Here is a 144179-nt window from a genome sequence, read left to right on the forward strand (position 1 = left end):
AGTTAGTTACTCCAGCACATTGCGTCCATCTTCATAATTAGTAACAAACTCCTTATGCTTCAATTTTATTTTGCAATGCTCATTAAACTTTAATGAGCTGCAACCATTGCCACGGCCAAGTTACTGATGATTCAAACTTTTAACATATTGAATGGGATTGAATTTTAAGTAGTGGTCCAGAAATAACTTCAACATTTACTGATGAATTTACAGGATGCCTTGCTGTCTGCTGGCGTAGGCAAACTGAAATAGTTGATGTGGAACGTCTCACAGATATAAGGTGTGTTCACCCAGTATTTTTGGCTGGCAGACTCTTTTAGTTTTAAAAGATGCAGCGTGGAAACAGACCACCAAGTCCGCACCGACCATTGATCACCCGTACTGTTATATCCTACACACTAGGGGCAATCTAGTGGTGCCGGCTCGAAGGGTCGAATGGCCTCCTCCTGCACCCATTTTCGATGTAATTTACAAAATCCAATTAACCTACAAACCCGCACGTTTTTGGAATGTGAGAGGCTGGTTTATACCAAAGATAGACTCGAAGTGCTGCAGCCACCGGAGAGACCCCACGCAGTCCCAGGAGGGAGGACGTGCAAACTCCAAACAGACAGCACACGAGGCCAGGATCGAACCCGGGTATCTGGCACTACAGGGCAGCAGCTCCACCGCTGTGTCACCATGCCGCCCAGCTTGATTCCATTGCTCGTGGCCACTCACGTGGGAGAGCTATTCTGCATGGGAGTGCCTTTAGATAGTCACACGATTTATGTCCCTTCGCGGGGTCAGCTTGAACTTGTGTAAACGCTGAGAGGGAGTTCAGTGTCTCTGTCCCTCGGGATGGGGGTTGGACAACTCTGGGCAAGCTTCATAGAAACATAGAAAATAGGTGCAGGAGTAGGCCATTCGGCCCTTCGAGCCTGCACCGCCATTCAATATGATCATGGCTGATCATCCAACACAGTATCCTGTACCTGCCTTCTCTCCATACCCCCTGATCCCTTTAGCCACAAGCGCCACATCTAACTCATCAAGGGCCACATCAAAATTCTTTGACAGCTGCCTAAAGCACTCTTTGTGGCTAAGACACCTGGCAAAGAGCTTTACATTGCACCTCACAACACATGGCAAAAATAAACTAAACTAAATTGGAGGCGACACAGTAGTGCAGTTGCTGCCTTACAGCACCAGAGATCTGGGTTCGATCCTGACTACAGGTGCTGTATGTCCTCTGGGTTTTCTCCTCTGGGTGCTCCGGTTTCCTCCCATTTTCCAAACCCATGCAGGTTTGTAGGTCACTTGGCTTCGGTAAACATTGTAAATTGTCCCTAGTGTGTAGGACTAGAACTGGTGTACTGTAATCTCTGGTCGGTGCGGACTCGGTGGGCTAAACATTGAAACAGAAAATAGGTGCAGGAGTAGGCCATTCAAGCCTGCACCGCCATTCAATATCATTATGGCTGATCATCCAACTCAGTTTCCCATACCTGCCTTCTCTCCATACCCCTGATCCCTTTAGCCACAAGGTCCACATCTAACTCACTCTTAAATATAGCCAATGAACTGGCCTCAACTACCTTCTGTGGCAGAGAATTCCACAGATTCACCACTCTCTGTGTAAAAAATTATTTTCTCATCTCGGTCCTAAAAGACTTCCCCCTTATCCTTAAACTGTGACCCCTTGTTCTGGACTTCCTCAAAGGGCCTGTTATCACGCTATATTGCTAAAACTAAATAAAAACAAAACTTTTTGTTGGATTAATGTCTCCTTGGAATAGTGTTTTAGTTGTCATTTTGTACTTGTAAATAAACTTGCCGTAAAATAAAGTGTCATCTCACACGTGATAGATGACACCTCCAACAGTCAGAACTCTCTGAACACCTCATTCCACAGCTGAAGGCAGCCTGGAGTTGACATGATGGTGGTTGCAGTGGGACTGAGGAGCAGCCCAGCGGCACTGCCGTCTCAAGGCTCCAACGACCCAGGTTTGATCCCGAGCTCCGGCGCTGTCTGCGTGGAGTTTGCACGCTCTCCCTGTGGCCGGGTGCTCCGGATTACTCTAACGTCTCAAATGCGGGTGGGTTGGGAGGTGAATAGGCGGTTGTAAATTGGGAGTGGCGGAGGAGTTGACGGGGATTGGGGTGAAGTGGTCACAGTGGGGGGAGGATGTTGGTCAGGATGGCAGTGCAGGTTGTGTGGGGCAAAGTGGGCTCTTTCACTGTCCTGCTAGTTCCACTGTTCGCATCCATATATCCCTTCGTTATCACCTCTTCCACAGCCAACAATGGACCATTGTGGGCTCCACCATTCCTTGGTCATTGGTGCCGGCTCTGATTTGTTCTGAACCTTTACATGCCTTTAGTATCCCCCCCACCCCCCCGACTCTCAGTCTGAGGAAAGGTCTCGACCCGAAACATCACCTATTCCTTTCCTCCAGAGATGCTGCCTGTTCTGCTGAGTTACTCCAGCATTTTGTGACTATCTCCCGTGTGACTATCTGCAGTTCCTTCCTACACATTTTGTGGGGGTTTTTCTATGTTGTATGAACATATAATTGTTATCTTCTGCTTCAGATGCAAGGGAACTGCAGACCGGCAAGTCCATGGATACTGTTGCATTACATTCACCAATTCTAACTGAGGTACACTGGCCAAGCTGGAAGGTGTTTTCAATGGTTAGTTGGTGTAACTAACCTGCTGGTTGAGAACTCACCAGCCACTGGCAATAATTTGTGTTTTTACGGTTGAGTAATAAGCTGAGAGGGCAAGTTTTTTTCACACGGAGGGTGGTGAGTGTCTAGAACGCACTGTTGGTGGTGATAGTGCTCTTTGAGAGGTTTTTTACATGTGCAGGCAAAGGAGATTAGTTTGTCATCAGGGTCGGTACAGACATTGTGGGCCGAAGGGCCTGTTCCTGTGCTGTACTTTTCCATGTTCTGCGGTGATTTGACAAAAACTTTCCAAAAGTATATAACGGTGGAACAGGACGGTTCTGTTGGGCTGAGGGGAATGAATGGGTGTGAGGAAGGAGGGGCGACTTGGCAACGAGAGAAACTGAGATTGGGGTGAAAATGTCTTTACGGATCCCCGGTATCTGACCAGGACAAGAACGTCGGTGCTTAACTGCTTTCTAAAATAGCCCTCTCTAAGCAAGCCACGGCATTCAACAGCAACTCACAATGGGCAATAAATGTGACCTTGCAGGGGAGAACATGCTAGCACCGAATGATTAAGAAACAAAGATGAAATCCAGTGTTTAAGAAGGAACTGCAGATGCTGGAAAATCGAAGGTAGACAAAAGTGCTGGAGAAACTCAGCAGGTGCAGCAGCATCTATGGAGCGAAGGAAATAGGCAACGTTTCGGCCCGAAACGTTGCCTATTTCCTTCACTCCATAGATGCTGCTGCACCCGCTGAGTTTCTCTAGCACTTTTGTCTACCAAAGATGAAATCCAAATTATTATGGATAGTCATCAACATCCAGAAATTGATATAAATTCAAAACAGATTCATTTTCAGGTAACGTGAGTAGTAAAGGTTTCGAGGGAATAGACCAAGTGGGTCCCTGTCACACGGGAGGCCAGGTCCCTCAACGTAAGCCGTTCCCCCAACGCAGTATTCCACCACTCTCCCATAGCCCACTCACCCACAGGATTCAATTCAATGATACTTTATTGTCACATGTACCTTGGTACAGTGAAGATTCTTTATTTTTGCATACAACGCTGTACAATCAGATAGCAGACATCACCTCGGCAGTGCACAAATAGTCGCCACTTTCAAAACTTCTCAGTCTTATCTTCCCTCAGGGGTGAACCAGGCATGTTGCCGCACATGGCCACCGACAACCCTTAGGGTCCCTCACACAGGGTAACTCAGCGGGTCGGGCAGCATCTCTGGAGAACATGGAGAGGAGATGTGTCAGGTCGGGGCCCTTCAGAGATGCTGCCTGACCTGCTGGGTTACTGCAGCGCTCAGCGTCCTTTCTTGTATTAGCCAACATCTGCAGTTCTTTGTTTCTAAGGTTTAGAGGGATATCGGCCAAACACGGGTAAATGGGACTAGCTTAGATGGAGCAACTAGGTTAGCATAGACGTATTGGGCCAAAGGGCCTGTTTCTGTGCTGTATAACTATTCTAAACTCAACATTTTAACACACATGCTTTACAGCCAGATTTCAATTAATGCCAGTAGCTGATGTTTGACAAAATTATTTGGAATTAATCTTTATATATTGAAAGCATTCCGTTTTATGGATCATGAAGTATTGATGATACATCTGTATGTATTTGTAAACCATTGCATTAAGTATCCTGCACCAAGATTGAGTTGCCCAAGTAAATCAGAATGATTGATGCTTTTTTAATAAATTTTCTCATTCTGGATTGCAGGTTATGCAAATTAGTCTGATTATTCTGCACTGGTCGGTCGGTCGGTCGATTCAATCGAGCTGTTGTGCAGCTGCCAGTCGTTATATTGAAAAGATTAAATCTTGCAGCTGCCCAACAGAACTGAAGATTGACACAAAATGCTGGAGTAACTCGGGCAATAGGCAGCGTCTCTGGATAGAAGGGATGGGTGACATTTCTGGGTCGAGACCTCTCTTCAGACTGAGCGTCAGGGGAGAGGGAGTTGGGCCGAAGGGCCTGTTTCCACGCTGTTATCGTTCTTTTTTTTTAATTATTATTTTTATTAGAAGCAATTGTACAAGAATAAAACAATCGGCATATAAAATTATACAGTTATTGTACAGCTTCAATTTTAACCTTTTAACTTGAAAATAAGGGAAAAGAAAAGAGAAAGATCAAGAAAGAGAAGAAGTGAAAGGTGCAAAGATAGGACCCCTAGCCTAGACTACCAAAGTAGTGGCCAAAGAGTGAATAAAGATGTAAGAGAGGAGAAGGAAAAAAAAAAAAGTGGAGATATATCTGCCTCTCGTTCCCCCCCCCCCCCCCCACCCACGCTGTTCTCATTCTGATTCTATGTAGAAACCAGGAACTGCAGATGCCAGTTTACACAAAAGGACACAAAAAGTGCTGGAGTGAGTCGTACAGTGAGTCTGAAGAAGGGTCCCGATCCGATACGTCCCCCATCCACGTTCCCCAGAGATGTTGCCTGACCCGCTGAGCCACTCGGCTTCTTCAGGTTCTGAGTAACGGAACTGACCCGGTTTGTCATCAGCAAGTCCATGGGAAGTACAATTTATTAATGTCGCCAATACCGTCACCCAATCACGGTTCCAATTCTTTGCAGCACTTACTCTGAAATCAATCAATCTTCCCAAGACATTTCTGATTCTCCTGGGAAGTTGCTCCAGTAAGTAGGAAGCTGGTTCGCAGAGCCGGCTTCAACAAATCCACTCAGTATCCAAGTGCTTTCGCAGTGGAGAGCTACATTAACCCACCAAGCTGCGCTGTGAGAACACAAGGTGCTGGAGTAACTCAGCGGGTCAGACAACATCTCTGAGGAACATGGATGAGTGACGTTTCTAGTCGGGCTCCTTCTTCAGACTACGAGTTGCTCCAGCACTTTGTGTCATTTTGTGTATACCAGCATCTGCAGTTCCTTGTTTCTACATAGAATCAGAATGATAACAGGAGCACCTCGTCGAAACTCACCGAATAGTGAAAGGCCGGGATAGAGTGGATGTGGAGAGGAGTCTAGAACCAGAGGCCATAGCCTCAGAATAAAATTACGTACCTTTAGAAAGGAGATGAGGAATTTCTTTAGTTAGAGGGTGGTGAATCTGTGGAATTCATTGCCACAGACGGCTGTGGAGGCCAAGTCAATGGATATTTTTAAGGCCGAGATTGACAGATTCTTGATTAGTATTGGTGTCAGGGGTTAAGGGGAGAAGGCAGGAAAATGGGGTTGAGAAGGAAAGATAGATCAGCCATGATAGAATGGCAGAATAGACTTGATGGGCCGAATGGCCTAACTCTGCTCCGCTCGCTTAATAACTTATGAGCGCTCACTCTCCAAAAGAGAGTTACTTCTTTGGTCGTGAAACAGTTGACGATGGGCAGGGGGTGTGAAAGGTGCTATATAAATGCAGGACTTTCGCTTCAGCTTGTGCTGCCATGGAATCTGTTGGGAAAAGTTGCAGCTTCCTTGCTCAATGCCAGAGTCCTGGAGAATAACCTATAGCTGAATCATTTGAAACCAAGCCTAGTCAGTCTGGCTGTTAAAGCAGAAGTTGGAACAAGTTTAAAGTAGTTGCGTGGACGAAAGTTAAAATAAGTTAGTGCTGCTGAACATAAAACAGTTTCGCTTCCAAATGGTAAGATATCCGCAGAATCCTCACACAGCATTCTACACACAAGGACTGACTCATTGAAAACAATGATATGCTTCATTGGAGTGATGTAATGTCAGATATTTAATTTTACATTAAAAACTACAACGCCTGCTTTTAAAAAAAATAAACGAAGCCATTTTGTTGGCAAAGATTAGTGTTTAGTAATTTGAATGAAAATAGTGGATGAAGACTTTGTTTTAGCCTAGAGATGCAGCAAGGGGAACAGGCCCTTCGGCCCACCGGGTCCATGCCAACCATCAATCTCACGTTCACACTAGTTCTATGTTATCCCCCAGTCCCACCCATTCCCCACACACCAAGGACGATTTACAGAGGCCAATTAACCTGCAAATCCGCACGTCTTTGGGATGTGGGAGGAAACCGGAGCATCCGGAGGAAACCCACAAGGTCACAGGGCGATCGTGCAAACTCCACAAACTTGAAAGCATCCAGAGAACCTGCCTCCATCGCCCTCCGAGGCAGAGAATTCCACAGACTCACAACTCTCTGTGAGAAAAAGTGTTTCCTTGTCTCCGTTCTAAATGGCTTACTCCTTATTTTTAAACTGTGGCCTCTTGTTCTGGACTCCCCCAACATCGGGAACATGTTTCCTGCCTCTAGCGTGTCCAAACCCTTAACAATCTTATATGTTTCAAGGAGATCCTCTCTCATCCTTCTAAACTCCAGAGTGTACAAGCCCAGCTGCTCCATTCTCTCAGCATATGACAGTCCCGCCATCCCGGGAATTAACCTTGTAAACCTACGCTGCACTCCCTCAATAGCAAGAATGTCCTTCCTCAAATTAGGGGACCAAAACTGCACACAGGGACAGACTTGGATTATTTTCTCTGGAATCCTGGAGGTTGCAGGGTATATCAGGCATAGAAGTATGCAGGGATAGAAGTATATACAATGATGGGAGGAATAGATAGTGCAGACAGTGAGAAACTTTTTCCCAGGATGGAAAAATCAAATACTGGATGGCGTAGCTTTAAGGGGAGATGGGGCAAAGATGAAAGAAAGTGCGTGGGGCGAGTTTATTTTTTACACAGAGGGTGACTTGTCCCTGGAATATGCCGCCAGCGGTGGTGGTTGAAGCAGATACATTCGTGGCACTTAAAAGACTTTGGGATAGGTACATGGAGGCCGATGGGTTATGTGCGAACAGATAAATGATGGTCTTGGCAACTCGTTCCATTCCACCACCACCCTTTGTGTAAACAAGTTGCCCTTCAGGTTCCAATGAAATCTTTCCCCCTTCACCTTAAACCTGTCTTCAGGTACATGATTCCCCTACTCTGGGTAAAATACTCTGAATGTACCCTGTCTATTCCTTTCATGATCTAGTACAGCACCATATGTTCATCCCTCGTCCTCCTGCACGCCAAGGAGCAAAGTGCTCAACCTGCTCAACCTCTCCCTATGGCTCACGTGCTCAGGTCCTGGCAACATCCTCGTACATCTTCTCTTCAGCTTCTCCAGCTCTATATGAGCCTGTGACTAATTATCCCCATCTCCCCACCCCCTCTGTAATCTCTAGCAAGCCTATGTTGCTCTCTCTCTCCAGTGAAAGGCCAAAACCTCCACACGACCAAGCCACTGCAGGCAAAGTAAGCCACGTCTATTTGCATCTGCATTCCATTAGCAATGGAGGGTTCAGCATTTTTCTCACCTGGTCTGCAATGCACCAAGTTCAATTAGAACCACCACAACAGTTCGACACTACCCCCTGCAGGCCAAGACCACATTCCTGCCAGCCCGACACTGGGATTCCTCCAGCTCTACGACCACGTTTTAACCCAGGCTCGATACCACGCCCATGTGCTTTTCCATCATTGCTGGCCCTGATTTGTCCCTTTGCATACCTTTCGTTCATTTGTTCAACGTACCTTTTCATATCTGATGCCTGGCGTTTCATATCAAGGTAGTGGAGGCCAGTTCATTGGCTATATTTAAGAGGGAGTTAGATGTGGCCCTTGTGGCTAAAGGGATCAGGGGGTATGGAGAGAAGGCAGGTACAGGATACTGAATTGGATGATCAGCCATGATCATATTGAATGGCGGTGCAGGCTCGAAGGGCCGAATGGCCTACTCCTGCACCTATTTTCTATGTTTCTATGTTTCTATCTCTCGTTTCCTTCTCCTCCTGACACTCGGTCTGTCGAAGGGTCTCGACCCGAAACGTCACCTGTTCCTTTCCTCCAGAGATGCTGCCTGTCCCGCTGAGTTGCTCCAGCTTTTTGTATCTACATTCAAAGTTATATGGCTGATCTTTCAATAGGGAACAACCTACTTTATAAAAACAGAGGTGGTTGTGGGGGGGGGGGGGGAGTGGGATTAGAACCGCCTTTTAATCCATTGGTTCGAATTCAAGCTACAGTATTAGTTCCATCACTCTGTCCTGGTCTTCTGGGGCATTTGATGTAAGATGGTAGCAGGGCTTCCCCAGAACAACGGTGACCAATGGTGAACACTGATGCCTGGCGTTTGATGTGCAGGCATTATCAGCCACGTTTCCTACATCAGTTACATTTCCTCCACTGGCACGGTGGCGCAGCGGTAGAGTTGCTGCCTCACGGCGCCAGAGACCCAGGTTCGATCCTGACTATGGGTGCTGTCTCTACAGCGTTTGTACCTTCCCCCCGTGACCTGCGTGGGTTTTCTCCGGGTACTCGGGTTTCCTCCCACACTCCAAAGACGTGCAGGTTTGTAGATTAATTGGCCTCTGTAAAAATTATCCCTCGTGTGTCAGACTAGAACTAGTGTGCGGGGTGATCGCTGGTCGGCGCGGACTCCGTGCGCCGAAGGACCTGTGTCCTACGCTGTATCTTTAAAGCTAAAACTAACTTAAATTAAACTATTTTTTTTATTATTGTCGCCTTAGAGTAGTGTTTTAGTTGTCATTTTGTTCTTGTAAATAAACTTGCCGTGTAAAAAAAGTGTCACCTCATATGTGATAGATTAAACCTCCAACAGCCAGAACTCCCAAAACTTCAAACCACAGCTTAAGGCTGCCTGGACATTCACACGATGGTCAAATGTGGAAACCCATATTCCAATGACTTACAGGTTTGTAGGTTAATTGGCTTCTGTGAAAGTGTAGGATAGAACGTGTTTTTGGACGATGGCTGGTCAGCACGGACTCGGTGGGCCAAAGAGCCTGTTTCTGAAGTCTGAAGACTACATCGCCAAACAAACTCAACGGGTCAGGCAGCTTCTATGGAGGGACTGGACATACAACGTTTTGGGATTCTTCTTCAGTCTGACCCTTTGTTGCCGATCCATCTCCCTCTCCATCTCCCTCCACCGATGCTGCCTGACCCATCGAGTTCCTCCAGCAATTTTGTTGCTTGGACAAGATCCCTGCATCTGCCACATATGTCTCCTCTAGTTTAGAGATACAGCATGGAAACAGGTCTTTCAGCCCACCGAGTACATGCCGTAAACAAGTTCTATCCCACACACACAGAGACAATTTTACAGAAGCCAATTAACCTACAAACCCGCACATCTTTGGAATGTGAGAGGTAACCGGTCACAGGGAGATCGTACAAACTCTGTACTGACAGCACCTGTAGTCAGGATCGAACCCGGGTCTCTGGCGCTGTAAGTCAGCAACTCTACCTCTGTGCCACCCTGTGCCGCTCTGAACAGACTTCATTGGTTGTAGAGTGACTCAAAGCTACTGGGGAAAACAGAATAGAAATGTGAGTATTTATTTCTTTTGGGAATCTTCGCGATTAATTTCTTTCCGCGATTAATAGAGGCAATTTTCATCGTTCAGTGTGTCTCCCGCAATGCCTTGTGGCTGTAATATACTGGATAGAATTCAGGCATGGAGCCAATTCTTTGTTTCAGCAATATTCTAAATGGTGCCTGTGCCAGTTTCAACTATTTATCAACTTTTCTCTTCACATCTTCTTCCCATGGAGAAGCAATGCATAGTTCCATAAACTTTATGAAAGGACAACTTTACCTTGGTGATCACCGCTTACTGACTAATCCCCTTCTCCAGGATGGAGCCCAACCCAGGTGACTAGATCATAAGATCATGTGACAGGATCAGAATTAGGCCATTCGGCCCATCAAGTCTAACTCCACCATTCAATCAAGGCTGATCTATCTCTCCCTCCCAACGCTATTCTCCTGCCTTCTCCCCATAACATCTGACACGCACTAATCAAGAATATATCTATCTCTGCCTTCAATATATCCACTGACTTGGCATCCACAGCCTTCTGTGGCAAAGAATTCCACAGATTCACCACGCTCTGACTGAAGAAATTCCTCCTCATCTTCCTAAAAGAACATCCTTTAATTCTGAGGCTACACCCTCTAGTCTTAGACTCTCCCACTAGTGGAAACATCCTCTCCACATCCACTCTTTCCAAGCCTTTCACTATTCTGTACGTTTCAATGAGGTCCCCCCCTCATTCGTCTAAACTCAGGTGAGGACAGGCCCAGTGCCGTCAAACGCTCATCATATGTTAACCCACTCATGCCTAGGATCATTCTTGTAAACCTCCTCTGGACCAAAGATCTTAGAGCGGATCTTTGCTCTGGACCTTCTCCAGACACAGCACATCCTTCCTCAGATATGATATCCTTGCTCACAATACCACTTGCGTGCTTGCCACAGAAACATATTCTTCTTCTTCTTGCGTATGATGTGCACAGCCTAAAGTTGCAAGACAACTTGTTCTATTTGATCTTATTTGATTGTCCACACCAGGTTGATTGCATTCGTCGAAACAGGGCGGACCACGTGAAGGTTGCAATCTCCCACCCCAATCACATTTTAAGATCGCTCCACACTCTTAAATCTCTTCTAGAGCAACACTAAACGTCATTCCCTTATCATGTATCTATACAATGTAAATGGCTCGATTGCAGTCTTTCGGCTGACTGGATAGCATGCAACAAATGCTTTTCACTGTACCTTGTACACGTGACAATTAACTGAACTGAGCTGCTACTCTCTTCATAGTGCACAGATTTCATCCACTGGGTGTGCAGGATGGGAAGCCCGTAAACTCTGATGCTTCTCCATGGAGCCTCTGCTGCTGCCACAGTAACATCTCACCCCTCACCACATGGTCTGGCCACCATGTCAGGGACATCACTGGTTTGGTAGTCCCCCTCCCCCCCCCCGGAGGGCCCTTGGGTCGTCTTATCATTTCAAAAATAAACTTCATCTTTCCAAAAAGGTAAACAGGATATGCAAAACTGTACAAGGCATTCTTTACATTCAAGAAAAAACATGGTGTGCCAGAGTAACTCAGCCGGTCAGGCAGCATCTCTGGAGAACACGGCCAGGTGACAATTGGGGCGGGACCCTTCTTCAGGCTGATGGTTTGGAGGAAATCTGAAGCAACGGTAGACGTTTGCCCTCATTCTCCAGAGATGCTGCCTGATCTGCTTTGTGTCTTTTCTATTGTAAACCAGCACTCTGACCATGGAGGAGGCCCAGGACAGAAAGGTCGGATTCGGAATGGGAGGGAGAGTTCCCAGCTCTCCCTCAGCCCACTGTCTCCGCCTTTTCCTTTCTTCTTCCCGCCTCTCCACCCACACATCACTCTGAAGAAGGGTCTCCACCCGAAACTTCGCCTATCTCCCTCGCTCCATAGATGCTGCCTCACCCGCTGGGTTTCTCCAGCATTTTTGTCTACCTTCGATTTTCCAGCCTCTGCAGTTCCTTCTTAAACAAAGTTACCTCTGTCCGCGCTTCAACTTAGTTCCTTCTCCATTCCCATTCTCCACCAAGGTGGGTCGTCGAGAAAAGATCTAATCCACATGCACAACACCTTGGGCTGTGAGCCAGGGGATTGAAATAGTTCATTTTTCAATACCCAGCTGTTGAGGTCGTTTTCTTTTTACACACTTAATTACTTCAATTGTTAGGCTCGCTGAAGTGATCAGTCAGAAAGCACTTCTGTATCTGGCCCATGTCAAACCGTTCGGGCCTCAGGCACAATGAGTGAATTGTGTTCAGCTTCAACATGCTGAGGACGAGATGGTGTAGACTAGTGATTCCCAACCTGGGGCCATGGCAAATTTCAGGGGGCCACAGAAAAATTTGGGGATTTAGGGGGCCACAGGTTCAATGAAGGGGGCCACTTTTTTCCCGCTAATAATGTCAGGGGGGGGGGGGGGGGGGGCACAGAAAAATTAAAGAGCCCAAGGTGTTGAGCTAAAAAAGGTTGGGAACCACTGGTGTAGACAATGGTCCTCTTCCCCATTGCCATTTGGTGCCTCCTGCAATGCTCAAACAATGGGCCAATTATTTGGCTTCACCTGCCGAATGAGACCACTTCCAAAGGCCACGTTCTGATGGTCTACCTGGCTACACCGTGGCCGCACTATTGTAGTGTCAGGGCGTATTCTCCACTGGGGAATGGGGAAGCTGAATGCTCTTTTGTAACGTTATAACTCATCAGCTTAATGTTTTTATTGATGTTTTCATATAATTAATATAATTACTTTCTTTTATTTATTAAAGACATCACTTTTTTTTTTAAACCTCAGAGGCTTCAACAAGGCAAAAGCTCTCTACCTCTGTCCACTGCTCTCTAACCTGGACCCACTGCAGTTCGCTTACCGCCACAACAGATCAACCGTGGACGCGATCTCGCTGGCCCTCCACTCCACTCTGGACCACTTGGACAACAAAAACTCATATGTCAGGCTGTTATTCATTGATTACAGCTCGGCATTTAACACAATCATCCCCTCCAAGCTGGTTACCAAACTCGCAGAACTGGGTCTCTGCGCACCCCTCTGCAATTGGATCCTCGACTTCCTCATTCACATTCACAGCCTGTTCGTATTGGTGGAAATGTGTCAGACTCGATAACAATTAGCACGGGAGCACCTCAAGGCTGCGTGCTCAGCCCCCTGCTGTACTCACTCTATAATCATGACTGCGTAGCCGGTCATAGTGCGAACTACATCATCAAGTTCGCTGACGACACCACTGTAGTGGGACGTATCACTGATGGGGATGAGTCAGAGTATAAAAGAGAGATCGAACAACTGTCCATATGATGCCAGCACAATAACCTGGCCCTCAACACCAGCAAAACCAAGGAACTGATTGTGGACTTTGGAAGGAGTAGGATGGGGACCCACAGTCCCGTTTATATCAACGGGTCGATGGTTAAAAGGGTCAAGAACTTCAAATTCCTGGGCGTGCACATCTCTGAAGATCTTTCCTGGTCCGAGAACACTGATGCAATTATCATCAGCGCCTCTACTTCCTGAGAAGATTACGGAGAGTCGGTTTGTCAAGGAAGACTCTCTCTAACTTCTACAGGTGCACAGTAGAGAGCATGCTGACTGGTTGCATCGTGACTTGGTTCGGCAATTTGAGCGCCCTGGAGAGGAAAAGACTACAAAAAGTAGTAAACACTGCCCAGTCCATCATCGGCTCTGACCTTCCTTCCATCGAGGGGATTTATCGCAGTCGCTGCCTCAAAAAGGCTGGCAGTATCATCAAAGACCCACACCATCCTGGCCACACACTCATCTCCCTGCTACCTTCAGGTAGAAGGTACAGGAGCCTGAAGACTGCAACGACCAGGTTCAGGAATAGCTACTTCCCCACAGCCATCGGGCTATTAAACCTGGCTCGGACAAAACTCTGAACAGTAATAACCCATTATCTGTTATTTGCACTTTATCAGTCTATTTATTCATGTGTGTATATATTTATATAATGGTATATGGACACACTGATCTGTTTTGTAGTCAATGCCTACTATGTTCTGTGTGCTGAAGCAAAGCAAAAATTTCATTGTCCTATCAGTGACACATGACAATAAACTCACTTGAACTTGAACTCTCTTGAACTTGAACTTCCTGAGTGCACGGCCCGAAACGTTGCCTATTTCCTTCGCTTCATAGATGCTGCCGCACCTGCTGAGTTTCTCCAGCACTTTTGTCTACCTATAAATTGTACATGGCCACCCAAAACCGTCACCTCCCCACGGTCTCCAGAGATGCTGCTTCACCCACTGAGTTACTCCTGAACTTTGTGTCTCTTTGTGTAAACTAGCATCCTTGTTTCAACCCTTATTTTTGACTAAACAAAACTTATAAATAGTATTTCCTGCATGTATGTTTGATGAATAAAGTATATTTTACTTTAATAAAGATAGAGTATATTTTTTGACATTTAAAAAAATCCCCCAGCAACATGTATGGTTTAGCATGACCCATGGCCCAGATTCCCAGGGTCAATTGTGGAAAGATTTCCAGGAGGGTTTCGGGATGGCTTGTTTTTGTGGGGAACAGAATGACCTTGAGCTTTTTGACCTTGTCGGCTGTGCAGGACTGGAGGGACATGTAGAACAAGTGGAATGTCTCTGACAATACGAGTCAAAATGGCTTTTTTGTGTGGAAAGATTGAAAAGACTAGGATTGTATTCACTGGAGTTTAGAAGGATGAGGGGGTATCTTATAGAAACATATAAAATTATAAAAGGACTGGAAAAGCTAGATGCAGGAAAAATGTTCCCAATGTTGGACGAGTCCAGAACCAGGGGCCACAGTCTTAGAATAAAGGGGAGGCCATTTAAGACTGAGGTGAGAAAAAACTTTTTCACCCAGTGAGTTGTGAATTTGTGGAATTCCCAGCCACAGAGGGCAGTGGAGGCCAAGCCACTGGATGGATTTAAGAGAGAGTTAGATAGAGCTCTAGGGGCTAGTGGAGTCAAGGGATATGGGGAGAAGGCAGGCACGGGTTATTGATAGGGGACGATCAGCCATGTTCACAATGAATGGCAGTGCTGGCTCGAAGGGCCGAATGGCCTCCTCCTGCACCTATTTTCTATGTGTCTAATATAGCAGTCAACAACACATTAGGTCTGTGTCTTGTTACTGTGAGGTGGTTGGAGTTGCCTGTCGCCTGATTTATACCAATAGAATAAGGCAGAAATCCGAACCTTTTTTAACGTTAAGTCCCAGTTACATTTTAACCATTTATATCCCAACATGCAGGGATGGCACGGTGGCGCAGTGATAGAGTTGCTGCTTACAGCGCCAGAGTCCCGGGTTCGATCCTGACTACGGGCGCTTGTCTGTATGGAGTTTGTACCTTCTCCCTGTGACTGCGTGGGTTTTCTCTGGGAACTCCGGTTTACTCCCACACACCAAAGATGTGCAGGTTTGAAGGTTAATTGGCTTGGTGTCATTGTAAATTGTCCCCAGAGTGTGCAGGTTATCAGTGTGCGGGGATCGCTGGTTGGCACAGACTCGATGGGCCGAAGGGCCTGTTTCTGCGCTGTATCTCTAAATCTAAAACTTAAAATAACATGATTTAAATACCTATAAGGGGAAGCGTAGATTGAAACTAATTAGTTAAAGAACAACAAAAGGGAAGTTGTGAGAAAAAAAATACCAGGGTGTAAAACTCTGATCTTGTTTACAAAGGGGCTGCGGGAGGACTTGACTAATGTTCATGAGAACATATGAACAGAATTAGGCCATTCAGCCCATCATTCGATCATGGCTGATCTATTCTCTCTCAATTCCATTTTCCTGCCTTCTCCCGTAACTTTTGACACCCATATTAATCACAAACCTGTCAATCTCCACTTTAAAAATACTCAATGACTGGCCTCCACAGCTGTCTATAGCAATGATTTCCACAGATTCACCACCCTCTGACTGAAGAATTTCCTCCTCGTCTCCATTCTAATGGTACATCTGTTTATTCTGAGGCTGTACCATCTGGTCCTAGACTCTTCCAATACCAGAAATATCTTCTCCACATCCACTCTACCCAGGTCTTTCATTACCCAGTAGGATTCAATGAGATCCCCCTCATCCTAAACTCCAGTGAGTACAGGCCCAGAGCCTTCACATGCTCTTTATACATTAACCCAATCATCCCTAGGATCATTCTTGTACACCTCCTCTGGACCTTCTCTACAGCTAGCACATCCTTAGGTGTGGGCCACACACTGAGAATTTCCTCATCTCCATTCGCAAGGTAGTCCCTTTATTGTGAGGCTGTGCCCTCTGGTATTGTGCAGGCAGGTCTGTTTTTTGCTTGTTCGATTGTTGTTGGTCTGGGATTAGTCTAAGCTTCCTTGCAGCCAGAATGGACACGATGGGCCGGGTGGTCTCTCGTGCAATACTGTTTCTTTTAATTGAAAGGGACCGCATTAAAGTGTGTGTGTGAGCTCGAGTGCCAGCTAGAAATAGCGCTCCCAAATGATCGAGTTGCTCTGACGTGCTTGTTTACTTGGCTGGGGGAGTGGAGGAAGCAACACTGATGTAGGGGGGGGGGTGGGAGTGGGGGAGGGAGAGATGGTGGGAAGAGAGAGGAGGGAGACAGAAGGAAAGAGGGAGGGAGAGAGGAAAGGGGGGGTGTGAGACGAGAGAGAAGAGAGAGTAGAGAGAGAGAGGGGGGGAGAGAGAGAGAGAGAGAGGGCGGGGTAGAGAGGGTTGAGAGGGGGGGGTGGATAGAGAGGGGGTGGTCGAGAGAGGGGGTGGGAGAGGGGGGGGGGGAGAGAGGGACGGGGATGGGAGAGAGGGGGGGGGGGAGATGAGGGGGGGGGAGAGAGGGGGGGGGGAGAGGGGGGGGGGGAGAGGGGGGGGGCGGAGAGGGGGGGGGGGAGAGAGGGGGGGGGGCGAGAGGGGGGGGGGGGAGAGGGGGGGGGGAGAGGGGGGGGGGGAGGAGAGGGGGGGGGGGGGAAGAGGGGGGGGGGAAAGAGGGGGGGGGGGGAAAGAGGGGGGGGGGAAAGAGGAGGCGGGGGGGGGGGAAAGAGGGGGGGGGGAAAGAGGGGGGGGGGGAAGAGGGGGGGGGGGGGAAAGAGGGGGGGGGGAAAGAGGGGGAGGGGGGGGGGGGGGGAAAGAGGGAGGGGGGGGGGAAGAGGGGGGGGGGGAAGAGGGGGGGGAAAAAGAGGGGGGGGGGAAGAGGGGGGGGGAAGAGGGGGGGGGGGGAAAGAGGGGGGGGGGGAAAGAGGGGGGGGGGGGGAAAGAGGGGGGGGGGGAAAGAGGGGGGGGGGAAAAGAGGGGCGGGGGGAAAGAGGGGGGGGGGGAAGGGGGGGGGGGGGGAAAGAGGGGGGGGGGGGGGAAAGAGGGGGGGGGGAAGAGAAAGAGGGGGGGGGGAAGAGGGGGGGGGAAGGGGGGGGGGGGGGAAAGAGGGGGGGGGGAAAGAGGGGGGGGGGAAAAGAGGGGGGGGGGAGGGGGGGGGAAGAGGGGGGGGGGTAGAGGGGGGGGGGAAAGAGGGGGGGGGTAGAGGGGGGGGGGGAGAGGGGGGGGGAAAGAGGGGGGGGGGAGAGGGGGGGGGGGGGGGGGGGGAGAGGGGGGGGGGGGAAGAGGGGGGGGGAAAAGAGGGGGGGGGGGAAAGAGGGGGGGGGGGAGAGAGGGGGGGGGAGAAGAGGGGGGGGGGGAAGAGGGGGGGGGGGAAAAGAGGGGGGGGGGGGGGAAAGAGGGGGGGGGGAAAGAGGGGGGGGGAGAGAGAGGGGGGGGGGAAAGGGGGGGGGGGAAGAGGGGGGGGGGAAAGGGGGGGGGGGAGGAGGGGGGGGGAAGAGGGGGGGGGGGGGAAGAGGGGGGGGGAGAAGAGGGGGGGGGAAGGGAAGAGGGGGGGGGGAGTAAAGAGGGGGGGGAAGAGGGGGGGGGAAGAGGGGGGGAAGAGGGGGGGGGGAAGAGGGGGGGGAAGAGGGGGGGGGGAAGAGGGGGGGGGGAAGAGGGGGGGGGAAGAGGGGGGGGGGAAGAGGGGGGGGGGAAGAGGGGGGGGGGAAGAGGGGGGGGGGGAAGAGGGGGGGGGGAAGAGGGGGGGGGGGAGAGGGGGGGGGGGGGGGGGGGAGAGGGGGGGGGAAGAGGGGGGGGGGGGGGGGGGGGGAAAGGGGGGGGGAAGAGGGGGGGGGGAAGAGGGGGGGGGGGAAGAGGGGGGGGGGAAGAGGGGGGGGGGAAGAGGGGGGGGGGGAGAGGGGGGGGGGAAGAGGGGGGGGGAGAGGGGGGGGGGAGAGGGGGGGGGGAAGAGGGGGGGGGAAGAGGGGGGGGGGAAGAGGGGGGGGGAAGAGAGGGGGGGGAGAGGAGAGGGGGAGTTCAAGTTCAAATTCAAGTGAGTTTATTGTCATGTGCCCCTGATAGGACATTGAAATTCTTGCTTTGCTTCAGCACAACAGAACATAGTCGGCATTGACTACAAAACAGATCAGTGTGTCCATATACCATTGTATAAATATATACACACATGAATAAATAGACTGATAAAGTGCAAATAACAGATAATGGGCTATTAATGATCAGAGTTTTGTCTGAGCCAGGTTTAATAGCCTGGGTGGGGGGTGAGAGAGAGAGGGGGAGACAGGAGGAAAGAGGGAGAAAGGGGGTGAGAGAGGGATAGATTGGGAGAGAGGGGGTGGGAAGAGAGGGAGAGAGAGAAAGAGATAGGGGGGCAGAGAGAGAGGGGTGGGGGGGAGAGAGAGAAAGGGGTGGGGGGGGAGAGAGAGAAAGGGGTGGGGGTGGAGAGAGAAGGAGGGAGAGCTCAGTAACAAGGGGGCGGGGAGCAGGGAAGGTAGTCTCAGTAACAAGGGGGCGGGGGAAAGTAAAGTTTTGCGCTCAGCCACATGACTGAAGCCGCCAGCCTGTGGTTCTGGCTGTGATTGACTCCGGGCTGCCAGAGAAATGCTTTGAGTTGGAGAAGCTTGTGTGTGTGTGTGAGTGTGAGTGTGAACGCGGGGAGACATGCAGCAGACAGAGGTGTACCTCTACGAGAAGGTGGCGATCCTCATCTCCTGCCTGCTGTCGGTGCTGGGGTCGACGCTGATCATCGCCACCCACCTGTGGTGGCCGGAGCTGCGGAGCAAGGCTCGCCAGTTGCTGCTCTTCCTGTCGCTGGCAGACCTGCTGTCGGCTCTGTCCTACGCCTACGGGGTACTGCGGGACTTCCAGCGCTCCTCCTGGGACTGCGTGCTGCAAGGGGCCATCTCCACCTTCGCCAACACCAGCTCCTTCTTCTGGACCGTGGCCATAGCCATCTACCTGTACCTGCTGATCGTCCGCTCCGACCAGAGCCTGGCCGACAGCCTCGTCCTCTGGTCCCACGCCGTCAGGTGGGTGGGCACTTTGGGCTGCTTTTCAAACGAGTTTCATTGCAGCAGCAACAACAAACAAGGAAATGCAGATAGACAAAAGTGCTGGAGAAACTCAGCGGGTGCAGCAGCATCTATGGAGCGAAGGAAATAGGCTTTGCCTATTTCCTTCGCTCCATAGATGCTGCTGCACCCGCTGAGTTTCTCCAGCACTTTTGTCTACCTTCGATATTCCAGCATCTGCAGTTCCTCCTTAAACACTGGATTTCATCTTTGTTTCTTAATCATTCAGTGCTAGCGTGTTCTCCCCTGCAAGGTCACATTTTTCCAGCATCTTCCAGTTCCTTCTTAATCAAGGAACTGCAGATACAGATGCTGGTTAATGCACAGAAGGGCGCACGCGCACACACACACACACACACACACACACACACACACACACACACAGACACAGACACAGACACACACACACACACACACACACACAGCTGGAGAAACTCAGCGGGCCAGGCAGCACCTCTGGGGAACACGCGAAATACACCAAGTGAACGATTTAAAAAAAATAACCTGGAAAATCTGTGTGTTAGTGCAACTTTTTTAGTTCATGGCCCCCTTGGGCTCTTTAATTTTTCTGTGCCCCCCCCCCCCCCTTGACATTATTAGCGAAAAAAAAGTGGCCCCCTTCATTGAACCTGTGGCCCCCTAAATCCCCAAATTTTTCTGTGGCCCCCCTGAAATTTGCCACAGCCCCAGGTTGAGAATCGCTGTGTTAGGTGACACAAGGAACTGCAGATGCTGGTTTACAACAACAACAAAAAAGACACAAAGTGCTGGAGTAACTCAGCGGGTCAGGCAGCATCTCTGGAGAACGTGCATAGGCTCTTCAGAGATGTTGCCTGATCTGCTGAGTTACTCCTGCACTTTGTGTTCTCGGTTTTTTTTAAATTTAAGGAAGCTATGGAGAAGGGTCCTGAGCTGAAACGTCGCCTATTTGTGTTCTCCAGAGACGCTGACTGATTTGCTTAGATACTCCAGCACTTCAGTTTAATTTTGTTTATTATTGTCACGTGTACTGACGAACAGCTTCTGGATTTGTTTTCATGGCTTGGTGGGCAGCTGGCCAATATTGATGCCATGTTCTGCCGGTTCAGAGTTATACTGCAAGTTGTGTGAGACTGACAGGGTCTTCTGACTTGTGACTGTGGCAAAGGATTGTTACAGAGTCTTGGGGCTGTGCACTATCTTGTCCAGACTAACCATATTGCATATTGGGCTAGTCTCATTTGGCCCTTAGCCCTCTCAACCCTTCCTATCCATATATCTGTTATATTTTTGAAGCAGGTCCCCAACCCGAAAAATAGCCTATGCATGCTCTCCAGAGATATAACCATATATGCTTCCTGACCTGCTGAGTTACTCCAGCACTTTGTATCTTTAAAAAAAAATAAACCGGCATCTGCAGTTCCAAATATCTATCCGAGTGTCTTGTAAAAATGATAACAGTATCCGCTTCTATAGCTTCCTCTGGCAGCTTATTCTAGATACAAACTACCCTTTGAGAGAAAGGTTTGCCCTCTTAAATCTCTCCCCGCTCCCTTTTAACCCAATGCCACATAGTTTTAGAATTCTCTTCGCTGGGTAAAAGACTGTGTATTCACTTTATCCACGCCCCTCACAAGCAGGTACACTTCAATACGAACATAAAACGGGCCCCTTGGTTGAACATGATGCCAAGACCAACTCTTATCTGCCTGCACATAAACCATGTCCTCTGCATATCCATATCCCCATACAAAAGTATTTTAAATGCCAATAACGTATCTGCTTCAACCACCACCACTAGCAGTGTGTTCCAGGAACTCGGTGCTCTTTATATTTTTTTTTAAATGCCCTACTAATCTTTAAATGGTCACCCCTCCGTCACCTGCACCCCCCCCCCCAAACAAATTACCCAGCCTATCCAACCTCTCCCTATAACTTGTGGCTGCAAGTGCTGGCAGCATCGTGGTGAAGGAATGGGTGACGTTTCTGGTCGAGACTGTTAAGGGTTTGGACACGCTAGAGGCAGGAAACATGTTCCCGATGTTGGGGGAGTCCAGAACCAGGGGCCACAGTTTATGAACAAGGAGTAAGCCATTTAGAACGGAGACAAGGAAACACTTTTTCTCACAGAGAGTGGTGAGTCTGTGGAATTCTTTGCCTCAGAGGACGGTGGAGGCAGGTTCTCTGGATGCTTTCAAGAGAGCTGGATGGGTCTCTTAAAAATAGTGGAGTCAGGGGATATGCGGAGAAGGCAGGAACGGGGCACTGATTGGGGATGATCAGCCATGATCACATTGAATGACCTACTCCTGCACCTATTGTCTATTGTCTATTGAGACCCTTCTTCAGACTGATTCCTTCTATCCAGAGATGCTGCCTGTCCCTCTGAGTTACTCCCAGCATTTTGTGTCTATATTCGGTTAAAACCACCATATATATAGTTCCTTCCTGCAACATCTTGGTGAATCTCTTCTGCACCCTTTCTAGTGTTGCCATGCTTGTGATGAGCAGTAGCAGTTCTGAGCTACACTGCTGCCTGTGTGAAATGGAAAGAGCCTTCTTACAATTGTAATGTCGTAGAGTCATACAGTGTGGAAACAGGCTCTCCGGCCCAACTTCCCTCACTGCCCAACATGTCCCATCCGTACTAGTCCCACCTGCCTGCATTTGTCCCTCTAAACCTGTCCTATCCATGTACCTGTCCAAATGTTTCTTAAATGTTGCGATACTACAGCACGGAAACAGGCCCTTTGGCCCACCCAATCCACACTGACCAGCAATCCGATCCCCACACATTAACACACACGAGGGGACAATTTGCACTTATACCAAGTACACAAACCCAAGCCATTTAACCTACAAACCTGTACATCTTTGGAGTGTGGGAGGAAACCGAAGATCTCGGAGAAAACCCACGTGGTAACGGGGAGAACCTGCAAACTCCATGCAGACAACAGCACCCGTAGTCGGGATCGAACCTGGGACCCTGGCACTGCTAGCTCTATAAGGCAGCAACTCTACTGGTGCGCCACCATGTTCTCTAAGAAATGTTGGTGTGATTTATGCTGCATTGAGCTTTGGAATCGAGAGTCACTCAGCCACTTCCCATGAATAGGAAGATAATAAATAATGTTGCAGGACTTTGATAATCTAGTTTTGGATTGTTGGCCGATCCCACTTTTGCACCTGGTTCACACATTTAGTCAATCGTGCTTTATTTCTCACATATGCAATTGCACCATGAAATCCTGTTTTGCATATATTACACATCTGGGCGCCACCATTATTGGCGTCATTGTTCAAAGCTCAAAGTCCTGTCGTTCCGCTCGCTCGCTACTGGAGCAGTTCCCGTGAACTGACGGCCTGACCCTATCCTCGCCTGGCCATCTTTGTGTCCCGGGAGCGCCTCCTGCAGGTGACCTTAAGGCACTGGAGGCATGACCCCAGTTCACCCTCCTACCGGTCCTTGCTCCTCACGTCCAACTTCTACAGCTCCCTCCTGGTTATGCCGTCTGCAGAGCCTTGGGTTGGGGTCCCGATCCCACTTCAGGCCAGTGCAGGATGTGAGCCAGGATGCAGAGGGTCACGGCGGATGGTGTCTAGACTGTGGGTCAGACTGATGTTGGGTTTGGATCACAAGGGCTAGGGAATGGGGTAAGTCTTGTGGCTGGAGTCTAGGAAGTGTAGGAAGGAACTGCAGATGCTGGTTTAAACCGAAGATGGACACCAAAAGCTGGAGTAACTCAGCAGGACCGGCAGCATCTCTGGAGCGAAGGAATGGGTGACGGAAGGGTCTCGGCATGTAACGTCACCCAGTCCTTCTCTCAGGAGATGCTGCCTGTCCCGCTGAGTTACCCCAGCTTTTGCTGTATATCAAAGGGCAAGAGTGCTTAATTGTTATATGAACTGCCACAGTGGGACCTGTTTACCAGAGGTCCCACCACAACACCATAATCTCTGGGGCAAGTCAAAACACCAACTAATACCAGCCTTCCCGTTTTTGCCCACCATGTCCACATTTTGTTTTAAACTGGCCAACTCTTCTGTTTTCTGCTCGAACTTCATCAGCTGATGCTGGATTCATGTTGTCGGTGTCACTGATTCCTTTTTTATTTTATTTTTCTCCCCCAGCATTTTATCTTCTCTCTGGCTGTCTGAGTACCATACGGCGCCAATTCTTGGACATGTTTTCCGATTGTGTACTTTTGCGCCAATGCAGAAACCACTCGTTATAATGGACCATAGAGGGGTGGGGGAATGGTGTCCGTTATTGCCGATTGTCGCCATAACCCGGTTTAAAGACTTGCGCCAACTATTTAGTGGCCATTCCGTGAAACAACGTTGTTTTCAAATTCAAAGTTCTTTTTAACAACCCAAAATATTTTTTTTGTGCCTGCAAGCTAAAAATACTGAAGGCTGTTTGTCACACTGTTCAATGCAGTGTCGTTGTTGAAGTGCCAATTGAAGCAATTGCTTGTCAATATAAATGACGTCCTGCAGTGTAATTAGCTGCCTGTGTTCTTAAGCCCCTGTCCCACTTAGGAAACCTGAACGGAAACCTCCGGAGACTTTGCGCCCTACCCAAGGTTTCCGTGCGGTTCGCGGAGGTTGCAGGTGGTTGCCGGAGGTTGCAGGTAGTGGAAGCAGGTAGGGAGACTGACAAAAACCTCCGGGAACCGCACGGAAACCTTGGGTGGGGCGCAAAGTCTCCAGAGGTTTCCGTTCAGGTTTCCTAAGTGGGACAGGGGCATTAAAGAGACAGTGGTATCTGGTTATTGTGAGGACTGCCCTTCAACTATAGCCAAAGTCCGTTACAAAGAGGACCGTAATAATGAGGGTGTCCTGTCATTTTTGGTCGTCTTTTTCTTTTGTCTTGAATAATTTATGTGTAGTTTATGTATTTTGTGTGTGGTCTGCATCTGTGTCCCTGTGCTGCTGTTGTATCTGTATTTCACTGTACATGAGCAAATGACAACAAACTTGATTTGATTTGGTACCTGTTCCAAGAACTGCTCTGGACAACATTGGAGACCAGTGCACGGGGAATTAGTGGCCATGCTGCAGACTCTTCAGTCAGTTTCTGTATTCTAGTCTTTGCACCCAGTTTCGACTCTACTGACATGTAGTTTATCAAACTTTAAACGCTTGTTTAGTTTGGAGATACAGTGCGGGAACAGGCCCTTCAGCTGACCGAGTCCGCACAGACCAACGATCCCCATACACTTCTTGGGCTGATAGTATTCTTAAATGGCACTGAATATATATTTACTGCCGGTCCACAACTCTAGTATTTCCATTCCTTGGCAATGTACCATTTGTTGATGTTAAGCTCTCAATTGGTTTGTGGTCAGTGATTGATAAACATACACCTCTTGATGCTCCTGAACACATCATCAGTGATGTAACCTGGGGTCATTGGGTGTTTCGGGTCTTTCAACATCAGACACCCTCGCCCAGGCGACCCAGCCGTGGTTGATCAGGCCACGACTTGTGTTCAGGTGGCATTCGCTCCTCCCCATGGACCTCCTCCCCTGATCCAGAGCCATCTCGAGGCCTTCTCTGCTACCTCTGTGGTGTTCTTGATGGCCCTTTTCCTCGCCACTCCGTTGATGCCCAGTGCACTCAAGGCTTTGTAGAGCGATTACCCTGCAAAACCTCTGCAGCCTACCTCGATGGGCATACACCTTGCCTTCGATGACGGGTAGAAACAAAGGTGCTGGTTTATATTAAAGATAGTCACAAAATGCTGGAGTAACTCGGCAGGTCAGGTAGCATCTTTGGAGCAAGAGAAAGCGGGTGATGTTTTGGGTTGGGACCTTTCTTCAGACTCCAGAGATACTGCCTGACCCCCCTGAGTTACTCCAGCGTTTGTCTATCAGTGAATTATATCCCCTGACTTGAAACTACTCAATTCATCTATATTGTATTTTTAAATCGCTGAGTTGGATTTGTGTCTGACCATTTAAATTTTTTAGGTAAGCTCTTCTCAATTTAAGTGCAGCTGATGCGAGCAAATAGTTGGACTCCAACTGTGGCCGTCTCTCACGGTGCCAGGAAGCATGTGATGTGCAGTTGTGTTCCAAAGTCAGTGAGTGATTCTGAAACCGACCAGTCTGTGGTCAAACACTAACGTGTGCTCAGCCCCAGTATTTGCTCCCTGTCTACAATGTGACCGTCTGCAGAATCATGTTGATCTGATTGGGACGAAACTCCACTGACCATCGAAAGTAGAAGGCACTGTGGTAACACTAACCAAACTACTGCGATGAGCTGAAGTGGCCCGAGTCAACGCTGAATGGTTTAACAGGATATGTACCTGACCCAGGCCAATACCATTAGTTGGGTTTCACATCCCACCACACCTCAAATAACCCCCCCTCGCTGCAACCCCCCCTCACCTCAAACTCACCCCTCCCCCTCACCTCAGATGCCCCCCTCGCCTCTTGCCTCAGCCATCCCCCTCCCCCCTCTCATCAAGCACATCTCTTGGCTTGGACACACTAGAGGCAGGAAACATGTTCCTGATGTTGGGGGAGTCCAGAACCAGGGGCCACAGTTTAAGAATAAGGGGTAAGTCATTTATAACGGAGACGAGGAAACATTTTTTCTCACAGAGAGTGGTGAGTCTGTGGAATTCTCTGGATGCTTTCAAGAGAGAGCTAGATAGGGCTCTTAAAAATAGCGGAGTCAGGGGATATGGGGAGAAGGCAGGAACGGGGTACTGATTGGGAATGATCAGCCAAGATCGAACTGAATGGTGGTGCTGGATCGAAGGGCCGAATGGCCTACTCCTGCACCTATTGTCTCTCCGCCCTCACCTGTATCTACCTATTACCTGCCAGGCTTTGACCTGTCCCTCCTCTCTTCCAGCTTTGTCTCTTCCCTCTCCCCATTGCATAACCATTTCTCCCACAATTCTGTCGACACGTCCCGCTCCCCGTCCACCTACATCCCATCCTCTGGCTTCAAATTTCATGCCACTTCTCTCTTTACCTTCTCTGCCTTCTGTCTTTTCATATCTGGCCTTTGTCCACCCATCTGCAAATCAAACCCTCCCCTCACCTCAGACACTCTCCGCCGCCTCCACGCATTCCACTCTCTGGGCCCTCACCCCCTCATCTTCACCATGGATGTCCGGTCACTCTACACCTCCATCCCCCACCAGGATGGCCTCGGAGCCCTCCGGTTCTTCCTCGACCAGAGGAGCAACCTATACCCAGCCACTGACACTCTCCTCCGCTTAGCGGAGTTGGTCCTCACCCTCAACAACTTTACATTTGACTCCTCCCATTTCCTCCAAACACAAGGCGTAGCTATGGGCACACGCATGGGCCCCAGCTACGCCTGCCTCTTTGTCGGGTACGTTGAACAATCCTTGTTCGAGACGTACCAGGGCCCCATCCCCGACCTCTACCTCCGTTACATTGACGACTGCTTTGGGGCCACCTCCTGCACCTACACACAACTGACTGACTTCATCCACTTCACCACCAACTTCCATCCGGCACTCCAATACACCTGGACGATTTCCGACACTTCCCTACCATTCCTTGACCTCACCATCTCCATCGCAGGGGACAGACTCCTGACCGACATACATTACAAACCCACTGACTCACATGGCTATCTGGACTACACGTCTTCCCACCCTGCCCCCTGGAAAGACTCCATCCCCTACTCCCAATTCCTTCGCCTACGCCGCATCTGTTCTCAGGATGAGACATTCCATACCAGGGCATCGGAAATGTCCTCGTTCTTCAGGGAACGGGGATTCCCCTCCGCCACCATAGATGAGGCTCACACCAGGGTCTCATCCATACCCCGTAACACTGCTCTCTCTCCCCATCCCCGCACTCGCAACAAGGGCAGAGTCCCTCTGGTCCTCACCTTTCACCCCACCAGCCGGCAAATACAACACATAATCCTCCGCCATTTCCGCCACCTCCAACGTGACCCCACCACTCGCCACATCTTCCCATCTCCCCCCATGTCTGCCTTCCGCAAAGACCGCTCCCTCCGCAACTCCCTCGTCAATTCTTCCCTTCCCTCCCGCACCACCCCCTCCCCGGGCACTTTCCGTTGCAACCACAAGAAATGCAACACCTGTCCCTTCACCTCCCCCCTCGACTCCATTCAAGGACCCAAGCAGTCGTTCCAGGTGCGACAAAGGTTCACCTGTTTCTCCTCCAACCTCATCTACTGCATCCGCTGCTCTAGATGTCAGCTGATTTACATCGGGGAGACCAAGCGTAGGTTGGGCGATCGTTTCGCCGAACACCTCCGCTCAGTCCGCAATAACTTACCTGAACTCCTGGTGGCTCAGCACTTCAACTCCCCCTCCCATTCCTAATCCGACCTCTCTGTCCTGGGTCTCCTCCATTGCCAGAGTGAGCAACAGCGGAAATTGGAGGAACAGCACCTCATATTCCGTCTGGGGACCTTGCGTCCGTATGGCATTAACATTGAATTCTCCCAATTTTGCTAGCCCGTGCTGTCTCCTCCCCTTCCTTAACCCTCTAGCTGTCTCCTCCCACCCTCCCATCCGCCCGCCCTCGGGCTCCTCCTCCTCCTCCCCTTCTCCTTCTTTCTCCCCCCCCCCCCCCCCACCCCCCATCAGTCTGAAGAAGGGTTTCGGCCCGAAACGTCGCCTATTTCCTTCACTCCATAGATGCTGCTGCACCCGCTGAGTTTCCCCAGCAATTTTGTGTACCTCCCCTCACCTGTATCCACCCATCACTCCCCAGGCTTTGTCATGCCACTCCTCTACCAGCTTTTTCTGCCCCCGACCACAATGTCTTGGCCTGAAACGTCCTCTATCCATGATCCCCAGAGATGCTACCTGACCTGCTGGATTACTCCAGCAATAGACAATAGGTGCAGGGGTAGGCCATTCGGCTCTTCAAACCAGCACCGCCATTCAATGTGATCATGGCTGATCATTCCCAATCAGTACCCCATTCCTGCCTTCTCCCCATATCCCCTGACTCTGCTATTTTTAAGAGCTCTATCTAGCTCTCTCTTGAATGCATCCAGGGAACCTGCCTCCACCGCCCTCTGAGGCAGAGAATTCCACATACTCACAACTCTGTGAGGAAAAAGTGTTTCCTCCGTTCTAAATGGCTTGCTCCTTATTCTTAAACTGTGGCCCCTGGCTCTGGACACCCCCAAAATCGGGAATATGTTTCCTGCCTCTAGCGTGTCCAAACCCTTAACAATCTTATATGTTTCAATGAGAGCACTTTGTGTTTTTTTTTGTATACCAGCATCTGCAGTTCCTTCTTTCTGCCATTAGTTGGGTGCCATAGAGCAGTGGTTCTCAAATGGGGGTACGCGTACCCCTGGGGGTACGTGAAGGCACTCCAGGAGGTATGTGAGATTTTAAAATATAGGCCTACATATATGTAGGCCTATATTTTTGCGCTGGTTAGGGGGTACTTGGCTGAAAAAATATTTCACAGGGGGTACATCACTGAAAAAAGGTTGAGAACCACTGCCATAGAGCATGGCTTGGATGGACAGGTTCAACAATGAAATGTCTTTATGAGGCTCTTGTTGTTATGTATCAGATGTAACCGGGAAGATAGACACAAAAAGCTGGAGTAACTCAGCGGGACGGGCAGCATCTCTGGAGAGAAGGAATGGGTGACATTTCGGGTCGAGATCCTCCTCCAGACTGAATCCAGAGATGTTGCCTGTCCCGCTGAGTTACTCCAGCTTTTTGTGTCTATCTTCAGTTTAAACCAGCATCTGCAGTTCATTCCTACAAATGTAACATGGGTAACACAGTGAAGTGAAACAATCAGATAAATTGTTCACATAGGCTGAGAGAGTGCTTGGGCATTGCTCTCTCTCAACATTTAACCGGGATATATTTCCATTCACATACAGAAGCACTTTTCCATTCACATTCAGGAACCTCTCTCCCACGAGACAATGTCGTTGACACTTTCTTGCCCTGCACAGCTGTGCTAACCAAGTCCACATATTTAACTCGATACGCAAGGTTCAAAGACTTATCACTGACTCGAGGATAAAAGTTTTTACTTGATTGCACAGCTGGTACTCCCGTTGCCTCTCAGTATCAGAGAACCCCGCCTTCGATCCAGACCTCGGCTGCTGCCTGTGTGGAGTTTGCACGTTCTCCCTGTGACTGCGTGGGTTTCGTCTGGGTGCTCCGGTTTCCTTTCGCATCCCAAAGACGTGCCAGTTTGTAAAATAATTGGCTTCATAAATTGCCACTGGCGTGTAGGAAGTGCGATAACATAGAACTGGTGCGAGCAGGTGATCGATGGCCGGCATGGACTCGGTGGGCCGAAGGGCCTGTTTCCATGCAGTCCCTTGCAATCAAGTCGACCAATCTTAAACCTGACTGTGCTGTGCTTTTGTGGACTAAAGCTTTTGTGGACTAAAGTCTGAATGGTGAATTATAGTGTTCCATTGAAGTGCAGGGAGGGGTTAACTTGGGAGCAATTTATCAGTTCCACCCAATGCCGAACATCGTTTAACGCAAGGTAATCTCTGGAGAAAAGGAATAGGTGACGTTTTGGGTCGAGACCTTTCTTCAGACTGAAGAAGGGTCTCAACCCAAAACGTCACCTATTCTAAGACTGCAAAAAGTAGTAAACACTGCCCAGTCCATCATCGGCTCTGACCTTCCTTCCATCGAGGGGATTTATCGCAGTCGCTGCCTCAAAAAGGCTGGCAGTATCATCAAAGACCCACACCATCCTGGCCATACACTCGTCTCCCTGCTACCTTCAGGTAGAAGATACAGGAGCCTGAAGACTGCAACAACCAGGTTTAGGAAAAGCTACTTCCCCGCAAACCTGGCTCGGACAAAACTCTAATTATTAATAACCCATTATCTGTTATTTGCACTTTATCAGTTTATTTATTCATGTGTGTGTATATATTTATATAATGGTATATGGACACACTGATCTGTTTTGTAGTAAATGCCTACTATGTTCTGTGTGCTGAAGCAAAGCAAGAATTTCATTGTCCTATCAGGGACACATGACAATAAACTCACTTGAACACTTGAACTATTTCTCCAGAGATGTTGTCTGACCATCTGAGTTACTCTAGCTTTTTATGTCTACGGTTTAAACCAGCATCTGCAGTTCTGTCCGACACAGAACTCAAGGTAATGTTCCTTCTCCATGAATACATCCTATTTATAGAGAGATGTTTGTACATTAACTGCCTAGAGTAATCCTTGCTGTCACAGTCAGCTGGATCGTGGAGTGTCGTTCCTTGTCACCCGAGTCCAGGCAGCTCAAAGCATTAAAGTAATGTTTACACTTGAAGATCTAATCTCTACAATTGCAAGAAATTTGCTGGAAATTGCAAGCAATTTCCAGCAAATTTCTTGCAATTGCAGAGATTAGATCTCCAGATGGAAATATTACATTCTTTAAAGGATTTTTCCCCTTGTGCATGCAATTGTAATATTAAGGTGCTCAAGGCAAGGGTTCCAGTTGCAGTGAGAATTTCCCATCAAATAGAAACATAGAAACATAGAAACATAGAAATTAGGTGCAGGAGTAGGCCATTCGGCCCTTCGAGCCTGCACCGCCATTCAATATGATCATGGCTGATCATCCAACTCAGTATCCCGTACCTGCCTTCTCTCCATACCCTCTGATCCCCTTAGCCACAAGGGCCACATCTAACTCCCTCTTAAATAGAGCCAATGAACTGGCCTCGACTACCCTCTGTGGCAGAGAGTTCCAGAGATTCACCACTCTCTGTGTGAAAAAAGTTCTTCTCATCTCGGTTTTAAAGGATTTCCCCCTTATCCTTAAGCTGTGACCCCTTGTCCTGGACTTCCCCAACATCGGGAGCAATCTTCCTGCATCTAGCCTGTCCAACCCCTTAAGAATTTTGTAAGTTTCTATAAGATCCCCTCTCAATCTCCTAAATTCTAGAGAGTATAAACCAAGTCTATCCAGTCTTTCTTCATAAGACAGTCCTGACATCCCAGGAATCAGTCTGGTGAACCTTCTCTGCACTCCCTCTATGGAAATAATGTCCTTCCTCAGATTTGGAGACCAAAACTGTACGCAATACTCCAGGTGTGGTCTCACCAAGACCCTGTACAACTGCAGTAGAACCTCCCTGCTCCTATACTCAAATCCTTTTGCTATGAAAGCTAACATACCATTCGCTTCCTTCACTGCCTGCTGCACCTGCATGCCCACTTTCAATGACTGGTGTACCATGACACCCAGGTCTCGCTGCATCTCCCCTTTTCCTAGTCGGCGACCATTTAAATAATTGTCAATGTTGAATCTGTTTGGGGCAGTTCTTCCCACTTCTGTCGGTTTAGTTTGGTTTGGAGATACCGTGTGGAAACAGGCCCTTTGGCCCACCGGGTCTGTGCCAGCCAGCGATCCTCGTATTCGACACTAGGGGACAATTTACAATTTTTACCAAAGCCAAATTCACCTACAAACCTGTACGTCTTTAGAGTGTGGGAGGAAACCGGAGCTCCCGGAGAAAACCCACGTGGTCGCAGGGAGAACGTACAAACTCCATACAGACAGCACCTGTAGTTGGGATCGAACCCTGGTCTCTGGTGCTGTAAGGCGACAACTCTACCGCTGCACCATTGTGTCACTTGTGGGGAATGTCACTGTGACCATCCATGCCAATCCCTCTTCCCCGGGACAGGAGAGCAGTGCATCGGTGGAATGGATGGAATGTGTTCATCCACTCCTAATGGACATTGGTTCTGCATTGAATAAAGGGGTGACGGTGGAGCAGCAGGTAGAGTTGCTGCCTTGCAGCGCCAGAGACCCTGGTTCGATCCTGACCACAGGTGCTGTCTGTACGGAGTTTGTACGTTCTCTCTGTGACTGTCTGGGTTATCTGCTGTCTCCTCCCACGTTCCAAAGACATACAGGTTTATGCATTAATTGGCTTGGTATAATTGTAAATCGTCCCGTGTGTGTGTGTGTGTGTGTAGAATAGTGTTAGTGTGCGGGGATCGCTGGTCGGCGCAGACTCGGTGGGCCTAAGGGCCTGGTTCTGCGCTGAGTCTCTAAACTATGGAATGTATTCATCATTCACATTGATTGTGTTTTTTCCTCAACAGTTGGCTCGTGCCTTTGGCCATCACTGCGGCTGCCGTCGGCCTGCAGAAGATAGGTTACGATGCTTCTGACGTGTCGGTGGGCTGGTGCTGGGTCAGCATCGAGGCAGAGGACAACGTCTTATGGATGCTTTTGACGGGCAAAATCTGGGAATTCGTGGCCTACATCACCCTGCCAATACTCTACATACTCATCAAGAAGCACATCTACAGAGCGGTAAGAGAGAAGACTGTTGTATTCTTCTTACGGTCAGGGTTCCAAAAGAATGAAGGTTGTCTTTCTATAAATAAGTGTCTCGATTCTACTCGGTTCAAGTCAGAAGAGCAGGATTAGGCCATTCGGCCCATCTTGTCCACTCCAGCATTCAAACATGGCTGATCTATCAACCCCATTCTCCTGCCTTCTCCTCATAACCCTTACTAATCAGGAATGTGTCAGTCTCTGCCGTCAAAACCCAATGACTTGGCCTCCACAGCCACCCGTGGCAATGAATTCCACAGATTCACCACCCTCTGACTAAAGAAATTCCTCCTCATCCCCTTTCGAAAGGTACATCTTTGAGACTATGCTCTCTGTTCATAGACTCTCCCACTAGTGGAAACATTCTCTCCACATCCATTCTATCCAGGCCTTTCACTATTCGGTGAAATTCTCCCCCCCCCCCCCTCATCTTTCCAAACTCGTTATTACAGGCCCATTGCATTCAAACGCTCATCAAACGTTAATCCAGTCGTCTCCGGGATCATTCCCGTGAACCTCCTATGGACCCTCTCCAACGCCAGAACATCCCTCCTCGGATATGGGGCCACAGTTGTCACGCACGTCATTGTATCATCCGTCCAGCTGATGGTCTTTGTCTTGTGGATTCCCAGCTTTTGGAGAAATTTGCCAATAGCCATCCATCCCCTTCTCTGACTGATTCTTCTTCTTGTGCAAAGATGTAACAGGCCAGATGTGGATGCTTTGGAGAGTGTGCAGAAGAGGTTTACTAGTTATGCTGCCTGGATGTGAGGGTATTACCTATAAGGAGCTTGGATAGAAGTTAAGATAGAAGCTTGGATAGAGCTATATAGAAGCTTGGATCGCTTCAATGCAAAGGGAGAACAAGGAGGGAAGAGACAAGGACTTAAGACTTTTGCCTTCCATCACAGTGAGGAGGGCCTGGTGGACTCACTGTGGCGGATGTTAAATCTGTGTTTATTGTGTGTTTTGTTATTTTTATTCTATGTTATGACTGCAAGGCACGAAATTTCGTTCAGACTGAAATGTCTGAATGACAGACTTTTCAGTCAAGGATACTTGATACTTGAGGAGAGGTTGGACAAACATGGATTGTTTTCTCTGGAACATTGAGGGGAGACCTGATAGAGGTGTGTGCATAATTATGAGAGCAATGGATAGGGTAGACAGTCAGAACCTTTTTCCCAGGGTGGAAATGTCAAGGGCTAACGGGCATAGCTTTAACGTGAGAGGAAGAGGTGTGTGGGGGCAGGTTTGGTGGGTGCCTGGAATTATGCTGCCAGGAGTGGATAGTGGAAGCAGATACAATGGAGCATTTAGATAGGCACATGGATATGGATGATGTGCATGCAGAGGAGATGAGTTTAACCTGGCATCGTGTTTGTCACTGACATTGTGGACCGAAGGACCTGTTGCTACACTGCACTGTTCTATGTGTAGCAAGGCTCTCTTTTAATTGCAAGATTGAATTTTTCAGTCCTCTAGATTTTATTCCTCTAGATTCTGATAATTGAAAAACGATCACAAAACGTTTTGCTCAAATTAGTACCTTTCAGGGATGTTTATTTTGTTTATTTCTCCTCCCATCCACCCCGCCCTCGGGCTCCTCCTCCTCCCTTTTTCCTTCCTTCTCCCCCCCCCCACCCCCCATCAGTCTGAAGAAGGGTGCACAAATTGCTGGGGAAACTCAGCGGGTGCAGCAACATCTATGGAGCGAAGGAAATAGGCGACGTTTCGGGCCGAAACCCTTCTTCAGACTGATGGGGGGGTGGGGGAAAGAAAGAAGGAAAAGGGGAGGAGGAGGAGGAGCCCGAGGGCGGGCGAATGGGAGGGTGGGAGGAGACAGCTAGAGGGTTAAGGAAGGGGAGGAGACAGCAAGGGCTAGCCAAATTGGGAGAATTCTATGTTAATGCCATAAGGATGCAAGGACCCCAGACGGAATATGAGGTTGCTGAAGAAGGGTTTCGACCCGAAACGTTGCCTATTTCCTTCGCTCCTGCTGAGTTTCTCCAGCATTTTTATGTACCTTCGATCTTCCAGCATCTGCAGTTCCTTCTTGAACACATGTTTATTTTGGTGATGGATTTGAAAATTGGACTTGATTAGACCTCAGCTGAAGTACAGTACGATGTTCTGGTTGCCATTTCTTATAAATTGACGTGTGTCTGCTGGAGAGTGTTTTAAAAAAAAAAAAAAAAAAAAGGAATAGCAGAAATTAGGTTATACTTATCAAGAAAGTGTGAGCAAGTGTGGTCCCTTCCCTTAGAGATGAGGAGGGGGTCACACAGCATACAAACAGGCCCTTCGGCCCAACTTGCCCATGCTGACCAATATATCCCATTTACACTAGTCCCACCTGCCTGAGTCTGGCCCGAAACCCTCTAAACTTGTTATATCCATGTACCTGCCTAAATGTTTCTTAAACGGCGCGATCGTACCTGCGTACATTAATTAGTGGATTTGATTATTTTTGTGGAAGTTTCTGAAAAGTTGTTGAGGCATGGTGAGTGTTACCGTGGGTGGGTGAAGCGAAAACAAGCAACAAAAGGGGAATTTGGGGGGTTTGGCCCTGCTTAGTGAGAATGTGGAAATTGTACCGCAGTGAGCGCTACAAGGCTGTTGCTCATGGATAAAGGTGAGAAAAAGGAATGGGGGATTTTTGTGGTACTTGGATGAGGAAGTACAATGAGCGTAATATTTTATTCGCAGAGAATTGGTCAAAGAATGGAAGATCTTTTTAAGTTAACAAATTGTTACCGGTAAATCCTGGACTGTGTCTCGCCAATGATTAGAGATACATTGATATCTTGGATGAAACCTATCTAAGTTGGTGATGACGCAGAGCTAGGTGGGGTAGTGAGCTGTGAGGAAGGTGCAAAAAAAATCTTTGTGCGGAAACAGGCCCTTTGGCCCACCAGCGACCCACCAGCGACCAGCGATCCCCGCACATTAACACTACCCTACACACTCTCGGGATCATTTTTACATTTACACTAAGTCAATTAACCTACAAACCTGGACGTCTTTGGAGTGGGAGGAAACCGAAGATCTCGGCGAAAACTCGCGCAGGTCACGGTAGCAACTCTAGAGCTGCGCCATCGCGCTGCCCACGATTAAACGTCGTTCCTCTCGCCTTAAAGCTATACCCTCGAGTCTTTGATATTTCCACCCTGGGATAAAGGTTCTGACTGTCTACCCCATCTATGCCACTCTAAATTTTGTATACTTCTATCTGGTCTTCCCTTAACCTCCAGCAGTCAAAAGAAAACAATCTAAGCTTGTCCAACCTCTCCTTGTAGTTCATACCCTCTAATCCAGGTAGGCTTCTGTAAATGTGAGGCCGAAGGATGTCCCTCACTAATGATAGTCGTATGGATTCAGAACTGGCTAATTCAATGAAGAAAGATAGTTGTGATGGAGGTGGATATTCTGGCTGTGAGCTGTAGAGTTTCGTGGGGATCTGTGCTGTGATATATATATATATATATATGTAAATGACTTGGACATAAAGGTATTCAAAAGGGAACTGCAGATGCTGGAATATCGAAGGTACACAAAATTGCTGGGGAAACTCAGCGGGTGCAGCAGCATCTATGGAGCAAAGGAAATAGGCGACGTTTCGGGCCGAAACCCTTCTTCAGACTGATATTTTGCTAGCCCTTGCTGTCTCCTCCCCTTCCTTAACCCTCTAGCTGTCTCCTCCCACCCTCCCATCCGCCCGCCCTCGGGCTCCTCCCCCTCCTCCCCTTTTCCTTCTTTCTCCCACCCCCCATCAGTCTGAAGAAGGGTTTCGGCCCGAAACGTCGCCTATTTCCTTCGCTCCATAGATGCTGCTGCACCCGCTGAGTTTCCCCAGCAATTTTGTGTACCTTGGACATAAAGGTATATGGGTTGGTGAGTAGGTTTGCTGACATCCCCAGAATTGTAAGAGTTGCAGACTGTGAGGAAGGCTATCAGAAGATCAGGCGAAGAGATGGTGAATGGAGTTTAATCCGCGCTAGTGTGAGGTGTTGCTCTCTAGAAGGTCGAATGTAAGGGGAGAGTGTTCGGTTAACGACAAGATCCTTGATCAGTCTGAAGAACGGTCTCGACCCGAAACGTCACCCATTCCTTCGCACCATAGATGCTGCCTCGCCCGCTGAGTTTCTCCAGCTTTTTGTCTACCTTCCTTGACTACATTGATGTGCAGAGGGATCATGGAGTCCATGTTCGCTGAAGATGGCAGCACAGGTAGATAGTGGTATTGAAGGCATATGGTATGCTTGCCTTCATTGCTGGGGGGCATTGAGTACAAGAGTCAGGAAGTCGTGTTGCAGCTCTACAATACACTGGTCAGGCTGTATTTGAAGTTGGATAAACTTGCATTGCTTTCTCCAGAACACCTGAGGTTGAGGGGAGACTTGATAAAAGCATAAAGAATTATGAGAGGCATGGTTTAATGGTTAGAGTAGGCAGACAGACAGACATCCCAGGGTGGCAATGTTCAACACTAGAGGGCATAACTATAATGTGAGAGGGGGAATGTTTAAAGGAGATGTGCAGGGCAAGTTTTTTTACACAATGGTGGGGACCTGGAACGCATTGCCTGGGGTGGTGATGGAGGCTGATTTAATTGTGGGGTTTAAGAGCCACAACCAGCTCTTTGGCAGCCAGACAACCCAATGGATGGAGAGAGGCATCACCCCAGACGAATGCCTCGCTACTGGCCACGATCAACCTCGGGCTGTCTGGAAAACACTGAACCACCTGCGGTTCGCGAAGGACGCTGCAAGGTGTCCATGAAAAAATGGAAAATAACAACTTCGTGCGTGTGCGTGTGCGTGTGTGTGAGATGGAAGACATCATGAGATGTAGCCAAGCCCCACAATGTACCGAAGATTACCTGGTCAAACCAAATGCCGCTGCGCTCGCCTGCGCCAACCACCGGAAAGACATGATATAGAAGATGGCCGGACACGAGGAAGGAAGAGCCATTTAAATAGGCGTGGAATAGCGGGATATAGATCATATACAGGCAGATCAGATTAAATTAACGGCATCAAGTACCTCACAAACATTGAGGGCCGAAGGGCCTTTCCTTTGCTGTATTGTTCTATATCTCCGTTACTGACTTTGATTCCAGATTTCATGGCATGAATTGTAATTTTCTCACTACGTTGTAGGATTTGTTTCAATCTCCAGACTAGCATTCCAGACACAATAAACCCAGCGTTCCAAAACCAATTTGGAATAGGGGAATGTTGAGGGAGAGAGTGGGATGAAGACTAGGGTCTTTGAGCACAACAGTCAAATTGGCGGTGGAGACAAGGGGCTGCAGATGCTGGAATCTTTCATAGAACACCAAGTGCTGGAGGAACTCAGCGAGTCAGGTAGCCTCTGGATAGGTGATGGATAGGTGGATTAGGACCCTTCTTCAAATTGGCTGTGCTTGTTGTGAGATTTCTCCTGTCACCTACAGTCACTTCTGGGTGAATGTGGAAATAAGGAACTGCAGATGCAGGTTTCGAAAGAAAGGGACTGGAAAAGTGCTGGAGTAACTCGGTGTCGGGCAGCATCTCTGGAGCAAGTGGATAGGTGTGTTTTGGGTTGGCCCTCCGAGTCTGAAACACCCTGTTGTGCAGGCTTTAAGCATTGTCATGAGTGTTTTATTGTCCTATGTCTCACATGTGCAAAAAGACAAAATCAATGTCTCCAGGTCTATGCAGTTCAGAGATTATTTAACGGTTGTAGTTTAAGAAGGAACTGCAGATGCTGGAAAATCGAAAGGTAGACAAAAGTGCTGGAGAAACTCAGCGGGTGAGGCAGCATCTATGGAGCGAAGGAAATAGGCAATGTTTTTGGCCGAAACCCTTCTTCAGAGTGAAGAAGGGTTTCGGCCTGAAACGTTGCCTATTTCCTTTGCTCCATAGATGCTACCTCACCCGCTGAGTTTCTTCAACAGTTTTGTCTACCTTGGAGGTTGTAGTGTTTAGTTGTAGCCTAATGACTGTTGGGGGGAACCTGTTTCTGAACCTGGACGTTAGTTTTCAGGCTTGTATATCATCTTCCCGATGATATGTGTGTGGCTAGGGTGGTGTGGGTCTCTGATGATGCCGGCTGCCTTGTTGAGACAGCGACTCTGGTAAATCCCTTTGATGGTGGGAAGGTGAGTACCCGTGATGGACTGGGCAGTGTTCATCACTTTCTTCTTCGCTTCAATGCCAAACAAGGCCGTGATGCAACGGTTGGGTACTGAGACTGCGATGAGGCTAAGACTTTTGCCTCCATCACAGTGAGGAGGTGTTTGGTGAACTCACTGTGGTGGATGTTAATTTGTGTTTATTGTGTTTTGTTATTATTACATGTATGGCTGCAGGCAACAGCATTTCGTTCAGACCGAAAGGTCTGAATGACAAATAAAGGATTCAATTCAACATGAAGCATGGTGACATTTGACTGTCAGAAGGCAGCCTAGCTTACTGCTGCTAATTGCAGCCTTATCTGGCAGTGCAGGATGTAGTGCGAAATGACACGTGTTCATATGATTAAACATTGTCTTTAAGGATCTTCCAAAGAGGTTTATAGCCAGAAATACTTCCAAAAAGTGGCCACTTGTGCATTGTGAGAAGTGGCAGTCCATTTGTTCTCAGCAAACAGAAAGGTGATAATGAGCAGATAATCTATTTTAGTGATGTTGACCAAAGCATAAACACTAACTAGGATATCCAGGATGACTTTATTGATTGTCTTGAGTGTTGTAGGATCCACTTGGGACTCAATATTTTAATTCTCTTTTGATTAATTAAAGCCTAGTATAGACCCAAGTTTAGAAAGTGTAAAGAGATCGGCAGGATTCAATTTGTAATAATGTTGTAGTTGATTATGTAGAGAAGTGGGGATGTCAATATACAAACACATGACCAACTGAATGAAGAATGCATTGCTTTATAAAAATAAAATGAGTACACTGACTATTTTGGTATTGCTTCAGTATTGTCATGTGTATCAAGATACAGTGAAAATTCTTTGTTTGCATCTTATCCAGTTAAATCATACCATAAAAAGCTGGAGTAATTCAACAGGTCAGGCAACATCTCAAGAGAAGGAATGGGTGGCGTTTCAGGTCGAGAAGGGTCTCCACCCGAAATGTCACCCATTTCTTCTCTCCAGAGATTCTGCCTGTCCTGCTGAGTTACTCCAGCTTTTTGTGTTTATCTTCGGTTTAAACCAGCATCTGCAGTTCCTTCCTACATAAATCATACCAGACATGAGTGCATTCAAGCTGTACACAAGTACAATGTGTAGGTTCATAACCTTCACAGGTTAGTTTGGGAACAGCTCCATCCAAGACTGCAAGAAATTGCAGCGAAATGTGCACGCAGCCCAGACCATCACACAAACCAACCTCCCTTCCATTGACTCCATTTATACCTCGCACTGCCTCGGCAAGACCAGTAGCATAATTTTTTATTTTTTTAAATATTTTTATTAGAAGTAGTGTACAATAATATAAAACATGAATAACATATTACATTTCATGTACAACTTCTTATTTTAAATTTAATAGTGAAAAAGAAGAGTAAGAAAAGCAAGAAATAGAGAGAAAGAGAATATTATATAAAGTAGTAATATTGTTAATTTGTGAAAAAATAGGAAAAAAAGAGCCCATAAGGCCGTATATCCCGAAAGAGAAAACAAGAAGGTGATGTGAAATAAGAAAAAAAAAGAATAGAGAAGAAAAGAAGAGAAATTGAAAGGGATATACCTACTTGGTATCCTTACCCACCCCTCACCCGGTTCTGAAACAGTTAATTTCTAAGGTTGTGTTGCACCACATGCTTGTAATAAGTCGATAAAGGGAGACCAAAACTTTAAGAATTGGTCTGATTTGCCTGATACGACGAATCTCATATCTTCAAGATGTAACATTTCCGACGTGAAATCCACATTTTGAGCGTTGGTGTGGGTGCATTTTTCCAGAATTTAAGTATGTTTTTTTTGCCGTTATTAAGCCACAATTAAGTAGACATTTTTGAAATGCAGTCAGCTTACATCCGTCTTCCATTGATCAGAAGATAATCAGTTCACCAGTAGCATAATTAAAGGACGTTATTTTAGAAAGGAGATGAGGAGGAATTTCTTTAGTCAGAGGGTGGTGAATCTGGAATTCTTTGCCACAGAAGGCTATGGAGGCAGTCAGTGGATATATTTAAGACAGATATGGATAGATTCTTGATTAGTACAGGTGTCAGAGGTTATGGGGAAAAGGCAGGAAAATAGTGTTAGGAGGGGGAGGTGATTGAATGGCAGAGCGGACATGATGGGCTGAAAGGCCTAATTCTACTCCTATCATTATGATATTCATGGACGAGTCGCACCCTGGCCACTCCCTCTTCTCCCCTCTCCCATCAGGCAAGAGGTACAGAAGTGTGAAAACGCACACCTCCAAAATCAGGGACAGTTTCTTCCCAGCTATTATCAGGCAACTGAACTTGGGGAGAAAGCAGAAATGGGGTACTGATTTTGGATGATCAGCCATGACATATGTGTGGAAAAGGTTGCCACCCCTCCTCCCCTCACCTTAAACCCATGTCCTCTGATTCTTGATTCCCCTACTCTGGCTGAAAGACTGCACATTCACCCTTTCTATTCACTGTGTCCATCCCAGTAATTCAGTTGATGCAGTTCCGAGGAAGAATTCCAGGGAGAGGGCATTCTTTATCTCCACGTTAAATAAAATACATATTATTCTGAAACTGCTCCACCTTTTAAATACCAGCACAAGGATAACATTGTTGCAGCATCTACCCACAATCTTGTACATCATGTAATGCATGAAGAAGGGTTCCAACCCGAAACGCTACCTGTTCCTTTTTTCCAGGGATGGTGGGTGTATGGAACAAGCTGCCAGAGGAGGTAGTTGAGGCCTAGAATATCCCAAATTTAAGAAACAGTTAGACAGGTACTTGGATAGGACAAGTTTGGAGGGATATGGACCAGGTGGGACTAGTGTAGCTGGGACATTGTTGGCCGGTATGGGCAAGTTGGGCCGAAGGGCCTGTTTCCACACTCCATCACTCGATGAGTAACTCGCTGGGCCATTTCAGGAGGTAATCACTTTGCTGTTAGTTGTGGACTTTGGAGACCATTGTGAATTCTCACAGCAATTCATTAGTTACTAGCTTTTCATTCTAGATTTATTTAAAAATAGGCAAATTACTTTTGCCTAAACTAATACCAGGCCTTCTGCAGGGATAATCTCAGAGAAATAATCTTCTGTTAAAGCTACTAATTGAGTGGTCACATGTAATGGAACAAGTTGTTTCATTCTTTCAAATTCCCAATTATGTACAATCTTAATCCTTGGGTTTCAGATGGAATTAGGCAAATGCTTAGACTTGTTTGTGGAGGAAAGGTTGACCTGATTAAAGTGAAGCAGATAGCAAACTCGAATCAGCTGTTCACTTCATTTTAACGGGCTGCTGCAACTTCACAATGTTGATCTTTTCCACTATGAACAAAAGGTCCTTTATTTAGACGTTGGCTGTGGTTCAGTGGGCGCAGTCCAAACATTGTCCCTTAGTCATTGCTGACACATTCCCGATGATTATCACACTGCTCTTGTAAGAGCCTGCCTTGTCTGAATTGGATGCCGTCTCTCCAAGATTAGAACAGTGACTATCTGTCGAGAGTAGCCCTGGGATATCACAAGACTGTGAGAGGCATTGGGCCAGGTTGTCAAAATGGCCGCCTGCCCGCCCTTGACCCCACTGGTTCTGCCACACTCCCAACTGAGTTCAGCAAGGTATCCTACAGCACAATGTCCTCCACGCTACTCAATATTCATTGGCGATTCGTGGGGGCAAGGGGAAGGAGGGATGTCAACTGACCATGCCGATGAAATGTATAGGAAGGAACGCTGGAGTAACTCAGTTGGTCAGACAGTATCCCTGGAGAAATGGAATAAGTGATGTCTTGGGTTGAGACCCTTTGTGTCAGAGTGATGCAGCTTGGAAACGAGCCCTTCGGCCCAACATGTCCATACTGGCCAACATGTCCCAGCTACACTGTCCCACCTGCCTGCGTTTGGTCCATATCCCTTCAAGTCCTATCCATGTACCTGTCTAACTGTTTCTTAAACGTTGGGATAGTCCCAGCCTTAACTACCTCCTTTGGCAGCTTGTTCCATGCACCCACCACCCTATGTGTGGAAAAGGTCACCCCTCAGATTCCTATTAAATCTTTCCCCCATCACCTTAAACCTATATTCTCCGGTCCTCGATTCACCAATTCTGGGCAAGAGACTCTGTGCATCTCCCCCTCTTCAGATTGAGAGTCAGGGGAAAGGAAGACCAGAGATATGGACAGTAATGTATAGGGATATAGAACAAATGAATGAAAGATATGCAAAAAGTGTAAAGATGATAAATGAAATGATGGATTGTTAGCTGTGGGCTCGGTGTTAAATGAGTTCTACAGATAATGAAACTCACCAGGACTCCAGCTTTTCATGACCATGTTGATGATGTTACTTCCCTGGTTTCACATGTGGTTGCCATGGAAACCCTTTATCCCTTGGCTGTGTCCCCTTGGAGAGTGCCGTGGCCTTGTGCTGGCTCACCCCCTTCACAATAAAACGCAGCTGCGAAACATCGCTCTGCTTCCATCCTCTGGGATGAAGATGGAACTAGGGATAATGTTGTGGGTTTCAATGTTGGGCGGCACAGTGGCGTAACTGGTAGAACAGCTCACTCATGGCGCCAGAGACACAGGTTCGATCCTGACCTCGGGTGCTGTCTGTGTGCAGTTTGCATATTCGCTCCAGGATCGTGTGGGTTTCCTCCAGGTGCTCCTGTTTCCCCCCCCCCCCTACATCCCAGAGACGTGTAGGTTTTTAGTTTCTAAATTGCTCTTAGTGTGTACGGAGTGGATGAGAAAGTAGGACGACATAGAACTACTATGAGCTGGTGATCGATGTGTCTGTGTGGAGTCAGTGGGCCGAAGGGCCTGTTTCCATGCTGTATCTTTTAATCAGTTAAATTTTTAACATCCAAGTCAACCTAATAATAGAAGTAATACAGAGGCATTGTTATGGGTTGACATGTGGCATCTGCTAGCCAGGAACAAACGTCACCCATTCTTTCTCTCCTGAGATGCTGCCTGTCCCGCTGAGTTTTTGTCTATCTTCAGTGTAAACCAGCATCTGCAGTGCCTTCCCACACAAGGTTAAGAGCCCGCAGTTAACCCCGAAAAGCTGTGGGATGGATGACCTCCAACCTCTGGCCTTGGGTCAAAGGATGAACCAGTAAATGCTCCTGAATCAATCAATGGCAAGCAAGAATGATTTGGTTTGATTCAATCGTTGAAAGGCATTGTTGGTGTTCTAGGCAATAGACAATAGGTGCAGGAGGAGGCCATTCGGCCCTTCGAGCCAGCACCGCCATTCAATGTGATCATGGCTGATCATCCACAATCAGTACCCTGCAGGATGGAATTGTTAGGAAGGAACTTTGACTCCCTGTTATTGACTCCCAATCATAAAATCATAAGTGATAGTCATGGATATGGGCCATTCAGCCCATCAAGTCTACTCCGCCATTCAATCATGGCTGATTTATCTCTCCCTCCTAACCCCATTCTCCTGCCTTCTCCCATAACCTCCGACACCCGTACTAATCAAGAATCAATCTATCTCTGCCACTGACTTTGCCTCCACAGCAAAGAATTCCACCCTCGGACTAAAGAAATTCCTCCTCATCTCCTTCCTAAAAGAACGTCCTTTAATTCTGAGGCTATGACCTCTGGTCCTGGACTCTCCCACTAGTGGAAACATCCTCTCCACATCCACTCTATCCAAGCCTAGCTTTTCCTTTGGAGATGAAGGCATGTCAATTTTGGAGGTAGTAGTTGTTATTGTTGATCAACCTGTTGAAAGTAGTTCTTGGCTGAAACCTATTTTCCATGGATTGAAATAAACACCGTGGAGAGCCAGAGTGATTATTCCCTGGGTCACAGCACCGGGAGGTGAAGCCTCCCAGAGGTAGTTCTCCCCTTCTGTGCAAGAGCATGTTTGTCCTCGCCACCTGCTGTTATGTTCCCAGCACACAGGACTGCACAGGGTGATGTACGGCAGAGAAACAAACCATTTAATCCATCCACACAAACACACTTCTGGAGGAACCCAGCAGATCAGGCAGCATTTGTGGAGGGAAATAGATAGATGACTTTTTGGACTGGACAGAGGTCCTGACCTGGTAGCAGTAGTAGTATATAAAATTACATGAGGTATAGATAGAGTAGACATTCAGGACCACCTTCTGGAAAGGCCAAGAACTAGATGCAGGAAAAATGTTCCCCATGTTGGGGGAAGTCCAGAACCAGCGGTCACGGTTTAAGAAGGTGAGGAAATTTTTTTTTTACCCAGAGAGTTGTAAACCTGTGAAATTCTTTGCCACAGAAGGCAGTGGAGGCCAATTCACTGGATGTTTTCAAGAGAGTTAGATTTAGCTCTTGGGGCTAAAGGAATCAAGGGATTATGGGGGGAAAAAGCCAGAAGCGGGTACTGATTTTGGACGATCAGCCAGATTCCCCACCACTTATTGGGTGAAGAGGTTTCCTTTGACCTTGCTATTGGAAACATAAAAGCTAATTGTATTTCTTCAGAAGCCAATTGACCTGCTGAGTTTTTCTTGCATTTCCTGCTTTTATCTCAATTTACCAGCATCTATAGTATTTTAAAAAAAATGATTGTTGGATTTCTCGATTACCCCCCTTTCCTGTCACTCAGTGGGACTGACTCTTTCTCTCTGTGACCATGAGTATTTATGGCTGGGTTTGGTTTGGTCCACCCTAGCCTGTTGTGTTTGAGTATATGTAAAGATGAAGTTTGGAAACGAGCTCTTCAGCCCCCCCGAGTCCACACTGAACACCGATCACCCTTTCACACCAGTTCTGTCTTATCCCACGTTCTCACGCACTCTCTACACACTAGAAGCAATTTACAGAGGTCGGTTAACCTACAAACCCGCCCGTCTTTGGCATGTGGGAGGAAACCGGAGTACCATGAGGAAACCCACACGGTCACCGGGAAAACGTGCAAACTCCACACAGATAGCACCCGAGGTCAGGATCGAACCCAGGTCTCTGGCTACCAGCTGCGCCACTCTGCCTCCCTGTTATTTTTCTTTAACCCTCTCTCCTACTGCCTCATTAACTGCAGCATATCAGGATGCAGTCATTACCCATACCGACTGTCAGTTTTACTGAACTCATCCCATTCATCTCTTCCCACGCCAAGCAAATTACTTCATCCTGTTCAAGAATGATCAGTGCTCATGAAAACGAGGTGTGATGATACAACTTGGCTAACCCACGTGTTTTGAATTAATTTTAATTTGCTCTAGTCAAAAACTAATCCGTTTAGTAAGATCCGTATGAATAAATCCGTATGATGGATGGATGGCTCTCTTGAATGGCAAGCATGTTACTTGGGCCTCTGATACACTATGTAATGGAAATACAATACAAGGATACACTCCAAATGCTGGAATCTGGAACAAAGCACCAAGTGCTGGAGGAACTCAATGGGTTCCAACCCAAAACCTCTCCCCATTCATCCCTTCCACAGATGCTGCCTGACCCGCTGAGTTCCTCCAGCACTTTGCTTTTCTGTGCATTTAATGGAAGATTGTTTGACTTGGAAAGGAGTTAGTGTCTCCAAGGTTCTTGTGGAAAGGCATCTGGTTGCTCACCCGCACTCTGGACGCCCTGGTCCATATGTGATGAGTCTAAAGAAGGATCCAGACACAAAACGTCACCTATCCATGTTCTCCAGAGATGATGTTTCATTAGGAGCTGTAGAAGTGAAAGTTGGCTAAAAATGTTGGAGTAACTTAGCCGGTTAGGCAGCATCCCTGGAGGATAAGTAATGTATTGGGTTGGGACCCTGCATCAGGCTGACATCCCAGCATCTCCACTCTGATGAGCGTAAAGAGTATGAAGATGATTCCCAACCCGAAATGTCATCTATCCATGTTCTCCTGGGATGCTGCCTGACCCGTTGAGTTACTCCAGCACTTGGTGTCTTTCCTCGGTAAACCAGCAGTTCCTTGTTTCTCCAAAGTTCTTGATCTGTCTGCAGACATATGTTCTTCACTGCGCACCGAAACCTCCCTTCAGTGGAAATGATGTGTCGTTTATCTTTCTGTTTCTCAGCATGAAGCCTTGTCAGAGTATCGCCCGATCCTCACCAGCAGTTCCAGTCACCACGCCAGGTCTTCCATTGCCGATCGCAAGCTGACCCTGATACCCATCATATTCATCTTCCTGAGAATGTGGAGCACGGTGAGGTTTATACTGACGCTCTGCAACTCCGATGCTGTGCAGAATCGAATCCTGGTGATGCTACATGTAAGTATGTTGGTCCCCACCAGCACCGTGCTTCTTGTATGATATGCAATATTATCTTTTGCAGTCATTTTCTTTCCACCATCTTGGAAATTTTGTACGTCATTTATGCATAATTTCTGCTTTTGCGTGTTAGAAACGGAGAAAGTCGATGCAGGAGTAGGCCATTCGGCCCTTCAAGCCATTCAATATGATCATGACTGATCATCCAAAATCAGTACCCTGTTCCTGCTTTCTCCCCATATCCCTCGATTCTGTTATCCCTAAGAGCTATATCGAACTCTCTTTTGAATACACATAGTGAATTGGCCTCCACTGCCTTCTGTGACAGAGAATTCCACAGATTCACAACTCTCTGGGTGAAAACATTTTTCCTCATCTCAGTCCTATATGGTCTACCCCTTATTCTTAAACTGTGACCCCTGGTTCTGGACTCCCCAAACATCAGGAACATTTTCCCTGCGCCTAGCCTGTCCAATCCCTTAAGAATTGTATATGTTTCTATGATGCCCTCTCATCCTTCTAAATTCCAGTGAATATAAGCCCAGTCGACCCATTCTTTCATCATATGACAGTCCCGCAATCCCGGGAATTAACCTTGTGAACTTACACTGCACTCCCTCAATAGCAAGAATGTCCTTCCCCAAATTAGGAGACCAAAACTGCACGCAATACTCCAGGTGCGGTCTCACCAGGGCCCTGTACAACTGCAGTAGGACATCCTTGCTCTTGTACTCAAATCCTTTTGTTATGAAAGCCAACATGCCATTTGTTTTCTTCATTGCCTGCTGTACCTGCATGGTTACTTTCAGTTGTGTTATATGTGTCTATGTGCCTGTGTTGCTGCTGCAAGCAAGATTGTCATTGTAACTGTACCTCACCGCACTTGTGCATGTAACAGCACAACTCTTGACCATGAACATGTTCTATTTGTAGGTGAACAGGTAAATACCTCATTTAAAAAGAAAAGACAAGTTTGGGGCAACTTTTTAACGGAGAGATTGTGTGCCTAGAATGCGCTGTCGGGGGGCGGAGACAGATACAATAGTGGCGGTGAATAGACTGTTAGATAGGCACATGGATCTGAAGAAGGGTCTCGACCTGAAACGTCACCCAGTCCTTCTCTCCAGAGATGCTGCCTGTCCCGCTGAGTAACTCCAGCGTTTTGTGTCTATCGGGTAATGAAGGGTATGGATCAGGCCCAGGCAGAGATTAGTTTAATGGCATCATGTTTGGCACGGATATTGTGGGCCGAAGGGCCTGTTCCTGTGCTGGGTTGTTATGTTTTCCCGGTGAGAGTTGTGTCCCTGGATCGGTTAGACTGAGCATCGGCTGTTTATCAGTAAGTGAACAGTGAAGGCTGGAGCTTCTGTTGTGGTAGCGTGGATTACAGAGCAGTCATTCTGGGCTTGTCCTGCCATTAGTTGCCTGAGGTAGCGTTGTGAGTCACATGCACTTCCCACGAGTGCTCTGTCAACAAAGATGGACAAAAAAAAAAAAAATTTGGTATAAATTCATGTGATGTTCGCCAGAGAGTGTTTATTTTCTTCCTGTGTGTATAGGGAGTGGACGGGAAAGTGGAATAACATAGAACTCGTGATCGATGATCGGCGTGGGCTCGGTGACCAAAGGGCCTGTTTCCATACTGCATCCTTAAACTAAACACTGGGCTGGGTGAAGGGGCAGAGCGTGGGCAGTGGGTCAAGCTGAACTATTGCTTGTCAGTTAGACTTCCATTTATGCAGCATCTATGGGGTATTGCAATGCACAATGCAACAAATGATTTTCAAACAGCAGCCATTGTTGGATGCAAGGCGTGAGGCTGCTGGCAGTGGCTGGGAAACTGCAGTGTACAGAACCCGTAATGTAATGATTGCGGCTGTATATTTCTGCACAGCATCCTGACCATTTTGTTTATCTCTCTCTGTTTTCCACCCACCAGGGGATAGGAAACACCTTCCAGGGTGCTGCCAATTGCATTATCTTCGTCCTCTGCACCGAAGCCTTTCGGTCGCGGCTAGTGTCTGGTCTCTGCGGCTGCTGCAAGGGTGACCCCGATCCTGTGCCCCGCAAGGCCATGCTGAACCAATGCGAGGAGGTGCAGCCGTGATTGCCTGCTCGCAAACCCCCGCACAATAACACTCTCCAAGGGCGCTGGAGCAGTCCGACTTTCAACGGCTTCAACGAAGACTGGGGCACAACATATGCTGCACTTTCGTGGTGAGGAGGGCGTTGTCTAGTTTGCCTGGCTCTGCTGATGCAGGATGGATGTTTTGATGGTGCTTACAATGGAATGCCCTGGCAATGCTCAGTTCACCAGCCGTGCAGACAATTGGACAACAAGGAGTTTCCAGAACCACAGTGCCTGCTACTCCATTCAAAATCAGCTCTGCTGTCATAAAATTGAAGTATTGCTTTCTGTAAAGAAACTTTCAATGCACCATTTATGCTTCCTCCTTCCTTTCCCTCTCCCTCTCACTCTTTCTTTTCTCTCTCACTCTCCCTTCTATTCGTGCTTCCCCTCCACCTTTATCCTTCTGGTCCTCCTCTCCCCTTTTGTCTCCCTTTCTCTCTTGCTCTCCTTCTCCCCTCTGACTCCCTCCCCCTCTCCTCTCTCGCACTCCTATTCTTTCTCTCCCTCTCGATCTCTCTCTCTCTCTTGCTCTCCCCATTTTCTCCTCTCTCCCCACCCCTCTCTTCCTCCCCACCCCATCCCAAATCAATCCCATATCACACTGGTGTGGGCGCTGTGATTCCTGTCAGCATCTACTACTAGTTATTCTGGTAAATGCTGGTTACTGGGGTTATGCAGCTGGCTGTGATTCCCAGTTCATCTTAACTGGTTTAGAAGTTACTAATCTGCTTTCTTAGTCCTGGATTTGAACTTCCTCGTCTCTTGGCTCCTGCCAGAATCCCGGGCAAAAATTTGACAATGTTATCAGTTGCGCCTCCTTGTTCAACACTAGTTTCTCTCTAAAGCTATTGTGGGATGCTGGGTGGAGCTGTGTTACAGTACGTCTGATTCGACTTCCGGCAGTTCATTAATAACAAGAGACTGGAGGAAGTTGTGGCTGACAATTTCCTGTCCATAGTGTCAATACTGAAACAAGATGCTTTACACACTTTGAAATTATCTTCCTAAAGCATTTCCCCATCTCGATTGTTTTTATTTTTTAAATTATGTTTGATTTATTTTCTACCCTCGCAGCTTTCGGCTTCAGGCAAATGCTCAATGTTCAATTTATCTTGCCTTAAAGCAATAACAAGTAAACCAATCGCGTTTGCCTTAATCAAAGATCTTCATTAATCCAAGATTTTTTTGCCTGCAAAACCACTTTGAGCAGTTGTCTTTTCATCTAATGCTGACGGATCCAGCCACTTTCTTTGGAAGTATTTAATGACGTATTTCAGTTGTCCTTGTGGCAATGTGAAACAACATCCACGGATGTAGATGGAGAGGAGAGGGCAAATAGATTTTAGCAAGGCATTGAATATGATCAGGTTCTGGGAGCTTGAGTTGCATAGACATGACCACTACCAAATGGTGGAAACTAACATGCTTTTGCCCAATTTGCTTTGAATTGAACAGGGAGCATTGGCTGCAACATGGATCCTCTTCAGAGATAGACACAAAGTGCTGGAGTAACTCAGCGAGTCAGGCAACATCTCTGGAGAGAGAGGACTGGTGACGTTTTGGGTCGGGACCCTTCTTCAGACCTTCATCACCCACCCAAACGTTTTTTTTTCTCCAGAGATGCTGCCTGACCTGCTGCGATGCCCCAGCACATTGTGTCTATCTTCGGTGTAAACCAGCATCTGCAGTTCCTTGCGACACATGGATCCACTTCAGCGATTTATAATCTGAAATGATGTTCACAGTAATTGGACCTAAATTTAGTGAGCAAGATTGGTCCATCTCAACTCATTGTTCATTCTGACTTTGTACAAGGAAAACTCCTTTTACATTTAATCAAATCCTTTTATTTAGTTTTATTCTTATGCACTATGTGGGTCTTTGTACAATTGGTGTGAAAGTCAATAGACTGTCAATAGCGACACACCATTGTGGTGACAAGTTATTTGCTTTGGGTTTCCTGCTGAGTAAGGGAAATAGACAGGACATCCTGACTATCAGTTACCTTACCACTCATTAGCTAACAGCCTTTGTTCCCTGGAAAATAGTCTAGTGGTTCACACTTGTATTAAGTGACATTTGATCCTCAAACAAGTATTACACACTGCCATAGGTAAACCCTTAAGCTCATCTAGGCTATTCTGTTACATATTTCATTAAAAGGATTTTGTAAGTGGTTTTTCTAAAATTGTGTAACCTGTTATTACACCTGAATGTAGCACTGAGCAGGTGATTCAACATACTTTGTAAATCCAGGCCTATTTTCTCAATAGGTTTGAGCATAGATTTTGTTTATATGGCAGAAGTATGTAATGTCTTTGTCAACAGTAATAAAGTATTTTTGCTAGACTGTCTTCAATTTGGGTTAGTAAAACATCACAGCACTACAAAGGTTTTTGTTTTTTTTAATGATAAACTTGCTTTTTTTTTAGACCACCTTGTTAACTACCTTAATAAAGACAATGTCTACAGTATCTCCTGCCTTACTTTCATCAATCTTGGTCACCTCCTCAAAAAATACAATGCCATGCTGACTATCCCTAATTAGCTGCTATCTGTACTGCCTATGTACTTTAGTTGCAAAAAATTCCATGGCGCAGCGGTAGAGTTGCTGCCTTGCAGCACCAGAGACCCCGATTTGATCCCAACTGCAGTCTGTACGGAGTTTGTACGTTCTCCCTGTGACCCCGTGTGGGTTTTCTCTGAGATCTTCGGTTTCTTCCCACACTCCAAAGACGTGCAGGTTTGTAGGTTAATTGGCTTGGGTGTAAGTGTAAATTGTCCCTGCTGTGTTGTGTGTCCCATAACATCTAATGCCCCCTCTTAGCACTGACCTGCTTCACATTATCCCTGTTCCCCTCCCTGAACTCGCAACTTCTACATCCATCTCCTTGGTGAATACAAATGAGAAGTCTTCATTTAGAACCTCACCAACATTCCATGGTTCCACATAAAATACACCTTTGTACCTTAAAGGGACCCTCTCTTTCCCTGGCTACTCCCTTGCACCTGATATAATGTATTGGATTTCTCTTTAATCTTACTTGCTAAGAATATGTCATGGTCCCTTTTTGCCCTTAATATCATTAAATTCATGCTGCACGATCTATATTTCTCAAAGGACTAATTTGCCTACACCTCTCATATGTTTCAAAAGTCAAGCATTTAATTGTCATATGTACCTACAACAGATCAATGAAATCCTTACTTGCAGCAGCATAACAGATCTGTAAACACAATATATAATTAAATAACCCAAATATGTCTTTAGTGCAACCAAGACAGTCGATAGTTCATAGTTTGGTTGGTGAATTGTGTTCAAGAGCCTGATGTTTGTTGGGAAGAACCTGTTCTAGAATGTCTCCTTTTTTTCCTGATCAAACATCTCTTCTTTGTCACTCAAGGTTTCCTCAAATGAGTAGAGGTGTGAAAACAGGCCCTTCGGCCCAACTTGCTCACACCGGCCAACATGTCGCAGCGACACTAGTCCCAACTGCCTGCGACTTGGCCCATCGCCCTCTAAATCTATTCTATCCATATACCTGTCCAAATGTCTCTTTAAACATTCTGATTGTACCTGCCTCCACCACATTCTCTGGCAGCTCGGTCCATACACCCACCTCCCTTCTGCTACTGAATTCTTTATAACTCTCTTTTAAAAGACTGAATGTTTGTCACTTTACCAGCAAACACCTAGCCTTGAATCGACTTTTGCCAGGTCCTCGCTAGCATTGTTGAGATCAGCCTTCCCCCAATACTTGCTGACCCGCTGAGTTACTCCGGCAATTTGTGCTTATAATAGAAACTGTTAGTGCCACCAGGAGAGTGGCCTTGTGTTTAAGAAGGAACTTCAGAGGCTGGAAAATCGAAGGTAGACAAAAATGTTGGAGAAACTCAGCGGGTGAGGCAGCATCTATGGAGCGAAGGAAACTGGCAACATTTCAGGTTGAGACCCTTCTTCAGGCTGATGTGAGGGTGGGGTGGGGGGGGGGGACGGGAAGATGAAAGGAAGAGGCAGAGACAGTGGGCTGAGGGAGAGCTGGGAAAGGGGAGGAGAAAGCAGGGACTACCTGAAATTAGAGAAGTCAATGTTCATACTGTAAACTGCCCAAGCGAAATGGCAGGCGTGCCTTTTAATTAAGACTGCCTAGCGCTGTCAGCCATCTGTTCCGTGTAGCTGCAGGATGCGAGTGTGTGGTCATGTTGAGAGCCAAGGGTGTGTCACTAGTATCTCCTCAAAGCTGAAAGCTCTGGGTGGGATGTTCATTAATAGGCAGAGACAGATCACAGATTTCATTGACCTTTCGAGCAGCTAGACTTCCAACAGCACACGGGCGGCCACCCACCGTGGGAGTCGGTGCCGGCATTTACAGGACCGAGGGGGGGATGAAAGGGAAAGTGGAGCCAAGGCTGGGCTCCACCCGCCTCGCTGCCAGTGGAGCATCAGAGGAGGCCATCAACATTCAACATCAAAGCTGCTTGAACCAGCAGCTTCCCGCAGAGCTTGGTGCGTTTGTATCTAACTTAAAAAGAGGCAGTGCTGGAGTAACTCAGCGGGTCAGGCAGCATTCCTGCAGAACACGCATAGGTGACGTTTTGGGTCGAGACCCTTCTTCAGCCTAATTGTGGGCGGAGGGGACAAAGCGAGAAGAGAGGAGGGGCAGGACAAAGCTTGACAGACTGCATAATTTCCTCAAGGTATGTCTACTTTGGAAAAACGTCTCCTCCTCTCCCTGACGAGAGTTCTGCGACACCCTCTCTCGCTGCTCCCCCTCTGTGGTTCCTCCTGCAATCTTTTCTGCATATCTTTCATTAATTAGTTCTATATCTCTCGTTTCCCTTTCCCATGGCTCCCAGTCTGAAGACCCAAAACGCCACCTATTCCTTTTCTCCAGAGATGCTGTCTGACCCGCTGTTACCCCAGATTTTTGTGTCTATCTTAGGTAACAGGTGAACACAGGCAAGGGGGAGATGGACAAAGACCAGAGGTGGAAAAATAGGTGTGAGACAAAAGGATGGGAGAGTTGCAAAGGCAGAGGGGGGAGGTAGAGGTGGGTCTCATCAGTGACAATGATGAGTCGGCGTACAGGATGGAGGTGGAGCTGCTCACAGGATGGTGCAAATCCCACAACCACATTCTCAACGTGGGAAAAATGAAGGAGATGGTGGTTGACTTCAGGAGGGCGGGAAAACAACACCATACACCTCTGCACATCGATGGAGCTGATGTGGAAAGGATCAGCAGCGTGAAGTTCCTAGGACTCCACCCGTCAGATGACCTGACGTCCCCGACCAACACCACAGCACTGGTCAAGAGAGCCCAGCAGTGACTACACCCTCTCCGAAGACTACGGAAAGCAGGTCTCCCCACTACACACCTACGAACTTTTTATAGGGGGACAATCGAGAGCACATTAACCTACGGCATCACTTCCTGGTTCGGGAGCTGCAAGGCGTACGAACGGCACCAACTAGACAGGATTGTGAAGACCGCCAGCAGGATTATTGGTGCTCCACTCCCTTTCCTGCTGGACATCTACAGGAAGAGATGTATCAGCAGAGCCATCTCCATCATCAAAGACCCCTACCACCCATCGCATCACATATTCTCCATCCTGCCATCTGGGAAGAGGTACAGGAGCATTAGCTGCAAAACCAGCAGGATGCTCCTCAGCTACTTCCCGCAGGCTATAAGACTGATAAATGGACTTTGCCCCCTGCCAAAGTATCGCGCACCAACCACCAACCTGAACACACTGCAGCAGAGCCACTGTCGTGCCGCTGCTGATCGGAACGCCTGTTGATGTTTAGTAGAGAGTAGAGTGTTTAATTTGTTCATGGTATATGTATTTTTATTTCTATTTATTTTTTACTGCACACTAAATGGACACTGGTTGAGCAACATTTTTTTGTTTCCTCTGGGTATGTGAGTACTCAGGAAAATGACAATAAAGATATACTACTACTAGAGATAGGGGCACAGGGGAGTGGGTGGGGAGGAAGAAATGTGGATGTGAGGGAGGAAGGGGAGGGAAGGGTTAAGAGATGGTTATCTAAATTTTGAAGGATTCAATGTCCATACTGTTGGGTTGTAAGCTATCCGAGCGGAATATGAGCACCGTTCCTCCAGTATGCTTGTGTCCTCATTCTGGCACTCACTCAAGCTATCACTTGCCAGGTTTGGTCCTGCCTCTCCTCTCTGTTCCAGCTTTCTGCCCCTACTACCGACAGTTCCTCCCATTTATTACAATCAGTCTCCAGAAGGGACCTGACCCAAAATGTTGCCTGCCCTGGTACGCAGCAAATACGCCGAGTTACTCCTGCACTTTGTGTTTTGATCAAGATTCCAGCATCTGCAGTTCCGTGAGTCTGTGTTCAGGTTGGTTTATTGTCACGTGTACCGAGGTACAGCGAAAAACCTTTGTTATCTGTCAACTAGTCAGCAGAAAGACAATACATGATTACAATCGAGCCTTTTACAGTGCCTAGATACATAAGGGAATAATGTTTAGTGCAAGGTAAAGGCAGATCAAGAAAAATCCGAGGGGCACTAAAGAGGTAGATAGTAGTTCAGCACTGCTCTCTGGTTGTGGTAGGATGGTTCAGTTGCCTGGTAACAGCTGGGAAGAAACTGTCCCAGAATCTGGAGGCGTGCGTTTTCAAACTTTTATACATTTTGCCTGATAGGAGAGGGGAGAAGAGGGAGTGACTCGTCCTTGATGATGCTGCTGGCCTTGCCGAGGCAGCGTGAGGTGTGAATTGAGCCAATGGAACGGAGGTTGGTTTGTGTCAAGGCCTTGGTTGGTTTTGCCAGCAGAACCCCCACCCGAATGTTGTTTCTTTGGTGACATAATGGAGATGACGACAACCCTGAGGGAGTGCGGAAACTGAGTGGAGTTCACAAAAAATCCCAACCAGATTCAGAATCTGATTGAGAAACAGCTAACACACAAGTGCAGGATGTAGTCATGAAGGCTAATGGAATTTTGGCCCTTATTTCAAGTGGAATGGAGTATAAAAATAGGAAAGTTACTGTAACTGAGCAAAATACTCAAGAGCCCCTGGAGAGGAAAAAGGAAATGTATTTTGTTGAAGGCTGTTTGCAGACGATTTGCTGAAGTGCTTTCCTACAAAGTTTGTTAAAATGTCCACATCATATCTGCCTCACCCACCATCCTTGGCAGCATTTTCCAGGCACCCACCACTCTCGGGTTTAAAAAAAACTGCCCACACCACCATTAAACATCCCCCCCCCCTCTCATCTTAAAGCTATGCCCTCTCGTCTTTGGCATTTCCATGCTGGAGAAAAGGATCTGAATGTCTATCCTATCTCTGCCTCTCATAATTTTGTATAATTCTATCAGTTCTTCTTTCAAACCACCGACGCTCCAGAGAAACAATCCAACAATCCAAGTTTGTCCAAGCTCTCCTTCCAGTTGATACTCACTAATCCAGGCAGAATTTTGATAAACCACTTGGGACGACAGATGGCACAATGGGCTAAGTGTTCGGCTGGCAACCGGAAGGTAGCCGGTTCGAATCCCGCTTGGAGTGCATACTGTCGTTGTGTCCTTAGGCAAGACACTTCACCCACCTTTGCCTGTGTGTGAATGTGTGTGAATGTGTGTGAGTGATTGGTGGTGGTCGGAGGGGCCGTAGGCGCAGAATGGCAGCCACGCTTCCGTCAGTCTGCCCCAGGGCAGCTGTGGCTACAGAAGTAGCTTACCACTACCGAGTGTGACTGAGGAGTGAATGAATAATGCGATGTAAAGCGCCTTGAGTATTAGAAAGGCGCTATATAAATCCCATCCATTATTATTATTATTACTTCAAAGCCTCCACATCCTTCCTAAAATGGGGCGATCAGAACTGCACACAAAGTGTGAATTAAAATTGGATGTACCAATCCCAACTCCACCTGATCGGGGTCAATCGCAATCCAATCTGTCTCCAAAAACAAAGACACAAAGTGGGTCAGGCAGCATCTTTGGAGAACATGGATAGGTGACGTTTCCGATCGAGACCCTACTTCGGACTGATTCAGAGAGAAGTTTGGATGAGTTTATTGGAACATGTACCGAAGTACAATTAAAAGCTTTTTGTTGCGTGCCAAACCAGACAGCGTAAAGACAATACATACAGGATTACAATCGAGCCATCCACTGTGTACTGATACACGATAAAGGGAATAAAGTGCAAGATAAAGTCAAGTAAAGATAGTCCGAGGGTCTCCAATGAGGTAGAAGGGTCCCGACCTTCAAAGTTCTCCAGAGATGCTGCCTGACCCACTGAGTTGCTCCAGCACTTTGTATCCTTTTAAAAAAAATAAATCAGCATCTGCAGTTCCTTGTTTCTACAATCTATATCCGAGTATTTACAAATATTTCATTCCCACCTGAGGGTATTGGCAGAAAAGTGGGAGGAAACAACTTCCTGCACACGAGTTGGTAATGGTCAAGAACAGAAGATGCACACAAATGGTTCTGACCTGGATAAAATAGAACAGAATGCATCATCAGAATGGACCCTAATGCAAGTTGTGAAGGTGGGCAGGTTGGGCTCAGATCAGGTGGCAAGGGGCGAAGGTCAAAGCCCTGTATCTCACTCTCAGTCCTGATGCAATTGTCCTGTTCAACACCCTCGATGTGCAACACAAAGGCCATTAGATAGCAAGATAGCAACATGGAAACAGGCCCATCGGGCCTACCAAAACCATGCGGACTGTCACTCACCCATTGTCCTTATTCTCATCCATTTTCAATTCACCACAGATATTACCACTCACCTGCACACTAGGGGCAATTTACCGAGGGCCAATTAGCCTACAAACCCGCACGTCTTCTGGGGTGAGGGGAGAATCCAGGGCACTCGGTGGAAACCCACGCAGTCATAGGGAGAACGTGCAAACTCCCCATAGACAGCTGAGGTCAGGATTGAATCTGGGTTTTTGGCACCGGGAGGTAGTGCCTCTACAAGCTGTGCTACTGTGACAGCTGGTAGAACTGCTGTCTCACAGCACAGGAGACCCAGGTTCGATCCTGATTACAGGTGCTGTCCGTGTGGAGTTTGCACGTTCTCCCTGTGACTGTGTGGGTTTTCTCCGGGCAACCTGGTTTCCCCCCACACCCCAAAGACGTGCAAGTTTGTAGGTTAATTGGCCTTTGTAAATTGCCCCTAATGTATAAGATGTGGATAGAAAGTGGAATAACGGAACTAGTGTGAACGGGTGATTGATAGGTCAAGGTGGGCCTGGTGTGCCCATGTGTCTGTTTCCATGCTGTATCCTTCAATTCTGTTCAATTATTCCACATCCAGGTCATCCTAAAATAATACAGGAACACTAACAAATGTATAAATAACCAAAGAGGTCCTCTAATATTAATTGCCTCTGAATGGGTGATAGGATGAAATGCATGCGAGGCAGTCATACGTCACAGGCGCAGGCCCTTCAGCCTATCATGTCCATGCCGGACAACCAGTACCCATTGTTACTAACCCCATTTACCAACACTTGGTCCAGAGTCGTCTATGACTTGGAGATTCAACGTCTTGTTTCATTATTTTTTAAATGTTGTGAGTGTTTCTGCCTCCACCACCCCCTCAGGCAGTGCAGCACATGTTCCAACTACCCTGAGGGCAAAAAGATTCCTCCTCAGATCCCCACCAATCCCTTACTACTTATCCTAAACTAGTTCACAGATACGGCGCGGAAACGATCCATCCGGCCGTCCCACCGAATACACTCCGACCAGCGACCACCCCTGCACTGGCACTATCCTACTCACTACGGACAATTTACAGAGGGCCAATTAACTTACAAACCTGCACGTCTTTGGGATGTGGGAGGAAACTGGAGCATCCGGAGAAAACCCTCGAGGTCACAGAGAGAACGTGCAAACTCCGTACAGACAGTATCAAACCCGGGTTTCTGACGCTGTAAAGCAGCAACTCTACCGCTGCGCCACCGTGCCACCCACGAGTCACCTCAGCGCAGGATTACACTAACCGGTCCAAGATTCGCTAATCTTATGCACCAAATACGTCCAAGTTTCAGGTAGATTTTTGTGCTCTATAGAAACAACCTGTCTGAACAGCACAAGGCACCTGCACCATGTTAAAAATAAGAGCCAAGGTGCTGGAGTAACTCAGCGGGTCAGGCAGCATCTCGGGGGAACATGGATAGGTCACGTCTTGGGTCGGGGTCCCTTCTTCAGATCAGTCTGAAGAAGGGTCCCAACCTGAAACAGCACCTATCCATGTTTTCCCGAGATGCTGCCTGACCGGTTGAATTACTCCAGCACTTACTGTCTATTTTGGTAAACCAGCATCTGCAGTTCCTTGTGCCTCTGTTGTTGTTCCAACAGGTCCCATTGTGTCTTGAATTGGTGTAGTAGTGCCCTCTGCTGGAATGTGTAAGCATGTGGATCCCGGGCCGTAACAGGAACCCTGCAACTGAATACTGTAATCAGCAAATACACACAGTCAGACTCGAATGAACAGGAAAATATAAGAGAGAGATTGATTTATTCCGGGCTTCTCATGGACTAAATGGACTAAAATGTTTTAAGAGTGAGGAGCTGGAAAAGTATGGTCCCTGTGGAAATCTAATGTATGATGTATTCAAGAGAGAGTTAGATTTAGCTCTTAGGGCTAACGGAATCAAGGGATATGGGGAGAAAGCAGGAACAGGGTACTGATTTTGGATGATCAGCCATGATCATATTGAATGGCGGTGCTGGCTCGAAGGACCGAATGGCCTACTCCTGCACCTATTTTCTATGTTTCTATGTTAAACATAGGCTCCCATAAACAGCAACATCACAGTGAGAAAAAGCACTCACAAAGTGCTGGAGTAACTCAGCAGGTCAGGCAGCATCTCTGAAGGACATGGATAGGTAATGTTTCAGGTCTCGACCCTGATTCGGACAGAATATTGTTTCGAGCACTGTATTTTAATCAGTGTGGAAGGATTAGTGATTTTAAAGCTTCCTGTGCACAGCTCTGAGTCGCCAATAACCTAGTGACATCTCCTTGTAAGGTCAATGTCAATGGCTAGAAGGCATGGATTGAAGGTGAGGGGATGTGTGGGGCAAGTGAGTAGTGGGTATCTGGAACACGCTGCCGGGGGTGGTGGTGGAGGCTGATATGATAGTGCCGTTTATTGAGGTTTTTGGATAGGCACATGGATATGCAGGGAATGGAGGGATATGGATCGCAGGGGAGATGAGTTTAACATGGCATCATGTTCGGCACAGACATACGGGTAGTGGGCCGAAGGGCCTGTTCCTATTCTAACCAGTGCATTTAATTAACTAGTGGGGTCAAGGAAAGAGCGTTCACGTTGTGGCCCTGTTTCCACCAATCTTTCCACCACCACGCACCAGAAGCACAAGACAGACACCATTGCATGCACATACTGAAAAGTGTGTTCAGATCTGGCTGAACAGCTTCTAATCCTGCGTGTGGACTCGACAAGAAGAAGAATTAACCAGCGCTTGTTGAGTCCATCGCTATGTGGATTACAGAGCTTTCACTGTTGTACTTATTGTCCTGGTTTATTGTTATTTGGTGGCTTTTAATTGTACATGTTGCCGCATAAAGTGATATGCGCATGGAATGATATGCTGGCTGGGACCCCTTACCTCCTTGCATGGCCCTAGGAGAGGCAAAAGAAAAACTCGGGGGGGACCGGATGAATGAAATCCATAGGTCCCTATAAGTGGCAACACAAGTAGATAGAGTGATAGGGAAGGCAAATGGTTTGCTTGCCTTCATCAGTGGGGTCACTGAGTACAAGAGTCAGCAAGTTATGTGGCAGCGTTTTAGGACTTGGGTTAGGCTGCGTTTGGAGTGTTGTGTGCAGTTAAGTCACCCCGTCACAGGAAGGATGTGAAGGCTTTGGAAAGGGTGCAGAGCAGGTTTACCAGAATGCTGCCTGGATTAGAGGTCATTGGTTATGAGAGGTTGAACAAACTCGGATTGGAACATCAGAGGCTGAGGAGAGAACTGACAGTATGTACATTTATGAGAGGCATAGATAGAATAGAGAGTCAGGACCTTCTTCCTAGGGTGATAATGTCAAAGACAGGAGGGCGTAGATTTAAGGCATAGGAGATGTGCAGGGCAAGTTTTTTACACTGAGAGTGATGGATACATGGAATTTGCTGCCAGGGGTGGTAGTGGAGGGAGATACAGTAGTGATATTTAAAAGGCTTTTGGATAGGCATGTGGATATGAAGGGAATGGTGATATATAGATCACGTGCGGGCAGAGAAGATTAGTTTCCCGTGGCATCATGTATTGTATTGTATTGTATTGTATTCAAATTTATTGTCATTGTCTCAGTTAGAGACAACAAAATGAATTTCCCTTACAGGCAGTATCATAAAAATAAAAATAAATAAATAATAATAAATAATAAAACATATTAAAAATAAAATAGAATTTAAAAAAAAGCACAAACAGTGAAAGTCCACGACACAACATAACACAGTGGCACCAAGGTGAGGAAGGCACCATAGTCCAGCCAGCCTCCACTCCGTTCTTCCCAGATGTTCACTCGTGGTCGAGGCCTTCCTAGCACCCGCAGTCGCCGCCCTGGGTGGCCCGATGTTCAAGCCCTCACGCCGGGCTGGTGGAACGCCGATGCCGAACCCTGACGGTGAACATCCTCCTCAGCGGCCCGGGCCAAAGGGCCTGCTCCTGTCCTGTACTGCTCGATGTTCTATAAATAAAAATCCTGTAAACCAGTTGGTGGAACGCATTTGGGGAGATGGTATGGATGACATGGTACTTATCTTATAAAGTGGTTGAGATGCTGGGAGCACACTTGCTTTTAAATTTAATTTGATCGAGCATGTGGTGAACACAAAGCCCTGTAGAGACGACACTCTTCCCTTCTCTGCCATAATTCCCATGCAATGTGTTCTTCAGCGTGGTAGTCTCCTGGGAGTGTGATTGACTGTGACATAAATACCACTTCCCATCAGAGAACGCACGCCATTGAATGAGTCACACTCCAAACCACGTCAACACAAGCGTAACAGTTGTTCCTTCTTCACTGAGTCACCAAACAACCCAGAGCCCCATGCCACAAGTTGTTATTTTATAGTTGACTGCAACAATTCCAACACATTTAATCCCTGAGTGTATCTGGGATGAGATTGTTTGATATTAACTCTGTGTTCAAAAATGTTCCCTCGACTGACTTGTCATCCCTCACTCAAGTGAATACAAATACTTCAAGCACTCAATACTTTTTTTTTGTGAAGATTGAATTTCAAGTCAAGTCAAGTCACATTTATTTATATAAACACATTTAAAAAACAACTCTCGTTGGCCAAAGTGCTTTACATTTGTTATAAGAATAGTATAAACAAATAAACTACATACATGTAGCCCTCGCTCAGTGGACGTCAGGAAAGGCTTGGGAGTATAGATCAGTTTTTAGTCTTGACTTAAAATAGTCGATGGAGGGGGCAGTTCTGATGGGAAGGGGGATGCTGTTCCACAGTCTAGGAGCTGCAACCGCAAAGGCGCGTTCGCCCCTGAGCTTATGCCTAGACCGTGGGATATTCAGCAACCCCAAGTCGGTCGATCTGAGGGGCCTGGAGGTGGAGTGGTGGGTGAGAAGACTTTTAATGTAGGAGGGGGCAAGCCCATTGAGGGCTTTGTAGACATGGAGGAGGGTCTTGAAATGTATACGGAACCGCACAGGGAGCCAGTGGAGAGAGGCCAGGATCGGGGTGATGTGGTCTCTTTTTCAGGTGCCCGAATGTGAATGTGAATGTGAATGTGAATGTGAAAGTGAATGTGAATGTGTCCCTATCTATTTTAGTGAAAAGCGTGCATAAGTCTGAAGATCTGTCCTGGGCCCAGCATAATGATCCAAACACAAAGAAAGCCCTTCAACGCCCTTCTTCCTTTGAAACTTGAGGAGATTCAGTATGTTGGCGAATAGTCTCTTGAACCTCTACAGGTCCTTATACACTCACAACTGTGCAGCCAAATATGAATCCAACTCAGTTTACAAGTTTGTAGATGACACCACCATAGTGGGCCGCATATCAAGTGGGCCGCATATCAAGTGGGCCGCATATCAAATAAAGACGAGACGCAGTACAAAAGGAAGATTGAGAACCTCGTAGCCTGAAGACAAGACAGCAATCTCTCCCTCAACGTTAGCAAGACAAAGAAAGTTGTGATTAACTTCAGAAAGCAAAGCAGTACACACACTCACCGATACATTGATGGTGTTGAAGTAGAGACGGTCAAATGTTTCAAGTTCTCAGGAATAAATATCGCTGGCAATTTATCCTGGACTAGCCGCGTTGAAGCCATGGCCAAGAAAGCACACAAACACCTCTGCCTTCTTGTTTAAGAAGGAACTGCAGATGCTGGAAAATCAAAGGTAGACAAAAGTGCTGGAGAAACTCAGCGGGTGAGGCTGTCTCCAGCACTATTGTCTACCTCTACTTTCTTACAAGGTTTACGAAGTTCGGATGTCCCCAACAACCCTCACCAACTTCTACAGATATTTTGTAGAAAGCGTTTTATCGGGAAGCATCACAGGATAGTTTGCGAATAGCTTTATCCAAGACTGTAAGAGATTGCAGAGAGTTGTGGATGTAACCCAAACCATCCAGACCATCCTGCACCTCCCTTCCATTGATTCCATCACTCTGCCTCAGCAAGTTCACCAGCATTATCAAGGACCTGTCTCACCCCGCTCACTTCCTTCCCCCCCCCCCCCCCCCCCACTCCCCCCCTCCCTCTGCCATTAGGCAAGAGGCACAGAAGTTTGAAAATGTGCACCTCCAGATTCAGGGACAGTTTCTTTTCTGCTCTTATCAGGCAACTGAATGGTCCTCTCACCAACTGATCTACCTCGTTGGGGATCTTTAAACAATCTTAAAGGTGCTGTCCCACTGCGGCGACCTAATTGGCGAGTTTAGAAGAGTTTAGGAGAATTTGAAAAAATGTCATGTTGAACACCTCCTTCGACCTCCTTTGACTCTGTTGAAGACTAGCTTCGACTAGCTTCGGGAAAATTGGACACCGAATAGTGGAGAGTGAAGACGACCTCCTTCGATCTCCTTCGACCTCTTTCGACCTCCCTTCGACTATGTTGAAGACTATCTACGACTCCCTTCGACTAGCCTCGATTACCTACGAATAACATGCCGACCTACTACGACTAAACCTACGCGTAAAAATAGTATAGATTTTTTCCATGGCGACCTTTTTTTACGTTGAAAAATACGCCGCGACCAAGCTGAGGCCTCGAGTACGCGGGGACTACTCTTGAGCATGAAGGAGAGTTACAAAGACCTCCTAGGACCTCGTGTCGACCATGCTGTGAGTACGAGTCGAGGGCATTAGGTCGCCGCAGTGGGACAGCCCCTTTAATCTGTCATTATCAGACTTTATCTTTCACTAAATGCTGTACAATTTATACTTAATCTATACACTGTGGAAATACTTGATTGTAATCATGTATGGACTTTGATTGGATCGCACGCAACAAAAACATTTTCACTGTACGTTGGTACACGTGACAATAATGAACTAAACTAACTAAAAGAGGTGTACGGAAGGGAGCACACTGACTGGTTGCATCATATCCAGATTCAGTAACTTGAACACCAAGGAATGAAGGAGATTACAGAGACACTGTCCAGTCCATCACAGGGACTGATCTCCCCACCAAGGAAGTGGTTTACAGGAGATGCTGCCTCAAAAAAGCAGCAAACACTCTCATTTCACTCCTACCATCGGGAAGGAGGTACAGAAGTCTAAAAACCACGAGTAGCAGGTTCAAGACCAGCTTCTTCCCAACAACCATCTGCCTCTTGAACACCACACACTAACCTCAACTATGAACTTCCATGGGGTAGGAAGGAACTGCAGATGCTAGTTTAAACCGAAGATAGAGTAACAGGCAGCATCTCTGGAGAGAAGGAATGGGTGACGTTTCGGGTCTGAAGAAGGGTCTCGACCCATAACGTAATCCATTCCTTCTCTCCAGAGATGCTGCCTGTACTGCTGCGTTACTCCAGCTTTTTGTGTCTATCTTCGATGAACTTCCATGGACTAAGGACTACGGATTTTCTTGCACTAGTATGGTGTTTATTGATTCATTGAGTTTGTGTTTATTATATATAATCTGTGCGTGCTGCATTCACAGGCCTTGAACGCTTATGTTGCTGCAAGTAAGAATGTAATTGTTCCGTTGTCTGTACGTACGACAATTCAACTCTCTTGTCTCTTGATCCTGTGGGAACGCAAAACCTGTTGGGAGTTTTCCAGTTCATTGAGACCATGTTGGGCCTGTGAAAGATTTGCCCTCATTGTCACCATCCTGCTCGTCCCCGCACCACTGCTGATTTTCCCATTTTTTCTCTAAGCCCAGTTCCCTTTGGAAAAATATCACTGACTCTGCATTCACCGCACTTTGAGGTCAGGGTAAATTTCTGACATTTAAAAAAAAAAAAATCTGACTTGCAGGGTTAGGGTGGCTGAAGAAGGGTCTAACCCGAAATGTCACCCATTCCTTTTCTCCAGAGACCCGCTGTCTGACCCGCTGAGTTACTTGTGTCTAACTCAGTACAGTCTACTGTCTTACACTATTGTACTTAGTATGATTGTGCCTCATGTATAGCAGGATTGGGACTGAACTGAATGCAACAAAAAAATAATTTTGCTCTACCTACTGTAGGTACGCATGACAATTAAGAACCATTGAACCAATGATAGACACAAATTGCTGGAGTAACTCTAAGAAAATGGATAGGTGATGTTTTTGGTCAGAACTCTGCATTGAACCATTGAACTAGTTAATTCCAGACTGCACAAACACAAATTCTGCTCTTTCCAAGCCTTAGCTTAGAACTTTTCTGGGGTGGAAGATTGCAACCTTCACGTGGTCCGCCCTGTTTCGACGAATGCAATTAACCCGGCGTGCACAATCAAATAGAACAAGTTGTCCTATAACTTTAGCCTGTGCACGCAAGAAGTAGAAGAAGAAGAACTTTTGTAGGCTTGTGTTACCATAAATTCATACAGCATGGAAACAGGCCCTTCGGCCCAACTTGCCCATGCCGACCAACATATCCCTTCTACACTTGTCTCACCTGCTTGCTTTTGGCCCATATCCCTCTAAACCTCTCCTATCCATGTACCTGTCCAAATGTTTTTCAAAAGTGTTGATCGTCCCTGCCTCAACTACCTCCTCCGGCAGCTTGTTCCATCCACCCACCACCCTTTGTGTACAGAGTGCAGATTATAGTTTCAGATTGAAAGGTAGAAAATAAATTCAACAGAGCTCGGGGTGATTGTATCGGATGACAGCAGATCCCCCTGTGACCAGCACGCAAAGAGTCGGCAGATTTTGGAAGATGTATGGAATCAATAAAAGGCAGAAATTGCACTGTTAATAACCGTGCCTGGCACATGCATCAGGATGCTATGGGGAGGCCAGAGATAAAAGCAGATTTAAGGGAATTAATTGTATCCTTGCTGGATTCCCACTGGGTCAACTATTAAGCCCGAGAGCTGTTGCTGTTTTCATATCCCCACACTTGCCGTGGAGCGCGGTGGGAAGCTGCAGGAGGCTTTGCAGCCTAATTAGCATCCTGACAGGTCATGATGTGAATGTTCTTTTTGGGCTATGGACGCCTCCAACCAGCCATTAGTTGGAGGATTTTAAGTTCCTACAAACTGTAGGGGTGGTTGCGATGAGTGGAGGGGCAAAGTATAACGGCAATGTTTTTTTTTTTACACAAAGGCTTGTGAGTGCTTAGAATGCACCTGCTCAGGGTGGTGGTGACGGTAGAGTTGCTGCCTTACAGCATCAGAGACCCTGGTTCGATCCTGACTGTGGGTGCTGTCTGTACGTAGTTTATAGGTTCTCCCGGTGACCGCGTGGGTGATTTCCTTCCTTATTCCAAAGACGTGCAGGTTTGTTGGTTAATTGCTCAGTAAAAATTAGACATTGTCCCTAGTGTGTAGGATAGTGCTAGTGTACGGGGATTGCTGGTTGGCGCAGAATTGGCGGGTCGAAGGGCCTGTTTCCGCCCTATTTTTCTGTTTCTGAACCACTGATTATTTTACTTTAGACTTTAGAGATTCAGCGTGGAAGCCGGCCCTTCGGCCCACCGGGTCCGCGCCGACCAACGATCCCTTGTACACTAGTACTATCCTACACACTGGGGACAATTTACAGAAGCTGATCAACCTACAAACCCGCACGTCTTTGGAGTGTCGGAGGAAACCGGGGCACCCAGAGAAAATCCACGGGGTTACAGGGAGAACATACAAACTCCGTGCAGGCAGCACCCGTAGTCAGGATCGAACCCGGGTCACTAGCGCTATAAGGCAGCGGCTCTACTGTTGCGCCACCATGCCACCCTTGTCTGGCCACTTTTAGTAAGACAGCAATTGCCAAAGCCTTCATCCAATTGATATATTATGAACATGGAACTTTGCTGTGTAATTCTCAGCATTCAGACAGTGGCTTCCTCTAAATTACTGGTTTTGACATGTGTCTCGCACTATAACACATTGAAAATACCCGACAGCACTGTCTGGTGCCAGGGCCAAGGGAAATATCCGATTTATGGGAACTGCTTGAAAACAATTAGACTAAGTGATGCAGTATTGAAACCTCTTCCCCTCATCACCCTTGGTTCCACACACCCACACCAGAAGTGCTCAGGATGAAAGACCTCATGGCGAGAAAATAACTTGTGCTGAGGAATATGTTTAATGTGAATAAATAAATGATGCTGCTCAAAATGATGTCAATAAAATATTTATAGCCAACTGCATTTCTGATATGTGCGGGAAAATACAAATAAAAGGCTTTCTGTTAAAGATTCTTAATCTGGTTCTTTCTGTGTTTCAAACAAATTCACAATCTTCCAATCTACCTCACTTGCACTTTTTTTTAAAAACATGCACTTTCTTTGCAGGTGTACAGCAGGGACAATACTGATGGATTACATCACGGCCTGGTTCTGCAACTCGAAAGCCTAGGAATGAAGGAGATTAAAGAGAGGGGTGGACACTGCCCGGTCCATCACAGCTACTGACCTCCCCACCATTGAGGGGATCTATAGGAGGCGCTGCCTCAAAAAGGCATGCAATATCACCAAACATCCACACCACCTTTTCATTTTGCTTCTACCAGCGGGAAGAAGGTACAGGAGCATGAAAACTGTGACCACCAGGATCAAGAACAGCTACTTCCCAGGACAATCGGAATCTTGAACACGATACATCACTAACCTCAGCAACGAATTACAGATGGTGATGAGTCAGAGCATAGAAGTGAGATCGACCGATTGACCAATGGTGCCAGAACAACAACCTGGCTCTCAATATCAGTAAAACCAATGAACTGATTGTGGACTTTGGAAGAGGAGGGAAGAGTACCCACAATTCTGTTTATATGGTGGAGAGAGTCAAAAACTTCAAATTCCTGGGCATGCATATATCCGAAGATCTTTCCTGGACCCAGCACACTGATACAATTATAAATAAAGCACATCAACGCCTCTACTTCCTGAGAAGATTACGGAGATTTGATGTCAGATAGGATTTTCGTGAACTTCTACAGGTGCACAGTAGAGAGAACATTGATTAGTTGCATCATGGCGTGGATCGGCAATGCCCGGGAGCGGGAAAGACTGAAAAAAGTTGTGAACACTGCCCAGTCCATCACCGGCTCTGACCTCCCCACCATCGAAGGGATTTACCGGAGTCGCTGCCTCAAGAAGGCAGCCAGCATCATCAGAGACCCACACCATCCTGGTCACACACTCATTTTACCCCTGCCATAGGGAAAAGGGTACAGGAGCGTGAAAACTGTAACGTCCAGGTTCAGGAACAGCTTCTTCCCTGCAGCCATCAGGCTATTAAACATTACAACCTCAAATAAGCTCTGAACTACGATAGACTATTATTATTATTATTATTGCACTACTATTGGTTGTTTTTTGAGTATGTGTGTATGTGTATTATATATATGTGTGTGTGTGTGTGTGTGTGTACTTGTGAGCATGTGTATATATGATGATGATGATGATGGATGGGATTTATATAGCGCCTTTCTAATACTCAAGGCGCTTTACATCGCATTATTCATTCACTCCTCAGTCACACTCGGTGGTGGTAAGCTACTTCTGTAGCCACAGCTGCCCTGGGGCAGACTGACGGAAGCGTGGCTGCCAATCTGCGCCTACGGCCCCTCCGACCACCACCAATCACTCACACACATTCACACACAGGCAAAGGTGGGTGAAGTGTCTTGCCCAAGGACACAACGACAGTAGGCACTCCAAGCGGGATTCGAACCGGCTACCTTCCGGTTGCCAGCCGAACACTTCTACACACTGAACTTTTTTTTCTCTCTCGTTTATCATGTTGTTTACAATGTTTACATATTCTGTTATGCTGCAGCAAGTAAGAATTTCATTGTCCTATCTGAATGTCAGGGCCCTGGGTATTATTACAGAGCAGAGGGTTCGAGGAGATGCCACTCTCGAATTCCCCGAGAGTGGCATCGCAGGTGGTAAAGAAAACATTTGGTACATTTGCCTTCATCAGTCAGGGCATTGAGTGGAGAAGTTGAGAGGTGACGTTAGTTATACAAGACGTTAGTGAGGCTGCCTTTGGAATATTGTGTTCAGTATTGGTAACTCTGCGGCAGGAAGGATGTCATTAAGCTGGAAAGAGTGCATAGAAGATTTACGAGGTTGTTGCCTGGACTTGAGGGCCACTTAATTATGCCACATTCAGGGAATTACGTACTTGAACTCCTAGATCTATCTGTTCTACACCATTCATCAGGGCTCTGCCATTCACTGTGAAGGACCTGCGTTGGTTTGGCTTCCCAAAATTCAACACCTCACACTTATCTGCTTTAAACAACATTAACCATTCCTCAGCCCACTTGCCCAGCTGATCAAGATCCTGCTGTAATCTTCACCGTCTATGATACCACCCACTTCAGTGTCATCTACAAACTTATTAATCACGCCTTCTACATTCTTATCCATAGTGTTGATGATGTAAATCACAGACAGCAATGGGCCCAGCACTGATCCCTGAGGCACACCACTAGTCATGGGCCTCCAGTCTGGTAAACAACCTCCTCCACCGTCCTCTGCTTCCTACCACAAAGACAATTCTCTATCCAGTTATCAGGCTCTCCCTGGATCCCATGGGATCTAAGGTTGACAAAAGTGCTGGAGAAACTCAGCGGGTGCAGCAGCATCTATGGAGCAAAGGAAATAGGCAACGTTTCGGGCCGAAACGTTGCCTATTTCCTTTGCTCCATAGATGCTGCTGCACCCGCTGAGTTTCTCCAGCACTTTTGACTACCTTCGATTTTCCAGCATCTGCAGTTCCTTCTTAATCCCATGGGATCTAACCTTCCAGACCAGCCAACCATGCGGCAACCTTCCAATGAATGATGCAGAGTCTATTTCAGAGTTGGAGCAACAGCGGGATATTTCTGTTGGATTGGTTGAGTGATCAAAATTGGTGAATTGAGCAGCCAATACACAGAAGCGCTGGTGCAGTGGAGCGGCTTATTGGGAGAGAGACCGTGTGTAGGCGTGGTCTTGACTTCAAATACTTTGGGCGAGGAGGCTGAGTAAATGCTGCGCAGAGGGTGATGAGAGGTTCAATAAATCTCCTGGGCCTGATAAGATGTATTCAAGGATACTGTGGGAAGCTAGAGAAGAAATTCAGGAGCTCTGGCTGAGATAGATGAATATATTCTCTGGCTGAGATAGATGCTATATTTAAGAGGGAGTTAGATGTGGCCCTTGTGGCTAAAGGGATCAGGGGGTATGGAGAGAAGGCAGGTATAGGATACTGAGTTGGATGATCAGCCATGATCATATTGAATGGTGGTGCAGGCTCGAAGGGCCGAATGGCCTATTCCTGCACCTATTTTCTATGTTTCTAATCACCATTCGACACAGGATAGTCTGCATGGTTTTGTTGTGGAAGAATGTGTCTTATAAATCTGCTCGACACCCAACATCGCCTGTCCATTTCCCTTGAGTCCCAATCTTGAGAACTGTGAGGGTTTTGAAAAAATATAACAGTTAACCACGAAGAGATGATATCTGATTATAAAAGCTTCTCGAGGATACAGAGAGGTAATTATGGGCCGCTTAAAACAAAGATAGGAAATCTGTGGGAAGAAACTGGTGCAGATGGTGGTTTAAACCGAAGATAGACACAAAAAGCTGAAGTAACTCAGCGGGACAGGCAGTAACTCTGGAGAGAAGGAATGGGTGACGTTTCGGGTCGAGACTCTTCTTCAGACCGATTAGGGATAAGGGAAACGAGAGATATAGACGATGATGTAGACAGATAAAGAGCAATGAATTAAAGATATGCAAAACAGTCATGATGATGAAGGAAACAGGCCATTGTTAGCTGTTTGTTGGGTGAAAACGAGAAGCTAGAGCGACTTGGGTGGGGGAGGGATAGAGAGAGAGGGAATGCCGGGACTCCCTGTTCCAGTATTGGGTGAAAACGAGAAATCCACCTGGTGGCATATCTTTGTAAGATTAATGTCAATGGTTACAGAGCATAGATTTAGGCTGAGAGGGGCAAAGGTCAAATGAGATAGTCATATTATACCATGTGAAAATAAGCCCTTCAGCCCAACTTGCCAACACCAACCAACATGCCTCATCTACACCAGTTCCACCTGCCTGCGTTTGGCTCATATCCCTCTAAACCTGTCCTATCCATGTTCCTGTCTAAATGTTTCTTAAACATTGCAATAGTTCCTGCCTTAACTATCTCCTCCGGCAACTCGTTCCATACACCCACCACATTATGTGTAAAGTGTATTTACACAGAGTGGTGAGTGCCTGGAACGCGCTGCCAGGGGTAATGGTGGAGTCATGGGCGATAGTGACGTTTGAGAGGCTGAGATAGCATTAGTGAGTCTAACAACAGTGGTGGGCCAAGTTACTGGAGAGAACTCTGAGGGATATAATAGATATGTATTTGGATAGTCAGGGGATGATTAAGGATAGTCAGCATGGTTTAGTATAATTTAAATAGGCACATGGATACGCAGTGAATGGAGGGATATGGATCATGTGCAGGCTGGAAGGGTTGGCTTAATTTGCTATCTGTTCAACACATAGATTGCGGGCCGAAGGACCAGTTCCCCAGCTGTACTGCTCGATGTTCTCTGGGGAAATTGAAGTACGGCACGGTGGCGCAGCGGTAGAGTTCCTGCCTTACAGCGCTTGCAGCGCCGGAGACCCGGGTTGGATCCTGACTACGCGTGCTGTCTGTACGGACTTTGTACGTTCTCCCCATGACCACGTGGGTTTTCTCCGATATTCGGTTTCCTCCCACACGCCAAAGACGTACGGGCATGTAGGTTAATTCGCTTAGTGTATGTGTAAATTGTCCCTAGTGTGTGTAGGATAGTGTTAATGTGCGGATCGGTGCGGACTCGGTGGGCCGAAGGGCCTGTTTCCACACTGTATCTCTAAACTAAACTAAATTAAAAAGAACCCTGTCCCTGGAAATGGTGCAGGGAGTGGATTCAGCTAAACAGGAGGATGAGGAATATGCCGTGCCAAATGAAAGCAGGGTTGCCCTATTAAAGAGCCAGTATGTGCACAATGGACCGAATGGCCTCTTGCTCTGCTGTCAATCTCTAAAGATTTCTCATTATCAGTCACCGTCCTAATATTGTGCAATATTACAAAATGCAGTTATTCCACAACAAACACTTCCCTAGAGTCCAAATCCATCTTTCTCTAAACAAGGGGATGTCTGTGTTAAAGACTATCGTGTTCTGTGCTCTTTATTATTCGTATGGTTGTATAGTGACCACACATTTCACTGTCCCAATTGGTACATGTGACAAATAAATGTATCTTGTACAAACAATATCTTTCTTCACCAACCAACAAGCTAAATAACTCGGAGATACAAGGAACTGCAAATGCTGGAATCTGGACTAAAGTACAAAGTGCTGGAGTGACCCAGCTGGTCAGGCAGCATCTGTGGAGGGAAGGGACAGACGACATTTTGGGTGGTCATTAACTTTAATGGATTTAACATAGATAAATTGCAGGAGTTTCTACACTTGATTCAAAGCTTTTTATTTCCTTTCATTCCTTCCACTTCATGCTCTCTTGCTTCAGTCAAATTGAAGGTCCCATTTTAGCCATCGTGGGCCTTCTGGAAAACCCCCACCAATCCGTCCCTTTGTTCGTGTAAGGGATGGCGGGTGGCGTTTTGGGTCAGGAGCCTTCTTCAAACTCACAGAGGGTCAGGCGGTCTTGGTGGATGTTTGGTTGGTGTGTGCAGGGTTAAAGGGAGAAAAGAAAGCTCTGACTGTCACTGCGATTGCAGCAACCAGGTAAATCATCAACTAAAGACAATTTAATGTCGACAGATAACCCCAGCAATGCCACACCAGCATTTTCTGGCAACCTACATTTTGGCAGTAAAATTATTGCTGTACTATGATCAAATGAGACTGACTCTTCCTTTATCTTTCAAGATAACAAATCCTTATTCAGAAGGCCCCAATGGGCCGAAAGGCCTAATTCTATTCCTATTCCTTATAACCTTATGACCAATAACAGCCAAAGAATTGGACTATTGACCCAATGCATTAATTCAAATCCCACATGGTGGCTAAGCAATTTAACTTCACCTAACAAAAAGAAAAATTTGAATTCCAAAGAAAAATTTAAGTCCCATTAATGGTGAGCGTGAAAGTACACTTTGCTTGTGAAATGTGGACACGAGCTGTAGATTATTGGTTTATGAAAAAAGACGAAGCACAAAATCTGGTCAGTATTTCGAGTATTGTGTTCAGTTCTGGGCAGCATGTTATAGGAAAGACGTTGTCAAGCTGGAAAGGGTACAGAGAAGATTTACGAGGATGTTGCCAGGAGTACAGGGTGTGAGGTTGAGCAGGCTGGATATCTATTCCCTGGAGCGCAGGAGGATGAGGGGTGACCTTATGGAGGTGTATAAAATCATGAGAGGAATAGATCGGGTAGATGCACAGAGTCTCTTGCCCAGAGTAGGGGAATCGAGGACCGGAGGACATAGGTTTAAGGTGAAGGGGAAAAGATTTAATAGGAATCTGAGGGGTAACTTTTTCACACAAAGGGTGGTGGGTGTATGGAACAAGCTGCCAGAGGAGGTAGTTGAGGCTGGGACTGTCCCAAAGTTTAAGAAGCAGTTAGACAGGTACATGGATAGGACAGGTTTGAAGGGCTATGGACCAAACGCAGGCAGGTGGGACTAGTGTAAATGGGACATGTTGGCCGGTGTGGGGAGGTTGGGTCGAAGGGCCTGTTTCCACATTGTATCACTCTATGACTATGACTCTATGCCGACTTTGAAGATATTCTTCTCCTCTCTCCATGGTAAAAGTGAAACTGCCCCTACCTGTTACTTAGCGGGACAGACAGCATCTCTGGAGAGAAGGAATGAGCGACGTTTCAGGTCGAGACGCTTGTTCAGACAAGTCTGAAGTCTGAAGAAGGGTCTTGACCCGAAACATCACCCATTCCTTCTCCCCAGAGATGCCTCCTGTCCCGCTGAGTTATTCCAGCATTTTGTGTCTATCTTCGGTTTAAGCCAGCATCTGCAGTTCCTCCCTACACCTTCCTGCAACTTGATACATTTGTGCACTTGACAGGATTTACAGTCGTGGTTTAAGAAAAATAGCCTGAGCCTCTAGTGACAGGTCTCATTCAGACTCGTCCAAGTTTAATACCTGTATACTTGGATGTTATAGTTGAAACCAGCATCTGCAGTTCCTTCAATCGAAGATAGACACAAAATGCTGGAGTAACTCAATGGGACAGGCAGCATCTCTGGAGAGAAGGAATGGGTGACTTTACGGTCTGAAGAAGGGTCTCGACCCGAAACGTCACCCATTCCTTCTCTCCAGAAACGGAATGATTCAGTGCTTGTTTTGAAGTCAGGCAGCAAGACAAAAATTGCTACAGCTGCAGCAAGCTCTTCCCCTCGTTGTTCCATTGGAATTTGTCAGCATTTTCCTGAAAAATCCATGCCTTCTCTGGATGTGCAGCATTTAAAAAACCCAGAAGTTGAAATGCACTGTCGACGTTCCTTTGTATAAAATCCATGTGGTATCAATTATTTTACTGATTGATATTGGATTATTTTTTATCACATGTTCTAATCTACTAAAATACAGTGAAAGGCTGTGTAATGTGCAAATTGCAAAGATTGTTTTGGGGCAGCCATTTTGAGAGTAGCTGTTGTGAGTTGAGATACTACATTTGAGGAACAAGTGCTCACGCTTTGGTTTTAGGGACTTTGTAGCCAGTAGGAGCAGCAGAGAATTTAAAAACTCTCAAAGATTCTAAGTAGTGTCTCTTACTTCCCCTAGGAGCTTATAAAAAGGAGACAGGATCCAACTGAGCAGCCATTTTGGGAGTGGCCATTGTGAGCTAAAGGTGGAAGTGGTGAGGCCTTGTCTCGACAGGCTTCAATGAAGAGGCAGAGCAGGGGTAAGGTAAGAACTTTCACATTTCTCTGTGGGCTTTGTTTAGAGACAGCGTACACCTCCAGCAGAATGTGGGAAATCAGGTGAACTTCCAGTGTTCCAGTTGACCAGTTAGTTTAGAGATACAGCACGGAAACAGGCCCTTCGGCCCACTGGGACCACGCCGACCAGCGATCCCCACATATTAACAGTATCCTACGCACACTAGGGACAACTTTTACATTTACCAAGCCAATTAACCTACATACCTGTACGTCTTTGGAGTGTGGGAAGAAACCGAAGATCTCGGAGAAAACGCACGCAGGTCATAAAATTTGTTTTATTATTGTCACGTGTGCCGAGATACAGTGGAAAATGGCATTTTCTTGTATTCTTGTACAAATGTGTTTCCGAAATATTTTCCACTTCCAAATATAGCCTTGGACTGGACGTCAAGTATCCCGATAGGCTTTGGGAGGATGTTACTAGCTAGAGACAGACAGAGCGAAATACTGGAGCCAGGAGAATAAAGGAGTGCAGTGAAAATGGTTACATCATTGACACCTGGTCGGGGCAGAGGTGAAGGTAACTTCACGGCTTGGCAGAAGGGCCTTGAAAAGATAAGGTGATCGGAACAGCGATTTTCCAAAATAACTCTATAATGAGAAAGAGATATGAACAGGCAATGCAATTAAAAACTCTAGAGTCTGATAACGAATGAAGATCAAGTCAAGTCAACTATATTGGTCACATACACATACAAGATGTACAGTGAAATGAAAGTGGCAATGCTTGTGGGATTGTGCAAAACAACAGAACAGAACAGAACCAGCAACGGTATTTACGGCCTGGTGAGATCAGAGTTTACAGTCCTGATGGCCTGTGGGAAGAAACACCATCTCAGCCTCTCTGTTTTAGCTACGTGACATAACATTGAAGAGCGGCAGATAGGAGAGTTGAGATATCTATAGAAATTAAAGCTGGTTAGAGTCAAATAATAATCTTTTACACTAGAAGAATAAGAAAATGGGGAGAATGAGGTCAAAAGGTAACAGGACATCTGTTTAGCTGCCTTTTTTTAATACAAAATACTTTCATTCAAAGCAAAGAAAAATACAGAATAGTAACACAGTCAAAAACTGCCATGTTGGCAGTTTACAAACCAACAGTCATCAAAGTAAAATATCGTCAACGTTAGCAATAACACCCTTGACCTCCCGTGGTGACCAGCGTTCACAGAAGATCCCCCAGTCCCTGTGGACACAGCGTGTTCTCTCTCCAGGGACACGCGGGCACGGACGTAGCCCCGGAAGAGGGGCAGGCAGTTGACTGTGGTGTGACCATCGACTAACCGTTGCCTAGACCAGCGAATGACCATCTTGGCCAGGCCGAGGAGCAAACCGACAGGGAGATCCCACCTTGTTTAGCTGCCTTGTGAGTTAGTTTTGAAAGAAAACACTGAACACACGTCTGTGTTTACCTGAGGTACATGAGTTATAGCTGTTCGACTTTAGACTTTACCTTAGATTTTAGAGATACAGTGTGGAAACAGGCCCTTCGGCCCACCGACAATGTTCCCTCTAATGTTTAGTAGTTTGTGTGCGCAGAAATCTTGTATTGTGAAATTTTTTATGCTGTTACAAATGTGTTTGCACTGAATTGTTGTGCAAATATATGACCTCATATATGCTGTTTTCACTATTTCGTGGCCATCCAACTTTAAACAGCTTGCAGTTCTTTTGCGCTTCACACCCTTTGCATCCTTTGAATTTGACATGATGAATCAAAATTTGTTTCAATAAAAACTCAATGCCAGCTACAGAATTTGAAATGGATCTTCGTAACTATACAATAATGTCAATATGATTATGCGATTTTTACAAATAAGTTTAAATTATACACTGTATAATACTGTATAATTATTGATTACTAAATTTTAGGTTACATTGTAGTGTCTATGACATGCAGACACTTGAATGCTTTGTTTTTCAAATGAAATGGTTCTTTATTTTAACACTGTAACAAGTCCTCCCCTTCCTCCTCTCTCCTCTCCCTCTCTCCTCCCCTCTCCTCCCCCCTCTCTCCTCCATCTCTCTCCCCCTCTCTCCTCCCCCCTCTCTCCTCCACCTCTCCCCCTGTCTCTCCTCCTCCCTGTCCCCTTTTCAAATCTTGTGTGCGCACGCACAGGCGCACAGCTTAGAGGGAGCATTGCCCTCAGAGTCCACGCTGACCAGCGATCACCCGTACACTAGTTCTATCCTACACACTAGGGACAACGTTACTGAAGTCAATGAACCTACAAACCTGCACGTCTCTGGAGTGTGGGAGGAATTGGAGCACCGGAGAAAACCCACGCGGGCACAGGGAGAACCTACAGACGGTGCCCGTAGTCAGGATCCAACCCGGGTCTCTGGCGCTGTAAGGCAGCAACTCTACCGCTGCTCCACTGTGCCATCCTTAACAGCTGTTGTTGGAACCCTCTGAGAACTGGGAATGCTGGAGTATCCATGTGAGATCTGTTGTGGTTAATAGTGAAAACAAACAACAAAGAATTTAAAAAATATGAAAGATCACATGAACCTTTGTTTGATGAACAGTCTCGTTTGACTGATCCCAATGGCCGTTGTAGTTGATGCTCTTAAAAATAAAGTATAGCCTTGATTGCCTTATCCAATCCTCGTTAAAGTTTTCTTTAACACTTGTAACCGGTTGGGCAGGACAGGGAGAGAGAAAATGGTCTGGATGGATGCACTATTTAATTTAAGGCAAAAGGCCTGCCAGGTCAGGCATATGAGCTCAGGGTATTTTACAGGCACATGGGATTGTGATATCATAGCTATCACAAAAACCTAGCTGAGGGAAAGGCTGGCAGCTCAATATACTGGAGTACAGATGCTGCAGGCATGATGGAGGTAAGAGAGGAGAGGGGTTGCATTCTTGATGAGGAAGAACATCACAACACAGCAGTATTTGGGAAAAACATTCCTTGGGTGGAATGTCCAGTGAGAAAAAAATGGCTAAAACTTAGAACGAAGAGTGTGATCACTTTGAAGGGATCGTAATAGCTGCCCCCAATAGTCGGTGGCTATTAGAGGAGAAAATATGTTGGGAGAGTACGGATAGCCCCACAGAGGAAGGGAATAGGAGGTGATTTTTAAACTTTCCTTGTATTGACTGGGACTGAGAGAATGCAAAAGGCTTGGGTGCAGTAAAATGTGTTAAATGTGTTCAGTAATGTTTCTTCAAGCAGTACCAGAGAGAGGACAACACTTAACCTCCTTTTGTACAATGAGGCAAGATAAGTGTTTGGAGTGTTAATAGGGAGGATTTTGAGACCAGGGACCATCATTTTAGCTCAGTTTAGTTTAGAGATACAGAGTGGGAACAGGCCCTTTGGCCCTCCGTGTCCACACCGACCAGCGATCCCCATTCACTGGCACTGTCCTACAGACCATTCACTCTCTCAGTTTATAATTTTTACCGAAGCCAATTATCCTACAAACCTTTGGTGAGTGGAGGAATCCGGAGCCCCCGGAAAAAAACCCACGCAACTCACGGGGAGAACGTGCAAACTCCGTACAGACAGCGCCCGTGGTCAGGTTTGAACCCTGGTCTCTGGCGCTGTAAGGCAGCAACTCTACCGCTGCGCCGCCGTGCCACCCCAAAAAGGTCGTCGACTCTGCTTGATTAAATTCTATTAGTTTTTTAAATGGTTTTGGAAAATGATAGCAGTGGGGTGACAAGTTAAGGCCCTCGATTAGGGCAAGACGAATTTTGATGGCATTAGACAGGAACTTGCAAAGGTTGAACACAAGGGGCTGTTTACATGTAAAGGGATGTCTGGCAAGTGGGTAGGCTTTGTAACGTGAGATAGAGAGGTGCATGCCCAACACCCAGACACCCCACCATTCACACCATCTACACTTTCATGCTGCCTTAGAAAAACATAATCAAAGGTACACAAAAATGCTGGAGAAACTCAGCGGGTGCAGCAGCATCTATGGAGCGAAGGAAATAGGCAACGTTTCGGGCCGAAACCCGGAAGGGTTTCGACCCGAAACATTGCCTATTTCCTTCGCTCCATAGATGTTGCTGAGTTTCTCCAGCATTTTTGTGTACCTTCGATTTTCCAGCAGTTCCTTCTTAAACATAATCAAAGATCTGTCCCACCCTGACCCTGGGGGTCATTCTTTCTTAACCCTGCTCCCAATGGTCAAAAGGTACAGAAGCTTGAAAGCGCGCACCACCAGACTCAGGAACAGATTCATCCCCCTTTATAAGGCTTCTGAATGGTCCTTCCACAAGCTGGCGTTCTATTTGATTCACCTCGACCCCACTGCGGACATTGGACTTTGTCTATGGAACTGTTGCGCTACGATGCTAAGAGCTATATTCTGCACTCCGTATCTTCCTCTTTGCTCTGTCCATTGTACTTGAGTTTGGCTTGATTGGATTTACCTGATCAGATTGGATAGCATCCAAAACCAAGTGCACGTGGCAATAATAAACCTAAACATAAACATGACGGGCAAGGCTCTCAGGATTAGAGAACGAGGGATAGTGATATCCCTATAGCACCTCATATTCCGTCTGGGGACCTTGCGTCCTTATGGCATTAACATTGAATTCTCCCAATTTGGCTAGCCCTTGCTGTCTCCTCCCCTTCCTTAACCCTCTAGCTGTCTCCTCCCACCCTCCCATCCGCCCGCCCTCGGGCTCCTCCTCCTCCTCCCCTTTTCCTTCTTTCTTTCCCCCCCCCACCCCCCATGGAAATGGGTTTCAGTAACTAGGGGTACGCTAAGGCAGGGCCGGCCTTAGGAGGTGCCGGGGCACAATTGGGAACCATTTTGGTGAGCCCCAGGTTCCCAGTCAAGGTCTGTCAGCCCTGTTATTTAGTATAAATCATGAAATTGTACACTAAGGTGCTGTGGATTATACACTGTCTTAATCTCTCCTGCTTTCATCTGACTGGCAGTACCTCCATATAACCATATAACCATATAACAATTACAGCACGGAAACAGGCCATCTCGGCCCTACAAGTCCGTGCCGAACAATTATTTTCCCTTAGTCCCACCTGCCTGCACTCATACCATAACCCTCCATTCCCTTCTCATCCATATGCCTATCCAATTTATTTTTAAATGATACCAACGAACCTGCCTCCACCACTTCCACTGGAAGCTCATTCCACACCGCTACCACTCTCTGAGTAAAGAAGTTCCCCCTCATGTTACCCCTAAACTTCTGTCCCTTAATTCTGAAGTCATGTCCTCTTGTTTGAATCTTCCCTATTCCCTATCTGTCTATCCCTCTCATCATTTTAAAGACCTCTATCAAGTACCCCCTTAACCTTCTGCGCTCCAGAGAATAAAGACCTAACTTATTCAACCTTTCTCTGTAACTTAGTTGTTGAAACCCAGGCAACATTCTAGTAAATCTCCTCTGTACTCTCTCTATTTTGTTGACATCCTTCCTATAATTGGGCGACCAAAATTGTACACCATACTCCAGATTTGGTCTCACTTTGTCTTGTACAATTTTAACATTACATCCCAGCTTCTATACTCAATGCTCTGATTTATAAAAGCTAGCATACCAAAAGCTTTCTTTACCACCCTATCTATATGAGATTCCACCTTCAAGGAACTATGCACGGTTATTTCCAGATCCCTTTGTTCAACTGCATTCTTCAATTCCTTACCATTTACCATGTACGTCCTATTTTGATTTGTCCTGCCAAGGTGTGGCACCTCACATTTATCAGCACTAAACTCCATCTGCCATCTTTCAGCCCATTCTTCCAAATGGCCTAAATCACTCTGTAGACTTTGGAAATCCTCTTCATTATCCACAACACCCCCTATCTTGGTATCATCTGCATACTTACTAATCCAATTTACCACCCCTTCATCCAGATCATTGATGTACATGACAAACAACAAAGGACCCAACACAGATCCCTGAGGCACCCCACTAGTCACCTGCCTCCAACCCGACAAACAGCCATCCACCATTACCCTCTGGCGTCTCCCATTTAGCCACTGTTGAATCCATCTTGCTACTCCTGCATTTATACCCAACAGTTGAACCTTCTTAACCAACCTTCCATGAGGAACCTTGTCAAAGGCCTTACTAAAGTCCATATAGACAACATCCACTGCTTTACCCTCGTCAATTTCCCTAGTAACCTCTTCAAAAAATTCAAGAAGATTAGTCAAACATGACCTTCCAGGCACAAATCCATGTTGACTGTTCCTAATCAGACCCTGTTTATCCAGATGCTTATATATATTATCTCTAAGTATCTTTTCATTAATTTGCCCACCACTGAAGTCAAACTAACAGGTCTATAATTGCTAGGTTTACTCTTAGAACCCTTTTTAAACAATGGAACAACATGCGCAGTATGCCAATCCTCGGGGACTATTCCCGTTTCTAATGACATTTGAAATATTTCTGTCATAGCCCCGGCTATTTCTACACTAACTTCCCTCAATGTCCTAGGGAATATCCTGCCAGGACCTGGAGACTTATCCACTTTTATATTTTTCAAAAGTGTCAGTACTTCTTTTACTTTGAAACTCATAGTTTCCATAGCTACTCTACTAGTTTCCCTTACCTCACATAATTTAATATCCTTCTCCTTGGTGAATACCGAAGAAAATAAATTGTTCAATATCTCCCCCATCTCTTTTGGCTCTGCAGATAGCTGTTCACTCTGTCTCGCTAATGGACCAATTTTATCCCTCGTTATCCTTTTGCTATTAATATAGCTGTAGAAACCCTTTGGATTTACTTTCACCTTACTTGCCAAAGCAACCTCATGTCTTCTTTTAGCTTTTCTAATTTCTTTCCTAAGATTCTTTTTACATTCCTTATACTCCTCAAGCACCTCATTTACTTCATGCTGCCTATAATTATTGTAGATCTCCCTCTTTTTCCGAACAAGATGTCCAATTTCCCTTGAAAACCTTTACCAACCTTCCAACCTTTACCGTAGCTGCTAATTATCATTAAACTGCATTATGTGATTGGACACAATGCCCTTGGAGACAGTGGCTGATTGGACGGGAGGAGACCGATTTGTTGATTGGATGGGAATTTTATGGAAAGCTGGTCGGTGATTGGACGCAACCCCCCTAGAGACAGTGGTTGATTGGTCGCCCAAATAATCGGACACAAAGAAATTGACAAAAAATTGACAAATAGGAAAAAAAAAATCAGAATTCAGATTTAAATCTGATATAGGGTACATAGGGTGGGTATCAATTAATTCTAGACAACAACTTTAAAAAAATTATCTAACCCCATTAATTCACTCAAGGTGTATTATGATGTGTTGTACAGTATGAAGTGTATAGCAAAACTACCATGGTCTATCATGTTGTTTCTTCAGCGAACCACCGATTTATTTTAAGGGTAGACACTAAATTCTGGAGTAAAGCAAGCTGCATTCTGGAGAGTTGCAGTTGATGAGGTGAACTAACCCGACGAGATTGAGACATGCTATTAATGCATTCCGTTTTTGCAAGAGGAAGACAGGCGGAATACTTGAATATATTTGAATATATATATTCCAATATATTCTCCCGCACCACCCCCTCCCCGGGCACTTTCCCTTGCAACCGCAAGAGATGCTACACTTGTTGCTTTACCTCCCCCCTCGACTCCATTCAAGGACCCAAGCAGTCATTCTAGGTGTGACAGAGGTTCACCTGCATCTCCTCCAACCTAATCTATTGCAACCGCTGCTCTAGATGTCAGCTGTGAGACCAAGCGTAGGCTTGGCGATCGTTTTGTCGAACACCTCCGCTCGGTCCACATTAACCAACCTGATCTCCCTGTGGCTCAGCACTTCAACTCCCCCCTCCCATTCTGAATCCGACCTTCCTGTCCTGGGCCTCCTCCATGACCAGAGTGAGCATCACTGGAAATTGGAGGAGCAGCACCTCATATTCCACTTGGGCAGTTTGCACCCTAGCGGCATGAACATTGACTTCTCCAATTTCCGGTAGCCCTTGCTGTCTCCTCCCCTTCTCAGCTCTCCCTCAGCCCCACCTTACATCAGTCTGAAGAAGGGTTTCGGCCCGAAACGTTGCCCATTTCCTTCGCTCCATAGATGCTGCCTCACCCGCTGAGTTTCTCCAGCACTTTTGTCTACCTTTGATTTTCCAGCATCTGCAGTTCCTTCTTACACACAGTACCTAATGGATTAACCCACTGAAACTTGCAGCAAGGCTGTCACATACAAGTAGCAAGTCACTTCAACAGTGCGGGCAGTATGGTGGCGCAGCGGTAGAGTTGCTGCCTTATAGGGCCAGAGACTCGGGTTCAATTGTGACTACGGGTGCTGAGTGCACGGAGTTTTTGTACGTTCTCCCCGTGACCGATGTGGGTTTTCTCCTGGATCTCCGGTCTCCTCCCCGCACTTCAAAGACATCCAGGTTTGTAGGCGGCCGATTGGCTCTGGTAAAATTGTAAATTGTCCTCCGGGTGTGTCGGATAGCGTTAATGTGCGGGGATCGCTGGTCGGTGCAAACTCAGTGGACTATCTGCACTGTATCTCCAAACTAAACAATATAACATTCAGGTACATTCATTTTAAATGTTTTGCCAAAACAGTTCATATCTAGCAATACAATCAATGCACCAGACAGCAGTTGGACGCAGTCTCGCGATTAGCAAACGATTGATAAGATTCGATGGGGCACCCTGGGCTTTTTTGCACTAGTATTAGGGTTATTAAGTTATCGAATGTAGTAGTTTCTCATATGTCCTCATACTATCTATGAGTATTGTGTTTACATGCCTGTTATGCAGCTGCAAATAAGAATTTAATTGTTCTGTTGTGGGAACACATGACAATTATACAGGACGACAGATGGCACAATGGGCTAAGTGTTCGGCTGGCGACCGGAAGGTAGCCGGTTCGAATCCCGCTTGGAGTGCATACTGTCGTTGTGTCCTTGGGCAAGACACTTCACCCACCTTTGCCTGTGTGTGAATGTGTGTGAGTGATTGGTGGTGGTCGGAGGGGCCGTAGGCGCAGAATGGCAGCCACGCTTCCGTCAGTCTGCCCCAGGGCAGCTGTGGCTACAAAGTAGTTTACCACCACCGAGTGTGACTGAGGAGTGAATGAATAATGCGATGTAAAGCGCCTTGAGTATTAGAAAGGCGCTATATAAATCCCATCCATTATTATTATTCTTGACTCGACATGCACGTGCAATAGAAAAGGATAACCATTGCACTCCTGCGGCAAGTTAAAAAGAGTCAGTTAGTCAGGAAGTGACTATTCGCCTCGAAAGAGCATCCCTTTGCTAGGTGGTTTCACTAAATGGTGTGGCTCAATATTCCTCCAGCAGTTTATTTTTTTTGCTCAAGACCTGCAGCATTGCAGATGCTTGTGATTTAATACTATGTTCCGCTGCAATCTAACTAATGGATGGCCCAAGCTGAAGCACACGCAGCATTGAAATGCTAATACGATACAATAAGGTCAGAGGACACTGGGGTTTATTTTCACAAATGCCCATTTTAACGCAGCAAGCCACTTTTGGCAACGATACCAGTTTTTAAAAGGCAGACTTTGCGCTGAACCACTTGAAAATAAATCAGTGGTTAACTGGCAATGTAAACGCGATGGCGTGCCTGCCACCAAAGCAGCAGGCACCGTGAAACGAAAAGTTAAAGAGCTGGTTTCAGTCCAACAGCAGAACAAAACTTGAAACAGCTGGTCACAGGGCTAAGAGGCTGAAGTGCTTCAGGCTGCTGTGGAAACAATTCTGCCATGGAATCGGGCCACTTTCTATAGCACCCATTATCACAGAATCACTTCAGATTCAGATTCCAATTCCGATTCAGATTCAAACTTTATTGTCATTGTGCAGTGTACAGTACAGAGACAACAAAATACAGTTAGCATCTCCCTAGAAGAGCGGCATAGAATATGAGCAATAAATAAATATATTTACGTGCATACAGTCATAGTAAGCTCGGTCTCTGCATTATAAGTGGACCATGAAACAGCAGCTTGCAGAATGTAAACAGATTGGTACGTTACAAATGCACACTTGCTAAACTTCACACAGTCAAGGCCAAGGACACCCTTTGTGTTCAAGAAGGAACTGCAGATGCAGGAAGATCGAAGGTTACACAAAAATGCTGGAGAAACTCAGCGGGTGCAGCAGCATCTATGGAGCGAAGGAAATAGGTGACGTTTCGGGCCGAAACCCTTCTTCAGACTGATGGGGGGTGGGGGGGAGAAGGAAGGAAAAAGGGAGGCGGAGGAGCCCAAGGGCGGGAGGATGGGAGGAGACAGCTTGAGGTTTAAGGAAGGGGAGGAGACAGCAAGGGCTAGCAAAATTGGGAGAATTCAATGTTCACCCTTTACTGCTTTCATTCACAATTTTAAAAGCTTGATACTGCTAAATACCTCCTCCAGTAGCAAGGTACTTCTCCAAACTCAATATAACTGCCCCTTCTACAAACACGAGAATGATTCAGTGAACACAACAAAGGCAGAGGCGCAATCTCTTCTTCCGAATCATCAGATTTAAAGCCACTTGTACTCCCGGCCAGCCCTGGCTTCGTACTCCACCACACCTTCAATCAGACAGCTGCCTTCTGCAGTCTTGTTCAACCACTTCTTCGAAACGTCAGATTTGCGGTGCCGATCTCGGGCAGCCTGCTTGAGAACAAAAACACTCAGCACATACGATCCAGAAACATTTATCTGGGAGGAAGCACTTCTGGACGATTCTCATTCACTCTTAATGACAGTAAGTTTTAAGAAATTCTACCGTGAATTTTATTCAAAGGAACGCGGCGTCATTAATACTTGGTCAAATCTATGGGTGCCATCTGTACGGAGTTTGTACGTTCTCCCCGTGGATTTTCTCCGAGATCTTCGGTTTCCTCCCCCGCTCCAAAGACGTATAGGTTTGTAGGTTAATTTGCTTGGTGTATGTGTAAATTGTCCCTGGTGTGTGTAGGATATTGTGCGAGGTGATTGCTGGTCGGCGTGGACTCGGTGGGCCGAAGAGCCTGTTTCCGCACTGTATCTCGAAACTAAACTAAACACGGGAGATGGGCATGGACTTACATGAATACTTCTCATCTATGGATCAAAGTATTTACTATGGAAAAGATCATGGAAGCCCGGGAAGAGAACAGTGATGTTCTGAAACATGTCAATATTATGAAAGAGGAGGTGAACATAGAAAAGTGCAGCAGAGAAATAGTTCTCAGCCACAATGTCCTGGCCGAACATGATGTCAAGTTAAATTAATCTACTCTGCCTGAATGTGATCCATGTCCGTCCATTCTCTGCATATCCATGGGACTGTCCAAAAGCCTTATAAATGCCACAACCATATCTGCCTCCACCACCACCCCCAGCAGCATGTTCAGGCACCCACCAGGCATACACCATGTGTATAAAAAATCCTTGACCCATACAGTCCCTTTAAACCTTGCTCCTCTCACTTTAAAGCCATGCCCTCAATTATTTGGCCCTTCTACCCTGGTGAGAAAGGCTCTGACTGTCTACCCTTTCACCGCTTCTGACACTATTATATACTTCTGTCAGGACTCCCCTTAGTCTCCGATACTCCAGAAAAAACGATCTAAGTTTGTCCAACCTCTTCTTATTGTTAACACCCTCGAATCCAGGCAACATTCTGGAAAACCTCTTCTGCACTTTATCCAATACTTCCACCTGCTTCCAGCAATGGGGCAACCATAACTGCACACAACACTCCAAACTGGCAGTCTTGATGGACTTGAAGATGTGTATATCCTCGGGGCTTGGTCAATTGTATTCTAGGCTGATATGGAAGCAAGGGATGAAATTGTTGGGGTCCTGTCAGAGATATTAGCATCTAAAATACACTGGGACAGGTGTATGGATAGAAAAGGTTTAAATGGATACGGGCCAAACATGGGCAAATGAAACTAGCTTAGGTCATCTTGGTCGACGGTTGAAATCAGCTGATGGATCAGTTTCCGTACTGAATGACTCGATGATTCTTTCCCGTTTCATGTAACTATGTCAGTGAAAGGAATTTTTACAGAGCTGTTGTTAAAGTGTAACCATTGTGATGTTCTTTTAATTCCTGGACTTGAACCAATTTTACATATCAACAGGTAATCATGCAGTCTTCCAGATAACAGTGTGTTCAAAGTGCAAGGTATCAACTCTCAAGACACTTCACTTCAGGAAGCTGTGATGAATCGGGAAGCTATGGAGAATCAGGGCCCTGCGGAGAAGCAGGATGCTGACAGAAATCAGGAAGTTGTGGAGGATCAGCAAAGTACAGAAGCGTTTGATGCATCTGGAGCAAGGAAGGGGGTGAGTTCTATCGTCTATTGGTCATTTTCTACCTCCTGTCTTCATTGTTCTTCAGGGACGGTCTAATGGTTTCGCTATGCCTTGCCTGGGATTAGTATTGTACCCCCCTGTATTGTGAAAAAACAAATCTAAAAGTAAAAACAGATATGCTGGAAACACTTAGCAAGTTGGGCAGCGTCTGAAGGAGGTGATCGTTCAGGTCAATGTCCCTTGATCAGAGCAGGAATGTGTTGGGGATTTAACTTTCTCTGAGCAAGTGCAAAATGAAGAATGTTGTACATGATTCCATTGCGATACACAACAATCACAATCAGTTTTATTCGTCACTAGCATATAAAGTGCAAGTGAAATGAATTTGTCAGCAGCGGTACAATGAAAAAGAACACACAAAAACACAATAAAAATTTAACATAAACATCCACCACAACATTCATCACTGTGGTGGAAGGCACAAAATTTGGCCAGTCCGCCTCCATTTCCCCCCGTGGACGGGACCTCAACCCTCCGCAGCCGCCACTGCGGGCGTCCAGATGAGTAGACAAGGTACAAGTCCAGGTAAGTCCTGAATCAGTGCCTTCCCACCGGAGACCGCGGCTTCAGGTTGGTGTAGGCTGCAGGCCGCAAAGGGCCTCTGAAGAGCTCATGGTTAAATGTAAAGGGGTATTGCACTGGGCCAGTTACACTGGAATTTCCTGGATCAATACTGTGCATGTGTCGATGCATGGAACGACATTGTGGTGACATCCCAATGTCATTCTATCATCAAACGCAGCACAGGAGCTCCCAAAGCATCTCAAATCTAACGAAGCACATTCTTGGTGCTGTTTCCTTTAACAATAACTTGCAAATATACAACAGAAGGTAGCGAACGTCACATTCATAGCACAAGGCATATCGTTCCATGTACTCACAGGATTTACACTGTGCGACATATCAATTTTTATTTTTCACCCATCCCTGTGAACAAGTCCACGAGGTGGACTTTGCACGGTTCCAACATTTAGAGGGCATGAACAGGCGGGCATTACCCCACAGTGGTGGCTGCACTGAGCTGCTGTCCCTCAGCGCAGATTCCTACATCGTGGAATGCGACAATTTGCAACATTTCGTTGTGCCCTCCTGTTACATAGAAACATAGAAAATAGGTGCAGGAGTAGGCCATTCGGCCCTTCGAGCCATTCAATATGATCATGGCTGATCATCCAAAATCAGTAAACCGTTCCGGCATTTTCCCCATATCCCTTGATTCAGGGCGAAGGGAATAAGGGATAAGAGCTAAGCCTGGTTTGCATGCAAGTTCCCAACTTGCCTTGGATCTGATGATATTTACCTTTTGGATCTTGTCAATGATCCATGGAAACCTTATCAACTGCACAACCCTCAATGAAACAGATAGGCACCTCATAGACTCTGAAGTCTGAAGAAGGGTCTCGACCCGAAATATCACCTATTCTTTTTCTCCAGAGATGCTCTCTGACCCACTGAGTTACTCCAGCTTTTGTGTCTATCATAGACTCATAATGCCATTCAGAATGGAAGCAGACCCTTCGGCTCAACGTCCATGACAACCAAGTTGCCCCATCTAAGTGAGACCCATTTGCCCACAAGGCCCATTTTCATGCAAACTATTCCCATCCATGTACCTGTCCAAATATGCTTGAAGTGATTGATTGATTGATGTCCCACTAACAGTGTTATTGCATGTGTGTGAGTCCTAATGAGTATGTGTGCCTATATGTGTGTGGGAATATGTGTTTGTGTGCATGTGTGTGTCCGTATACATATGACAGACACACACATAACTCTGTGTTTCAGTGCGTATCTGTATGCATGTGTGTTTATGTGTGCGCATGTGTTTGTGCATGCATATATGCATGCATGTGTGTGTATGTGTTTGTGTGTGTGTTGTGTGTCTATATCTGTGCATGTCTATGAGAGTTTGTCTGTGTTTGTGTCGGTGTACATCAAAATCAAGTCTCTGACGCTGTGGGCAGCAGCTCTACCACTGTGCCACCCTAAGTGTTTGTGTGTACATGTATGTATTTATGTGTGCTTCCTTGTAAATGTGACTGTCTCCGCTGGTGTGCGATTGTGCAGATTGAAGAAGGAAAATTATCTGCTTTTGCTATGATGGGCAAAACACGCAAGCTAGATTTGCATCTGAAGATCGGACAGGTGGGCAAGGTGCTGGAGTGGTAGAGGGTGACCATGGATCTGAATCCAAATACAATTCAGATTTGTAATAGATACAAGGCACATTCTTTATTCAACTAATAGTTAGCTTTCAATGTTTGTGAACAAGAAAACCAGCAGCCAAATGGGTCAGACAAAAATGCTGGAGAAACTCAGCTGGTGAGGCAGCGTCTATGGAGAGAAGGAAATAGGCAACGTTTCAGGTTGAAAACCTCCTTCAGACTTCTTCTTTGGAATGGAAGGGGAGTTGAAGTGCTGAGCCACCGGGAGATCAGGTTGGTTATCGGGAACCGAGCGGAGGTGTTCGGCGAAGCGATCGCCAAGCCTACGCTTGGTCTCACCAATGTAGAGGTGGTGAAAATGTCGGAGGATTATTTGTTGTATGTGACGGCTGGTAGGGTGGAAGGTGAGGACTCTGCCCTTGTTACGAGTGGGGGAGATGGGGAGTGAGAGCAGAGTCACGGGGTATAGAAGAGACCCTGGTGAGAGCCTCGTCTATGGTAGAAGAGGGGAACCCCCTTTTCCTGAAGAATGAGGACATCTCAGATGCCCTGGTGTGGAACACCTCATCCTGGGTGCAGATGCGGTGTAGACGGAGGAATTGGGAGTAGGGGATGGTGTCCTTACAGGAAGCAGGGTGGGAAGAAGTGTAATCCAGATAGCCATGGGAGTCAGTGGGTTTATAGTGGATGTCAGTCAAATGGGTTAAACAGTTTTAATCAAAGAAAAGAGAAAACTAAATAAATTGTTGACTAATGGAAACACAAGAAACATCAGATGCAGAAATCTTGAGTAAAACACAAAGTGCTGGAGGAACTCAGCAGGTCAGGCAGCGTTTGTGGAGGGATGGATAGGTGACCTTTTGGGTGGGGACACTTCTTCAGATTATTGACCATACTAGAAAAGCAACCAAGTGACATGGAGCTTCTGTGCATGTTGTAGACTTGAGTGTCATACTCACATTGGCTTATGATTACAAAAGATTCTCATTAAATGGATTTTGGTAAACAGGTCCATGAGGTAAAGAATCAAAATACTCAAGCTTGAGTAAATGAGTTCTAAACTAATCCAGAAGATTAAGGTACAACATATGTTGGGGAAACTGGGTGCAAATTTGGAGACAGGGTGAAGATGGATGTGGGATTTTCCAACTGGAAGTTGGTAACAAATGGTGATTGTTGCTGGGACCTTTGATGTTTGTAGCGTGTATAAATGAGAATTTAAGTGGCTTAATTAGTAAGCATGCAAATAATAATAATAATAAATTTTATTTTCGGGCGCCTTTCAAATCTCAAGGTCACCTTACAAAGATTAAACAGAAGAGAAAAAAAAACATATAGTGGGAGAAAAATAAATAATAAGGACATCATCAATACACAAATTAAAGATAGAAATCGCTCCAAAGACACAAAATTAAAAAAAATTAAAAAACACAATGTGAAGAGAGAGCAGCGGCAGCTAAAGCGCGCCAGCGTCCACTCTCTCTTCCGACAGCCAGATGTCGTGGAAATTGGTGGAATAGCTATCAAACAAGGTTGCCTGACGACACTGTGGAATGTCGGTCAGATAGATGTGGGGCGGCGTGTGGCAAATGTGATTTGATCCAGACAAGTGTGAGGTATAGCACTTTGGGAAGTCAAATTCTGGTAGGATGTGTAGAGTAACTGGCAAGGATCATAGAAGTGTTGATGTTCAGAGAGACCTTGGGATTTAAGTCGACAGCACCCTGAAAGTAACGGCATAGGGTAGTGAAGAAGGCATTTTAGTTTAGTTTAGTTTAGAGTTACAACGTGGAAACAGGCCCTTCGGCCCACCGAGTCCGCACCGACCAGCGATCCTCGCACATTCACACTATCCTACACACACACTAGTGACAATTTACTTTTATACCAAGAGGAACAAGAGGACACAGGTTTAAGGTACGAGGGGAGAAATTTAAAGGAGACAGAAGGGGGTGAATATCTTGAATTTTACTTCGGAGTCACGTGAGTGACTATGTGAAGAACCCCGCCAGGACGCATGCGTGTCATATCGTTACACGCATTGCGAAACGTCAGGCGGGGTGGAACGACGTTCCCCCGCAGCGGCAGTTTTAAAAAGCCGGAACCAGCAGGTAAGAGTTACTCTGCGGTCTTTTTGTGTGTTTCCTATACCAACTTACAGGTGGGAAGCATGGACAAGTCTAAGAAAGCAACGAGGGCTGCGACAAAGCTGGTGGGGGAGGACCGCGGAGTAGCGGGCAGCCAGCAGCGGCCAACGGCACTTGAATCACCGATAATGGGATCAGCTGTGCCCGATGTCGCCTCCGCACCGGCCAGATCCACTCCGCGGCCGGGCGGTAAGGCAAGACAAAAAACGAACAAAGTCGTGGACTCAGAGGCGTCCGACTTAGAGCAACCGCGGGCGGCCAGCGACCGTGAGCGCTGGAGCCGGATGGAGCGGTGTGTGGAGCATTTGCTCCAACGTGACAGGCTCCGGGAGATGGAGTCGAGTCACTGTGGGCTCTATGGAAAACCCACAGCAGCACCTCTTGTAGGGCTGCACAGTGCTTCTCCCTCATCAGAAGGGAGCACTGGGGGTCAGTACTGGGCTGATCCTGAAGAGGGGTTCGCAGAAGAAAAATCAAGTGTGCAGGGGATGCAGGAACGAGAAAATCTGCTGGACATGGTGTCCAACTTCATACAGCCAGACCAGACTGGCCAAAACCTGGAGCAAAAGCTAGCTGCCAGTATAGACTATATGTCTTTTAACCAGCTACAAGAACAGGCTGTATTGGACACCACGTCAAGACACCTGGCACCAGGCAACTGTTTATCCCTGAATGTTCCAGTAGTCAATACTTGTATATGGAAACATATTGGAATAGGAGTTAGAGGCATGGATGTCAAACTCCAAAAGGTATTAAAACTCTTAACAGCAGGGATAACAGCATTCGCCCGCACAGTGGATGAGAAGGACATGTCCCAGGACCAACAGGATGCACTGGCATTGCTTTGCTACACTCAATACGAAATAAACAGCATCAGGAAGAATGCCATCCGACCCACTTTAAATCCGAAATTCTCGGGTCTGTGCAAACCTGGGAACATAAAACCACCAATACTACTATTTGGAGGTAACCTATCGAAGCAAGTCAAGGAGCTTGATGAGGAAGCAAAAACCCTGGGACTCATAAAAGGGACTTCATCAAAAACCCACTACAGCCACAGACAGCATCCCTATGCATCCACCAGTAGAACAAGACCGACTGGTGAAAGCTCGAAGGTCCGGTACACCAAACATGAGTCTTTTTTAGGCCATGGCCCAGGCCGGCCTTCGTGGAAGATACGCGAACCTCCAACATCAACCAAACCACAAACCCAGACACCGGTGCCTCAACATCAACGAAGGATTTACAAAAAGAAGTAAACCTGCCACTGGTAACTATGGAGGTAGGTGGGTCAGGTTCCCTACAAAATACAGGGAGCATGGAGGTTGGGGGGAGATTACACTCCTTTCTGGATGCATGGAGCATGTTAACTACCGATACTTATATTTTAAGCAGTATCCAGGGATATACAATAGAATTTATACACAAGTACAGCCCTCCAGTTCAACATATACCGAACCGAATGTTCGTACTTTCTGGTAAAGAGAAATCAGAAGCGCATGCTGAACTGGAGCGGCTTTACGCAAAAGGTGTAATTGAAAAATCCCAACACGAACCGCTAGAATTCGTGTCCAATATATTTACCAAAAACAAAAAAGATGGTGGTTGTCGCATCATCATAGATCTGACCAAATTGAATACATTTGTACAATATATTCATTTTTAAATGGAAACCTTTGTTACTGCTAAACAATTGATTTCCAAAGGTTACTTCATGGCTAGCATCGATTTAAAAGATGCTTACTATTCAGTGCCTATACGAGGTGACCACAGATGTTTCTTAAAATTCAACTGGGTGGGACAGCTCTGGCACTGGCAGTATAGAGCGCTGCCAAATGGGTTAACATCAGCCCCCAGACTGTTCACAAACATTTTGAAACCAGCCCTAGCGTTTCTACGGAAACGAAAACACATGGTCATGGCATATCTAGATGACATACTTATTGTGGGCAAAACTTTGGAATTGGCCAAACAAAACTGTAACAGCCACAAAACAGTTATTTGAAAAACTGGGGTTTATTATCCATCCAGTTAAATCTAAATTAACGCCTTCCATTACAATGGACTATTTGGGGTTCACCATTAACTCAGTTCACATGTCGGTGACTTTGCCAAAGGGAAAGGCTATAGACTTAATAGAGGCTTGCAATAACCTCATTGACATCAGTAAACCATCCATCAGATTGGTAGCAAAAGTAATTGGCAAAATGGTGGCTGCCTTTCCAGCCACACAATTTGGACCTTTACATTACCAAAATTTACAGAGAGCAAAAATACAAGCACTCAAAATCAATGCTGGTCATTTTGACAGACCAATGAAGCTACCAATCAAAGCTATAATGGAACTAAAATGGTGGATAGATAACATTTGGCTTTGTTTCAATCCAATCATTATCAGCAACCCTTCAATGGTGCTACAAACTGATGCCAGTGCACTTGGTTGGGGTGCCACCAATTCCATCTCCAGCTGTGGAGGTAGATGGACTGCTCAGGAGGCATCATTATTACTCACACTGGGCATAAACTACCTGGAAATGTTGGGTGCATTCTATGGCCTAAAGTCATATTGTACTGGGTCATATCACCAGCATGTTAGACTACAGATTGACAATACCACCGTGGTAGCATATATCAACCACATGATTCGAAGTTTGATCATTATTTTATGAGGAGTACGTTGAGGGAATACGTGCCCTCCGCTCCCACCCATGATCATATACTCAACTGGTATTTCTTTCTCTAATCTTACTATGTCTAAGTCATTACAGTTATCTGTGATTTCACACCGCTGCTTTGAAGAATGACACGCATGCGTCCTGGCGGGGTTCTTCACGTATTCCCTCAACGTACTCCTCATAAAATAATGATCAAACTTCGAACTGGTAAGTTCTCGTTTAATCTGACTATTAACTGTCACAGACACAATTGCAAGCATTTAAAAAGTGTTTGGACAGGAACTTGTATAGGAAAAGTGCAGCACGGAAACAGGCCCTTCGGCCCACCGGGTCCGCGCCGACCAGCGATCCCCGCATATTAACACTATCCTACACACACTGGAGGCAATTTTTACATTTACCAAACCAATTAACCTACAAACCTGTACATCTTTGGAGGGTGGGAGGAAACCGAAGATCTCGGAGAAAACCCACGCAGGTCACATTGAGAACGTACAAACTCCGTACAGACAGCATCCGTAGTCGGGATCGAACCCGGGTCTCCGGCGCTGCATTCGTTGTAAGGCAGCAACTCTACCGCTGCGCCTCCGTCAACGTGCACTATGCGGACAAACGCGATTAGCGTAGATAGACATCAAGGTGGGCAGGAAGAAGATGGGCTGGACTTGCTGAGGCAACGTGAGGCGTAAATGGGAGTCAATGGAAGGGAGGTTCCTGGTGAGATACGGATCAAATTTAGGCAGATGAGATTAGTTGAACCCTCATCATGTTCAGCATGGACTTGGGGGTCAAGGAAAGAGCAGCCCTGTTTCCACCAATCTTTCCACCACCGCGCACAAGAAGCACAAGAAGCGACAAGACAGACACCATTGTATGCAGATGCCGAGAAATGTGTTCAGCTCTGGCTGGACAGTTTCTAATCTTCTGTGTAGACTCGATAAGAAGAAGAAGAAGCATGGACTTTATGGGCCGAAGGGCCTGTTCTATGTTCAAGGTACGAGCAATAAAGGCTGGTAATGCCAGTGATGTCAGTATGAATACATTTGCATATTTAAAACATGGCAGTCTTCAGCTCACTGACAAAAACGATCAAAAATCCACTCTTCACCAGTGAAATAAATCATAATTTTCTCGTAAAATTCCACTTGCACACGGAAGCTAGCAGTACTGCAGATCATAAACCTGATAAAAATTTAAAGAATTAAAATAAATTACACAGCCTTGCAAAAAAAAGCCGCTTTTATCGTTCCAATATTTGCTTTATTGTTTATTGCTGTGCTCTCAAAATATAGGGTTTAATGACAAGCTGACTTTACTTTTCTGCAGCGTTTGACGCTTGTGCTGGGGTTGGCGACTCTAGTGTCCGTGTTTGGGTCTTCATTCCAGTATGGGTACAACGTTGCCGTTATCAATTCTCCGAGTTTGGTAAGTGATGTGAAAAAAAAGCTCTTGTATTTTTCATTATTCCTCCCTGGCGTTTGCACGAGGGCTGTGTGTTTTATTAAGTTACAGCAGCGAGCATCAGGAGGAAGGGCAAGTGTTTATTGCCCGCCCCTAAGCGCTCTTCAGACGGCGGTGGTGATCGGTGATTCTTGAACCGCCAGTGGTTCTCCGGGAGACAGCGCTCCCACAGTGCGTTGGGGGGCAGGAGTTGCAGGTTCGAAACCCACCAACAGTGAAAATAAATGGGCAGGAAGGGACTGCAGATGCTGGTTTGCACCGAAGATAGACACACAGTGCTTGAGTATCTCAGGTCAGATCTCTCGAGAAAAGGAATAGGTGACGTTTCGGGTTGAGAGCCTTCTACAGTTCTTTAGTTCAGACCTGAAACGTCACCTATTCCTTTTCTCCAGAGATGCTGTCTGACCCACTGAGTTGCTCCAGCACTTTATGTCTAACCTTTCCCAAGGTAGGTCCCATAGTCGGGGTAGAGAGAAAAAGTGAATAACTGCTATCTATTCCTAGATTAAAATGTTATGTGAATTTGATGGGAACCTTCAGGTTGTGGCGATCCTACTGCCTTTGTTTTCTGTGGTAGAAGTTAAAATATACAACAGTACAGCACAGGAACAGGCCATTCGGCCCACAATATCCGGATGTCAAGATAAACTATTTTCATATGTCTGCACATAATCCGTATCCCTCCGTTATTTGCATATCCATGTGCCTGTCTAAAAATCTTTTAAATGGCATTATGGTATCTGCCTCCATCACCACCACCCATATCCGTGCGTTCCAGGCCCTCACCACCCTCTGTATAAAAAAAACTTGTCCTGCACACACACCCTCTAAACTTTACCCCTCTCACCTTATAGCTATGCCCTCTAGTCTTTGATAAAAGATTCTGACTGTCTACCCTATCTCCGCCTTTCATTTTTTAATATATTTCTATCAGTTCTATCTTGACAAATGCTGACAAGAGATAATAAGATAAACTTAACAGTTGGGGCCTCCTGTGGAATGAAGTAAATTTGAATTTTGAATTTGAATTTGATTCCTTTATTGTCATTCGGGCCTTTCGGTCTGAACGAAATTACGTTGCCTGCAGTCATACACAGTAACAATAAATAACAAAACATACAATAAACACAAATTAACATCCACCACAGTGAGTTCACCAAGCACCTCCTCACTGTGATGGAGGCAAAAATCTTAGTCTCTGTCTCTTCCCTCCTTGTTCTCCCTCTGCGCTGAGGCAATCGATCCAGGCCGAAGATGCCGCTCTTCAGTCCAGCGGAAGTGATGTCACCGCTGCCGAAACCCGGAACGCCGTCTCCGCTCCGAGTCGGCCCGCCACAGCCTCAGCTCCGAGTCCCGCAGCCTCAGCTCCGAGTCCCGCTGCAACAGCTCCGAGTCCCGCTGCAATAGCTCCGAGTCCCGCAGCCACAGCTCCGGGCCGCTGCAACAGCTCCGAGTCCCGCTGCCCCAGCTCCGGGCCGCTGCCCCAGCTCCGAGTCCCGCTGCCCCAGCTCCGGGCCGCTACCCCAGCTCCGAGCCCCGCAGCCCCAGCTCCGAGCCCCGCAGCCCCAGCTCCGGGCCGCTGCATCAGCTCCGAGTCCCGCTGCCCCAGCTCCGAGCCTCGCGTTGGTAAGTCCTGGCTGGCTCTGCCTCCGGAGCCTCGAGGTCGGTCGCAGGTTGGAGACCGCCAGCTCCGCCATTTAGGCCTCAGCGCAGACGGAGGCAGAGAAGGGGGATACGACAAGAAAAAGTCGCATTCCCCCGAAGGGAGAGAAAAAAAACATGTTTCACCCCCCCCCCCATAACACAACCTAATAAACTAAAACTTAGCCAAAACAAGACAAAAAAAACAACAACAAAAAGTAAAGACAGACGGACTGCAGGCGAGCCGCAGCTGTTAACAGCACCGCAACTTCCGGATATGCAGTGATAGGAAAATTAGGGAAATATTGGTAGGATGAAGAGTCACCAGTGGTGCAGCAGTAGAGTTGCTGCCTTACAGTGTCAGAGACCAGAGTTCGATCCTGACTACGGGTGCGGTTTGTGTGGAGTTTGCACGTTCTCCCTGTGACTGCATGGGTTTGCTCTGGGTGCTCCAGTTTCCTCCCATAACCCAAGGACGTGCGAGTTGGTAGTTTGATTAGCTTCTGTAAATTGTGCCTAGTGTGTAGGATAGAACTCGTGTACAGGGTGCTCGCTGGACGGCATGGACTCAGTGGGCTGAAGGACCAGTTTCCATGCTGTATCTCTAAACTAAACTAAAGTTTGTAAACGGTTACACACCTTGACAACACTATGGTTAGCCAAAGTGGAGATGATCGGATAATTCTCCTGTCATTCATTTTTGGTGATTGCACCTCATTCTTCAAAGAACATAGAAGAGTACAGCACAGGAACAGGCCCTTCAGCCCACAATGTCTGTGCAGGACATGATGCCAAGTTAAACAAATCGCCATCTACCTACACATGATCCAAATTGCTCCATTCCCTCCAAGACAGAATGAGTCTGAAGAAGGGTCTCGACCTGAAACGTGACCCATTCCTTCTCTCCAGAGATGCTGCCTGCCCCGCTGAGTTACTCCAGCATTTTGTGTCTGTCTTCGGTCTAAACCAGTTCCTTCCTACACGTTACCGAGTATCAACAGTTGCAGTGTCTCACAAACTCCGAATGAACACCCCAGCATAATCCTGTGTGAGGGAACTAATGCACTGAAGAGTGTGTAAAACGACTGCATTGCAAACTGCTGTTCATCTCCCAATAATATTCTTCCCAAACAACCCGCCCTGTGAAGTTCATAGTACATGCTGTGTTAGTGCAGACAATAAACAATATTATAAAAATCACTGAGCTAGATAATGAGACTTCCAGGCCGTAAAACTCTCCCTTGCTCAGCCCTTTATTTTAGTTGCAACACACCTTGTGTCAAATTAATATTTTTGGCGACGCTATATCATTATAACAAGGCTTTATGACAACTCAGATTTTATAGCCGCGCGGAGTCTCACTGTTCAATCGTTCTCAAGGGCAATTAGATGTAGTACGGAGAGTGTTCTCTCTGCTGCTCCTAGCAACTCGGGAACTTGCTGCCAATTCCCACCCTGCCTATCTGACTCTTCTCTTCCCATTCTTGACTTCTCCACCTCCATTTTGCGGGGTAGATAAGCAACCTCCGAAAGCCCGTGGACTTCCACAGCTATTATGACCATTGTGTCCTGTCTGCAACGTGCTCCTAGCCTCTCCACCTCCATCGTTTCTGGCCCGATAATGGTCCCTTTCCCACCAGTGCTGCTGATGTCCCTCCCTCAGGCGCAGGTTCTCCACCACATTAGGTGCCAGGCAAGGACCATGTACTCCCCAGTCTTTCCCTCTTCTCCCCCACCAAAGAATTTAATTTCGCTTAGTTTAGTTTAGAGATACAGTGCGGAAATAGGGTCTTCGGCCCAGCAAGTCCACGCCGACCAGCGATCCCTGTACATTAATGCTATCCTACATATACTAGGGCCAATTTAAAGGTATACCAAGACAATTAACCTACAAACCCGTACGTCTTTGGAGTGTGGGAGGAAACCAAAGATCTCGGAGAAAACCCACGCAGTCACGGGGAGAATGTACAAATTCCATCCAGACAGCACCCATAGTCAGGATCGAACCCGGGTCTCCGAAGCCGCAAGCGCTGTAAAGCCCCTGTCCCACTTGGGCGACCTCCACCGCTACCTCTGGCGACCTTAAGCGACAAAAAGCGACCTACGACCTCCTACGACCTTCCTCGACTATGTGTACGACCTCCTACGACTATGTTGAAGACCTCCCTCGACTATGAAGAAGACCTCCTTCAACCTCCTTCGACTATGTTGAAGTCCAGTACGTTTTACTCGAGGATGGTCTCTGGCAAACTGGTCCGCGATTGAGCACGACCCCCTTCGACCTCAGACGACCACACTGAAAAGCAACAACGACCAGCGACGACTGGTTACAGCTCAAATGATTGCCTGATAAAACAACGTCAAGTCTGCATTCTTTTCTCACATTAACTTGAGTCAAACACAAAGACTCAGCGGGTCAGACAGCATCGTTGGTGGGAAGCGACAGTAAGGTGGCAAAAGGTTACCTGGGGTAGCAGGAACATGGAGTTGAGGCTTCAGTCTGATCTGCAATTCAGAGCAACACAGTGGCGCAGCAGTAGAGCGCACAGCACCAGAGATCCAGCTTCCGTCCTGACTTTGGGTGCTGTGTATGTATGTGTGGAGTTTGCACGTTCTCCCTGTGACCAACTTGGTTTTCTCCGGGTGCTTCGGCTTCCTCCCACATCCCAAAGACATCTGGGTTTGTAGGTTTATTGGCTTCTGTAAATTTTCCCTAGTGTGTGTAGGATAGAGCTACTAGTGTATGGGGATCGCAAGTCGGAGCAGACCCGGTGGGCCGAAGGGCCTGTTTCCATGCTGTACCTCTAAATTAAAAGTGGAGATCTTATTAGATAGCAGAACAGTCTTGAGCAGCCAATTCCTTCTCCTACGTGTGGGAAGGAACTGCAGATGCTGGTTAAAACCGAAGGTAGACACAAAATGCTGGAGTATGTTTGTCCCAAAAGCGGGACAGGCAGCATCTCTGGAGAGAAGGAATGGCCGATGTTTCAGGTCGAGAATAGCAGGTCTGAAGGTGTATTGTGCTTTCTATGAGAAGGCACATCACATGAAATTAGACCTTAATATCGAATAAAGCCCTGGTGAGTGCATTCTGACGAAGAGTGTATCTCTGGCCTGGAGAAGGGTCTCGACCCGAAACGTCACCCACTCCTTCTCTCCAGAGGTGCCTGCCTCCTGTCCCGCTGAATTTCTTCTCCTCATTTAGTTGTTCATCAAAGGAGACAATGTGTCATCTTCCGATCCAGTTCCTGTGTAACCTCAAACATTACCTCAGTACATGACCATTTCAGCAGCAATAGAACCAAGGGCCACAACTCAAGGCGCGGGTGCACTGAAGTTGAATGGCCTGAATGCTTTGTTTGCCGTGACACATGTTTTGTCTTACAGCACATGCAGGCGTTTTACAACACGTCTTACTTCGAACGAAATGGGAAGTACATCGACAGTGGCTTCCTCACTCTGCTGTGGTCTCTCACCGTCTCCATGTATCCACTTGGAGGATTTTTTGGGTCCCTAATGGTTGCCCCATTAGTGAATAAGTTGGGCAGGTGAGCAACTAATAATCAGCTGATCAGTGGCGGGCACGGCAGCACAGCGGTAGAGTTGTTGCCTGACAGCGCCAGAGACCCGGGTTCGATCCTGACTACGGGAGCTCTCTGTACGGAGTTTGTACATTTTCCAAGTGACCGCGTGGGTTTTCTCTGGGTGCTCTGGTTACTTCCCACACTCCTCTACAGGAGTTTAGTAGGTTAACTGGTTTGGAGTATGTGTAAAATTGTCCCTAGCTGTGTGTAGGATAGTGTTAGTGTGCGGGGATTGCTGGTCAGTGCGGACTCGGTGGTCTGAAGGGCCTGTTTCCGCGCTGTATCTCTAAATTTAACTAAACTGAACAAAGGCGTACAGGTTTGCTGGTTAATTGTCTTTGGTGGAATTGTAGATTGTCCCTAGTGCATAAGATAGTGTTAAGTGTACCGGGTGATCACTAGTTGGCGTGTACACGGTGAGCCGAAGGGCCTGTTTCCGTGCTGTATCTCACATCTAAAGTCTAAAAGAAGGGCTGAAACCCGAAGCATCTGTAAGCGATCGTCTGGCTGAGGGCTTTAGCTGAAGCCACAAGCTGGCCTCAGTAAGCCTTAACTGTGCCCTGAATAATACAATGTTCAACTTTAACAAGTGCGTAGGATAGTGCTAGTGTACGAGATGATCGCTGGTCGCCGCGGACTCGGTGGGCCATCGGGCCTGTTTCTATGCTGTATCTGACGTGGTCAGACCCTCCTGTTTCCTACTGCTCTCCCACCCCCTTACAGGGAACCTCAGTAGTGATGCGTCTTCCCCATCCCCCTCATTTAACTAGGTTACCCCAACCACACCCCACCCATACAAGATAAAATCAGAAATGGTCAGAAAATGAGATTATGTCCCAGTGCTATTTAAGAGGGAGTTAGATGTGGCCCTTGTGGCTAAAGGGATCAGGGGGTATAGAGAGAAGACAGGTACAGGATACTGAGTTGGATGATCAGCCGTGATCATATTGAATGGCGGTGCAGGCACGAAGGGCCGAATGGCCTACTCCTGCACCTATTTTCTATGTTTCTATGTTTCTATGCTGAGTTACTCCAGCTTTTTGTGTCTATCTTCTCTAAGGTCTAAAGTACATGTGTACTCCTGGGCTACATGCACCATTTTTTAATGCACTATATATAATTGAACAGCAGTGGAAAATCAATCACTGCACTGATTTGGCATCTCAGCACGTACAGCATAAAACTGAATCGAATTGAAAAGGATAAATGGAAAGGCGATGTGGTGTCTGCTATCAATTGCTTTGCAGTTCTGTCAACCAATGTTCCAGTTTTATCACTGTTTAATACAATCAAAGCCAGGAAAATATTGGTACTGGTGTTGATTTGCTACAGCAATAATGTCCCGGCTTTGTTCATAAGGTCATAAGTGATAGGAGTAGAATTAGGTCATTCGACCCATCATGTCTACTCTGCCATTCATCATGGCTGATCTATCTCTCCTTCCTAAACACATTCTCCTGCCTTCTCCCCATAGCCGCTGGCACCTGTACTAATCAACAATCTATCTATCTCTGCCTTAAAAATATCCACTGATTCCACTTTGTTTGTACCATATACAGTGTTGGTAACTGGAATTTTTTTTGATGTGACTGCATTGTGGCTTCCATGAGAAGGCACATCACATGCAAATAGACCTTAATATAAAATAAAGCCCTGGTGAGTGTATTCTTTAACCATATAACCATATAACAATTTACAGCACGGAAACAGGCCATCTCGACCCTTCTAGTCCGTGCCGAACACGTATTCTCCCCTAGTCCCATATACCTGCGCTCAGACCATAACGCTCCATTCCTTTCCCGTCCATATAACTATCCAATTTATTTTTAAATGATAAAAACGAACCTGCCTCCACCACCTTCACTGGAAGCTCATTCCACACAGCCACCACTCTCTGAGTAAAGAAGTTCCCCCTCATGTTACCCCTAAACTTCTGTCCCTTAATTCTCAAGTCATGTCCCCTTGTTTGAATCTTCCCTACTCTCAGTGGGAAAAGCTTATCCACGTCAACTCTGTCTATCCCTCTCATCATTTTAAAGACCTCTATCAAGTCCCCCCTTAACCTTCTGCGCTCCAAAGAATTAAGCCCTAACTTGTTCAACCTTTCTCTGTAACTTAGTTGCTGAAACCCAGGCAACATGCTAGTAAATCTCCTCTGTACTCTCTCTATTTTGTTGACATCCTTCCTATAATTAGGCAACCAAAATTGTACCTCATACTCCAGAATTGGCCTCACCAATGCCTTGTACAATTTTAACATTACATCCCAACTTCTATACTCAATGCTCTGATTTATAAAGGCCAGCACACCAAAAGCTTTCTTTACCACCCTATCTACATGAGATTCCACTTTCAGGGAACTGTGCACAGTTATTCCCAGATCCCTCTGTTCACCTGCATTCTTCAATTCCCTATCATTTACCATGTACGTCCTATTTTGATTTGTCCTGCCAAGATGTAGCACCTCACACTTATCAGCATTAAACTCCATCTGCCATCTTTCAGTCCACTCTTCCAACTGGCATAAATCTCTCTGTAGACTTTGAAAATCTACTTCATTATCCACAACCCCACCTATCTTAGTATCATCTGCATACTTACTAATCCAATTTACCACACCATCATCCAGATCATTGATGTACATGACAAACAACAGTGGACCCAACACAGATCCCTGTGGCACCCCACTAGTCACTTGCCTCCAACCTGACAAACAACCATCCACCATTACTCTCTGGCATCTCCCATTCAGCCACTGTTGAATCCATCTTGCTACTCCACCATTAATACCCAACCATTGAACCTTCTTAACCAACCTTCCATGAGGAACCTTGTCAAAGGCCTTACTGAAGTCCATATATACAAATTCAATTTCCCGAGTAACCTCTTCAAAAAATTCAAGAAGATTAGTCAAACATGACCTTCCAGGCACAAATCCATGTTGACTGTTCCTAATCAGACCCTGTTTATCCAGATGCTTATATATATTATCTCTAAGTATCCTTTCCATTAATTTGCCCACCACTGAAGTCAAACTAACAGGTCTATAATTGCTAGGTTTACACTTAGACCCCTTTTTAAACAATGGAACAACATGCGCAGTACGCCAATCCTCCGGCACTATTCCCGTTTCTAATGACATTTGAAATATTTCTGTCATAGCCCCTGCTATTTCTACACTAACTTCCCTCAATGTCCTAGGGAATATCCTGTCCGGACCTGGAGACTTATCCACTTTTATATTTCTCAAAAGTGTCAGTACTTCCTCTTCTTTGAATCTCATAGTTTCCATAGCTACTCTACTTGTTTCCCTTACCTCACATAATTCAATATCCTTCTCCTTGGTGAATACCGAAGAAAAGAAATTGTTCAATATCTCCCCCATCTCTTTTGGCTCTGCAGATAGCTGTCCACTCTGACTCTCTAATGGACCAATTTTATCCCTCGTTATCCTTTTGCTATTAATATAGCTGTAGAAACCCTTTGGGTTTACTTTCACCTTACTTGCCAAAGCAACCTCATATCTTCTTTTAGCTTTTCTAATTTCTTTCTTAAGATTCTTTTTACATTCTTTATACTCCTCAAGCACCTCATTTACTCCATGCTGCCTATAATTATTGTAGATCTCCCTCTTTTTCCGAACCAAGTGTCCAATTTCCCTTGAAAACCATGGCTCTTTCCGATTTTTACTATTTCCTTTCAACCGAACAGGGACATAAAGATTCTGTACTCTTAAAATTTCACCTTTAAATGTACTCCATTTCTCTTCCACATCTTTCCCATGAAGCAAAATGTCCCAATTTACTCCTTTTAAATCCTTTCGCATCTCCTCAAAGTTAGCCTTTCTCCAATCAAAAATCTCAACCCTAGGTCCAGTTCTGACCCTCTCCATAATTATATTGAAACTAATGGCATTTACCCGAACAATTGGTGGCAAGTCCACCGTGTGAATCCATGGTTCATTCTCCATTGCACAGGAGGACGAGGTTCTTCCACACTTTGCAAGGGAAGAGTTCCACCGTTGCCCCACTTTATTCTGGAGATACGGCATTAAAAAAAATGCTCTTTGGCCCACCATGTCCACGCCGACCATCGATCACCCGCTCACGCTAGTTCTATGTTATCCTACTTTCCCAACCACTCCCTGCACATTAGGGAGCGGTTTGCAGAGGCCAATTAACCTACTAACGTCTTTGAGATGTGGAAGGAAGCTGGAGCACCCAGAGGAAATTCACGCAGTCACAGAGTGAACATGCAAACCGTTCCTTCCATATCCATGATGAGATCCTTCCTCATTAATGAGATCCTGCCTCATCCTTCTAAACTCCAGCGAGTACAGGCCCAGAATCATCAGTCGCTCTTCATACATTATCCCAATCATCCCCGGGATCATTCTCGTAAACCTTCTCTGGACCCTCTCCAGCGCCAGCGAATGCTTCCTCAGATGTGAGGCCCAAAACCGCTCACAATACTCCATATGCGGTCAAACCAGAACCTTATAAAGCCTCAGAATCACATCCTTGTTTTTATATTCGAATCCTCTCGAAACGAAAGCTAACATTGCATTTGCTTTCCTTTCTACAGACTCAAACTGAAAAGTAACCATTTGGGAATCCTGTACTCGCACTCCCAATCCCTTTTGCATCTCTAATGTTTGAATCCTCTCCCTATTCAGAAATAGTCCGCGTCTTTATTCTTTCTAGCCCAGCGACGTTGGGATGTGGGAGGAAACGGGAGCACCCGGAGGAAACCCGCACGGTCACGAGGAGAACGTGCAAACACCACACAGACAGCACCCGAAGTTGCGATCGAACCGGGGTCCCTGTCGCTGTGAGGCAGTGTCTCTACCAAATGCACCACCCTGTCACCCAAGTTGGGCAAAAGATGTCCTTTTATAAAAATAACGTGTTCTTTTGTAATATTATATTGCACTATTAATGTAAGCGACACAGCATTGCCATATTGAAATTCATTTTCTTTTCCTTCTGGCTTTCAGAAAGGGCACTTTGTTGTTGAACAATATATTTTCTATTATCCCAGCGATAATGATGGGATCAAGCAAAGGAATCAAATCGTTTGAAATTATAATTATTGCGAGAATAATTATTGGAATATGTGCTGGTATGTTTCGCACCCTCCCACCCACCCCACCTGCTCCCCATCGGCATCCCCCCCCCCCCCCCCCTCCCAGTTCTCCGACCAGTCTTATTGTCTCCGACTACATTTTATCTCTATTGAAGGCAGGAACGGGGTACTGATTGGGGATGATCAGCCATGATCACATTGAAGGGCGGTGCTGGCTCGAAAGGCCGAATGGCCTACTCCTGCACCTATTGTCTATTGTCTATATTGTCTATTTGCTTTGTTGTTATCTTCTCCCAGCTAACAATGATCTATTCTACATTTTACTTGAACCGCATTCCCTTTGGAATGTTTTCACACCTTACACTTGCTTATCTATGTATCACCCTCTCGCCTGACATCAGTCTGAAGAAGGGTCTTGACCCGAAACGTCACCCATTCCTTCTCTCTAGAGATGCTGCCTGTCCCGCTGCATTACTCCAGCATTTTGTGTCTTATCATGTGGAGATTGTTTGCCGTTAATTGCTCCTTAAGACAGTGAGATGTGTCGGCCTTGATGTCAGCTGGACTAATCTGCTGCATTGCGGCTCTGATTCTGCGATATTAGTTGTTCAGTACGTTGCAAACACACTGATTACTCACTGTGCAACCCACCCTCCAGTAAATCACTTCAACGTGTGAATGAGAGGCATAAGCTGAGAGGGGAAAGATTTAATACAAACCTGTGAGGCGGCACAGTGGCGCAGCGGTAGAGTTGCTGTTTTACAGCACCATAGAACCCATTTGATCCTGACTACCAGTGCTGGCTGTATGGAATTTGCACCTTCTCCCAGTGACCATGTGGGTTTTCTCCAGGTTCCCAGGTTTCCTCCCACAATCCAAAGGTGTACAGGTTTGTAGGTTGAATGAACTGCAGATGCTGGTTTAAACCAAAGATAGACACAAAAGAAGTCTGAAGAAGGATCTTAACCCGAAACGTCACCCATTCCTTCTCTCCAGAGATGCTGCCTGTCCCATTGAGTTACTCCAGCATTTTGTGTCTATCTCAGGTTTGTAGGTTAATTGGCTTCTGTCATTTGTCCCTAGTATGTAGGTTGGATAACAGAAAGCTGGAATTGTAGGTCGACGTGGACTAGGTGGGCCGAAGGGCCTGTTTCCATGCTGTATCTCTAAACTAAACTAAAGTTAACTGAAGGGCAATCATTGGCGATCGCTTCGCCCAACACCTCCGCTCGGTTCGCAATAACCAACCTGATCTCCCGGTGGCCCAGCACTTCAACTCCCCCTCCCATTCCGAATCCGACCTTTTTGTCCTGGGCCTCCTCAATGGCCAGAGTGAAGACCACCATAAATTGGAGGAGCAGCACCTCATATTTCGCTTGGGCAGTTTGCACCCCAGCGGTATGAACATTGACCTCTAATTTCAGGTAGTCCCGGCTTTCTCCTCCCCTTCCCAGCTCTCCCTCAGCCCACTGTCTCCGCCTCTTCCTTTCTTCTTCCCCCCCCCCCCCCCCCACCCTCACAACCATCTGAAGAAGGGTCTCGACCCGAAACGTTGCCTATTTCCTTCGCTCCATAGATGCTGCCTCACCCGCTGAGTTTCTCCAGCATTTTTGTCTACCGATCTTTAACATCATGTCCATTTGATATATTGATATAATTTAATTGCCACACAACCAAGGTCGGTGGAATTTGGGTTGCCAGCAGCGGTACAGTAATAAAGAACACAACCACAATAAAATTTTTACACAAACATCCACCACAGCATTCATCACTGCGGTGGAAGGCACAGAGCTTGGCCAGTCCTCCTCCATTTCCCCCCGTGGTCGGGACCACCACCCTCCACAGCCGTTGCTGCGGGCGTCCAGATGGTAAGGGACAAAGTCAAAGTCAAGGTGAGTCCAGGATCGGCTCTTCCCAACCAGAGACCGCGGCTTCAGGCTGGTGTAGGCCGCAGGCCGGCGGTCAAAGTTTTAAAGTACCTGCCGTGCCGCAGCCGGAAGCACCGCAGTCTGCAGGGCCGGCGGTCGAAGCTCCCCTCCAGGGGAGATGGTAAGTCCATGCCGCACCCGCGGTAGAAGACGGCCGCGGGCCGGCGGTGGAAGCTTCTTCTTCCCCCTGGGTCCTCCACGAGGGATCCCGGGCTGTAGACGCCGCACCAGCTGGAGTTCTGCAGACTGCGGCTTCAGGCTGCCGGCTGCCGGCTGCCGCGGGCCAGCGTAACGGAGCGCTCCCCTCCAGCAAGGTCTCACCCGCTCCGCGCCGAGAGTCCACGCTGCGCCCGCCGCTGAAGCTCCGGGCGCGTCTCCGGGAAAGTCCGCGCCGATCCTTGCTGTTAGGCCACGGGGAGGCGACCTGAAAAAATCGCCTCTCCATGGAAGAGGCGGCCGCAACGGTTTCCCCCACACCACCCCCCACACATAACACACAAAGAAACATTAAAAACAGACTTTTAAACATACTAAAAAAATAAAAAAACTTGAAAAAAAACGGACACTGCTTGACCTGCAGATTTTCTCCAACATTGTGTTTGCATGGGTTTATTTAAAACCTTCCTTCAGGCTGAACAAGGTGAATTTACCATGGGACCTTCGGTGGTAAATCATACCATGGTGTTGCGATGGTTCTTAGGTCAATGCAGGACACAGCCCATTAAATGGGAGTTTATGATTGCAATTGAGTTTATCTTAGATCCCACCAAATTCTACGGAAATACATGAGGAGTCAAAAGGAATTGCTTCTGCCTGCCAGGAACAAGATCCTAAAGAAGAAGACACAAAGTGCTGGAGTAACTCAGCAATTAGGCAGCATCTCTGGAGAACATGGGTGGGAGATGTTTCAGGTCAGGACCCTTCGTCAGACTGGGTGTGAAGAAGTGAGGGGAAGTGGAGAGAGGGTGAGTGTAGAACACATTGTCTCAGTTCTGGGAAATAAATAAGTCCAAGAAGCTATCTTCTTTGTGTATCGCTCAGGATTCCAGCATCTGCAGTTCATTGTGTCTCCATCTCATAATCCTGGAGTTGCAGAGTTTTTGCCTGTGATCACGAGGGGAACATCCGCTCCCTCTAACAACTGGGAAATAAGTTGGCTCTGAGCGCAATGGCATTCATGAAAGTCGGGAGCCGTGCTTGGTACAAATTGACTATTGTCCTTGCTTTATCATTCTAGGACTCTCATCCAATGTGGTCCCTATGTACCTGGGTGAGCTCTCACCCAAGAACCTTCGAGGCGCCCTTGGCGTCGCGCCCCAACTCTTCATCACAATTGGAATCCTGATCGCTCAGTTATTTGGCCTAAGAAAAGCTCTTGCGAATGAAAAAGGTACTCCCTCCAGTTGATGTGCAACCCACGACAGGCCGAGTGGACAAAGGCCCATATTTTCCCTCTTGTTTTTCATTTCAGGTTGGCCACTGCTCTTGGCACTGACAGGGATCCCCGCCGTGGTGGAGCTGATCTTCTTGCCCTTCTTTCCCGAAAGTCCCAGATACATGTTGATCCAAAAAGGTGACGAAGAGGGAGCAAAAGCAGGTAACCGCACTGAACTGCACTGAGAAGCAGGTAACTGCACTATGAGCTATAAAGTAGACAGAGTGGTCAAGAAGGCATATGCTTTGCTCACCTTCACTGGTCAGTGCATTGAGTACGAGAGTCAGGAAGTCATGTTGCAGCTTTATATTAATTTGAAGTATTGTGTAAAGTTGGGGGGCGCGGTGGGGCAGCGGAAGGGTTGCTGCCTTACTGCGCCAGAGACCCGGGTTCGATCCCGACTATAGATGCTGTCTGTATAGAGTTTGTACATTCTCCCTGTGACCACATTTGTTTTCTCCAGGTGCTTCTGTTTTCTCCCATATTCCAAAGACATGCAGGTCTGTATGTTTAATTGGCATCTATAAATTGTCCTTAGAGCAGAGGATAGAACTAGTGTACGGGTCAACGTTGGTCGGCGCGGACTAGGTGGACCATGCATCTCTGAACTAAATTAAACAGTTCTGGTTGGGAATTACAGAAAGAACGTGGAGACTTTGGAGAGGATGGTTTATCAGAAGGCTGCCTGGTTTGGAGGGTATTAGCTATCCGGAAGAGTTAGGCAAACTTGGATTGGTTTCTCTACAATGCCAGAGGCTGAGGGGAGACTGACTGAAGTTATGAGAAGCATAGATATGGTAGACAGTCAGAATCTTTCTCCCAAGGTGGAAATGTCAAAAACTAGAAGGCTTAGCTTGAAGGTAAGAAGGGCAAAGGAGGTGCGCAGGACAAATCTTTTACACAGAGAGCCTAGAACGCACTGCCAGGTGTGGTGGTGAGGCAGATACTATAGTGGTGTTTAAGAGGCTTTTGGATAGGCACATGTATACACAGGAATTGGAGGGATAAGGATCACAAGAAAATCTTTTTTCACACAGAGAGTGGTGAATCTCTGGAATTCTCTGCCACAGAAGGTAGTTGAGGCCAGTTCATTGGCTATATTTAAGAGAGAGTTAGATGTGGCCCTTGTGGCTAAAGGGATCAGGTGGTATGGAGAGAAGGCAGGTACAGGATACTGAGTTGGATGATCAGCCATGATCATATTGAATGGCGGTGAGGCTCGAAGAGCCGAATGGCCTACTCCTGCACTTATTTTCTATGTTTCTACGTTTCTACATGCAGCTGGAGGAGAGAGGTTTAACCTGGTACGATGTGTGGCACAGGCATGGTGGGCCGAATGGCCTGTCCCTTGGCTATACGGTTCTATGCTTTAAGCTGCATGTTTGAGTCGTTTTTCCTACTGTATCACGATGACCTTGGGAAAAGATTTTTGTTGTGCAATGTGTGCAGTAAGGAACTGCAGAAGGTACACAAAAATGCTGGAGAAACTCAGCGGGTGCAGCAGCATCTATAGATGCTGCTGCACCCGCTGAGTTTCTCCAGCATTTTTGTGTACCTTCGATTTTCCAGCATCTGCAGTTCCTTCTTAAACAAGGAACAGCAGATGCTGGTTTACACTGACCTGGAACCACTCAGCCAGCTCAGGCAGCATCTCTGGAGAGAAGGAACGGGTGACGTTTCGGGTCGGATCCTTTCTTCTGAAGAAGGGTTCAAAACCAAAACGTCGCCTGTCCCTTTTCTCCAGAGATGATGCCTGACCCGCTGAGTTGCTGAAGCACTTTGTGTCTGTCTACCAATGTGCAACATCTGCCTGCACTGGAATACAGGCATTTCTCTCCTGATGCAAAATCTAAAACTATAATTGAAAATAAGACAAATCCATTATTAAATGAACCGAGATCCAATATTTTGTGTTCAAGCTTTAAGGCGTCTCAGAGGATGGAATGATGTTGATGCCGAAATTGAGGAAATGCACTTGGAGGATCAGTCGGAGAAAGCGGAGGGTCGTTTGTCTGTGAGGAATCTGTGCTCATTCAAAGCGCTGCGATGGCAGCTGATCACAGTCATTGTGCTGAACATGGGACAACAGCTCTCCGGAGTCAATGCAGTAAGCACTTCTTCTTTTGTGTCCTTATGCTACATAGTGGCCCGCCGCTGCTGTACACATCGTTGCACTATTGGAGTGTTAAGTGCAAGGTCTGCAGTAGTACATGGATTATCCAGCAATGGACATTGCAGTAGGTGTTGCATTGTCCGGGTCTGTGTGCCACAGTCACAGGTTGCCGTACCAACGATGTAGCCCCATTTGTGCATGGGTTTGCAGTCGGTTGAGACATCTCCAGTTCAGCCAGTGTTCATCAGCACTTGGTGGTAAGCGCTCTGCTGCTGGTGTGCCCATCTTGGTGGAAATAGGGACAGTGGCTAGTCTGTTCTTCCACATCTGGAGGCGAGCTTCAGAGGCACTGACCAACACAAGTAGCAGATGGGAGAATGGAGCTGCATTTATACGATAATATTTCCCATTTATTCCATGTATTTGCTCTGTACTCAGGTCCAGGGAGAGGGGGGGGGGTGATTCAGGGAGAGGGAGGGTGAGCCTCTGGGAGAGGAGGGATATTACCTTGGGAATTCATCTCTGTTGACTGGGAAGGCTGCCACTCGCACAACACGCCTGTGAAATGACGCAAAGTGCTGGAGTAACTCAGCGGGTCAGACAGCATCTTTGGAGAAAAAGGATGGGTGAAGTGTCCTGTGTGTCCCACTGAGTTACTCCAGCACTTTGTGTTTATCATAGAACAGTACAGCGCTGGAACAGTGCCCACAATGCCCGTGACGAACATGATGCCAAGATGAATTAATCTCAATTGTCTGTACATGTTCTGTATTTCTCTATTCCCTGCATATCCATGTGCCTGTCTAAATGCCTCTTAAACACCACTATCGTATCTGTCTCCATCTTCACCTCTGGCAGTACGTTCCATACACCCACTTAAAAAAACTTGCCTTGCGCAACTCCTTTAAACCTTGTTCCTCTCACCTTACAGCTATTCCCTCTAATCTTTGATGCTGCGTGCTCTAGTAATAAATATGCAAAATAATTATAAATTGAATCAAAATTTCAGGAAACTCAGAGATAGGAGGCTTTTGTAATATTCAATAACAAAATAGCACTGAAAATTACAGATCCCTGTCAGGGTATTTTGTAATAGTTAATGAAATAATGCTGAGAAATCTCATTCTGCGTATTCACACTCTCTGCTTGCAGATATATTACTATGCAGACAACATATATCGCACAGCAGGAGTGTTGGAGAATGATATTCAGTACGTGACTGTTGCCACAGGGTCAGTTAATGTGTTTATGACTATCGCAGCGGTAAGTCCAAACTGGGTTCTTCCTAATGATTGCTCTTTACCAGAGGTTAATACAGTTTAACGTGCCTGTGTTGCGGTAACAGGGCTGAGCTCACACTGCCATTGTGTCCCACAGACTGCGATCATTGATAAGGCAGGACGGAGGCTGCTTCTCCTGATTGGATTTGCTGTTTGCTGCTCGTTCTGCATGATCTTAACAATGAGTCTGAACCTTCAGGTTTGTGCAAAGCCTTGTCCTCGGTAAATGGTGGTAAATTATTAAGATATACTCCATATTGCGAATAGGATCTTAAAGCACCGAAAAACGAGAGGCTATTCACCTTGAAGTTATAGTACACAACTAGCTTACATCCATTTTAACAGGGTTCACAAACATTTTTTTTCAGCAGACTAGTAATATAGCATCATAACCCAATGGACAAAGGAATTTTATAAGTATGGGTAGAAATATTCAGTGCTAGGTTCACATCGCACACTTTAAAGTCGTCAAATATTTGCTCTTGATTCTGTACTTATAATAATAATTAATGCGACAGGTCTACAACCGGTTTTCCTGCAACTGGAGAACTGGTGGCCCGGCACCTCCTTAAAATCCGTGAAATCCCCCGCCCACCCCCCCCCAGAAATTCCCCCGAAAATGTGGAGCCTAGGCTGGGTGACCTCAACCTCATCAGGACTTCCATGTCAATCGACGGGTCGAATTTGCCATCTGTGGTTGGGTCTCTAGAAGTCCAGCCTGGTCAGAGCCAGCAGATCCGTTCCCGAGGCCGATATATGTGGCTGACTTTACGGACTAGTATCTCAGCCCCTTGGTGGCCCAGGCGGACTGTCCTGGTACCATTGGACACCACCTCTCGGAAGCCGTGACCTCTGTTGGTCAGGCAAAACGGATAATCCGGCAATGCTCTGAAACCAAGGGTGCTGGATAATCGGTGGTGGACCTGTACGTCCTTTAGGGCAGCCCATAGTTCTGATCACTTGCATTTTCAGGTTGAGAAATAAATGGCTCATTGGAATTTGGAGGAGGTAGAGCCATTGAGTCATACAACAGGAAAATAGGCCCTTCGGCCCAACTCATCCATGCCAGCCGATAAACCCCATCCAAGTCAGTCCCACTTAACTGCACTTGGTCCAAATCCCTCTAAATCTTTCCTATCCATGGACCTGTCCAAATGCCTTTTAAATGTTGTTATTTTACTTGCCTCGACTACTTCCTCTGGCAGCTCGTTCCAAACACCCACCACACGATGTGAATACATTACCCCTCAGGTTCCTATTAAATCATTCCCCCTCTCACCGAGTTGAAGCAGGGACTCAACCAATTAACAACTGAATTCAATAACATGCAGACAACTCTTCAAAGTGCTGGAACAACTCAGCAGGTCAGGCAGCATCTCCGGGGGCCGTGGATAAGTAACGTTTCAGGTTGGGACCCCCCCTTCAACTGATTGTGTGGGGGGGGGGGCGGTGGGGTGAGAGAGCTGAACGAGAGGAGGGGCAGGACAAAGCCTGGCAGGTTATAGGTTGATACAAGTGAACGGTGGGGGGGGGGGGGTGATAGGAAGATGGTTGGACAAAGGCCCGAAATGAAAAGACAGAAGATGTGAGACAAAATAACTTGAAAAGTTACAAGTTGTGAAGTTAGAGGATGGAATATAGATGGAAGGGGAGGAGTAGATGTGAGTCCGTGTGGGGCATGGGGGAGGGGGGATGGAGATATGTTCGGGAAGAAGGGAGAGAGGGAGAGTTTTGTAGATACCTGAAAAGTGGAGAATTCGATGTTTATAAGGGTCTGAATGTCTGAAGAAGGGTTTCGGCCCGAAACGTCACCTATTTCCTTCGCTCCATAGATGCTGCTGCACCCGCTAAGTTTCTCCAGCATTTTTGTGTACCTTCGATGTTTATAATGTTGGGTTGTAGGCTAACTAAGTGGAATATGAGATGCTATTCTTCCAGTTTGTGTGTGGCCTCACTCTGGCAATGGAGGACATACAGGTCAGTGTGAGAATGGGCAGAGGAAGCAACCTGGAGATCCAGTAGATCTTGACGGACCAAATGCAAGTGTTCGGTAAAACTGTTGGTTGGCTGACAGCGAAACAATGCTGAGAAACCTCATTCTGGTGACAAGATTGCTGCGTTTAAGATTCCATTCTCAGGTGTGCTAGGCTGTTTGTTCATTTAAAGCAAAAAAAAATGCCATAAATATAAATTAAACACAGTTCAAGTTCAAGTGAGTTTATTGTCATGTGTCCCAGATAGGACAATGAAATTCTTGCTTCAGCACACAGAACATAGTAGGCATTGACTACAAAACAGATCAGTGTGTCCATATACCATTATATAAATATATACACACATGAATAAATAGACTGATAAAGTGCAAATAACAGATAATGGGTTATTAATGATCAGAGTTTTGGCCGAGCTAGGTTTAATAGCCTGATGGCTGTGGGGAAGTAGCTATTCCTGAACCTGGTTGTTGCAGTCTTCAGGCTCCTGTACCTTCTACCTGAAGGTAGCAGGGAGATGAGTGTGTGGCTAGGATGGTGTGGGTCTTTGATGATACTGCCAGCCTTTTTGAGGCAGCGACTGCGATAAATCCCTTCGATGGAAGGGAGGTCAGAGCCGATGATGGACTGGGCAGTGTTTACTACTTTTTGTAGTCTTTTCCTCTCCAGGGCGCTCAAGTTGCCGAACCAAGCCACGATGCAACCGGTCAGCATGCTCTCTACTGTGCACCTGTAGTAGTTAGAGAGAGTCCTCATTGACAAACTTAGTTTGGACATACAGCGTGGAAACAGGCCCTCTCCACCCGAGTCCAGGCCGGCCAACGATTCCCGTACACTAGCAGTATCCGCCACACCAGGGACAATTTTACAATTTTACCAAAGTCAATTAACCTACAAACCTGTACGTCTTTGGAATGTGGGAGGAAACCAGAGCACCCGGAGAAAACCCATGCGGTCACAGGGAGAAGGTACAAACTTCATACAGTAGTCAGGATCGAACCCTGGTGGTGTAAGGCAGCAACTCTACCGCTGCGCCACTGTGCTGCCAAGACCGTTTAGATACTCAGCAGTTCAGGCAGCATCTGTGGAAGAGTTGAAACTACATCTACCAAAAACATTCACTTTATTTCTCTTTTCAGAAAAGGCTGGCACACTTGCACATCTGATAGAGCAGCTGCCTCAAAGCGCCAGAGACCCTGGTTTGATCCGGACCTCCGTTGCTGTCTGTGTGGAGTTTGCATGTTCTCCCTGTGACTGCATGAGTTCCTCCGGATTCCTCCCACATCCTAAGGACGAGCGGCTTTGTAGGCTAATTGGCCTCCATAAAATTGTCCCTGATGAGCAAAGAGTGGATGAGAAAGTGGGATTATATAGAACTAGTGTGAACAGGTGATCGATGGTCGGCGTGGACTCCGTGGGCTGAAGTGCCTGTTTCCACACTGTAGCTCGAAACTAAGTAGCTAAACTAAACTAATTCCAGGGACACAAGAGACTGCAGATGCTGGAATGTTGAGCAGTCCTGATACAGGGCATCATCCTAAACCATTGATCATCCCTTTGCCTCCGCAGATGCTACCTGACCTGTTGAGTTCTTCCAGCAATTTGCACCCAAGTAATTCCAGCATTGCCTTTGTCAATTTCCCATTGAAAACAGACACACATGAAGCTTACCTCATTTGTTCTTAAAGGGACAAAGTCTCAGTTGTTATAGACCATGTTTGTTTGACAAAAACGTCAAGAACAAAAAATCACCTCTATTTTAGATTTTGCCTTTAATGCAGCATATTAGTTTAAAGCAGTTTGATACAGCATTTATCTTTTAAGCTGGAAAGGTTGCAGAGAGGATTTACGAGGATGTTGCCAGGACCTGGTTGGGCAGGCTAGGACCTTATTCCTTGGAGAGCAGGAGACTGAGGGGTGATCTTACAAAATCATGAGGGGAATAGATAGGGTGAATGCACATTCTTTTGCCCAGAGTAGAGGAATCAAGAACCAGGTGACATGGGTTTAAGATGAGGGGGGTAAGATTTAATAGGAACCTGAGGGGCACAGACTAGAGGGTCTGAGATAAAATGGCCTGGGAGGAGGGTTGGAATAAATCGAGACTCTAGGCACAAGAAAGGAGATGGATTGAAGGTCTACCATCATCTAATGAATAGCAGAGGATGGTGGGTGCAGGGCCATCTTAACGCATGGGCACGCTGGGCAGTTGCCCGGGCCCCACGGGCATAGGGGCCCCGTGCTAATCTATGTATTGTAGAATGTTATTGTAGAACATGAAAACGGAGAAGAACATCACAAGTGCATGACGGCATATCTGATTCGACATAAAGAAACTGCAAATGTAGGGGCCCCAGTGCACTGCTTTGCCCGGGGGCCTATAATGCTGTTAAGACGGCCTGGGTGGGTGCATGGAACGAGCTGCCAGACCAGGTAGTTGAGGTAGGCACTATCACAATGTTTGAGAAACATTTAGTCTGGTGCATGGATAGGACAGGTTTAGAGGGACCAAACACAGGCAGGTGGGACTAGTGTAGATGGTTCATGTTGCTGGGCGTGGGCAAGTTGGGCTGAAGGGCCATTTTCCATGCTGAATGACTCTATGACAGAACAGGTTTGAGGGACTGAATCAGAATCAGAATCAGATTTTATTCGCCAAGTATGTTTTGCAACATACGAGGAATTTCACTGGCCAGGTCAGGGCCTTGAAAAGCAGTTTGATGTTTTAATGTAGCAAACATATCAAGCCATTGTGGGCACATGATTTCCCAGAGGCACGAACATGATAATAGCTGGTTATTTTTAAGTTTTTAGGTTTTTAAGTTTCAAAAGTGGTTGAACAAGTGTTAAATATTTGACATTCTTCAACGCTTTAAGTATTGCAAATATTCACTTATTATGTATCGTCTGGAAGCAAATGTAGTGGGTGCAACAAGGAAGAAGAGAGAAACAGAAGATTTCCCTTCACTCTGGTGAACAATAGTTTTTAAAGCAGTGATCCAGCAGTATCAGCATTTGTGTGCTGTCTCCAATAGTCTCCTAATGCCCCTGTCCCACTTAGGAAACCTGAACGGAAACCTCTGGAGACTTTGCGCCCCACCCAAGGTTTCCGTGCGGTTCCCGGAGGTTTTTGTCAGTCTCGCTACCTGCTTCCACTACCTGCAACCTCTGGGAACCGCACGGAAACCTTAGGTGGGGCGCAAAGTCTCCAGAGGTTTCCGTTCAGGTTTCCTAAGTGGGACAGGGGCAAACAGTAACCCTATGGCCAACTCCCTGGACTTTTTCTTGCACTGTACATTATCCCCTTTATTTTGTTTCTGCACACTGTGGACGGCTTGTTTGTAATCATATATAGTCTTTCCACTGACTGGACAGCACGCGACAAAAAAGCTATTCGCTGTACCTCGGTACAAGTGACAATAATAAAATAACAAGTGAGTCCCCCGAGTCTGATAAATCTGCCTCAGACCATGGTAGATACGTGCCAGACATTAGAGTCTAGTTTTCCCCCGTGGTTAGCACCATACCCAACAACCCAGCTGCTACTCATGAAGCGATGTTCACAGCTAAAATACATTGGATGCAAGAACACAATAAGAATGCGTTAGTATTAACAATGATTTAATGGAATATATATGTTCTCTCCTTAGAGCGTGGCAAGCAACATGTCTTATCTAAGCATAACCTCTATATTCCTTTATGTTATTGGACATGCAATAGGACCCAGTAAGTACACATCCAACCAGTTATTCGCTCAGTTTGATTTATCACATATGCATTTTTAATATTGGGGAAGTTACAGATCGTGTAAATGGATCTTTCTTACCCAGTCTGGCATAGACTCCAGGCCAGGGAGAAAGTTATTTGCATTTCTTACAGTATGTTTCTCTGCACTTTTCACTTTATTTTACCCTTAGGGTAGCACAGTTAAGTTAGACAGTCAGAATCTTCTTCCCAGGGTGGAAATGTCAGACTAGAGGGCAGAGCTTGAAGGTCAGAGTGGGGGGAGGTAAGTTTCTGTACACAGAGAGTGGTGTTGTGGTGGAACGTGCTGCCAGGGATGGTGGTGAAAAAAGAAGAGTTTTGATGTTGTGCATCAGTGACTTGGAACGTATTTTGACCACTGGTGCTGGCAATGTGGAGTTTGCACGTTCTCCCTGTCTGACATGCGTAGAATTTAATTGTATCAGCTAGCAGACTTTATGGACAATTAGACACGATCCTTATAATTCCTGAACACCTTTTTATTTCATATTTTTATTAACTGCAAAAGTTATTGTAAAGTGGTGGTGTACAATGTTATAACGTGTAAAAAAAAAGGAGATAGATTGTGATAGAATCATGCAGATTATCTGACACTTTTTATCTAACATTTTAAATGTTGCACAGTAGCAGTAATAGATTTTTCAGTACCCGGTAAGTTTAAAGGGAGCAGGATTTGTATAAGCCTTCTGGACCCTTGTTCTGGCCACAAATCTCCCTCTTGCAGTCAGGGTCCCATCATGTTCCGTAATAATAATGAGCAGCCAGATGTGAACTGGCAAGATTTCCAATAAATTAAACAATGGATATTTGGAGATTATTTTTAGAACAATACGGCACGGTGGCACAGTGGTAGAGTTGCTGCCTTGCAGCGCCATCAACCCGGGTTTGATCCTAACTACGGGTGCTATCTGTACGTAGTTTGTACATTCTCCCCGTGGCTGTGTGGGTTTTCTCTAGGAGCTCTGGTTTCCTCCCACATTCCGAAGAAGTACAGGTTTGTAGGTTAATTGGCTTTGGTAAAATTGGTAATTGTCCCTAGTGTGTAGTAGGATAGTGCTGGTGTACAAGGATCGCTGGTCAGTGCAGACTCGGGCGGCTGAAGGTCTGTTACCATTGCTGTATCTCTAAAGAAAACCCTGAAAACCACAGGAACGGGCACTACTTCACCCCATAAGTTAGACAAAAACGCTGGAGAAACTCAGCGGGTGAGGCAGCATCTATGGAACGAAGGGATTCTTCAGTCTGAAGAAGGGTCTCGACCCAAAACGTCACCTATTCCTTCGCTCCATAGATGCTGCCTCACCCGCTGAGTTTCTCCAGCATTTTTGTCTAACCTTCGATTTTTCCAGCATCTGCAGTTCTTTCTCAAACACTTCACCACATAATATCTGCGCTAAACATGATGCCTACTTAAACTAATCTCCTCTGCCCGCATGTGTTCCATATCCCTCCAATCCCTGCATATCCATTTGCCTATCTAAAAACCTCTTAAAAGCCATTGTCATGTCTGCTTCCACCAACATCCCTGGCAGCTCATTCCAGGAACTATCTGTGTATCCCCCTCCCCCCCCCCCCCCCCCCCCCCCCCCCGACCTTAAAGCACTGCCCTATAGTCTCTGTCATTTCCACCCTGGGAAAAAGGTTGTGACTGTCTACCCTATGGGTAAAATGAGGTGGAAAGTGCTGTAAGAAATGTTTCTCCCTGGCCTGGAGTCTATGCCAATAGACAATAGACAATAGGTGCAGGAGTAGGCCATTCGGCCCTTCGAGCCTGCACCGCCATTCAATGTGATCATGGCTGATCATCCCCAATCAGTACCCCGTTCCTGCCTTCTCCCCATATCCGCTGACTCCGCTGTCTTTAAGAGCCCTATCTAGCTCTCTCTTGAAAGTATCCAGAGAACCGGCCTCCACCGCCCTCTGAGGCAGAGAATTCCACAGGCTCACCACTCTCTGTGTGAAAAACGTTTTCCTCATCCGTTCTAAATGGCTTACCCCTTATTCTTAAACTGTGGCCCCTGGTTCTGGACTCCCCCAACATCGGGAACATGTTTCCTGCCACTAGCGTGTCCAAACCCTTAACAATCTAATATGTTTCAATAAGATTCCCTCTCATCCTTTGAAACTCCAGAGTGTACAAGTATGCCAGACTGGGTAAGATGTGAGGCAGCAGCTCTACCAGCTGTGCCACAGCGCCACCCCTACATCTAGTGTGGATTGGTGTCATTTTGAAGGGACATTGCTGGATTCCAAACATTGTTACTAATTCCACTTTTCCTGTTTTTCTCCCGATCAGGCCCGATTCCTTACGTGATAACGACAGAAATATTCCGGCAGGCCTCCAGACCCGCTGCCTTCATGGTGGCAGGATCCGTGCACTGGCTGTCCAATTTCCTCGTTGGACTCATCTTCCCATTTCTCGAGGTGGATTTGATTTAAGCTTCATTTTTTTTTAATGGTTAAACACACTCCTACACATCCCGTACTATGATGGAATCGACCTGTCGGCACTCCAAGGAAACACACAAAATACTCGAGTAATTCAGCGGGTCAGGCAGTGTCCCTGGAGAACAAGGGTAGGTGACGTTTCACTCAAAATGTTCTTCAGGGATGTTGCCTGATCCATTGAGCTACTCCAGCATTTTGAGCCTTTCCTTGGTAAACCAGCAACTGGAGCTCCTTATTTCTACATTTTGTCTGCACTCCAATTTCATTCGAGCAGCAAATATAGAGAAAGCCAGGCTGTGGGGTCTGAGATTTTGGGAGTGGATTAATGGCCAGTGTGGATGAATCAAGGAGCAATGAATGAGCACCTGAAACCTATTAAATTAGATCAATAAATGATCTAATTGGGCCACACCTTTGCTTTTAAATTCTAACTGAGATTGTTGAGTCACTCACTGGGAAAGGGAAGTAGAGGCTGGCTTCTGTTGCAGAATGCATAGCTTCATCTTTTGAGTAAGCAAGGTTTGGATTGCATCTCCACTTCCCACTTCCTACTTCCCACTTCCACTTTAATATTTTGGATGTGACAATCCCAGCAGAAGGGCATAAGCTTTTGGCCCTTGACTGTTGGAGCCTCGTGGCAATGAGCTGCATTGGATATTGGGTGAGAGTCTTCCCACTGAGGCAGGAACCACCTCAATATTGTCCTCAGTCCAAGGCACTTGGCCCTAAGTTTTTTGGAGACACTGCGCAGAAACAGGCCCTTCGGCCCACCAAGTCTGCACCGATCAAGTCAATGGATATTTTTAAGGCAGAAATAGATAGATAGATTCTTGATTAGTGCGGGTGTCAGGGGTTATCGGGAGAAAGGAGGAGAATGGGGTTAGGATGGAGAGATAGATCAGCCATGATTGAATGGTGGAGTAGACTTGATGGGGCGAATGGCCTAATTCTGATCCTTTCACATGAATCAACGTAGTGACTCTGTTGCTGGAACAGCAGCCAGAACTCTGAACTCAGGATTTGGAGATAAGAAACATAGAAAATAGGTGCAGGAGGAGGCCATTTGGCCCTTTGAACCAGCACCGCCATTCATTGTGATCATGGCTGATCGTCCCCTATCAATAACCCGTGCCGGCCTTCTCCCCATATCCCTTAACTTCACTAGCCCCTAGAGCTCTATCTAACTCTCTCTTGAATCCATCCAGTGATTTGGCCTCCAATGCCCTCTGTGGCAGGGAATTCCATAAATTCACAACTCTCTGTGAGAAAAAGTTTTTCTCACCTCAGTCTTAAATGACCTCCCCTTTATTCTCAGGCTGTGGTCCCTGGTTCTGGACTCGCCCAACATAGGGAACATTTTTCCTGCATCTAGCTTGTCCAGTCCATTTATAATTTTATATGTTTCTATAAGATACCCCCTCATCCTTCTAAACTCCAGCGAATACAAGCCTAGTCTTTTCAATCAGTTCAAATCCTGTGGCCAATTGGGAATTTATATTTGGGTCATTAAATACAACTCTGAAAGACCATGTGTATCATTAGTGATAGTGGCCATGAGATGGTTGCAAAGACCCAGCTGCTGCACTGGTGTTCCTGAGAACATGCCCTTCGGCTCACCAAGTCCACACCGACCAGCAATCCCTGCACACTAACGCTATCCTACACACACTAGGGACAATTTACATTTATATCAAGCCAATTAACCTACAAACCTGTACGTCTGTGGAGTGTGGGAGGAAACCAAAGATCTTGGAGTAAACCCGCTTGGTCATGGGGAGAACATACAAACTCCGTACAGACAGCACCCGTAGTCGGGATCAAACCCGGGTTTTTGACGCTGTAAGGCAGAAACTCTAGCGCTGCGCCACCGTGGTGCCCTTGGTGAGAGAGATGACCACAATGATACTTGGACTCTGAGTCTTAAATTAGGGAGAAGAGATTAGACAAACTTGACTTGTGTTTCCTGGAATATAGAAAATTCAATGATTCTGAGACTGTAATGTAATTTGATTGAAGTTTTCAAACTGCTAAAGAATTGGAGCAATATTGTTCCATCTGGATGGCAAACTTAGGACTTGGAGACAAAGTCATATTTAATTCCAGGCTTTTCAAATAGATAAACCTAGAGGTGCTCTTACACTCTGAAGAAGGTAGCAAACTGAAACACTCTTCCACAAATAGCAATTGATGCTGGCCATTAATAAATCAATTGATAGATTTTTGTTAACGAAAGGGTCTGTCCCACTTTCACGACCTTTTTTACTCGTGGACAGTTTTCATGATGCTAGATAAACGCCCCGCCCTACTTGATGCCACGAGTACCTACTACTAGCACCACGACCTACCTACGACCTCCTATGACCTCGTGACGACCATGTTGCGAGTATGAGTCAAGAGCAAACTCGGCAGAGGTCGTGAATTAGGTCGTGAAAGTGGGACAGGCCCTTAAGGATGTTGAGAGATATAGTGGAAAAGGTAGGTTTTGGGGTTTGGGCATAGGTTAGTTATCGTGATGCAACACGGAAAACAGGCCCATTGGCTCAACTTGCCCATGACAGCCAAGATGTTCCATCTACACTAGTCCCACACCTGCCTGTGTTTGAACCATATCCATCCAAGCTTTTCCTATCCATATATCTGTCCGTGATCTCATTGAATGGCAGGAAGGTAGTTCATGATGATACTTGGACTCGAACCATTCACCCTCTGACTCAAGAGGTGGCCAATGTTCCAAGAAGTAAATTAAATTGAAATTAAATTGGCAACTGGAATTTCAGGGTCACTTTGCAAACTACACACAAGTGTCCAGCAAAATTAAATTCCCATTGTGTTCCCCATCGATAATGTTAGAGGTAAGTAGACACTACTAGCATCAATGATACATGCTTATGGTCCTTGTCTAATTGCTTTGTTTAACTACTGCACCTTCTTTCAGAGAGGGCTCGGTGAGTACAGCTTCATCATTTTTGGGTTCGTCTGCCTGCTGACCTTTGTTTACATCTACTTGTTTATCCCCGAAACAAAGAACAAAACCTTCCAGGAGATCAGTGAGATTATGGCCAAGAAGAACAAAGTGGAGATAAAATTGGAGACTGACCCGCTGTATTCAAGTGACGGGGAGGAAGATCAGGGACAATGGGGGGTGGGGCAGAGCACAAAACTCTGACACCTTTCGCCGCGTTCTTTGGGCTGGAAATGTATGGTGCATCGTTATCTCGAAAGGTTAATATTTGTAGGTGAGTCCTGGTCGTACGATAATGCTGATGAATTTAGAATAAATGGATGTTATTCTTATGGCTGGAAGAATTATAATTAATAATAATATACTAATAATAATAATATATTTTATTGTCAGTGCACAGAGATACAACGAGATTTGGTATGCAGCTTCCATCCGATGTAATTACTTAATTAACTAAAAATTTAGACACCCAGAGAAACGAGATTAAAAAAACCCAGTAAAAAACAATTCTTAAACTTCCTGCCTCCCCGACTCTGAAATAAAGGAACTGCAGATGCTAGAATCCTGAGTTAAAGTCAAAATGCTAGAATAACTCAGCGTATGAGGCAGCTTCTGTGGAGGAATGGACAGACAGCGTTTCATATTGGGGGGGGGGGGGGGGGAGTAAGGATGCAAAGTACTGGAGTAACTCAGCAGGCCAGGCAGCACCCCCTGGAGATCAGACTGAAGAAGAGTCCTGACCCGAAAAGTCACAAGCCTTCCTTCTACAGATGCTGCTGGACCCATTGAATCCCAACACTTTATGTTTTACTCACTTAGGAAGGAGGGGAATTACCCCCAAAGCACAGTGCTGCAGATGAGTAAAAACCGAAAATGCTGGAAATAGGGCAGCATCTGCGGGTGAAGAAATTGTTCAGGCTGATGACCTTTGATCTGAGCTGGCAAACATTAGAAGTGGAAGTTGACTTCAGGTTCCAAGGAAGCAGGGCGGAGACGAGGAGCCGAGATGGGTCGGTGACTGGAGACCGACTGATACATTGGTGGTGGTGTTGCCAGCAGAGAACAGGGTACAGATGATGTAAAACTGTGTTCTGATAAAGCAAGTAAGTAAGTAAGTTTATTGGCCAAGTATTCACATACAAGGAATTTGCCTTGGTGCTCCGCCCACAAGTAACTGGTCATCGATGTGAAAGGCTTGAATAGAGTGGATGTGGAGAGGACGTGGGAGAGTCTAGGACCAGAGGTCACATCCTCAGAACCTTCCTTTAGGAAAGAGATGAGGAGGAATTTATTTAGTCAGAGGGTGGTGAATCTGTGGAATTCATTGCCACAGAACTGCTGTGGAGGCCAAGTCATTGGATATTTTTAAGGCAGAGATAGATAGATAGATGGTACACAAAAAAGCTGGAGAAACTCAGCAGGTGCAGCAGCATCTATGGAGCGAAGGAAATAGATAGATTCTTGATTAGTGAGGATGTCAGCAGTTATGGGGAAGAAGGCAAGAGAATGGGATTCGATCAGCCATGATTGCATGGCAGAGTAGACTTGATGGTGCAAGTGACCTAATTCTGCTCCTATCACATGAACATGAATTACAATACAATACAATACAATTCAATACAATTCAATACAATACAATACAATTCAATACAATACAATTCAATTTATTGTCATTTGGACCCCTTGAGGTCCAAACGAAATGTCGTTTCTGCAGCCATACATTACAAAACAAAAAGACCCGAGACACAACACAATTTACACAAACATCCATCACATCGTTGTGATGGAAGGCAAAAAAAAACTTATCTCTCCACTGCACTCTCCCCCCCGATGTCAGAGTCAGAGTCAAAGTCAAAGCCCCCGGCTGGCGATTGTCCCGCGGCCATTAAAGCCACGCCGGGTGATGCAAGGCCGCACACTGGGTCTTGGTGTTAGAGCCCCCGGCGTGCGCTCGCAGAGTCCCGCGGCCATTCCAAGCCGCGCGGGGCGATGGTGTAAGGCCCCGCTCAGGTGCTCTTCAACCCCGCAACTCGGGCGGGAGAAGTCGCCGTTGCGGAAGCCCCGAAAAGCGGTCACCCAGCAGGAACCCGTGGGCTCCCGGTGCCGCCGTCCGCCAAACCCGCAGTTGCAGCCTCCGAAACTCCGGAGGTCGGGTGGCAGCAGCGCTCCACCACAGCTCCACCCGCTCCGGACTCGGCCAGCCCCGTGACGGTGAGTAGTCGGCAGCTCCGCAGCTGGAACCCCAGGTCGTTCCTGTTGGAGGCCGCTCCACGTTGCAGCCCCAACGACAACGGAGACCCGACAAAGAAAAGGTGGGGTCTCCCGTGCAGGGGAAAGATTTTAAAGTTACCCCCTCCCCCCCCCCCCCCCCACACACATACCCCAACAAAAAAAATAACAAAAACTACATAAAAACGAGACAAAAAAAAATAAAACACAGACGGACTGCAGAGGCCGCTGCTGACGAGAGTCGCGCTGCCCACCGATCTATGAATTAACATAGTGGCTATGATGCTGGAGCAGCAGTCAGAACTCTGAACTCAGGATTTGGAGATAAGAGTTCAAATCCTGTGGTCAATTTGGAATTTATATTTGGGTCATTAAATACAACTCTGAAAGATCAAGTGTATCATCAGTGATAGTGGCCACGAGATGGCTGCTGCACTTATGTTCCTGAGAACAAGCCCTTCAGCCCACCAAGTCCGCAACACAACCAGCGATCCCCGCACCCTAACACTATCCTACACAGCCTTGGGACAATTTATATTTATACCAAACCAATTAACCTACAAACCTGTACGTCTTTGGAGTGTGTGTGGAAATCGGAGATCTCTGAGAAAAGCCACGCAGGTCACAGGGAGAACGTGCAAACTCCGTACAGACAGCACCCATAGTCAGGATCGATCCCGGGTCTCTGGCGCTGTAAGGCAGCAACTCTACCGCTGCGCCACCCTGTGTGGCCCACATATGATTCCAGACTAAGAGCAATGAACCTGCCTCTAAACCACCCTCTGGAATGGACCAACAAGTCACCTGGTTCAAAGTGGTGCTGATACAGTAATGTATGCTAATGTATGCTGAGATGTCCATACAAGGAACTGCAGATGCTGGTTTACAAAAATAGACACAAAGTGCTGGAGTAACTCAACGGGAAACCCGGCAACCCGAAACGTCACCTATCCGTACTCTCCACAGATGCGGACTGCACCGCTGAGTTACTCCAGCACTTTGTGTCTTTTTCTGCCTCATTTCTGTTCAATGAATGAAACAAAAAAACTCCCAAAATATCCTTTATGGGTAGAAAAATGGTCCCGACCCAAAATGTCACTTGCCCATTCCTTCCCCAGATGCTGCCTGACCCGCTGAGTTCCTCCAGCACTTTGTGTTTTGCTTAAGTTTCCAGCATCTGCAGTTTCTTGTGTCTTCATTGCTTATGGATGGATTTCCATAACCTACCTCCGATTGGGATCCAAATGCAACTCCTGTTCTACGAGAGGACTAATGGATATTTGACTTCCTCCCTAGCCAGCTTCTCAATGGTGCCACAAAAGGACATAAATATATATCTAAGGTACACAAAATTGCTGGGGAAACTCAGCGGGTGCAGCAGCATCTATGGAGCGAAGGAAATATGCGACGTTTCGGGCCGAAACCCTTCTTCAGACTGATGAGGGGTGGGGGGGGGGAAAGAAAGAAGGAAAAGGGGAGGAGGAGGAGGAGCCCGAGGGCGGGCGGATGGAAGGGTGGGAGGAGACAGCTAGAGGGTTAAGGAAGGGGAGGAGACAGCAAGGGCTAGCCAAATTGGGAGAATTCAATGTTAATGCCATAAGGACGCAAGGTCCCCAGACGGAATATGAGGTGCTGTTCCTCCAATTTCCGCTGTTGCTCACTCTGGCAATGGAGGAGACCCAGGACAGAGAGGTCGGATTGGGAATGGGAGGGGGAGTTGAAGTGCTGAGCCACCGGGAGGTCAGGTAGGTTATTGCGGACTGAGCGGAGGTGTTCGGCGAAACGATCGCCCAACCTACGCTTGGTCTCACCGATGTAAATCAGCTGACATCTAGAGCAGCGGATGCAGTAGATGAGGTTGGAGGAGATACAGGTGAACCTTTGTCGCACCTGGAACGACTGCTTGGGACCTTGAATGGAGTCGAGGGGGGAGGTGAAGGGACAGGTGTTGCATTTCTTGCGGTTGCAACGGAAAGTGCCCGGGGAGGGGGGGGTGCGGGAGGGAAGGGAAGAATTGACGAGGGAGTTGCGGAGGGAGCGGTCTTTGCGGAAGGCAGACATGGGAGGAGATGGGAAGATGTGGCGAGTGGTGGGGTCACGTTGGAGGTGGCGGAAATGGCGGAGGCCACCTCCAACGTGACCCCACCACTCGCCACATCTTCCCATCTCCCCCCATGTCTGCCTTCCGCAAAGACCGCTCCCTCCGCAACTCCCTCGTCAATTCTTCCCTTCCCTCCCGCACCCCCCCCTCCCTGGGCACTTTCCGTTGCAACCGCAAGAAATGCAACACCTGTCCCTTCACCTCCCCCCTCGACTCCATTCAAGGTCCCAAGCAGTCGTTCCAGGTGCGACAAAGGTTCACCTGTATCTCCTCCAACCTCATCTACTGCATCCGCTGCTCTAGATGTCAGCTGATTTACATCGGTGAGACCAAGCGTAGGTTGGGCGATCGTTTCGCCGAACACCTCCGCTCAGTCCACAATAACCTACCTGACCTCCCGGTGGCTCAGCACTTCAACTCCCCCTCCCATTCCCAATCCGACCTCTCTGTCCTGGGTCTCCTCCATTGCCAGAGTGAGCAACAGCGGAAATTGGAGGAACAGCACCTCATATTCCGTCTGGGGACCTTGCGTCCTTATGGCATTAACATTGAATTCTCCCAATTTGGTTAGCCCTTGCTGTCTCCTCCCCTTCCTTAACCCTCTAGCTGTCTCCTCCCACCCTCCCATCCGCCCGCCCTCGGGCTCCTCCTCCTCCTCCTCCCCTTTTCCTTCTTTCTTTCCCCCCCCCCCCACCCCCATCAGTCTGAAGAAGGGTTTCGGCCCGAAACGTCGCCTATTTCCTTCGCTCCATAGATGCTGCTGCACCCGCTGAGTTTCCCCAGCAATTTTGTGTACCATGGATAGGTAACATTTCAGATCGCAACCCTTCTTCAGACATTTGCGGCCCAACCCAAAACATCATCAATCCATGTGTGGGAAGGATCTGAGATGCTGGTTTATACCGAAGATAGACGCAAAATGCTGGAGTAACTCCGCGGGTCAGGCAGCGTCTCTGGAGAAAAGGAATAGGCAGCGTTTTGGGCCGGATTCCTTCTTCAGATCCGACAATTAAGTAAATAAAGACATATGGTGGTAACTACATCCAGAAAGTGTGTGCTGGTGGGGATGTGAAAGGCGCTAGAGAAATGCAAGTCCTCCTTTGCACTTGTTTACATCGTCCTGGTCCGGTCCCAACGAGGGACACAAGTACGAGGGAACTCCCCTCCAGTTGACAACTACTCTCCCCCTCCAGCCTGATGCCACCAAACAGTGCCACGAGGCAGCGGGTAGAGCTGCTGCCTCGTAAACCAGTGATCTCCATCATCGGGAAGAACAGATGCACAAGATGCGAGGGTACACCACCACCCTCAGGTTCCCCTCCAAGTTACACTACTCAGACTGAAGAAGGGTTTCAGCCCGAAACGTTGCCTATTTCCTTTGCTCCATAGATGCTGCCGCACCCGCTGAGTATCTCCAGCATTTTGATCTACCAGTAAGAACATTGAATTTTCCACTTTTAGGCAACCTCTCACAAACCCCACCCCCCTTTCTCCTCCATCCCCTCCCCCCCCCCCTGCCTCCCCTACCCTCCCCTGTGCCCGACCTTGACTACCACCTATTTCTTCCCTCCACTCCCCCAGCCGACCCCCTCTGATTTTCTCCCTCTCGCTGTACAATCCACAACTTTTCAGACCTGTCTCACACCTTCCATCCTTTCCTATCTCTGGCCCTTGTTCCAATGATCTTGCCTTTCCATCTTTCTTCTCCCCCCAGAGATGCTGCCTGACCCGCTGGGATACCCCAACACTCTGTGTGTATTTTGTGTTTCAGGGACTGCATTGGGATGATGTAGAGGGAGTGTGTGAGAGTGGGGCTCTGCTGCCACCTTGTGGACTCTGGGAGGATTTGATTCGCATCAACTTGGATGTCTCAGAAATCAGCCTTCTTCCCCACACCATTGTTGACCTGGAACATAGAGCAGCACGGTGGAGCAGCGGGTGGAGCTGCTGCCTCCCAAACCAGTGATCTCCATCATCGGGTAGAACAGATGCACAAGATGCGAGGGAACACCACCACCCTCAGGTTCCCCTCCAAGTTACACTATTCCGACTTAGTAATGTTTCACTGGACACGAATGTATCGTTGTCACTGGGTCTAAGGACTTCCCTACCGAACAGCTCTGGAGAAGCACCTTCATCAGAAAGCCTGCCGTGGCTGAAGAAGGCAGCTCGCCATCCCCTTGCAAAGGGCAATTAGGAATGGTTAATTAATGTGTAGGAAGGAACTGCAGATGCTGGTTTAAATCAAAGATAGACACAAAATGCTGGAGTAACTCAGCGGGACTTGCGGCATCACTGGAGAGAAGGAATGGATGGTGTTGAAGAAGGGTCTCGACCCGAAACGTCACCCATTCCTTCTCTCCAGAGATGCTGCTTGTCCCGCTGAGTTACTCCAGTATTTTGTGTCTATAATAGTTAATGAATGCTGCCCTGGGGTTGGGCAGCTTACTCTGTCTATTTTATCTGCCATTTTCAGTCAGCCCATAATATTTATAATTAACCATTTTTGATTGATAATATATGGCCATTCCTACCTGACTTTTGCATTTCATTCAAAACTCCCTCAATTCTATCCAGCTTTCCTTGAAATGTGTTAAGGTGGCAAGAACCTGTCAACAATGGGGGAAAAAATCATGTCAACAGGGCTATGAGACATACAAGCAAAAAAAACATGTTTTGGTATTTGATAATCATGATTGAGAGGTACAGTGTGGAAACAGTCCCTTCGGCCCATTGAGTCCATGCTAACCCACAATCACCCCTTCACACGAGTTCTACCTTATTCTACTTTCCCAAACACTCTCTACACACTAGGGCCCGATTAACCTACAAATCCATCCACTTCTTTGGGATGTGGGAGGAAACTGGAGCACCCGGAGGAAGCCCACGCAGTCACAGGGAGAAGGTGCAAACTCCACACAGACAGCACCCATGGTCAGGATCGAACCTGGGTTCTCTGGTGCTGTGAGGCATCAGCTCTGTACCACCTTGCTACTGTACCCCTCAATCCTTTAATGTGTGACAATACAATGTTGACAAGCACATCTGTGGACTCACTTTCACATATTTATTGATATGATTGAGCAGTTTTTCCATAGATTCGACACAGATCAGCATTCATGTTTGATGTGTTTGTTATCTGCAGGAGTCTGCACGTTTTTTTATATGACAGTGTAGGTTTCCCATGGATGCTCCAGTTTCTTCATACGATCACACCTTTATCCACGAGAGGTTGCAATGAGGCTTGCACAACTCTATCATTGACTGGCTATGCGCGCCGACAATCGTTCCTCAGGGTTTTGTTCTCCCAATCCATCACAGAGTTTTCCAATAACCGGATCTCCGGAAAAACATCAAAGGGAAAGGTAATTTTAAGGTGAACATGGCAGCTAATGTGTGCTCATCCTACCAACCTCCAGGTAATAGACATTGGACAGGAAACAGAATAGCACCGAAACAGCCCCCTGGTCCACAATGTCCCTGCCACGCATGATGCAAGTTAGACTAAACTCCCCTGCCTGAATGCGATTCATATCCCTCCATTCCCAGCAAAATCTATGTACTTATCAAAGAGACTCTTAAACATCACTATTGTAAATGCCTCAATCACCTACCCTGACAAGTGTTGGTTAAGTCTTCAAAAAAACTTGATCAAATCTTCAATTCAATTCAATTCAATTCAACTTTATTGTCATTGCACAGATACAAGTATAGGTACAACGAAAAGCAGTTTAGCGTCTGGTCATAGTCATAGTGCAAGATAGGAATAAAAAATAAATAAAATAATACAGAACAAGCATACATTAGAGTAAGAAGAGTACTGGTTAACAATGTGGATGGAGAGACCAAAGATATCTAGCGACGGGACTCCGAGTTCAGCAATGTAAGTGTGTTGTTGAAAAAGCTGTTCCTCATCCTGCTAGTTCGAGACCCGAGGCTCCTGTACCGCCTCCCTGATGGGAGGAGGGCAAACAGTCCATGGTTAGGGTGAGAGGGGTCCTTGATGATCTTCCTGGCCCGTCTCGGACACCGTTTTCGGTGGAGGGCATCCATGGCAGGGAGCGGGGCACCGATGATGTGCTGAGCGGTTTTCACCACCCGTTGTAGTGCCTTCCTATCCGCTACGGTGCAACTGCTGTACCATACCGTGAAGCAGGTGGTCAGGATGCTTTCGATGGTACAACGGTAAAAGTTGGTCAGGATCTGGGGGGACAGGTGAGCTTTCTTGAGCCTCCTCAGGAAGTAAAGGCGCTGCTGCGCCTTTTTGATCAGTTTGGTGGTATTGAGGGACCAGGACAGATCCTCCGAGATGTGTACCCCGAGGAATTTGTAGTTGGAGACTCGCTCCACCTCAGTCCCGTTTATATGGATGGGGGTATGTCTGCCCCCTCTGTTCTTCCTGAAGTCAACAATCATTTCCTTTGTGACCTCCTTAAAAAATTCCAGGAAAAAAATTGTCAGATGGGTCTCCCCTTAACAAAGCTACTCCTGTATCAAATGTTCTAATGTCCATATTAGCAACATGGAACTGGGGAACGTCTAAAGGGCCTGTCCCACTTTCACGAGGTAATTCACAAATTCTCCCAAGTTTTCCCCTTGATTCAAACCCGCAGAATGTTCGTAAATGGTCGTTTCAGGTCGGAACCCTTCTTCGGAATCAGTCAGTCTGAATAAGGGTTCCAACCCATAATGTCACCCATCGGTTTTCTCCAGAGATGCTGCCTGCCTGACCCGCTGAGTTACTCCAGCATTTTGTGTCTATCTTCGATATAAACTGGTAAATGCAGTTCCTTTCTACACATCTTATTTACCTTGATAGGTCCAGTGTTCTTTGGTACCAATGCCAGACTGAACACAAAGCAGAATAAATATTCCTGGAGCAAACTTGTCCACATCCAGACATCCCATACTAATAAGTGAAGGGGTAATTCTGCACTGATCCATTGAAATCAGTCACACAGGCAGAAGGAGCTTGCCTACTCACATACTGCAACAGACCACAATACTGATGCTCCAATTACAGCTGAGAGCAGATCATCTGCCAGATTATGTGTTTAAATTATAAATCTTGGGCTAGTTTTCTTCCAATACATTTGCATTAAACTATAATGGCTACCTAAATGAAGGGAGATAACACCATAAATGAAACAATTTTATTGCCAGTTTCTATTTCAATCGATGTGGAGCTTCAACCCTTCATCTCTGGCCTTTGTGCGACTGTCTGCCTATCGTAAAGCCCTTCTCACCTGTATCAACCTATTACTTGCCAGGCTTTGTCCTGCCCCTCCTCTCTTCCAGTATTCTTCCCCCCCCCCCCCCCCCCCCCCCCCCCCCCCCCACTCTACAATCTGACTGAAGAAGGGTCCTGACCCAAAACGTTATCTATCCATGTTCTCCAGAGATGCTGCCTGACCTGTTGGGTTACTCCAGCACCTTTTGTCTTCAATGGATCGCTCACAAAATACCCAGATTGCAGAAGGAGCATGTGAAAGCATTTTGTTCACATTTGGGAGATATAGCAAGTTTAAACTCTTGGTTTCCAAAGACAGGGAGCTGCAGGTCTGAAGCTCATTGGCTATGCCACATTTTAAATTGCCTGCAGTGTATTGTTTCACTAAAGAAAAAGACTACCGTCTGGGCACTCTGCCAAAGATCGCTCCTGAAAATGGTAAGAAGTGCTGTCAACTGCTGAATCTTGTGAAAAGGAAAATAGACAAAAATGCTGGAGAAACCCAGCGGGTGAGGCAGCATCTATGGAGCGAAGGAAATAGGTGACGCTTCGGGTCAAGACCATTCTTCTACCTTCGATTTTCCAGAATCTGCAGTTCCTTCTTAAACATTGTGAAAAGGAAATGAACTTTGAAAAAGATGGCACGGTGGCGCAGCAGTAGAGTTGCTTTCTTGCAGCGTCAGAGACCCGGGTTCGATCCTGACTACGGGTACTGTCTGTACAGAGTTTCTAGGTTCTCCCCGTGACCTGTGTGGATTTTCTCCGGGATCTCTGGTTTCCGTTCACACTCCAAAGACGTGCAGGTTTGTAGAGTAATTGGCTTCGGTAAAAATTGTATATTGTACCTAGTGTGTGTAGGATAGTACAGGGATCGCTGGTCGCCACGGACTCAGTGGGCCGAAGGGCCTGTTTCCGCGCTGTATCTCTAAACTAAACTAAACTCAACAAAAAATGTATCTGTACCAGGTTGAGTATCTGTAAAAAGGATCAATGTTTCCAGTCTACATCACTATAACTGGATGGCATCTCTGACTGAAACTAAGTGAGAGATGGATCATATGTATGGATACACAAGTCCCTCTGTACACCATTTCCCAGTCTCCCATCCACAAACAAAAGTATCCTTGCACTAACCCTAGGCTACAAACCAGTAAATGACCCACTTATTCCTGTTCTGGCTTCCATCATCTAATCAATTCCATTGACATATTTCCCTCAATCCTATGAGGACTCATTTTATTTAATAACCTCTGAGTGTACTGGGCTGTATTCCCTTGAGTTTTAACATTTGGAAGGTTCATTGGAAGGACACTGTAGGCTTGAATAGAGGATGTTCATTTAATTCAACAGCTATAGCAAAACGGCTGTGAATTTATGTAATTCAATTCATTATGTCTGTCCATTCTTGTCTGTTTTGTAAAACAAAATCAATACTAGTTTTCAATGATGGGAGAACTATTTGCCCCAGGGTTCCCACCGAACTGTATATGTAGGTAATGATAAGCAAGAGGAAAATTCCAGCTCTTAGACAGTGAACTTGACGAAGGACATTCGGTACAAGACTACATCTCGCATGGTAAATGATATTAATGTTCGGTGATGTTGTGGCGGGGACTGGCAGGAGTCCAGCCAAAAACTAGACGGACACAAGTTGTGTGCACTAGACGTGTCTATTCCTCTGCAATACAGTTCCCTACTCCTCACCTGACACGGGCGTTGCCTGGCCTTAAATAACTCAGATACCGACCCCACCAAGACGCCGCCCTCTAGAGCTGATGGTTCTGAGATCGTGACCTTGGGTTGCTATCAGGTGCCGGCACAATGTACAGGTCCACCACCGATTTTCCGGCACCCTCAGTTTAGTTTAGTTTAGAGATACAACGGGGAAACAGGCCCTTCGGCCCACCGAGTCCGCACCGACCAGCGATCCCCACATACTAACACTATCCTACAAACACTAGGGACAATTTTACACATACACCAAGCCAATTAACCTACATACCTGTACGTCTTTGGAGTCTTAGATCCACAGTCTTATTTGTTTTGCCGAACCAACAGAGGTCACGGCCGTAGTAGGCCGAGATATCAGCCCGCAAAGTTGGCCACGGAAGTCGACTCTACGAAAACATCTGCTGGCTCCGGCTGGGTCAGAGTTCCAGACCCCCGGCCGCGGGGGGCAACTCTGCCACTGTGCCGCCCTGATGAGATGATGCAGGGTAGTGTCCAGCAACGCTGCAAAGATGAGAATAATCTTTATTGGAAAGGATAATGGAAGAAACTTGCAGCCAGTTAGTGCTGTTCCTGCTTATTCCAGTTACTAGCTAATCAATCATTGATTCCTAATTTTTGGGTTGGATAGGGTACATTTTAAGAAGCTGCCCAGGTTTAAACAGCCAAGCATATCAAATTAGTCCGAAGACTGGTCCCGACCCGAAACGTCATCCGTCTTTTTACTCCAGAAATGTTGCCTGACCCACTGAGTTACTCCAGCACTTTGTGTCTATCTTTGGTATAAACCAGCATTTGCAGTTCTTTGTTTCTATATCAAATTACTTGTTACCTTCAAACAATGACATTTCCTTTTTGGAAAATGTCCTAAAGCCACACATTCATACAGCACGGATACAGACCATTCGGCCCAACTCGCCCATGTCAACCAAGATACCTCATCTAAGCTAATTCCATTGCCCACTTTTCACCCATATCCCTCTAAATCTTTCCTATGTATGTACCTGTCGAAATGTCTTTTAAATGTCCTCACTAATCCTACCTCAACTACTTCTGAACCAGTCTGAAGAAGGGTCTTGACCCGAAACTTAACCTACCGTATTCTCCAGGGATGCTAGAGGGCCTGTCCCATTTAGGCAACTCTTTAGGCAACTGCCAGGGACTAATTTTAATGGAATTCACCTACGACAACTTACATCAACCTACAACAGCAAATATTGTCGCCACTGTCGCCGAAAAGTTTTCAACATGTTGAAAATTTTGCACCAGTCGCCTGCAGTCACCCAAAATATCACCAAAGTGGGACAGCCCCATACTCCAGCACTTTGTGTCGATTTTTTCCCATCCCTTACACTGCCCAATGACCAGTGCAGCAAAGTGTGCATGTGCATATTCTGCACTTGCCTGGTCTCTTTCTATAGACTGATAACACTTGGCTGCAGAACCGGAGAGCGATCAGGGCTGATGAAGTGTGAAATAGAATAGAATAGAATAGAATAGCTTTTTATTGTCATCCAGACCGAAGTCTGAACGAAATTTAAGCAGTCATACAATACAATAAAAAACAACAATAAACACATATTAACATCCACCACAGTGAGTCCACCCAACATCTCCTCACTGTGATGGAGGCAAAAGTCTTAGGGCTGCAGTCTCTTCCCTCCTCTTCTCCTTCTGCGCTGAGGCGATACCCCCCGGGCGATGTTAAAACCTGTCCTGCGGCTCAAACACCGCGGCCCGGGGTAGTCGAAGCTGCCGCTCACCAGACCTGCTGACGCAGCCGCTGGCCCGCGGCCGAACCCCCGGTCTCAGGCCACCGCCGCCAGAACTGCCGTCCCAGCCCCCGGAGCATCGTTCCAGCCCCGAGCCGGATCGCCCTCACGTGAGTGCTGCCACCGTCTCAGCCTCGCGCCAGGCCGCCGCTCCTCCCTCGCGCCGGCCGCCCCGACTGGTCCGCCGCTACCTCCCTCGGCTGGGGTGGCCGCCCCTACCGGGCCACCGCTCCTCCATCTGCTGGCCGCCCCGACCTGGGCACGCTCTCCTCCCTCGGCTTGGGCCCCCCGACCTGGCCCCTGCTCCTCCTCGGCTGGCCGCCCCGCCGGGGCGCCCCTCCCTCGGGCTCGTCCGCCCCGAAAGCGCACCTCTCCTCCTCTCGGGGGGCGCCTTTCGGGCACCGCTTCTCCCCTCGGGCTGGGCCGCCCCGACTGGGCGCCGCTCCTCCCTCGGGCTGGGCCGCCCCGATCCGGGCGCCGCTCCTCCCTCGGGCTGGGAACGCCGTACCTCCCCGAGCTCGGCTACTCCGACGGGAGCACCGTTCCTTCCTCGGGCCGGCCGTCACAGCCCCTCACGAAAGCCCTGTTCCAGCCCCGAGCCGGGCCGTCCTCACGGGAGCGAGCTCAGTGCGAGTCCTGGCGGGCTCTGCCTCCTGAGCCTCGAGGTCGCCAGCTCCGCCATAGGCCTCAGCGCAGACGGAGGCAGAGAAGGGGAATACGACAAAAAAGTCGCATTCCCCCGCAGGGAGAGACAGCAAGCCCCGTTTCAACCCCCCCCCCCAAAACACAAACTAAAAACCAAAACTAGACTAACCAAAACGAAAATAAACAACCCAAAAAACACAAAACAAACAGGACTGCCGGAGAGCCGCTGCAGCCAGAGCCGCGCCGCCACTAGGAAATGTATGAATCTTGACATATTGTGATATCTTCACTTCCTGCTGTCATCTGAAGGAACGAGGGTTTAATCTCTTGCTTTATTAATCTCCGTTGGATCGTTAAATAGAGGACATATTAATCGAGTCTTGTGGTAATTAAAGAGTTGAAGGTCATCTCCATGAATTAAAAAAAATCAATGGTGATTTTGGACCCAATTAGTCTGACCATGGAAATAAAAGCAGAAAATGCTCAATATGGCTGGTGGTGAGAGAAACACAGTTAACTTTCTTGCTCGATGCTTCCGTGGAGAGTTATTTTTTTCAGGTCAATGTTTTTTCAGTTAATTAACAGAATCTTTATACACTTGACTGGCAAAATATATATGTATGACTTTAATTTGTTTAAAGTCGCACATATTTCGGTTGAATCAAATGCTTCTCCCCTGATGTTTAATTCTGCTCAAGAGGAGCGCAGAATGCGGTTGGCTTCATCTTAGCTTCAGGCTATCAAGTAACACTTAGCTCATTGGGGAATGCCCTCTGGCTTGAGCTGTCCATCCTTGCTGAGAAATTTCAATTAATGAAATGGAGCTACTCTGCACAGTTTGAGATACAAGAGAAACAAAATCTTGCATTATTAGTCGCCTTCTTCGCAATAACGTGCGTACTGTTTCAAGAAGGCCTACTCATCATGTTTCTGGACAGGAAGGGCTAGAATATGTGTGTTGAAATGGTACAAAAGGTTCATTACAATGGCAGGATTTTCCCACAAAAAGGATTCTATACACTTTCAACTTGAATTTGTTAAGCAGCCCCAAATTTATTGTCTCAGAGGTTTAGCTTCAGGTTTTATTATTGTCACATGTACTGAGCTACAGAGAAAACCTTTTGTTTGCACGTTATCCAGTCAAACCTGATAGCACTGTGTGTGGATAGGAACAAAAAGCTGGAGTAACAGGCAGCATCTCTGGTGAGAAGGAATCGGTGACGTTTCAGGTCGAGACACTTCTTCAGATCCGAAATGTCACCCATTCCTTCTCTCCAGAGATGCTGCCTGTCCCGCTGAGTTACTCCAGTTTTTTATGCCTATCTTCGGTTTAAACCAGCATCTGTAGCTCCTTCCTTCCTAACTACTACTGTGTGTGGATACAATCAAGCCAAAGTCAAGTACAACAAGCAGAGTAAAGAGAAAAATGCCAGAGTGCAGAGTGCTCCTCAACATTATAGTGTAAGACAGTTCCAAAGGAAAAGTCAATTACTTCAATGAGGTAGGCTGGAAAATCTGGACCCTACCCTAGATTATGGAAGGACAGTACTTAAGTCTTATAACACGTGGGAAGAAGCTATTGTGTTCCTGAGCTGGTGGTAGATGCTTCTGTATATTCTGCCCAACAGGAGCAAGGAAAAGAAGGAAGGATATGGGTGGGAAAGGTCCTTAATTCTGTTGGCTAGTTTTTCGAGGCAGTGTGAAGTTTTTATTGGTGTGAATGATGGGGAGTCTGGTCCTTTTGATGAACTGGGCTTCATCCACAATTCTCTGCAATTTCTTGCGGTCTTGGGGACAGCAGTTCCTGAACCAATCTGTGATTCAACTTGGCAGTATGGTTTCCATGGTGCATCTGTAGGACTTGAGAAGAGTCATAGACAATTGACAATAGACAATAGGTGCAGGAGTAGGCCATTTGGCCCTTCGAGCCAGCACCGCCATTCAATGTGATCATGGCTGATCATCCCCAATCAGTACCTCATTCAAGCCTTCTCCCCATATCCCCTGACTCCGCTATTTTTAAGAGCCCTATCTAGCTCTCTCTTGAAAGCATCCAGAGAACCTGCCTCCACCGCCCTCTGAGGCAGAGAATTCCATAGAAGACATGAGAAATTTCCTCAGTCTCCTGAGGAGGTAGAGGTGTTGGAGGTGCTTTTCTGGCTGTAGCCACCGTGGATGGTCCAGGATAGAGCATTGGCAAAATTTACACCTAGGAACTTGGAAGCTCCCAACTACTTTGGTACCATTGATGCTTCCACTATGCTTCCCAAAGTTGACAATTTCTTGTGTTTAAATGTAAAATTGGAGGTCAGAATGATCTGCAATTCTCATAGTGCCTCCAATCAGTTGATTACAAAGCACTTGTGTTTAAGAAGGAACTGCAGATGCTGGAAAATCGAAGGTAGACAAAAATGCTGGAGAAACTCAGCGGGTGCAGCAGCATCTATGGAGCGAAGGGAATAGGCAACGTTTCAGGCTGAAACCCAAAGGTTTTGGCCTGAAACGTTGCCTATTTCCTTCGCTCCATAGATGCTGCTGCACCCGCTGAGTTTCTCCAGCATTTTTTATTACAAAGCACCATTGGCAGAAGCTTAGAAGATGGCTGAAAATACTTGAAGCGGGATGTTAATGAGCGGAATGAAATGGCTAAAAGGTAATACAAAAGGAAAACCTGAAACAACATCTGCAGTGCTTCAACAAAATCATTCTGTAACTTTCTCCGAGCAATAAATTGTGCCAGTATGTTTAACAAAGGCAGTACAGCTCAGTCAATGTCACTGTGACTCCCTCCATTCAATTTTATTGACATCTTTTGGCATCGGTTTACAAACAGGGAAAGTTGTATAACACTTGAATCCAAAATGGTAGCAATGGCAGCAATGAAATACAATAGCATAACTACAAAGGGAATTATGTCAAATTGTACATGCTCTAACCTCATCGGCACCCATTTCACCGAACACTTGCGCTCTTTCTGTCAAGGTCTGCAGGATCTCTTGGTTGTTAGCCATTTTAACTCCCCTTCCCATTCCCACACTGACATTTCTGTCCTGGGCCTCCTCCATTGCCGGAGTGGAGGAGTACAGGTGTCAGAGGTTATGGGGAGAAGGCAGGAGAATGGAGTTAGGGGGGAGAGATAGACCAGCCATGATTGAATGGGGGAGTAGACTTGATGGGCCGAATGGCCTAATTCTACTCCTATTCCTTATCACCTACTGAGTGAGGCCACACACAGACTGGAGGAACAGCACCTCATTTCGCTTGGGTAGCTTATATCCCAATGGTATGAACATTACATTCTCCAATTTTAGGTAACTACAACCCCCACACTCCTCTGCACCTATTCTGTATCCCCCTCCCTTGTACCCACCTGGACTTGCATCTATTTCTCCCCTCGCCCTCCCCCTCTCCCCCTCCCCTTCCACTTACATTCCTTCCTTTAGCTTCACAATTCGCAACTACAGAGAAACGTGAGATGTTACATTTTGGGAAGTCTAACATGGGCAGGACCAACACAATGAATGGCAGGGCTCTGGGGAGTGTTGTAGAGCAGAGGGATCTAGGAATGCAGGTGCATGTTTCCTTGAAGGTCGAGTTGCAGGTAGATGAGGTGGTCAAAACGTCTTTTGGCACATTGGCCTTCATCAGTCAGAGTATTGAGTATAGAAGGTGGAAGGTCATGTTGCAGTTGTATAAAACGTTGGTGAGACCGCATTTAGTGTATTGTGTTCAGTTCTGGGCACAATATTATAGGAAAGATGTTGTCATGCTGGAAAGGGTACAGTGAAGATTTGAGGATGTTGCCAGGACGAGAGAGTCTGAGCTATACGGAGAGGTTGAGTAAACTGGGACTCTATTCCTTGGAGTGAAACAGCGTGGAAACATAGAAACATAGAAAATAGATGCAGGAGTAGGCCATTCGGCCCTTCGAGCCTGCACCGCCATTCCATATGATCATGGCTGAACATCCAACTCAGTATCCTGTACCTGACCTGATCCCTTTTGCCACAAGAGCCACATTTAATGCCCTCTTAAATATAGCCAATGAACTGGCCTCAACTACTTTCTGTGGCAGAGAATTCCACAGATTCAACACTCTCTGTGTGAAAAATGTTTTTCTCATCCCGGTCCAAAAAGACTTTCCCCTTATCCTTAAACTGTGACCCCTTGTTCTGGACTTCCCCAACATCGGGAACAATCTTCCTGCATCTAGCCTGTCCAACCCCTTAAGAATTTTGTAAGTTGCAATAAGATCCCCCCTCAATCTTCTAAATTCTAGCGAGTACAAGCTGAGTCTATCCAGTCTTTCTTCATATGAAAGTCCTGACATCCCAGGAATCAGTCTGGTGAATCTTCTCTGTACTCCCTCTATGGCAAGAATGTCTTTCCTCAGATTAGGAGACCAAAACTGTACACAATACTCCAGGTGTGGTCTCACCAAGGCCCTGTACAACTGCAGTAGAACCTCCCTGCTCCTATACTCAAATCCTTTTGCTATGAATGCTAGCATACCATTCGCTTTCTTCACTGACTGCTGCACCTGCATGCCTACTTTCAATGACTGGTGTACCATGACCCCCAGGTCTCGTTGCATCTCCCCCTTTCCTAATCGGCCACCATTCAGATAATAGTCTACTTTCCTGTTTGGCCCTTCGGCTCAACTTGCCCACACCGGCCAACATGTCCCAGTTACACTAGTCCCACCTGCCCACATTTGATCCATATCCCTCCAAACTTGTCCTATCCATGTACCTATCTAACTGTTTCTTAAATGTTGGGATAGTCCCTGTCTCAACTGCCTTATCTGACAGTTAGTTCCATACATCTACCACCCTTTGTGTGAATAAGTTACCCCTCAGATTCCTATTAAATCTTTTCCTCTTCACCTTAAACCAATGCCCTCTGGTCCTCGTTTCACCTACTCTGGGCAAGAGACTCTGTGCATCCATCTGATATATTCCTCTCATGATTGTATACACTGATATTGAATTGGAGCCTAAAATCCACATTAAAGTATTCTCCATTCATTGCAATTAGTCACAGAGTCAAACAGCACAGAAACAGGCCCTTCACTCACCTCATCCATGTTGACCAAGATGTGAATTTAAGCTTGTCCCATTTGTCTGCAATTGGCCCATATCCCTTCAGTATAGACACAAAATGCTGGAATAACTCAGCGGGACAGGCAGCATCTGTGGAGAGAAGGAATGGTTGACGTTTTGGGTTGAGACCCTTCTTCAGATTCCTTTCCGTGCATGTCCCCTTCAGTAATCCAGCTCAAATGTTGTCCAGGACTGTCCTACTAACAGAAATAGTTGCCCTGCATCAACACTATCAATTAATTTAATTAGATCATTCCTTAATCTCTCAAAGAGTAAAATTTAGATAATTCACTGACCCATTCTTCAGAAATCCCAATTGTTTTGGCATCTGGCACAACTTTAAACTCACAAAAACCCTGTTCCCTCATTCCTGTTAAAATCAACAGGGTTGGATTCCCACATTCCCTTTAAACTCACCAGGGCCCTGCTCCCTACTCCCTTCAGATACAGCTCTCTCACTGGTAGGTTTATTATATACTGTATAACATCTGAACAAAAGTGAATTAAAAGTATTGAGCTATTTATAGAACCAATAT

At 46.7% G+C, this 144179-nt stretch overlaps 3 protein-coding genes across 4 annotated transcripts; 2 read left to right on the top strand and 1 right to left on the bottom strand.

Moving 5' to 3' along the window:
- Positions 1-16913: 16913 nt before the first annotated feature.
- LOC116990278 (basic proline-rich protein-like) lies at positions 16914-18998 on the bottom strand (the record flags this gene model as incomplete). The annotated part of the gene is given in 4 exon segments (XM_033047786.1): positions 16914-17063; positions 17065-18338; positions 18714-18831; positions 18987-18998. Coding segments are annotated over 4 exon segments (1554 nt in total), but the record flags the coding sequence as incomplete, so codon positions are not given.
- gpr157 (G protein-coupled receptor 157) lies at positions 18874-49271 on the top strand. Its single transcript, XM_033047939.1, has 4 exons — positions 18874-19364; positions 32485-32698; positions 46916-47110; positions 49050-49271. The coding sequence occupies exons 1-4, from the start codon at positions 18997-18999 to the stop codon at positions 49215-49217; spliced, it is 945 nt and encodes a 314-aa protein (XP_032903830.1). The 5' UTR covers positions 18874-18996; the 3' UTR covers positions 49218-49271.
- Positions 49272-77023: 27752 nt separating this feature from the next.
- Positions 77024-125168, top strand: slc2a5 (solute carrier family 2 member 5). 2 transcript variants are annotated; one of them, XM_033048019.1, is made up of 13 exons: positions 77024-77256; positions 87922-88126; positions 96470-96568; positions 101633-101793; positions 106826-106950; positions 110080-110232; positions 110314-110439; positions 112197-112384; positions 113543-113653; positions 113768-113869; positions 119312-119387; positions 121723-121850; positions 124810-125168. In XM_033048019.1, the coding sequence occupies exons 2-13, from the start codon at positions 88004-88006 to the stop codon at positions 125038-125040; spliced, it is 1623 nt and encodes a 540-aa protein (XP_032903910.1). In that variant the 5' UTR covers positions 77024-77256; positions 87922-88003; the 3' UTR covers positions 125041-125168. The 2 variants fall into 2 exon arrangements, with proteins under 2 accessions (XP_032903910.1, XP_032903911.1); XM_033048020.1 differs by having other exon boundaries at positions 87995-88126.
- The last annotated feature ends 19011 nt before the right edge of the window (positions 125169-144179 follow it).

The sequence above is a fragment of the Amblyraja radiata genome, chromosome 31 (assembly GCF_010909765.2).
Source record: "Amblyraja radiata isolate CabotCenter1 chromosome 31, sAmbRad1.1.pri, whole genome shotgun sequence".
NCBI classification, from domain to species: Eukaryota; Metazoa; Chordata; class Chondrichthyes; order Rajiformes; family Rajidae; genus Amblyraja; species Amblyraja radiata.

Bases quoted from the DNA above. Each gene is read 5' to 3' on its own strand.
- gpr157 (XM_033047939.1), top strand. From the start codon at position 18,997: ATGCAGCAGACAGAGGTGTACCTCTACGAGAAGGTGGCGATCCTCATC. The intron at 19,365-32,484 runs GTGGGTGGGCAC...TTTCCTCAACAG, and splicing joins CTCTGGTCCCACGCCGTCAG to TTGGCTCGTGCCTTTGGCCA. The intron at 32,699-46,915 runs GTAAGAGAGAAG...TCTGTTTCTCAG, and splicing joins AGAAGCACATCTACAGAGCG to CATGAAGCCTTGTCAGAGTA.
- slc2a5 (XM_033048019.1), top strand. From the start codon at position 88,004: ATGAATCGGGAAGCTATGGAGAATCAGGGCCCTGCGGAGAAGCAGGAT. The intron at 96,569-101,632 runs GTAAGTGATGTG...TTTGTCTTACAG, and splicing joins TTATCAATTCTCCGAGTTTG to CACATGCAGGCGTTTTACAA. The intron at 112,385-113,542 runs GTAAGCACTTCT...CTCTGCTTGCAG, and splicing joins AGCTCTCCGGAGTCAATGCA to ATATATTACTATGCAGACAA.